The sequence below is a fragment of the Melozone crissalis genome, unplaced genomic scaffold (genome assembly GCF_028551555.1).
Source record: "Melozone crissalis strain CALT ecotype California unplaced genomic scaffold, PUWL_Pcris_2 ptg000019l_1, whole genome shotgun sequence".
Classification (NCBI taxonomy): domain Eukaryota; kingdom Metazoa; phylum Chordata; class Aves; order Passeriformes; family Passerellidae; genus Melozone; species Melozone crissalis.
The window spans coordinates 20,096,099-20,222,263 of NW_026535797.1; the positions used below are offsets into that span (position 1 = coordinate 20,096,099).

Below are 126,165 nucleotides of genomic sequence, written 5' to 3' on the forward strand. Positions count from 1 at the left end.
ACTTAGAAGTGTGAGAGAAATAACCACTGCAGGCCTCTCTGTGCTCTACACGGGTTCTGCTGCTCAGGCACCATCAGCCCTTTGTCCAGGGCACGAGGGGCACGTGCCCCTCTCCCCGCATCAGCCCCCAAAGGCGCCTCCAGGAGCTGTGCACAGCAGCAGCACGAGCAGCAGGGTGATGCCTTGGGCAGCCACATGTGGTTCCCCCCAGGGGGAGCCAGAACAGGAACTGTGGCCACCCAAACTGTCCCCTCTTCACTCTCTAGTTCCCTGGTTTCCAGCAAGCATCGTGAGATCGTTTTTCTCCTAGAGCTCAGTTAGTGACCGTGGGGAACAAAGGGCCATCTGTGGTGATGCAGTAGCAGGAAACACTGCCATGCCCAGTCCCATCATCATGAAGCAGTGCTGGACACAGAGGAGGCAGCTCTCAGCTGCCTTGCACTGGGCACAGGCCCCCAAGCTGCTCTGCAGCTTGGCTATGCCCTCCTGGCCCTTGCTGGGTGCCAGCAGGCAGCTGCTCACAGCTCAGCTGGCAGCAACACCAGCCTGACTGACTTTGTAAATCCCTCCCACTGTTCTCCAGGATAACAACAGCCATGCACTGGGCATCTCTTCTGCTGCACTGCATTCTGGGAGCCACAATCCAGCACAAGGAAAACAGCAGAAAGCAGACACTTCTATCTTGTGGATTCACCCCATTTATTGCAGGCAAACGGATGGCAAATAACTAGAACACAGAAAAGTTGTAATCTGACTTTGGCCTCTGATTTTCTTGTGTGATTGGCAGCACAATGAAAGAAAAAAAATTGTTTTTTTAAAAAAAAGTGAAAGGATGAAAAGAATGTTGAACAATTAGTGACATCTCATGTGAACAGATGGAGGATTAATAATGACAAGGAAATTCAAAGCCATGCCTAACATTCCTTATTGCAAACAAGATTCTGCAGGGGGTAGGGATAATGCTCTCCAAGGAAAATCAGCAGAGGATAAATCATCCCCACTGGCTTTGTGAGCAGCACGTTTACTTTGGGAAGACGGTGACCACCTCGTAGCCCTCCGGGGGAATGACCCGTTCCCGCGCGTGCTTCTCGCAGTAGATCTGCTCTCCCACAAAGAAGTGTCCTTTCTGCTTGAGGTTGGTGCCGCAGTCACTGCACACGTAGCACTCGGGGTGGCGCTGCTTGTCCCGGATTTTCACAAACATCCCTCTGGAGAGGAACCAGCACCGCTCAGTGCCCGCTGTCTCCCTCCTCCCCAGCCACCTCCCACCCAGCCCAGATTTCTTCTGCTCCTGACGAGCCAGAGTACAGGCCCTACCTCTGGTCAGGCAAATGTTAACAGCACTTTTAGAAGCCCAGCATGTGCTGGCATGGAAACTCTCCTCTAGGAAGTGTTTCCCAGCATTGACCTGTGTAAGTTACACAGGGACAGTCCTATAACCTGTGGTGGGAAGAATTACTGTGTTGGCAATAGCTGGGGGCTGCAGAAAGCACAACAGCATTCAAATGCCCAGGATCAAATGGCAGGCAATAGCTTGACCATCTGGGGAAGCAAAATCCAGGTACAAGCCAACTGGATGGCAGAACAAATGCAGAAATGCAGGGATGAATACTGCACAGCCAGCACTGCCCTTTTGCTGGTGCCTGATGTGTGGGAGAAGCACAGACATTAGATCCTTGTTTTAATCTCAGACATGGCTGCTTGGGAGCTGCAGTGAACAGATCCAGCCAAATGTGGGCCAGCTCTTACTGAAGACTTTACAGCTCAGCCCAACAGATGACCAGGAAAACTACAAAAACTACACAGCAGTTTGTTAACTACCATCAGCCCCAACACAACAATTTTTCAGTATTACTTTGTTCCAGCAGCCATCTCTATTTTCTGTAATTCATTAGTTTTGAGTGCTATTCAAGGCCTTTTGCTTTCTCTCCAGACCTACCCAGCTGGTTGAATAATTACAGGGTTTGTCTCTGATTCGTATTTTACAGGCTATGCATTTCCTCTCTAATGACTCTGCTGGTCCAGATGCTCCAGGCATGCCAGGACCATGCAGTCACAGTGTAGCAGGTCTCAGCAACAATCTTATAGCCTGTGGCAGGCAGCATCTGAAAAATCAGAATTCTTCCATGACAATGCAGGTTTGGCTACCAGTACTTGCCTGCTGTGTAGTCAGCTGTTAAGTTAAGGGTGTTGCAGAGGAAGAATTTGAAGAATTTGAGGTTGAAAAACAGCAACTCTAAGACATAGTTATTGAATGCTGGGTCCCCCATGTGGTTGCACTTGTGATACAGCAGCTCTGTAACAAACCCAAACCCCAGGTCTGCTGGAGTTGGATTTTACCCACATAAAGACACAAAACAATATGTCTGCATAGACACAGTGGAGATGTGTGGTCCTACAGAAGAGTGGGGAGCAGAAGGCAGCTCTGCAGTTCCCACTGCCTCTGACCACCAAGGCAAGTCTCCACACCACGCCTGGGAGCACTGAGACAGGAAACTCGTTAAATACACAGGCCCTGAATGAAAAGGTCATTTTGTTTCCAAATGCTGTAAACAGATTTCAGGTCAGCCAAACACTGCAGAAACAACTGCCTCAAGGTTTGAGTCACAGGGACTTGCTCTGGTTTCCACTGATACGGATCTGGAGCTGGAAACCCAACTCCTGCCTCACTGCAGTGACCTGCAAAGTTAGTGTTACAAAAGCTGGTGAGAATAAATGTGCCTCGAGTCTCCTGGCTGCACTGATGTGGGTAAGTGAGGCTGCTTGGGTGCACTACCTCAGCCCCTGGCACAGGCACGGGCTGCTCACTTCAACCCCAGGGACAGGCTTACTTACACAATGCCAGATCCACACTTGTCACACATGGGCAGCTTCTGGGCATTCCCAATCGATGAGGCCACCTTTGTGGTAGGGGCCTTGACGCTCCTAAATCCAGATGGTTTGGTAGGGTCTCCTGGGGGTGGAAGGAGAGTGCTTCAGAGCATGTGAGATGCGTGGCTTGAGGCTGTTCCTCCCAAGCAGGTGATCTGCTGGGGGCATGACATTCTTTAAGCCCAGCTCTGAGGCAGGGATTCATGCATGGAAAGTGGGCAGGGATTTAGGGATGTGTGGGGAGGAAGGAGAGGAGAGACAGAGCTGAACCTCGCCCTGGAAATGTGAGGGCTTGAGATGGTGGGCAGTCAGAAGAGATTATTTTCTCATCTTAAAAGCCCATCAGACTTCAGCTGATGTGTCTCACATGCACAGATGCACAAAGCAAAGCAAAGCCTGAGCCTTGGCAGCACTGGAGTCTGCCTGATGTGTCCTGATCACTGTGTCCAACTCAAGCTGATTCCCAGATTTGAGCTCAGAAAGAGGTGGGTGTTCTGTTGGGAGGACTGTCAAAGCCCTTTTCCAGTTTGCTGTCTATTTTACAGTGGAGTTGGTTCCCCCAAGACTCCTGGAAGATTTGGTTAACAAATTCCTTATTGAACAGCCCTGGGACATGGGATAACCTTGCACTCCCCTGCTGTTGCATAGCATGCTCCAGCTATCTTCCTCTTGCAACTTCTCTGGGGCACAGAGGCCCTTCTCTCCTGCAGGGCCTTTGCAGGAGACATTGTGCTGACCTGGATGCCTAAATCAGCAGTGGATCCTAGATGTGGGATACGAGGCAAGCCTTTAAATATCACAGGAAAAAAGAGCCTTTTATAAAATGACACCAATGATGGGAGTAATCTCATCTACATGACTTTTCTAAGGGGTTTGACATCAGTTAACAAGGGAAGAAGGCTGCTGAGACTCCCATGGTATGTCACCAGAAACACCTTGGACTGTGAGGGGCACTGATGAAACCCTTCAGACCAGTGTCAGACCAAGAGCACATTTCCAATGGGCATTCCCAGCACAAGGGGCGGAAAAACCCTGCAAAGACAGACCCTGGTGACCAGCCATGTCAGGGACTCACCACAGCCCAGGGCAGCAGCACTGACCCAAGAGGAAAAAGGGGGGAACTGCCTGCCTCAGCTGTGGGGCAGGTGATGCTGTGCTGGTTTGCCTTTAGGGCAGCCTTCAACTCAGAGGTTTGCACCCAGCTCTGTGCAGATGCTGGTCCAGAGGTGCAAGTTCCCTAACCCTCCAAACATGGCAAGAGCCACCTGCCCTCTAAGGGTTGCTGCAAGTGACTGTCACTGGGAAGCAAGCAGCAGCAATCACATTTTCAGACTCTTCCATATCACTTCTGTTCACTCCCTTTGCCTCAACGAGCACTTTGCTCTTATCAGCAACATCGACAAATCTTTTTGCTTTTAAATCTCTCCTAATCAAACGCCCACAGGAAGCGTGCCATGTTCAACCCTGGAACACTCTCAATTTTTGAGCACAGGGTCAGGCCTTAAAAGACCAGCCATGGTGCTTCCAAACAGCCACACTTGGCTGCTGTGCCTGGCCCAGGCTCTCAGCTGGTGTAAGTCAGTGCAGCCCACACAGTCAGCGATGCCCCCAGGGCCTTGTCCCAGCCGGGCATGGCTCACAGCTGTCATTCCCAGGCCACTGCCTGGAGCCCCGCTGGGAGAAGACACCACCCAATGTGCCATTTATCACACTGAATGCCATCCAAAGTGCCGTTTATCACAGCAAGGATCTGACTCGCGGCAGTGTGTGTTTGTTTGCTGCTGGCCGAGCAGCACGGGCAGGCTGGGCCATGGAGCATTGTCAGCTCTGTGGAATAATGCCAGAGCCTATCCCGGCCCCCTGATCGGGCAGGCAAACCTTGTGCCAGAGAATCCCAACAATGCTGCAAATCTTCAAAGAAAGATAAAACAGAGAGGCTTTTGCTTCTTATCTTCTTCAGCACTACTAAGCACAGGGAAGGACCTTGGCTTCGGGAGAAGTCCGGGCTACTCCTTCCATGCAGGAGCTGAACCCTGAGGGCAAGCTGCAAACACTCAATATTTAAAAGATTCTTTCAGGTAGGTATTTTAACAGCATATTAGAGACTCCATGATCCTCGTTTCTTTCTTCCTATTGTTTCCTTATTTCCTTCATGTTGCTGTTTCCCTACAGATCCCTCAGACCTACCAGCACTTGGCTGCTCTGTTTCTCTTTGTGGTGAATATCTCAGCACCAGGCTTTTTTTGGATTAAACTGAACATACCACTGCCAAACTAATAACACAAAAGACTGGCCTAAGGACAAAAAAAAGGTCATTCTTGGAATTCTTTTCCCATTCATTCATTCATTTTATTTTATTTTATTTAAGGGGAGAAGAGAGCATGATTTAGCCCCCAAATAAGTTAATTGGCTTTTTTATCTCAAACTCTATAGCTCCGAATTGTACAAGTCCAGACCTAAGATCAAGAATGCCAAGAAGAGCGAATTTTCAGAGGTTAAAAGCAATTAACTGCCCATTGTAACCCAGCTTCTATATTTTTACATTCAGCTGCAGAAGGGGATACTTTTTCTTGTGTAGGGGGATGGAGTTCAGAAGCAATAGGCCTCACTGAAGAGCACTATCTTGTGATACCATCCCAAGTCTTGGCTCTAAGATGGTCTTTAATCAGTGAATACTATCTAAAAGGGGGCAAAACTTTAGAAACTATAGGAAATTTTGCAACTTTAAAAATTCCTTCTTGATAACTAAATGTTGCAAGGGTTTATTTCTGGAGCACTCACTCAATGATTAAGCAATGATGTGGGCCCATAGACACTGAAGCTAATAAATGAGAGAATATGAAGTGATCAAATTAGTGACTAGGTCTGTAGGTTTCTGTAGAAACCACCTACACGTGCTACCTTAAACAATCAACAGCTAAATGGAAAATAAAATCTTAAACGCTACTCAACTCAAAGAACAGCAGAGGGGAAGAGCTCAGATCAGGTACTCACCTTTCTCCTCTGACTCCAAGATCTCTTGCAACACAAGAAATGAAGCAGACTGTCTGGGTGGCTCATTTGACTCTTGATTCTCCTGCAGCATCTTGTAAACCTCAGATTGTTTGTCTATGGCAATGCTGCCTGGGGTCTGGTTATGCTGATCTAAACTGAGGAAGGAACAGAGAATCCTCTTGTTAAATGGACGAAAACTAAAGGCAATGCCTCTAGCAGAACTTCCAGGATGCATCACGTGGCTGAAGAATGAACGTGCAAAGCACACGCACGACGGGAGGCCACAAACACAGAGGTGCCGGATGTGCTCCAGGGATGTGCTCCTGGTGGGACCAGCACGCTGGGCTGGGCTGTGCCCACGCTGCTGTCAGCAGCTGCTCACTGACTGCCCCCAGCCAGGGCTCTCCCTGCTTCACAGTAACCACACACTCCAGCAGCTAAAGCCCACCCAGGAAATCACAGCTCTGGTAACAGCAAAGTAAAGAATTCATGTGCTGCGATGGGAATCCCACCAAGTAGCTGTGCCATCCATGCATGTTCCCTGCATGCATAAACCACCTGACACTGCTACCTTACACCACTGTGAATCTCAAACTAAGAAAATTTTATTCCATTAAAAAGAATTCTTTGCAAGTACCCTATGAATTGCTTGTAAATGTCACCTTCACTAAGTAACAGCTGTAGGGTCTAACTAGAAGATTCTCTGATGGGAAGTAATTTAGTCTGGTTTTCAAGTGAGTGTTACTATTTCCATTTTCTAGGTAGAGCCCATTTTTACAGTATTTTACTAAGGTTATAATGAGCAGGTCAAGGGCAGAGATTTCTCTCAGCTAAGGCTAAGCCCTCAGTGCAGCTGCCCTGAGGTGCTGCTGCCACCCCTCATGTCATGAGGGACTTACATCCTCTACTTAGAGCCCAAGGTGCTTCAGGAGCAGCTTTTCACAGCACAGTGTCATGGTGGTCATTGGGGAATAAAAAGGAGTCTGGAAGCAGTGCCTAAGATAAACTCCACATACAGTGGGTAGAGGATAGGTTAAACTGCAGGAGGATATTTAGAATATCCCTTGGGAAAAGCTTTCCAATATGTCTATTAACACTGAAATACCAGAGGAGATTGTTGTGGACAGGCAAGGAACCGCCAAACTAAAGGATTTGAAAATAGTCTGGACAAATATACAGTGGGAATTATTTAAATCAGTGGTTTAAATTGCCAAGTGCTGGACTAACGGATGGACTAAAGGACACAGGAAGTTCCTGCCTGCCTTGTGTTCTGTAGCTGCAGTGAAACATATACGATAAAATGAAATAGCTGACAAAACTCCTCTGATACCTCAATTCTGTAATGTAGTCTTATAAATGTAAATGGTCTTCTCGGTTTCACCATTCTTGCACTCTGTGATTGCGTGAAAAATACATAAACATCCTGAAGTTCAGACTAAATTGCAGAGGGAAATCTTTTTCTCAAGGAGGCAACCGCATACTTTCAATGCCAATGACCGATTGAGTCATCTGGGTGTTACTCTACATAATAAACTCTTCAAGCATCAGAAGTAAAATCATCACATGAGTTACAAAATGCTATTTCCATAAAAAGGATTTCATAAAATGTTTCCATCTTTAGCAATTTTCAGTGGAGCAGGAAGCACATTAGACATGCAAACAGCTGAACCTTTGAAACCTGAATCTCAGTTACTGAAGCTTCTTACCCAAATAAAAGAATTATGTGCCTTCTATTAGACAGAAGATATCCCATGCTCCATATTACATTCATCTCATGTAAACTCATATACTCCCACTGCTCTATCCACCCATAAAAACATTATGCAAGAAGCCTTTCATTGCAGTTTGCATACCAAGAATGTTTCAATACCATGCATCCAAAAAGCAGAGGCTAAATAATCTTAGAAAGCATTAGAGTCAGACAAAGCCATCATATTTCAACCATGCATTGTGGCAGTGCGTGACATACATATCAGCTTTCCCAGGTATGCACCCTATATATCCACTTGCACATACAAGATGTCCAAAAGGCTATAAAAACCATCAAACCCAGATTTGTACCAGCAGAGTAAAATACCTCAAACTGTCAGGGCAGGAGGCTATGCTGCTTAAACTAAACAACATCTCTGAAAAGTATGTGTATCTTTTGAAAGGGCAAGGCCACAGACACAGAAATTGTACCTGCAAGATATTGGGTCTCTGTATTCCAGCTGATTTTTGGCACCTTCTCTTACACAGGTACTTTATCTGCAGCAATCACCAGCAACTGGCGTCCTTTTCTGTGTACACAAGTCCCCTCATGCAGAAACTTTGTAGGGAACAACCCCAACAACATTTATTGGGTCTTAGACTTACACAACCATTACTGGATCTCATTGCTGTTACCATGGGAAACTTACAACACTGACTAATACTTGATCACTGAGCCTTAAATATTGGCAAGAAGATAGTAATAAAAACCATAAAGACACAGCCTTGCACAGAATCTTCAAAAAGCACCGTTTATTTTTTGCTAAGGGTATTTTACTATTTTATGCCAGCCTATTTTGCAACGCTTACAAGAGTCTCAAGGCTACATGAAGGCTCAGTACTTGGAGCAGTCCCTTTGGCCATTGAACAGTTGCTGATGTCTGGGGCTCCTTTGTGACCACTATCAGCACAGAGAGCTGGCAGTGGGACCACTCCTGGTGTGCATGGTACTGACTGCAAGCCAGAGCACTTACAGCAAGTAACTGCACTGAGTAACAAGGCAGGAGTAAATCCTCAGTAAATCCTCCCACAATCTCTTGGCTCCTGGCACATGGCAAAGCTTGGCTGTGTGTGTCCAGGGGTGAGGACACCAGCTTTTCTGCTTTGAAGTACACGGTTCGCAGAAGGGAACTGTGAGCAGTCCAGGAGCCATGAGATCTGGCCGTGTCCTTTTCTGCCCCTTGGAAGCCCTGGGATTGACCACTGTCCTGGGCCACATGTCACACAGCTGCAAGCTGCTTGGTCAATAGCAGAAGGTTCACAATTCATCCTTGACTGGACTCCTGAAAGACAGATAAAGTGCTTTCTCTTTCACCTGTCCTGACACTAAAGTCCTTGCTGTAAAACCCAGAGGCTGTCACTTAGAGACACAGGCCATGGGGTTCCCAAGCACCACAAAGTTGACATCAAACAGCACCCAGGCCTTGTGCTGCTGAGGCTCACCACAGGTCCTGCAGACCTCAGAGCATGCTGAGCATCCTCCACTCCTTTGGGCAGAGGTGGAGGACTGTGCTGCAGCAACCTCTGCAGACAAACTGGCAGGGGTGGAAATACAGACTGTCCCTCCATTTGCCTGGTGCCTGCCAGGCTGCTCAAAACTCTTGACTTGCCAGCCAAAGATGGAGAGCATGAGTACCTGCTCCAGCCTGAAATGAAACATGCTCAGCACACATCCATGGCCAATGAAAGAAAAGAACAAAGACCGGCAGCGTCTGTCAGTCACAAACAACAAAAGTTATTTCAAGTGCAGGAAAAATACCAGCTTTCAGGATAAAGCACTCTCCTACCCTCAGCAAACACATCTGCTGCAGGTGGCTCCTCCAGAAAAGCCACCGGGTGCTGTCAAGTCCCGCTGTGTGGGTGTGCAGGGGACAGTGGACATACTGACAAGCTAAAAACATGTTTTGATGTTTCCCATGGTGTTGGGCACAGACACAAGGCAGAGAAAGCTCCTGTGAAGAGTCATGCACTGACATTGGAATGGTGAAATGCAAATGCTGTTTTCTTGTGACCGGACAATGCCATGAGCCACAGACGGGGACGAGGGACTCGTGGACACTGAAATGCAGATGAGCAGGTGTGCTGAGCTGGCTGCAGAGGCCATGGGGAGGTTACCTGGGGAAATCAGGGCTAACAGAAGAGATCTGCCCCTGCAGAGTGTCCATGATGTTGCTCTGCGAATAGAGCTGCAGGGGAGAATTGAACTGCACGTGCAGCACTTTGAGTCCCGGCACCTCCACTTCCACAGGGCTGTTGGGGCAGACCTGGGCGGCGTGCTTCAGCTGCTCAGGCCCCACTCGGACCTGGCTGGGGCTGGAGGAGGAGCTGTGCCTGCGCCGCAGCTCGGAGCTCTGCAGAGGGTTGTACACAGAGGCCACGGGAGCCTGCATGGCACCCACCGGCGATGGGCGGCCGCCAGCCCGCGCGTCCACACGGGCAGGGGGAGATGGGCTGGTCAAGGTTTGGTTGGGGTTTACATTGCCAAATTGAGGGCAAAATGCAGAGGAGGAAAAAAGGAAAGAAGAAAGAAATTAATGAAGGGCAAAGATAAATACTTCAAGCCATCAAGCAGCTGCAGAATATTGTCTTAAGGACACACCACTGAACACACAACTTTACAGGCTTCTGACTAATGCTGTGCCTCTGATCTCACACTCCAGGTGTGTCCACACAAAAACTAAAAAGTAAGCCCTCCACGGATAAGCAAATGCATGGGTTATAAAAGCAATGAAGAAGTGGCAGCAAGGGTTTCATTTTACAGTAACTCCCTGCACACACACTTGTGGTCCTACTGTCCAGACAAGGAATGCCACCTTCACTGCTGCTCTCCTCAAAGCTAGCCTTGGCATCCTACTGAGGAGTAATCTCACCTTCCATTCCAAACCAGAAATGCTTAGCAGTAGGGCTTCTCCGTCCCCACCTGCTTTGTGACATCAAATCCTATGGAGATATTTGCTTTTATTTCTATATGTACTACAGCCCTGCATTTATACCACACACCCTCTAAGGATGAGGCATGGACTAGGTCTCCAGTCACATCACCATGTGGAGTAGCAGGATCAAGTGCTGGGTTCAGATAGGCTGTGTATCTGCAGGATGCAGGGTGGGGATGCAGATAAATACCAGGTAAACCCAGAGCAAGGCCAGGTATATACCAAATAACTCAGTGAAACAGATGGGCAGGAATTTAAAGGCAGCTGGAAGACTGTGTGTGAAGGGAGAACCTAGACATCCTGTGCCTGTGCACTGGGGAGACTACACTGGGTTTTTAACATCAGGCTGAAGTCCCTGGCTCTCATTGAAAACCAGCAGTAATTCATTTGCTTTTGATGATTCTGTAAACAAAAGCACCTTAGCATCAAAGCCTCATTCACAGTTTTCCCAGCATTCCTTTGCAACTTGCTGTGTTTCAGCAAGGAAAGGATGAAAGAGATGCCCTGTATCCAACATGGAGCAGGGCTGGCAATGGATGCTCCTGCCAGGAGGAGCAGAGTGAGCCACAGCTCTAGAAGGAGCCCACCTCTTTGCTGACCCCTGCAAGAGAAAGGGATCAGCTACAATGTTCCAGCCAAATCTCCCTGGCTTCCAGGGAGCGCTCTCCCATGGAGGGGACACCAGAGCGGACTAGGGATGGTATCTCACTGCCAGATGGTCCCATCAGGTTAATGCAATGAAAGATTTCCCTTGTTCTTGCTCTGCTTTTGCCCAGCCCCTGAATGAGGCTGCTGAGTCTACCAGAAGCAAATGAACAATCTGTCACCTTGTCTGCCAGCTGCAGCACTGTAACTGCCTGGAAGGGACCATGCTGCAGACTGGGCTGTCAATGCAAGGAGCTGGTTTCACTGTCAGGCTTGTGCTAAACCACAATCAGGTCTTCGTACCCTGCAACAGCAGAGGCTGAAGTTACTTTTGCCTCCCCATTCTCAAATCAGAAATTTAATCAAGTATTACCAAAAGCACTGTTCTTCCGGGTTTTCTTATAAAAATAGCCAAAGCCTTCTAGGCAGTCTGATATTGCCATGCAGAGACTTAGGGCAGTTAAGCAACCTGACCATCACAGCCAGAAAACTTTCAGGTAGCTTTTGGTTTATTACCTCCAATGAAAAAAAGGGGAACTTTGAAAATCTAGGATAAAATAATGTCCTTGGTGAGGCTCAGTTGCAAACACAAAAATGAACAGGCCCTTTTAAGGTTGGGACCCTTTCCAATCTCATACATAAAATCCCTCACACTGAATGAATGCTTCAGCTACTTTTTAAAATTCCTGAGAAAAGCAAAGTTTGATAATAAGCCACAGAAATATCCAGACTAAGGCAGAGCCTGGCTACGAATCCCAGGCCAGCTGAGAACAGGGATGGGTGTGCTTCCTGCACTAGCTGGTGCTATTCCTGCCCAGCATGGCAGCGAAGCAGGCACGAAACACTAACTTTAGGAAGTGCTTGTAACAAGCTATCAGGCACCTGTTCAGACCAGCGGGCTGGTATGTCATGCTGAACGCACGCGGAAACTGCGTCGGTCTCTGCTGAACAAAGAAACACAACAGCATTAATTTCATGTCTGCACTCACGAAACATTCCCCACTCCTCCGAGCCCTGTCCCTGGGAACAACATCCAGACTTGTGCCTCTTCTACTCCCGTTGTCCTGAAAGAGAGCTTGCCTTGGTTTCACAGACTGGTACCTTTGCAGTGAACTCGTGTCTCCTGAAGCCTTTCCCTGGAGGCCCAGGGAGGGAGGGGGTGAGCGAGGTACTTACGGCTTGGTAGGCTCCAGGGCCCCCGGTGATGTTTTTGTCTCCACCGCACTGTTGAAGGTCTGGATGTTCTCTGAGGAGTAGAGGCCTGCTGGGCTGTTGTACTGAGCAGTGATCACCCTGGGGGCAGAAGCTGTGGCAGCAGTGAAGGGCACTGCACTCCGATTGTGTGCACTTCCTATGTGCTTTATTTCCTGCATGCAAAGGAGCAGAGGCAACAGTCAGAGGTGCTCAGGCATGCAGGTGGATGTGACAGGGCAGCCCCACAGCAGTGGTGGCCTTCATGTGTGCTCTCAGGTGAGGAGCAGGTGACCACAACCACCAAAGCAAGTGAGCATCCTCCAGATGGCATGAGGGCCCATCCTGGACGGCTTCAGGATGACCTTCAGGGCATTTCATTGTTGACATACTGGCAACAAAAGAGCTCAGAAACACTGCCAGAGCTATTAGATGAAGGTGCCACACACCTGGAAGCTCCTGCAAGCCTACAGTAACCTACAGGACCAACTTCCTCATGCAAGACTACAGATTTTAAGCATTCCTTGCAATTCCTGAGAGCAGGGTTGATTTCTATGGAAAAGCGAAGATGAGGGGCAGAAAGAAGAGAACATCTCAATGACATCTGAAAATTTGGCTTCCTTTGGATAAGGCAACCCAAAAAAGAAGGGATTTGTCATTACTAGAAGTGCTCTGGAGCATCTCTGCTCCTTCAGCTAAGAACAGGGTATTTACACAGCTGTCACTGATTAACAACTTTGGAATTTCTGGACAAGAAAATCCACAACAAAGGTATGAAGTGCCATTGTCAATACAAAAGATTGCCCACAGGCAGTGACAGCTAACTTTCAGCAACTTCTTAGTGTCAGAAGTACAAAATATCACTCAGATGTTCTGTGTTTGCTGCAAATTGGAGGCTTCCAGCAGTGGTAGTGTATACTTAGAAACATAGGCTACAATTTAATAAGAAAAAGGGCAAATCCAAGTTAAATAAGACTTGAGCTAGGACTCTTCTTAATCACAGGCAGTGCTAACAAAAATGAGGACATTTCTAAGCCCTATCACCAGTTTAGCAGGCTGGGAATTAGCAGCCTTCTGGCAGAGATAACAACATCCAGGGCTTATTTCTCCCCAGAGAAGATGCTTGACAAAAGCAAGAAGAAAGCATAATTTGGCCTCACTAGAGCAGGCATAAGAAAGGACTAACAGCCACAGAAGGGGGTGAGATATTGAGGGCTAAGAGAAGGCACCAAAACACGATTTTTTAAATGTTTCAGCCAGCCATAGAGATTGGGCATGGCTTCAATACAGGGCTAACAGCCAATGGCACAGGATGAAAGGAGGCACTTCTTAGCCTGCTGGGCCCATGGGTCCCAGCTCCAACCCAACGAGTTCCCACTCCCACTCTAAACGGGCCCTGACTTCTACAGCAATGACGTGAGATTTTACTGCACTGTGAACATCTCACAGCGCTTGTTTGATAGAGATACACTTACAAGATAAACACTCATTAGACAAAAAGCATGACTTAAATCCCCTTACAGATTTTTCTTTAAATCACTTTTTTGTCTCCAGACTTCCTTAGGCAGCTGGCTAGCCTTCCCAGACTGACAGATGGGAGTCTTCTCACTTCATGGCATTCAAATGCTATTTATGGCATCAAGCAGAGCACAGAATCTCTCAGAGAAGAGCGGCTTGGATCCAAAAGCCCTCATGAGCTACAAAGCCATTTGAAATCAGCAGGGTAGCTCAAGATGTTCAGGTGTGGAGTGACAAGGCTGCTCTCCCACAGCTTTCTGGCCAATATCTATGAAAGTTAGCCATTAAACTTTCCCACACACCAAAGGGAAAATGACCCTGGAGTAATCAGTTAATCTCCCTTTGTTGTAATCTCATTCAAATCACATAACAGGACTTGTGAAAATAGTCCTTCCCATGGCAAAAATGTGGATTTTAGCAAAAAAAAAATTACTTTAACCTGTATATCAAACCATGGGGAAGAGTTATATCAGCACCAAATACACATGGTAGCCCACCATTCAGAGGCCGTGAGTGGGAGAGGATTACAGATGTGCACATAAATACTCGGTTTCAAGGAAGACTGAGAGAGAAGGTTTAGGCTAAGGGGGGTTATATTCTTAGGTCAAATAGACTGCACATTGAAATCATATCACAAGATGTATTGAGGAAACATTTAAGCATTAATCAAGAATTAAGGAAAGGGAAGTAATTTACAGTTTAGTTGGGTTTTTCTTTTAACTCTGGTTTCCTAAGAAAGTAAGGTGTCTCAATTACATAACCAACATGCACATGGGCATGTTGAATCTTTGAAAGTGTCAACCAAGTCAAATTGGGTTTGCCAGTGATGGAGGCCTCAAGGATCCTTATCTTCCTGCAAGTGTTGAAGCAGGAAGAACAGGGCAGCTACATGGAGAAGAGAGACTGACATCACATTAGTGCCTTGACTCCAAGAACTGCAATACACACTCAGGCACAGAATCCACATAGGAGCTTTTGTCCTACTTTTGGACACCAGGTAGGTTTTCTGCTGTGTAGTAACACCAAGACCATAAGTTAAGCTTTCAAAAGTGTTGGGGTTTCTCCAGGAGCTCTCAGATGTATAGAGGTCACTGACTATAAGGGAGTTTAACAGTTAAACAGAGAAATTGGTGCAGAACCTGGTGTCTGAAGATTGGAAAAATCCCATGTGGAGAACATCACAGAAAGTAAATAACTCAAGAGTATACAGACAAGCATTACAAGAGCAGCAGCATCATGAAGTGCATTTGGATAATCCAAATTCTCCAGCACTTCCTGTTACACCATGCTGTTCTTTTTGCTCAAGCTGTAGAAGGAATTTGCAAAGAACAAGTGCCTTCATGATCCCAAGATCAAAAGATAATGTGTTCTCACTGTCAAATATATTTATGTAGGGATTTTCCAGAACTGCCAACCTAGGGCCTGTGCTGTGCAGCCGTTTTGTTAAAGCCCCAGTTCCTGGAATCATATTTATGTGACAGTCTCTCACTTACTACTGGAAAAAAAGTCAGATAAGTGACACTCCCAAAAACCTGTCCACCAACAGGCAAGTGGAAAACATTAGTGCAAAACCCCAGCTACACTGTGCATACGTGTGGGGACAGCACTCAGTTTGTGCATTTGAGATGCCTAGGGTTTGCAGCATCTCTAAGGCTGTGGCAATCCCAGGACCAACACAAGGAAAAGGGGCAAGTAGCATTAAACAGCATCCCTGGCTGGAGCACAGACTGCAAGAGCAGAAAGGAATGGTCTGCTGCAGAGGAAGAACTGGCAGTCACCTTAAAGGACATGATCTTATCCAGTCAGGACACGACCTGCTCTTTCTTTGAGAATAGTACAGAGGAATGTGATTAATGTTAGATCCCTTCAGAGACACCTTCTGTTGGCACCTGCAGGCAGAACTGGAAGCACTTGCCTCACTCTCCCTGCCAGCTGTGGCACTACCTCAGTGCCCTTACACCACCCTGTCAGCAGCAAGCAGGGATACCAGCAGTGGTTATTTTGGCCTGACCCTGGGGTATGGAAGCTCCCAAGCTACCAGGTATTCAAGAGCATTATTTTACCACTATAAACTGATACCATGGTAGTGAAATTGCTTTGTCTGCACAGACATCAGCCTTGCTCCCCTCCTTCCTTTGCAGGGGTTGTGTTTTCAGAGGGCCCAGCAGAGTGACTAGACCAAGCTAAACTAGATTAGCAACTGCATGGACTTCACTACCAGCTGCTTCTGAACTCTCACATCACTTTGAAATTGAAGAAATTCCTTCAACAGCCTCCTCCCCATCTAAAGCTACCCCCCATAAGAACAAGCTCAAAATGGCTTTGGAGCACAACCCCACATGCTCCCGCTGCAAATGTCCCCATCTCACAGGAAAAAGCTATTTTTCAATCCCAAGGACAAACAACATTTGTAGCTTCAGGTCAGACATGCACATCTTCTGGCAGATGAGCTTTCTGAGTGCAGGCTGTTAGTGGCAACAGCCCTCTCTGGGGCAGATGGGACACACTGTGCACTGCAGGCACTGCAACACAGCCATTCCAGCTGGGTGCTAAGGGGGTCCCACTGCCACCACCACAGCCCGCCAGCAGAGAGCTGCCAGCAAAGGTGCCAGGCTGTGAGGATGGGGAAAACATCCCTGTGCCAGGGCAGGAAGCAGATCAGCATTTCCTATGGCACCAGCTGCAGGCTGCGTCATGGGGAATTATCAGGGAAAACAATGGCCCCTTCCTCCCTCTCATATGAGGCCATCCTCAGCAACACTGACGTGCAGGCTGTGAAATCCCCACAGCTACATCAGCTGTCACTGCAGTGCCTGCAGCCAGCCAGCAGCTTGTGGCATGGGAGTCTGCTTCCTCCTCACCAACACTTCCACCACTGGACCCATTTCCACCATTGGGAATGGGGGCAGGCAGCTTCAGCGAAATTCCCAGCTGCCAGCGAAGCAGACAGACAGACGGCCCCGGATGAGCCACCTCTATCAGCTGAACTGGGACCCATCCTGTGGCATAAAGCCATCTGGACACCTTCATGGCCTCGTGCCCTCGAGCAGGTTGGGAGCAGACTGGGCTGAGGGTGGGCTCTTGGGTCCCTTCCACCCTGCAGTGACGTGGCCAAGGCCATCCTGTGCAGGGCCTGTATGGATGTCACCACCACCAGAAACAGGAAAAATCTGGACGCTTTTTGTGCTCACTGAATAAACTAAACCAAGATGTGCGGGGTCAAGCAGCCTCTCCCGTTAAGTAGGTTTTCCTCTCCCCACAACATGGCTGAAAGCACTCAGCTGGGCTAGGCCCTCACTGGTGCTGGGCTGGGCCCTCACAGGTGCTGCCATGCAGCTACAGCCCCCTGACTCCCCTGCCTGCCCCTGCCCCTGCCCAGGCCACCTCTCTGCAGTCTGGAGGAAAGAGAGGTCAAACATGGAGCAAGGGCTGCTTGAAGCCAAAAACTACTTTCAGGTGTGCAGTAGTGATTTACAGACTGCAGCTCTTGGATTTACAGCTCTTCGAGTCAGGGGATTCACTCTCACCTCACTTCACAAACTAAAGAAAAAAAAATAAAAAAAAAAATCAGCACCCAGACACTGCAGTTGCAGGGAAAAGCAAAAGCCCTCACAGGCACCTGGAGCAGCCAAGCGAACCAGCAAAACTTGCTGCCTCACAGGGCCTCAGAAACGTGGGATGTTTTTGCATCCCAAGTCAGAGCCCAGAAGCTCAGGGCAGGCAATGCTGGATTGCACACCTCGAGAGCCACGCCAAGAGGAAACAAGATGAAACATTTCTCAGTACAAATGTTTACTCAGCTCTAAGAAAACGGGCCCCTGACCAAACCTCAGAGTGTGAGAGCACTCTGGTCCTGTGGGCAGTGAAGGAGAGCAGAGCCCAGCAGGCAAACCCCAGCTTCATCCTCGCCCTTGCAAAGCCACCCAGGCAGCAAAGGCCAAACTCGTGACCAGCTGGTGTGTCTGGGTCTGGACTTGTGCCAAACACATAGCAACAGCTCAGGAGAGGACATCTTCGTGGCAAACTCCACCCCATGCTATGTTTCATCAGCTGTGATCACAAGTATTAAGAAGTGCCTTTACTTTCACCTCTCCCTCTATTATTGTTTGGGGTTTTTCAGCTATGGAAGGATTTTTTGCAATGCTTTGAAATCTGATTAAAAATTAGAAAGGGTCTGGGGTTTTGTTATTGTAGGGGGGTAAAACAATAAGACTAGCTTCCCACATCCTCTCCCTCCACGTCCCTGACACATTCCACACCCATGCAGTAATGCCTTTTAACCAAAACCAGCAGGTCGCAATATGCCAGCACAGTTCCCAGTCCCAGTATTGTTACTTTATATACCTCTTGCTTCATGCATTGCCCACACATGCACAGCCTTATCAAAGGCCAGGCCAGCCACACACCCAGTTTCTATAGCCCCCGCCTGCTTCGTATCCAAGGAAATAAAATACACAAGATGGAAACAATGACATCACTCTGTAAGAATAAGGATGAACACAGGACAGACACTTTTAAGAAGCTTTGGGAAGACAGAAGTGGCTATTTCCATCATCCTAAAAATACCCTGATTCACCCTCAGAGCTCCCCCAGCTGCTAACCTCTGTCTGAACGTTATTTCTATTTAAAAAAAGTCCTTATGTTTGAAAACCTTTACTTTTTGTGATCAAGAAGAGCTGAACTATCCATCTCAAACCAAGAGTTTTTGCTGGCATTCTCAAGGTCTGTGCCTTGAGAATGCCAGCAAAATACTTGAGCCTTATTGCAATGGGGATATATAGTCTGCAGGGAGCGGGACAAGTTTTTGAAGGCAGTCTGGGTATTGACTGCCCTTGAAGATGGACTCTCTCAGATCTTTCTCTATATTAGCTCACTCAGCAAAAACAGAGACCTGGACCCCAATGGCATCTCTGTCTTACAAAAAAAACCCCAAAACAAAATAAAAATACCCAAACAAACAAAAAACCAAAACAGACCCCAGGTCTGACAAGACTTAGCACATTTAGAGGATATAGAATTTTATTGTTTATTTTACCAAGAGGCAATTCAGCCCCTTGGGTACAGTTCGCCCCATAGTCTCTGTGTTGCCCATGATCACAGGGGGCATGGCTGACTTGAAGTTCTGCTGGTCCCTGGTCAGTATCATAAGCATTAAAATTACCTTAGCCATCACGTAACTTGTTCTCTCTTGCTGTGACCACTTTTCTCAAGAGACATTAAGCAGAAGGGAGAGACAGACATGTTATTTTAGTCTTTCCCACTGTTGTGAGGAAAAGACCTTGATGGGAAAATGCCACTGAGCTATCAGCCTTAGGATCTGGGTTAGAAGTGCAAGTGAACTAACTGAGTAAATATGCTAAGAAGACTGTCATTTCCTTCCTCCAGTGTTACCATGGGCACCAAAACAAAGCTAGGTCAGCTGCTGAGCCATCAACACCGACAAGCTGCTGCCCCTTTTGATGAAATGCAATTTTGTCATCACTCTTGCCTCAGTTTAAATTAATTTAGAAGGATAAGGATAATGGCAATGAAATAATAATAAGACTGTAGCTCTTTCATGGGCAAAGATCAGCTTAGACAATGAAGTCAGTCTTTGGACTCAGGACTTCAGGGAATGCATGGGAGGTTGCAGAATGGCTTTTTATTTTCCAAAGGCAAATAAAAGTATCTTGAATGTACATTCCAAGTAAGGGAAAACATTTCCACAGGCATGATGCAGCATGTCACCAAATATCAGCCTCCAAAAGGATTACAGCAGTAAACAAATAGTCCATTTCAAATGGGGTAAAAAATGTGTAAGCAGGGATCTTAAAATACGTAGCTAGTCATAGACAAGCTCTTAAGCTCTGGTTCCTGAGACAAACTGAAAATTAGGTTCTTTTGCAAGATTTTTTGCAAAGATTTAGCAGCTACATCAGTAAAATATGAAGACAAAAAGAAGGTGGACAAGCATGAAAAACTTCTAAGATACCAAAGGTAGGAGAGGAAACATCTAACAAACTAATTCTAAGACAGATGGTAATATATCTGAATAAATCAATTTCTACAGCAAGGGTTTAAAGACTTCTCTTTTTTTGAGCCTGAAGTAAGGTTACTCACATGTGGGATTTTTTGTCTGTGTTCAAAGGGCTATGTGCAAAGCCAATGAGAACCACTGTCAGAGAACTCTGGACCAGGATTTAAACAAACCACTTGGATTCAGCACGTCCTATTTTCTTTGGTAAGTGAATTAATAAGTGTTCTGCACTAGACTGTTGCCAAGAAAAGCAAAGATACTGTTTTCACTGGCCAGCAAGTTAAAAAAACCTGAACAGCTCAGTTTTGCCTTCCGAAGATTCAGCTCTACTCACAGCTTCAACTAATCGTGCTGGGAAAACAATATCAGCATTTTTGTGGTAAAATTCATAGCAGTTTGCCATGTTGGTATACACACACATAGCATTTTCTGCACTCTGCTACTGCTGATTTGCAGCAGGCCTGGCCCAAACCCCTGATGATGCTGCAAAGACACAGCCCCAGAGTGACTCGGCCAACACTTGCCACATGCTCTGGCAGGAATCAGCATGTTCTTCTGAATTCACACTCCAAGCAGAAACACCTCACTACAAAAATTACTTGCTGTAGTCAGCTACTGAAAAAGCAAATAGGAAAAAACTCCCAAACAACAAACCCCACAACCTTATAACTTGATGGTATTCCTGACACTTTGGCATAGCAGATTAGGATGTTCAGGCACTGTTATGCCTTAAAAGTAAATAGGAGTTTGTGGTTTGGAGACATGATGCATCTCCCCTCACACTGCTGAGTTCCTGTCTCAGTATGCAGCAAGTGAAGCCCCATAATGTTAAGCCCAGTGCTCTGAATAGCAGCAAGCCCGACTCACATACACAACTGCAAATTATTTAATCTGCTTTAATTTAAAGGAAGGGAATAAGAAAGGACAAGACTTCTGTGAGTTTAAATGTTCCTTTCACACCAGGAAATAACTCTTCTAGCATCAGCCATCAAAGGGGTCAAAGCTAATTTTCAGGCAATGGTTGAAGATTGCCTGATTGCCAAGATTAAGACAATGGTTACTGCTCAGAGATAAGCTCTGTAACATGAATTTCTCCACTCAGCTGTGCATCAAATTCTCCTGCTCAAGTCAGTTACAGGTTATTACCAATAAATTCAGTTGTACTATATTTATAAACTAGCAGTATCATGATATCTATACAGTGGCCAGAGCCTGAACCAGATCTAAGACTTAGGAGGGAATGTCTTCCACTACCAGCATTACTGCTAAATCCTGACCATCTATCCAGATTGGACTGTGGTGGGGCAGTGAGTGACAGGGGAGTTCAGCAGCAGGTTTCTTGCTGCAGTTAACTAAAATTAGTGAGCTACTTTAAAATCCCACCTAGGGCATGTGTTGTGCTGTATGTTTGATTTTATGGCATTTAGCTGAATTCTTGCTAATGGCTGCATTGGGAAATTGGTCTCTAGGATTGAATCTCCTGCTGAATTAAATGTCAGCTCTCTGCATCACAGCAGCAAAGCCTCAGTGCAGACTCTGCCCCACTCCTTTGGCAAGAGACAGCCCCCAAGTCCCAAGGTTGAAGCAGAGCCTTTCCAAAACCTGGGCAGCAGAAGACACAGACCAGACTTCAGCTCAACAGTGTCACAGACAGGTGTCACCACATGGCTCCAGCTCAAACTAAGTCAAAATGGCTCAGTTTCACACTGTGCCTTGGCAGTTATGAAATACCTGGAGAATGCCGCACCAATTCCTTGGGCCAAGCAACACAGAGAAGCCTGATGTGAAAGAGAACATGGACAGATCCCAGGCCAAGGTCTGGGCAGGGTGTTGCTGCACATGTAGTGCTTTAGTCTCAGGTCCTTTCCAACCAAAACAGCCATGTTAGTGCTTAAGTAATTGCAGAGTCAAACTAGTTTTATAATCTACTTATTTTGCTAGAAAGACTCACATGGGATGTGTGCTTGGGTCAGAATCCACTGGGGCCATGTCACTGCCCCAGTGAAAATTCAGAAGAATGCCACTGACTTTAGTGTAGTTATTTTGGATTTTTTGCAGTGTAATCCTCTAAATCTAGCCCAGGCGAGGCCCTTGCACAGGTTGCTGTTATTACTACATTTACTTGACAGAGGCAGCAGGCCAATGAAGCAAGGCTGTCAACAGGCTACAAAACCAACTTCCTAGACAGAGGCTGCATGATCTGCCACACAGATAAACATGTAAGATGTTCGTGTATTTCTCTCCCACCTTCTCCACAGCTAGACTGCTAAGAGCTTACTGAGTAAGAGAAAAAAATCCAAACCAAACAAAGAGAAAACCCTGAGTCAATGATATTCCTCACCCCTCAAGTCTTTTCTATCTATGGCAACTAACTGGTTTAGTACAGTAGCAATGATTTACTGAGCCACACCCCTACAGTGCCTTCTGTGCCCTGTGGTAGGTGTGAGCATGCAGCTGGCAGGAGACACCTCTGACCCAAGCAGGTTAGCTCAGGCATGGCACCCATTAGCTCTCCACAGCAGCAGGCTTCTCACCATGAGGGAGGGAGTCTGACTCTCAAGGCCTCCAAGGGCCACACGATCTCTGATAGTATGGGGCATGATGCTACCCCCAACGTGATTATCAGAGTGGCATATACTCAGCTCCTAGGAGGATCAGGCCCAGAACATCTCTCACAGGAGTGAGAGGGAACAAGAGCAGTTATTCCAGGACTTACCTGTGGCTCAGAGGCCAGATTCATCTTATAAGGATGTGTCTTTCCCTCCTCGCTTACAAGTGGTGACCAGACTTTTGCCTCCGATCTGCAACACACACATTTTGAATAATTAATCTATTTTCATCAGTGACACCATAATTGTTATTAAAAGGCTCAAAGTTCAACAATTTCTCCAACTTTTCCACAGTCTCTCATATATAGCACAACCCACATCAGGAGGAATCCAGACAGCCTCATTTTAGGTACACAATGTAGGTGGCTTAGATAAGTGAGGTCCTTGGAACAAGACAAGATCTCAGTAGTGACTGTCCTGGCTTACTCTCTGTGACTCCACAGGCAACACATCAGGCATAGGCTCCCACCCAGCTGTCAAGCTGGGGGCTACCCAAACGCAGAAGCTGGAGATATCCCACAGATGCCTTAATTAAGTGGGACAATTCAGATTGCTATGTGCCTCAGCTTCTATGGGTAGCCAGCAAGAGGAATGATTCTTGTCTGTATTTACTATATAAAGAACATTTTGTTCTTGGGGTTGGAATGCCTTGGAGATAAGCTAGAAACATTTTCTCATTTGGGTCTCCCAAATTTGCTTCTTATTTATAGTGGTATCCATGTTGAACAAACAGAAGGCCTTTTAGAATGATGAAAAAAACCCAAACCCTGCCTGCAATGGGACCAAGAACCGAGACGACCTCATGTGACAGAGAAAGTCTACATAACCTTTACTGGTCTGTGGTCTGACCCAATTACTCACAGTAGTCTGAAACACAAGTCAAGATCTACAACTAAAACCAACTGCTTTTACCATCATCATTGTGGAATTCTGCTATGTCCCAAAGAATGACAAACAAATGGTGAGGAAGAACTGGAGTGCTTGGATTTGCTCGAAATATGTTGTGGGAAGCATTTCTCAGAAGTAAAGACGGTATTACCATCTCAGATGGATTAAACAGTGCCACTTTTCCCAAACATTTGAATAGTAGGGAATGAGTGACTGCAGTATTGTTGAATGAAAACTGCTGTTCAATGCTAAACATTGCATCATGCAACAACCAGATGGCTGATAAACTCTCAGGATGAGGTCTGAAAACTATGTTTCTGTCCTGTTGACAGGAGCCCTTTCTGGAATCTGGAACTGGAAGTAGATGTACTTCCTAGGTATTTGTGGGTCAAGGACTAGCTATAATTTAAGTACTTAGTAGCAAAACAGGAATGCTTCCATTGCGAATTAACTGGATAAGTGGAAAGAGATTTTTCAGTTAAAGAAGGAGGAAGAGACTAGAAAAAGAAAAGGCTGACAAGGATGGAGAAACAGGGTATAAAGCTACCCATAACATATTCAGCCTGGTGTGCACCATTCCTCTAAAAGCCCTCCAAAGTCACAACGTTTTTCAAACAGCCCAAACTTAGCTGAGATGCACGTATACATCCCAGACCTTTGCTGCATAAATAGTATTTTAATATTTGCACCTAGAGGGCAGCTCAGTGGGAGGAGATGGGAGGCAGCATTCTCAGCCAGGAAAGAAGAACAGTTTTATTGACCTGCTATTCCCTTTATTGCACAGTGGACCTTACACAGGAATGAAGGCTGCTGTGCTTTCACAGGAAAAGTACAAACACACAGGTCACACCTGATATCCTTTATGAGTATTCAGGTACAGCAAACCTTTGACTCTTGGTTATTGCATCCTGCAAACCCAGCAGATACCTGACAGACCATGCCACTCAAATGCTGCCGTGGGGCAAGCTGGGGCACACACAGACAAGCATGACTAACAGCTGCATGGTATCAGATCCACACCAATCTGATCATCATCTGTCACAACAGCTGCTCTTACTGGAGGTCCAACATGTCTCAGGTGAATACAAAACAACCATTCTCTCCTTGCTTCTGGACGCCCATGTTTTAAGGTGCCTGAGGAACCAGCAATTTCACCCACATTATGGCTATCAAGCCTGACAAAGCCCCACCCATTTCCAGGATGGCCGTATTTTCCACACCTGAGGACTGTTTGCACATAGGGAAGCAGCCTGATGACCAATACAAAGCCTTATTCCTTGCAAGTGTTTGGAGATCATGTGTGACCGAGTTTCGTCTCCTCTGGAAAAACAGGGGACACAGCAAAATGTATGGAAATGAGACACCCAGCCAGCCAGGCTATAAGCAAATGGAGATGAAGGAGCAGCTCAGAGAGCATTAAACACTTCTGCTGATCTCTAGCATGAGGCATCCCTGTGCCAGTTCTCACAGCAGTGATCCAAGAACTGTTGAGGTAGCATTTTCTTTCATAGCAGTTTATTATAAGCTTTCAGAAGTATGAGACGGCTTTATTCACACTGAAAAATTTAAGCCTAGAGCAGGCCAGTGTATGAATATGGAACAGAAACTTCCCCTCAGGCACTTGATTTCATCCCACTGGCCCTCAATGCATTTGAGGTGCTGATCACACAGCACTTTGGTCTCCAGAAGAGAAGAGGCAATTATGGCAAACTACTGCAGCCCATGGGGGGGTTGACCAAATTTTTCTTCTTTATTTATAAGCAAGGCAAATAGCTCAAGTTTGTTCCCCAGACTGCTGCCATCCTGCTCTGTCACTGGATATAAATGGAAGCAGCAAGGTCACTCCAAGCTTTACTTTCAATCCAGTCTAGAAGTTATCCAAACAGAAATGTTCAATAGGCCATGCATCTGTCCCTCTGAGGCAGGGAAGATAAAGCTGCCCTTTCTATTCCCAACAGCTGCAGAAGAGCCCCTCAGCCACTCTCAGCAGCCCATTTATGGCCCCAGTGAAGCAGAAAAAGGACACAGCTTTGCTCTCCCTGGCTTTACTCAGCAGATCTTTCAAGGCATGTGCCCCATCCCACATGTGGAGCCCACAGTCTGTGGGTCTTAGGTCATAGAGCCATGATGGTCCCAGCTCTTGGGAAAGGTTTCCTGGCTCTGCTTCTTGTGTCAATGTCTGTAATTCTACTGAAGTGTGGCAGGAGGAAGAAAAACACCACCCGAAAGTTCACCTTATGTCCCATTACTGGCCCAGGGTTTACTTTCTGCAGTGTTGGGAAGTGTGGGCACCAGGCACAAAGAGCAGGGCAGATTAGACTCACTGTGTTTGTACCTTATCCATTTGGTTCCATATCTTAGGTATATGAAGGAAGGAGCAGGTGTCAGAGTAGGCAGCTAAACCCAGCCTTGGTAACAGTACCTTCAGTTCACACCAGGCTGCTGCTGGTAGGGACTTTCTGGAGATCTTTCTGTCCAACAACCTGCTGGGGAATCCCACCCTGTCTGATGAAAGCCAGGGGCTTTGGCATCCTTATCAGATCTCAGAAACTTCTGATTAACTGATGAATATTTATTTTATGATATGGTTTCTAATGCATATTCTTTCAAATGAGACTCCATCAGAGAGCAACACTGAAAACAATGAAGGAGACAAAAACATGACACAAACAAGCCTGAGAATGTGGGTCAGGAAAATTAACTGCAGGCACATCTATACACAAACTCTGACATTTTTGCAGTTCGCATTTCCATGTTGTTTCCTTACTACAGGAAAGAGAGTAACTTAGGGCCAGGGAATGAGCCATGCATCTCCTGTTTCATCCAGGCAGAAACCAAACCAAGATTAGAAAGACATTTCTCTGATGCTAGTTTGGATGCAGAGGTACTGGTAGGAAAAAGAAGGAAGGAAACCACATGCAAGTCAAGGCAGGAATATGGAGAGGTATTTATGAAAGAACAATTTTCAAGCAGCTTCTCTTGAACATGATGTAATATAAACATTACAAGAGCGTGGATTTTGCTATCAGTGCTTTGCATGCAAAGCTGGGCCATAGCTTCAAGGGAAAAGAGCTGGAAAATGAGGGTCTAATTCCTTGTGCCAGGAACTGTGTAATTTCCATAAAGAAGAAAGGCACATCTACATTCATTCACATCTCATTTCAAACACTGGGATGGACACAACTAAGATACCAAGTAGCAAATAAATCCCAAAAGACTGAAAAGTTTCTTGTCTAGCACAAAGTTCTTTAGCTGAAAAATGAAGACCTAAAGAATTTATCTTTCACAATCCTCTCACCAGAGTTTTCAACAGGCATTTTAATAAAGATTAGAAACTAACTACAAGAACTGTCAGGCTACCAGGAAGGGACCTTTTAATCAGCCTTTTAGCTGCAACAGCTGTCAAATACAGGCCCTTAGCTTTAAACATGAGTAGTCACTTTTAACAAACATCCATTAATGGACATATTCAGTTTGGCAAGCAAAACTGTACTCAGGCTGCATACAGTCTCCTGCCAATTCAAACAGCAATGACAGTCACAACTTCCTGGAGACAGGAGGCCCCAAATGCATGTCTCCATGCCCTCTTGCATTTCAGGTATCTCTTTATACAACCACTAAAAATAAAAGGCAACTCCAGTTAAACTTCTGTGGCTTCTTCTGTGTATCTGGAGCAGGTTCATGACAGCTACAAAGGCTAAGACACTGACTGCTCAGACTCACACTCTTCTAACTAGCCAGCTGCAGAGTTAACTCTTACTGCCTCACCAAAGAGGCTGTAAAATCACAACAAATACCAATCTTGATATGCCAAAATTACTTGGAACGTATCTGTTGTTAGTAAAAGCTGCTGGCATGCACCCACAAGGGCTGGAAGCACCACACTGGCCATGGAGAGGTTGGGAGTGGCCACAGAGGGCCAGGCAACCTGCATGGCCTTATATAGCTGCACACTGAGCAGCTGGCTTTTCCCAGGGCCAAAGGAATTATTAGTAAGATGACAGAACTGGAAAACTCTTCTTGGCAAGGAAGCAAAAAGGCAAACCTAAATGAGTCAACGGATTCCACCAACTTCCTAGAACAGAAATCCAAGCCTATTGTGGCTTTGTGCAACTATTCCCCACAGCTCAAACCTGGGAACACATGGAGTGAGCAAGAGTGCAACCAAATCCACCACACAAAATGAAAGGACACGACACGTGTGCTCTCTTCTTCTTCACGAACATCTACACATGATCCTTTCTGACAATCCATTTAACAGATCCCGGGAGCAGACCTGACTTCCCTGATCCTAGCACTTTTCAAAGAACAAATACATAGCTTCACTCCTCGGCAGCACTTTCAACAACTTAAAAGACTATTGTGCAAACAAAAAAGGTGCATTAATGTATTATAAGCTGGCAGCAGAGTAGCAGAAAAGCAGCTTGAAATTTGAGGGAAATGACAGTAGAAGCAGAATAGGACATTACATATTTGCAACCCTTTTAAAAAAATATTCTCCTTTACCACCCTCAAACTGCCTCCAGACATAAAGGGAAGGACAGACTCATTACAGGAACACCTTTTTTTGTTAAAAAAACCCCTTACATAAATATACACTTTACCTTTGGGTTACTCAGGGCTGTACAGTTCCACCACCCATCTAGTGACTATAGCCGGAGGGAAAGAGCCATTTGTTATAGAAATAATTTTCACCTGTGCTGCAATGAACATTTGTCTACTTTTGTACATCTGCAGCCACAACAGAGCTGTGTGTCAAATTCATCATGAGCGCTTCCACTGACAGGGGTGACGCCTGGATCATTTGACTATCCTGTGAATTTTGTGGTAGGAGTATCTGTTTCTCCTGCACCTTCTTTGCTTTAAATGCTCTTATTCAGGGAAAGCATCTCACTCAAAATACACATTTCCAAAGAAAGTTGATAGCTGTCTCCAATTTGTTGGACACATCTTGCTGCTTACCCCCATTAATGGAGAGCTATGCTGGGAGAGGCTTAGTTCAACCCTAACACATCAGTGCAGTGGTGTTCACACCCTAATTTGAAAAAATGAAATCACCAGGAAAAAGAAGCATAGCTCTTCTAAAATACTCAAATTTCATTTTTCCTATGGAGAGACTCAAAAACCTCCTTGTGAATTCCTCAGTTCAGCAACCAGGTAGGCTTGAATTGATTGAAGCACTGTCTTGAGCTTGATTTCACACTGCTGAAGACAATAATGGAACCTTTACTTTGGTTTCTTGGTAACTACATTTCTTTTCAAACAAAAAGCAAAATGAATGAACAAACAGGCTCAGAAGAGAGCAGGAGCTGCTGGACACAGTGAGTTCAGTGGGAATTTGTTATCTTTGGCAACATTGCTGAATATCCACTTTCGAGGCAGAAGACAGACCTTTCCAACTCTGTTCACAAGTCAAACAGCAAAGCACCTGGCAGTGCCACTTAGGAAAGAGTACTCAAAGAAAGCAATTTGTGGCTGGGTTTTAAATCCTAGGAAATTATGAGATTTGCCTCTTTGGGTGAAAAAGCAGACCAGACATGTTTTCTTCAGCTAGCTAGAAAGTTGATATGTTTTTAATGGTGACTTGTGTTAGACAAGATTTCCTGCCCACAATCTGATCTGAAATATTTTTGGACTGTTACCATTGCTAAGAAAAATAGCGAAACAGGAAACATTGGAATGCTGTTGATATACACAATCAAGCATACAGTGCAAACAGCATTTCCTTTACCAGAAGCATTTAAGTCCTTTCAATTCTCTATATTTACACTTCTCTTAAATAATCATTAGTAAGCCAAACATGAAGACATCTTAACTGCTTGGCTATCGTTAAAAGAGAACAGAGTTGCCAATTTGAAGAACACACACGTATAAAGATTGTTTTGGTTCACAGAAGAGCAGATGAAAAAGACAAGCATGAAACACTCTCCTAGCTTCCAGCTACTTGCAGCTTAAAGGCTTTCTGCAGCAGAAATACTTCCATTGTATATATCATCCTTTAAAGATTTGTCTTGCACTAATTCACCCACTAGGGTCTTCAAACCACATGCACTCATCACGTGTACAGCACAGTCACAAATGAAGTCTCCACTGTCACAACAGTGCTGATCCTTTGGTGAAACTGAAACACCTGGTGTGAGCTCAGACCTGTGTCTGAAACCCACCTGGCACAACCTTGTTGCCACACTGAATGCAGGTCAGAGAATATTTAGCATGGGTAATCATTTAAATAAGTAATCATTCAAAATTCATTAGCTAGCAATTTAAAAATCACTAAGGACTTATGCTTTCACAAGACATCTCTCCAACGGTGAGTAGAAAAGGAGGACAGGGAAGACTTCTCACTCCAGAAAACTTAGCCCAGCTGGGCACATCCTCCCACCAGCAGGGTAATGCTCCAACCCACAGAGGTGCTGCCCTGTCAGAGCAAGGATCTGTGCCAGCACAGCTCCTTGGTACAACTGATTCAGCTAATGAGCTACAACTGCACAGAGTGGAGACCAGACCCAAGGGTTGCTGGTGTTGCAGTGCAAATGATATACATTCTTTTTCATACTCAGCCAACTATTTACAGAGCTACTTTGACAAAGAAAAAACTTTCAGCTCTGACCTGACTGTATTGTGAGCCTTCCTCACCAACTGTACGGCAAGTCTTAGTGACAGAGCTGTGCCCACCAAAGATCAGGAAGCCCAGGCCACAGCACTTGGCCAGGTGGCACTCATTTTCCCCAAGAGCCTTCCAACCCCTCCATCCCCATGGCAATGCCCTTCCCCTCTTCACAGAGGAGGGATCACCACCCCACCACAGTCTGCTTTCCTCACCCACTTCCCCTACCTTAAGGTGAGCAGGAAGATGAAGTATGGCTCCAGGTCTTTTAAAATGCTTTCTCTGTCACCTCTCTAGGCATCCTCTCAAGGCCTTTCATTTTAAGGCCTTAGACTGTAAAGTAAAAAGAAATGCTCCTGCCTCAGCAATAAAGACTACATAGCACTTCTGACCACTGAGTGCAGCTGCATTTAGACCAACACAATTATGGGGGCCTAGAAGGAGACACTGGGCATTAGGGATAAAATCTTCTCAACAGAGTACAACCAGGAAAGACAACATGATGTACACAGATTTTCCATAGAGCAATGGGTAGTAATATCAAACTCTAAAGTGTAAGAAGTCAGATCACTGCTTTCACATTCTTGCAGTTTTGACACTCTTCCTGGCCTTCTGTCAGCAGAACTCAGTAATCAGTACAGCAGCAGAAGCATCCAACACACACAAATGCTACCTCACTGAAAGAGGGTCTTGAAAGAGTGGAGTTGTGTAAACTGAAAGCCCCTGCACAATTTTACACAGCTGCAGATCCAGCTAGAAATCTCTCCCATGGCAGCTTCCAAGCCCAAGGCCAATGAAATGTGCATAGGGCAGCTATAAACTTAACGACATTGTAATTAACATTAGCAAACACATTTTACAGACTCAATGATCTGTAAGAGTGAACTTGCCTGCAGGCTGAAAGAGCCCTTGCCTCCCTTCCTCTTTCCCAGCCAGAACCACATGGCACTGGTTTGCCAAGTCAAGCAGCTGGATTTTGGAGAGGAAAAGGAACACTCCTTTGCAGGAAGATTACACGCTGCTAAGTTCAAGGCCAGTATAAAAACTCTGGGGTTAACAGGCTGCTGCAGTGTTCACTACCCATTCACACTGCCTGCACTGTGCTCCATTCTTCCCTCTGTGAATTCCCTTAATGAACCACCAGGCATTTTTTTTGGCCAACACCCATCCCTTCCTCCTGAACTGGGAAATGCCTGCTGAACTCCTGGCATTGTCCAAGCCACGGTAAAGACTTGTGCTTATCACAGAAAAGCCCTGAACAACTGGACCACTGTGTCATTGAAGGCATGCTTTTGCACTCCTTTTGAAAGCACTTCCCCTGCATCTGCCCTGAAACTGATGGATGACCCCTCTTAGGGAAGGCAGGCACAGGCAAAACTTGCTGCAGAGCAAGTAGAAATGCCATACTGCATCTACCACCTGGCTTTGGAAAGCACTAGTACCTGCAGCTGCAATTCACACCAAAAGGAAGGGTAAATCCCCAGCACCCTCAAAAAAAGCAGGCTCCAGTTCTTTTAAGTAGCAACAGTTCAATGCAAAGAAGAGCCCTGCCTTCCCATCTCCATCTCCTCTCCGAACAAAGATAGCCCAAGAACAAAGCCTGGCTGGGAAAGGAATGAAGCTGTCCATTACTCTGCAGTTCAAGATGGTGGGAAGGCTGAAGCCAGTCTGAGCTCTACACTAGTGGCAGAAATTGTGGCTCAGCTGTCACCTGCCTTTAGTTTTTCAGGACTTGGAGAGTCTGATGCTTAAGAGGAACCTTGTTGCACCCTGGGTCATCACTGTTTAAGGCTGACAGTGCTGTTTGATCAAGAGGCTTCAAAATGTACAACATTTCTGCATCTCTGCTTGGCAGAAACCAGGCAATTAATTGCCTGGAATAACACATAAGCATATATTTTAACTGCTAAAGGAGTGCAACAGGAAGGAAGGCCATCTCTGGTTGCACCTCCTCTGCTATGAGTGAAGTTTTCATGAGACTATCTTTGGTTTCTTGCTGCCAGGAGCCACAGAGTAAATTGACAGACCCTGCCATAAATTATCTGCCAATTCCTCACTTGGAAAGTTGTTTTCATAAGGTCAAAGTGCAGCAAATGCAAGCAGCATTAGGATTAAAGGACGAAATGCAGTTCCCTTTTGCTAGCCAGCACCTGCCAGACAAAGCACCAAGAGGTCAAGTTAAACAAGCAAGAGGCCTACTGCCACACCAAAACACAGCTACTGCCCACCCTGCAATCCTCCCTCTCTCCAGCCCCAGTCCTGCCCAGCTCCGTACCTGCTGACTGTCAGGGTCAGCTCATCTGTGCAGCCCTTGATTTTGTTTTGTGCCTCAAGGTGTGTCATGTTGTCTGTGTTCACTCCATCGATGGCTATGATCTGGTCTCCTATACACAGGTTGGCTATTGCAGCTTTGCTGCCTGGAGTCACCTAAGAGAAAGCAAAAAGAGTGAATGGACTTTCCAGGGAGGAGATTTCTATAGCAACATTTGAAAAGGAGTTGGAGAAGCTGTGGCTTTTCTCACTGGTACCTGGAAGTAAAGAAGGTAAAATTAATGAAAGTAAATTCTAAGAAGAAATTTATCTAGGTCTTTTAGATAAAGGATTTTGTTTCGGCACCCACAGATAGAAATCTGGAGAGAGAACAACAGGTAAATAATAGAAATCATATTTTCACTCAAGACAATTCTCATGCTAGAGAGCAAGATCATAAAGAAAGCAACTATGTTCTTTCCTGGACAGAGAAGTGCTCTCTGAAACAGAAGGTGCTGAGGACAGACAGAAGTCCAAGTCCCTAAGAACAGAGGTGACAGAAAAGAGTATCAGAGTCATTGCAATACCAATGCCAATCATAAACAGCTTTGCCTGCATTACAATTTCATTTGTTTTCTTCCTTGAAGGAAAGGTTTGGACTCAAGATTTTGGATTCCTTCTTTAGTTGTAATAATAAAGTTTTTCCCAGAAACAGGTGCAACACACATTTACTGACTTCAGCAAGATCAATCCCAAAGCAGTGTGTGATCTATGCAGACTGGAAGGGGGAAAGGCATCATAAACGTCATCCTTAAATCAGAAGCTGCCAGTACTGTCTGAAGAAGTAGAAGCACCAACTCCCCTGCCTGATCACAGCTCACCTTGACACCTGTTGCCATATTGATCTCCCCCTCCTCTCCATGTGGTCCCAGACAGAAGACACTATGCAGCAATGCCATCAGTATGACATTCCTCATGAAAAAGTCCCAGCTAAAACTTGGCATTTTCAAACAAATCAACTAAATGGCTTCTTCATTTTACACTTCTTTTAAAGAGGTGTCCTCTTAACAACTGAGACCTCTGGGCCAAAATTATTGCTTGGGCAGAAGGTGAATAACATCATATTTGTGACTTTGCAAACACTACGTAAGATTTTGTGCAGTTTTAATGAGTTTGTGAAAGGTGTGTAATGATTTCTACGGGTTTTCATCCATTATTTAACAGGCAGAGGAAATGAGAAGGGTGGACTGCTCCCAGACATGAGCACAGATTAAAACATGCCTTGCAGCTGAGACATACCTCATTTATGAGTCCATTACAACTGGTATTCATTCTACACATTCATGCTAGGTTCCAGCATGCTGGAAAGCAGCTGAGCAAACCCAGCAGAGCTTTCAGACATAAATACCATTCACAAGATTTAGAAATCCCTCCTAACTAGGGTTTGGTTGGCAAATCATTGCCCTCAGGGAAACATTCCCCTTCCAGAGGTGTCACACATTAGCAGCAATCACCGTTTTCCCTGGGTCAAATCTGAAGCTGTTCAGGATATCTCCTCACAACTGTAGTGGGCTGTTTTCCCCAACCAGAAGAAAAATCACAAGTTGCTTTTCTTTCTTCAGCTCTCTACTAGGAAAGTGTTTAATGGAAAAAGAAAGGACACAAAAGTGGATCATAGATGTCTAAGCTGACCAAGGTGCTCAGCATTAATCCAAAGAGCTTCAGATGGGTCAACCAACAGTGAATGTCTACCTGCACACCACTTTGAATGCTGCAAGCAGTCTCTGAACTGACAGAGGAAGTGCTGATGAACATACCAGAAAAAGCACCAAATGGATACAGAAAATCTGATTTACATGTGAAGATCACCACCTGCCAAGCTGTAGCCCTCAGCTGACCAGTGACCTATTGAGGCTATTGAGTGCAATCTGGATTCATTGCCTCGAGAGTACCTCCTGTAAACCTTGTGACAGGGTGCTGTGGTTCAACCCCAGCCAGCAGCCAAGCCCCACTCAGCTGCTCACTCCCTCCCCCACCTGCAGGACCAGGGAGAGAACTGAGACAGTAGAAGTGAAAACTTCTGGGCTAAGATAAAGACAATTTAATAGGGAAAGCAAAAGCCTTCCCGTGGGCAGGCAGGTGCTCAGCCATCCACAGGAGAACAGGGCTCCATCATGCATAATGGTTACTTGGGAAGACAAACAACATCACCCCAAACATCTCCCCTTCCTCCCCCTCTTAATACGCTGGGCATGATGCCATGTGGTCTGGAATATCCCTTTGGTCAGTCGGAGTCATCTGTCTCCTGCATCCCCAGACTCCTCACCAGCATGGCAGTGCAAAAAGCAGAAAAGGCTTTGGCTCTGAGTAAGCCCTGCTCAGCAATAACAAAAACATCTCTGTATTATCAACCCTGTGCCCAGCACAAATCCAAAACACAGCCCCTTACCAGCCACTGTGAACAATTCTACCCCAGCCAAAACCTGCACACAGGGACAGTTTGAAGTTCTGAAGAAATCCTGAGCACTGATAGCTGCCTACAGTCCCATCAGATCTGGGAGCTGTCACTATAAAATCCATAAGACATGTCCCTAAGGATATCATTAAAGCAAAAGGAGCCTGCAGGAAATGCAGTATGGGTCCTGTCCTGATCTCTGGACCTTAACTGAGTCACTTGGTTTCTTGGGGCCTTTGTTTCCTCTGCTACCAAAAGAGGTAGAGAAGCACATTACTCACCCCTGTAAGGAACACCAAGCTCAGTACACTGTTACCATGATTCACTGTCAATCAGATAAGTTGCCAAGGGTCAAGAACAACAGTGGATTAATGCCAGCACTGGAACACTGCTGGAGACTGAGCCATATGGCTTGCTGTATTTCTGATAATTATACAATATGTGATAGGCTGGTAGAAGCAATCACGTATCACCAGGAGCAGCTAAGCCACAGCAACCAGGGACACTGAAACACTGAAGCCTCCTGAAGGACCCCCAAGAGCCACCAGGAAGAGCAGCTGACATTCACAGTGAATCTCAGTGCATTGCCAGTGCTTGTGGTGTCAGTTCCCTGCTGCGTCCACTTCAGAGGAATTGGAAATGCAAGTGCTCTTCTCCATCAGGTAAGTGCCACTGGTAGCACAGGGGCTATGCCAGGCACTCAGGTACTCACATAATCCTCTCCCCCAAGCACAAGCTACAAGGTTGCACAAAAATATAAAAGAGATGTGTATTTGCCAAAAGTAAACATGTTTTAAAATCCAGCTTCTTCAGGTCTGGAAATAACTTGCCCTGAAATGCAACCTTCCTCAAACTACTGCCTACAACATCCAGCTCATACTGTCTGCCAGGACTGCTCACAGCAAACATGTCTGCACAAGGGCAGGGTATGGAGGGAACCCAGCCCCCATCCTTTTAGGATGATTTATAGCTACTAATAATGTTCCCTTCCCCCCTCACAGTAAGGTCTGGGCTTATCTCAGTGCTGCCAAGCAAAAGGCGTTTCTGTTATTAAGAGAGGAGAGCAGAGCTGCCACTGTGATGTTTTCCTGCTTTTATTTTTGTCACATCCCTGCCTTGTCCATGGGAAGCAGCAGGGGCAGGCATGTGGCTGGGGGGAAAGCAGGCAGAGGTGCTCAGAGCACTGGCAGCTATCAGCCAGCTTACACAAAAGGACTCCAAAAATGAACAAAAGCTTCAGGCAAACAGGGATCCAGTAAATTTTGTATCTGAAACTGCTCTGTTCCTGCTCTCAGATGATCTAAAGCTTTGTCCCAGCCTCTCTTACCCTTCCCTCTTGAATGAGCATAGAGCAGAGACCAGCAGGCAATGCCTTGCACATCTTGTACAGGTGGGTGAGGCAGTACTGTGCAGATAGAGCTGCACTTCTGCATGGGTAGGCAAGAAGGGCTGAAAGATACTGCAGGGAACAAACCTTGTACAAGCCACAGCTTGTGCAAAGGCACAGTTTCTTGTGTCCTTCAAAAGAGCTCCCTGACTCGGTCTGGGCCTCCTCCACTGGGCTTGAGCAGATGGAACATGGGCAGACTCACCAGGCACCCCCAGCTCCAGAGACACCATGGTTGGGTGAATAAAGCTCTGCACACCTCATAACATCATGCCCAAAGGCTTCCTCTGGAAAGGTGCCATGCCCTGCCTTGAGGTGATTGTTCCCAAGCAACTGGGTAACACTGCCATGAGGTCATTTTGCTGTTGAACAGACAATGCTGAGACAGGCAGAGCAGCACTGACTCATGCTGTGTCCAAAACAGGCCCCAGAGTGATGCTCTGTTTGGTGGTGCTCTGTGTAAGAAATCTGGGCTACCATAGAAATATTCTAGAGACATACAACCAGATACATCAAACCACATCCTTGATACCAGTTCAGACACATGTGCCAGCATACGGAAGAAATAAACAATCCCCATAATCTACAGGTTTGTCACTCTTTATTCATGCAAAACTCAATGTAGTAGATAACAGTTTAGACCAGTTATAGGCTTGGACCCCTTTTTTTAAAACAGGCCCCAGAGATTCAGGATTGGCCAAGCAGCAAAAGAAAGTACTATGAAATATCAGCTCTTCAGAAAGTCTTTGGGCAAGTGCATTTACAATAGAAAACACTGATTTAGCAGCAGGAGAAACATCTGGCTGCTTATTCAGCTCCCAGGACCTCTTTATAAGACTTCTGTCTGTCCCAGAGCTTGCCAAACACAACTACATTTTATATTTGATGTAATTCCCTCCATACATGCTATCTAACAAGCTGTGCAGTCCCTGGACAGGGGTACATGGTCCTTTTTTCCTCCTGCAGGCAAGGATCCAAGAGGCAGCAGTGGGTATACTGAGGGAAGCTGCTGCCCTCAGCAAATGAGAGGGAGGAAGGGTGGGAAGCATTTTTATGAAAAGCAGCATAACTCAGCTCCCTGTGAGTCAAGATAGATGGGTGGGTCTAAATTCATTCACTGTTTTCTGGCCTTCTCCCCTCATCCATTCTGGCACCCTACATGCTCACTGTGTCAGCTCCTCACGGTTTCTCACAGACCCTGCAGCCCCGAGCATCACTCCTCACTCCACACCTAAACACATTGCAAGAAGTGATGAAGAGATAAGAAAAGAGAAAATTAACATCAGCCAAGAAAAAAGATCTGGAGAAACTGCACCTCTGTGTGTTTGAGAGGAAAACCCAGCTGGGTCATTGCTGGAAAGGACAGACATGAAGCAACATACTTCCAAGGCCACCAGTGACAGCCAGACATCTCTGACATTCACTTTAATCCTCCCCACCCACACACACTGCTCTTTTACCATGAGTAATGTCCTCAGCACTGGAGTATTATGCTAAGCAGTCAAAGTTTCTCCCAGCAAAAGCATGCAACTGGGTCAGCAGGGATCAGAGGCTATGAGAAAACTCAGACAAGCACATTCCCCACCCCTTCTCTTTAGGGGAGCAAGAATGATATGCCTTACAACTGGCTCCAGGAGAGCTCCTTTCAATGCTGCTCCTGTTCCCTGCACCATCACAGTCTGGCCAGGCTGCAGTACAAGCCTCACTGGCTGCTCTGCGCTGGCCCAGACCGCATCATCACCAGGAGACAAGGAGGAGAAGGGCTTACCATACCTCTGGCTGGTGAAACCCCTGAGCACCAGCCCACCCAGTGGGGTCTGGGCTTCCAGCACAAGCTCCTCTGGCAGCCCAGCCCTCTCCTGCCTGCCTTCATGCCCTACCCTGACAGCCAGAGGAGCTTTGTCAACACGAAAGGGGAAGGCATCAGACACTGCACAGAGGGGGCTGACCTTGGTATAAAAAGACATGGGTGAGAGGATTTGCTCAGACAGATGCTCAAATGGTGGTCAAGGAGTTACTCAGCCTCACAGCTTCTTTTGCAACATGTCTCACATTAAAACAAATAAACAAGAGATTTTTTACAAGGCCTCAAAAACAGCTGAGTCTTTCCTGATGGTTTATTTCATCCTCTAAATAAATTAACACATCCCGTAATCAGCAACCATTTAAGATACTGTAGACCAGAACAACATCAATTATTTATGCACTTTAGGGCTCCTATAATTTCCCTGTTTATACTAAAAAAAAGAAAATAATTCTCCTGTTATTTTGATGCTGCACCCTTCAAATCCAATTCATTTTACATAACATATGCATTTCTTGATGGACAAAGTGATTTTTAAGGGTGAAAGGTACCAAGAAGCCTGCAGGCATAGGTAACTTGACATCTGAGAATAAAAAGAGCTTTCTTCCTCCCAAGAAGTCCAACATTTGCTTTTGTCACCTAAAGTTCTAGGGCTTAAAGCTCTCACATAATGTAGAGGCTGGTACATTCACTCCAAATGTAGAGTTCTCTCTTTAGGCCCTTTGGGGAACTTGTCCAGAACAAGGTGGTTCAGACATCATCAGAAAAGATTATACTGGTTGCAAAGAAGAGGTACAGAGAAAAGGGAACTCCAAAGTTTGGGTGACATCAAGCTGCTGCATAACCAACAACAAATTAATCTGAATGCGTGAACTGAGGAAAAGAGAACCCTGGCTCCTAGGAAAGACAAGAGTACTGCCCCTGCATGTAGCTCTGGTGGAAGACATTTGATTAGTATCCCAAAAATTGTAAAAGTTTTTTTCAAGGTAAAAATGCTCCCCCAGATCAGGAAACTGGACTGGAAAAGATCAAACCTGTCCTTGCCCTAAAGCACTTTGCATTTACCCCAAGAATATTTGCTGCTTTGCCCTTGCTACAATTAAGGAAGATTTCTTTTCATCCAAACCCTGGTAGTCAGGGAAATCAGAAAAGTCTTTTCATCTTCTCAGCAGCCATTTGTACCTTTAAGCACAGAATTTTTCCAGGAAACTGCCAGGATTGATGTTGATTTCAAAGCCTGTAGGGGCACAACCTCTGCCCTTCACAACCTCTGCGCTCTGACAGAGCAGACAGGGCTCCCACCAAGCAATGCACAGGGCATCCTGCTGTCCTCTGAACACCAGCCCAGCCACTTCTGCAGGGCCAGAAGCTCTTGGCAGGTGACACCAAGGAGCAGAGTTCCACAGGCCCTTATCAGCTGTTGTGGAGCAGCCGTGCCTGGTGTGGCACAGCAGGGCTGGTGCTGCACAGCCCCTGCCCCACCCGCAGCCAGGCAAACATCCCAGCAGCAAACACAAAGCCACCTTGCCCTTCCTATAGAGCCCAGCAGCTTTCCCCAGCTGCCTCCCTCTGCCCAGACAGCCCCAGAACAAACCCCCAGCACAGTGCTGAGATTTGCAGTCACGAGCACAAGAGCTGGACCCCGTGGCAGAGGAACTGCAGTCATAGGTGTGCACAGTGCGGACCAGCCAAGGCTTTCTGGGTGAGGAGGAAAGCCAGCCCAACCCTAAATCCTATCACATCCACCACACCCCGTGTTTCCTTTGGCAGAGGAAAGGCCAAAAGGTTCCGCTCTGGGAGCGGAGGGCTGCCCGGAAAGCCCCAGCTCTCCTCTTGTCTCAGAAAAATAACCTGCAGCCAGAGTCTCTTCCCACCTGGGGCAGAGGCTGGAGCCCAGCCCCCAGGGCAGTCACTGGTGCCACTCAGCTAAGCCCTGGCAGCACCAGAGGGAGGACAGTCTCCACCCATGCCATCAAGGGATGCCATTAGCAGGGTGTCCCCCACCAGCAGGGCTCTCCCTCACCACTGGCTCCGGGATGCCTTTACTCAGCTGCTTCCTACATGGGTTACTGACTGACAGAGTAAGGATATCAGCTGGTACCAAAGCTAAATCTGGTATCTTTTCACACCACAGGATTCAGTCCCATGATTTCAGATGGGAAATGAATTAATTTATTGATTTCAGACCATCAAGTCCAGTTTTACCACTAAATCAAGCTTTAAGTTTATAAAACTGGTTCAGAGGGCCATGCTTGAAAAGAAAACCAGCACACTCAAACACCCAATTATGATCCAATTCTGTATTTTATATAAATTCTGATTTTTTAAAATTCCACAAATAGATAAAATATCAGACTAAGCAGGAATTAATTCATCTTACAATGGTCAAAATCAGCAACAAGCATCATGTTTGGATTTCATCTTTTTAACGTATTTACATAACTGGACTCTCTTGAAACCAATTTTTCATTGGAAAACTGGTTTTATAAGAAAATGTCCAGTTTTACAGACTCCAAGAGACATCCTTAATGGAGCTGGGAGGTTTTTGACATGACAAAACGGCAAACATCTGTTTTGCCCATATTTTGGGTCAGATGCTCAAGATCGCTACCACAAACCACAAAAATCATCTCAATAACAAAGTTTATCAGACAGCTCCATGTATTCAGCTGGAAACAAAAAGCCTCAATGTTTATCAAAATCAAATGCAACCAAACAGGCAACAGCTCATGTTACCTGAGGAATGAAGGGGGATGGGGTCTGTCAACTGCACTGCTTTTCAGACCGCTCCATTCCATCAGTGGCTGCTCCTACAAGGTGCTGCTTGCTCCCTCCATCAGCTCCCAGCCCCAGTGGCATTTAACTGAGAACTACCCTGTGCACAGGTCAGCTCCACAGAAACGAATACCTGTATGTATTGTGTCCATTCCTGTCTCAGAAAGAACTTCTCTCAAATTCTACCCCACTGACTCACTGCAGAGTACATACTTACAAATAGCAGTAAACACAAGGGCCTTTCCTACTCCTCTAAGGAAATCCAGCAGGCTTTGACCCAGAGTTCATTACACTGATCAACACAAGTTTGGGGTTTTTTCTGAACAAAAACTGCAATAAACTGTGTACCAGAACACTACAGTTTTAGAAAGAAATGCAAGCCAGAAACATCTGTGAAACATCCGTCCTAAAGAGACGGGAAACTCCACAAGAAAGTCTCATGAGCAGCATTTGTGAAATCTACATACTCGGTTCTCTTCATGAAGACCAGTCCAACATAACCAAGAAACCAGAAGTGTTCTCACAAAAAGATGCTTGTGATGTATTTGAGCCTGAAGCAGTTTTGAACACATATTTCAAGTGGGAAGTGAGGTAGGGCAGTGACAAAAGACAAGGTAAGAGCAGTTGTGGAAATGCCACAATCTTTCATCTGCTGCTCCTCTAAGGCACAACCAGACATTGGTACCATGGAGCGAGTGTCAGCCAGAAGCCCTTGGCCAGGCTCTGGTGGCTCCCATGCTCATGGCACCAGTGGTCCTCATCCTTCTTGGACCAGGATTGCAACACCAAGTTTCAATGACTTCCTCTGGAGAACAGCCCAAACGGTGCTGCCTCCCACCAACACGACTACATTCCAGTGCAGCTGCTCCCCAGCTCACTGGGAGCTTGGGAAGCCAAAAGCCACTAGCAAGAAGCTGAGGCACAATGGTGATGAGGGGCCATAAATACCAAGATAAACTCTAAAGCTTAACAGCACAAGTATGATGGTGCCAGAAGCCAAACATGAGCTCCTGGCAGACAATGCAGGCTGAATTTAGGCACCTGGTTCAAAGAGAGCTGCAAGACACCCAGCTGAGGTCTATGCCTGGATGGACGTCTCTCCTGGCATCCCACCAAGCCAGCACATGGAACAGCATGGTGATCCCATCCGTGCATCACTGGGACAGGCTCCACTGGCTACATGGGACAGCACTGACCCCACGGACAGCACTGACCCAAACAGCAGCACTCTCAGGGTCAGGATGCCACTGCTCCCCATGCCCAGGGCAGCAGCCCAGCCCTGTGCACCCCTGCTAACAGTGCTGCTCACGAGCACATCTGTGCACCCACTCACCTCCCACTTGCAGCACAAAGCAACATAAGTGCTGAGGAGGGAGAGCTGCAACCAAGGTAATGCTCTTATCACAGGTCACAGCCTCCCCACCCTCTCAGGTAACCCCTCTATCTCATAACACAATAGGACCAAGGCTCTCACAACCCCTGGCAGATGTCAGTCCTACGGCCACAGCTCACCCCATCCTGTGAGGGAAAAAGGGCTCTGTGCCAGAAATGTCCCTGGTGAAAACACAGGTGCCAAATAAAATCAGCAAGAATATGTAAAATCATCACACAAGGAGGAACAGACTTTTTAAAACAGGTCAAAACTGGATCAGATATTTTTTTACATGGTAAGGGGAAGACTTGCCAAGAATTTCACTCCTGAGCCCAGGAGAGAAATCCAGGAGCCTTACGAGCAAACCACAGGAAAGATTAATGACTTGAAATCTGGGAGGGGAAATTAAAAGTGTCAGAGGAGTCACAAGAGAAAGCCCTGATAAGAGCTGCTAATTGTCAGCATTTACGTCACCACGATCGGAGAGGTTATTTTATTACATTTTAGTCTCTAGGGTCAGAATTTCTCATGAGGTGGTCATTTTTGCTGCTTTGCTGATCTGTGTCCCTTGGTATGTGCCTATAAGCATTGATAAAGGCGACCAAGGAGAGCTAAGAGCAGGTAGGGCTTTAGACACCCTTCTGCCTGAGATTCTTGCTGGAAGGAAATGGCAATAACTACCATAACAATGAAGTAAATATCACTTCCCTTACAGTAAAGGTGCTTACATATCCCAGAAATGCTTTAGAAAAATGAAGCATTATTACCGTAATTGAAAGAGATTACACAGAAAACTAGTAATTCACCCCCCACCCCCCGTGGGTTTAAGAGCACTTGTGAGCTCTGCCCTTCCTGCAGCTGGCAGCTTCCCCGAGGCGCCCGGGCTCCTTCAGGCAGTGGGACCCCACGGCAGGAGATCCCGTGGCAGGAGGCATTTATAAAAATTCACAAGTCTGACCATCCTGGTCTTCTTTGAGGGCAGTAAACTCACGTAAATTCAAGTTCTGGTACGTTCCACTTCCCACAGCCCTTCCTCACCTGGGGCATGCGGGCACTCCAAAATTGTGCAATGGTGGCAGATGCCAGAGCCCCAGGCTAAAAGCAGCCCGCTGGATGCCTCTGCTTTGCCGAGGGATTGCTGGAACGAGGAGCAATCCCTTCGTTCCTATTCTCATGGGGGAAACCTGCAGCCAGCCCCGACAAGAGTCTCTGTGCAGTGCACCCCGCGCAAAGCCGAGCAGAGTTTGGGGCTCGGGGCCGCACACGGGCCCGCGGCTCTGAGCGCCTGCAGGGGACGGGGGGAAGGACCCAGCTCCCGGCAGGGTCGGGCACTGTGGGGACAGGCGGGGACAGGACGGAGAGCACCGAGCACCTGTGGGGACAGACAGGACAGAGGCAGCGAGCACCGGCGTCTCACAGCCAAACGCTAGGAAGAGGAGGGAAAAGCCATGTACAACGCTAAAATTGTTCCGATGCCAAATTTTTGCCATTTCCTAACTAATTTTCTTCAAGGGGGGAGCAAGAAGGACTTCGAACAGAGACGGGTAGAGGCACTAAATACACCTTAACATGGCTACTGTAAACAAAGGCTCTTAACTATACATGGCAAGCAAAGCCTGCGAGCGCACAGCCAGCCTCGGTGAGACGGGTTCCCACAGGCTGGGCTGCCAAACCCGAACCGGGGCTCAGGGGATTCCTACTGCCTGCAGGGTCCCTATGGACAGGCTGAGGAGGGAGGTTCGGTGGGAAGCAAAGACCCCGGTCTGCTACAGCTGAAGGGGCTGAGTGTACCACCACCGATTTCACCGTAAACATGAAAACTCAAACAAACTAAAAAACAGGGAGGAGAAAAGGACAAGCCCACCTCCCGCCCCAGCTTTGCCGGTGCGCCACCTGCCAGCCCGAGCCGACCCCGCCGCCCCCAGCGCCGCCCGCCGCAGCCCGCCCTACCCGGGAGATGGCGAGGGGCTGCTCGAAGTCGCGGCCGCCCACCAGGCGGAAGCCCCAGGGCCCGGGGCCCGAGAGCACGATGCGGTGCGTCCCCATGTGCGCGCTGCACCTCGCGGCTGGCTCCGACAGCCCCGCCGCCCGCACCGGCCCGGCCCGGCCCGGCCCGCCCCCGGCCCGCCCCGCCCGCCGGGCGCGCCCCGCCCCGGGCAGCAGCGCCCGCTCCCCGCCGCCTCCCCGGCTGGAGCCGCTCCCCGGCTCGGGGCAGGCCCGCCCGGGGCAGGGCGGCTGCCGGGGTCGGGAATCCCAGCGCCCCTCAGCCGCTCCCTGCTGGCAGGCAGGACGAGCCCCCGGCAGGCAGCCGCACGCAGGAGTGAGTGCCCCGGTGCGGCATCTCCCAGGCAAATACTCTCCAGCCTGGAGCAATGTTAACTCTGAAACCTAATGGGGGCGATGGAATTAAGCGGCCCTACCTGCAGTTTCCCCGCCAGGATGGGATGAGTGAAGTGGAGCCTGGGAAGGATGTTACCTCTCTGATAATTTATCCCAGGTTCACTGATTTAAACAGCGTTTTCTTTATCTCTAGCCCCTTAAGCACTGTGCCACAAATAAAAGGAATTCTTCTATGCAGGTTTTCAGCCAACCTTCTTATCTGTGATTTAGGAAAAATAGTTGTTTCAGTTGCATATTAAACCCTCAGTAATCTAATGGTGGACAAGTGGGAAAGGTTGGTCACAGAACCGGCATTGGCATTTGCAACTGGAGTGCAAGCATTGCTGCTCGCTTAGTTAACGAAGACAGCTCATCCATAAGCACAACATCAGCGAGCTGTATCTGAAGCTGGGATTCAGCCACAGCTGGGGAGCATGGAGCAGGCAGCAAGTAGGAATGATGCAGGTCACCCAGGTACTGGTCCTACAAGACGTGGCCACAAATGATCCCATCACAAGGCACACCCTGACTTCTGCAATCCCCTTTTGTGGTTGTGCCCTTTTTCCTGCATTAGCTTGTCTTTTCACAAGTTATTTCTTTCCAGAGTCCATGTGTCCAGACTATTAATTTCATCCCTGGCAGAGAGAAGTAGTTCTTCCACTACATCATTGGTGTGGCACTCGTGACAGCGAAGAAAGTGACTGCTTTGCCACAGCAGTGTGCAGGAGCTCCAGAGAGCTGTTGCACACTGCTGGGTCACCTTCCCCTCTCTGCTTGCCCAGCTTCTGAAGTCACTAGCACCTCTAGCTTCCTTACCTTAGATTAGGTTAGAGGGAGTAAATACCAACGTTCAGCAGTCACAGATGAGTTTCTCCCCTCCCTGTCCAGGCTGCTGTAAAGCAAAGGTGAGGAGTGCTTGTCAGCAAAGCCATGGTCAGGCTGCCCTTTGGTTTTATATAAAGAGATCTGTGAAACAAAAAAGGGCTTGTGTCTGTGTGCTTTCTAAACACATGTAGCCTGAGGCTTTTTCTGTCGTAGTAGTTTGGTTTTAGGATCAACTTGTTTACAGTTTGACTTCCTAAAAGCATTGTGAGTGCAGCCATGATGTTTATCTGTCTGCCTGGCCATCCAGTCGCATCATCACAGAGTCTGAATCTGTTGCGCAATTTTGGCTTAGTCTGAGATGGACGTCTCCAAGAAGTTAAAACTCCTTGTGAAATACCAGTCTTTAGGGTGAGCACAGTCCTGCACATGCCTTCCCTCACTCTACTCCTTCAGGAACTGTTCCCTTACACAAGGCACGCCCAGAGAGTCCCAGCTAGGTGTATTGCTGCAGGGAGACAGGGGACAATCACCACAGACCTACAAACCCCGTGAGTTAATGCTGTAGCCATACCTGCCCTGTCAGGGTGCAGCTACCAGACAGCAGAGTCTTAAAGCTTTTGACCCAAGCCAGGGTTAAAAATGCACATGTAAGCCCAACACCAACTGACATCCCTTCCCCCACAGGCTGGCATTTTGAGTTTCTTGCCTGACTTAACCTGGGTGGTCTTTTCATCTGAGGTCACAAAGACCCTTTGTAAACCAGTGGAGAGAGGTGTACTCCTGACCTCCCAGGTCTGTGTGCACGCCACAGCAACTGTACCCTCACACCATGTATGGTGAGATCAGTGTGTAAACCAGCTTCTCCTCTGCCTTTATGCCTTGGTTTCTTTAAGCAAAAGTCAGAGCCAGCCTACAGCTCAGGAAGGACTGATGAGCTCAAGCCAAATCACAAGCAGGATCCTCAGGTGCAGGACAGTGGTGAAGCCCATGGCAGACAGCCACACGTCAGTATGGATACAGTGGGGCACTAAAACAAAAGTGCATTGCTACAGGAACAACCAGAGTAATTTTATTTAATAACTTGTACAAGGAACACAATAGTAATTCAATAATTCCATTTATTAATTGCCAAATAGTAATCCACTGCAATAAGAAACAAAAAATCAACACAAAAAGAAGTTGCAGTTTGTGTGGATGTGTGTGGTGTGTGTGTGTGTGTTCGTGTTTAACTTAAACTGGCAAGAGCAGGAACAGAAAATTAACTTTTAAATGAGTATGTTATATACAATCAATATCAACATGTTACTTTGCTGGATACATTTATTTGGTGTTATCCAATCTTACCAACAGGCCTAAACATTGTTGCAAATAACTGGAGGGCAAACCCAAAGCAGAACAACTAACCCATAAATAAGATGCAGGATTCAAGATATCTCCTGCAGAAAATAAACAGTGGTGCTTTGTATCATATCTGAAACCTTTCATAATGAATATTTTGTGCTAAAACTCTTTATGTGAACATACACAGAATTCCATCACTTAAATTAAAGTGGAAAAAAATCCCAACCTTTCACAACTGCCTTTTTCCCCTCCCTTCACTCAATGTGTTTAAATTATTTCTCTATACAAGGTAAGTACATTGTCTGTACAAAGTTAAATATACATATTTACAGTCAAACTTCTGAGACACAGAGTCTTCTCTTCCGCTGACTGAGACGGAAGACAAGCCTGTTTGATTTCAAACCCAGGAGCATGGCTAGTTTATCAAAACATTGCAAGTCGTGCTAACAGTTAGTTGTAGTTTACTCTTAATAAATCTGTATAAAAGCATCAGCATAAAAATAGGCATTTTATATTATTAAATACGGCTTATGACAAAATAGCAATCTACCTTTTGCTATTTGTACGGCAATTGTAGGAAGCAGAGTCTGATAGAATTGGTTTTGTTTATGCTTTTTCTTAATAACAAAAAGTCTATCAAAAGAGTATTCATAGTGGATTTACAGGCAAACATACAGCCAAGCCATGGGGTTTTTTTTTCCCCTCAAGGAAATACAAATCTATGTAACTGGTAATAACTGCTGGGAACAGCTTTCCAAATTGATTAAACTCTTTTGTATGACTAAGAGGCAGCCAAAATGCATGTATTTATTTGACCTACCATCAACACTGTAACCAAAATGAAAAAAAAGGCACCCTCAGTGATACATTGTTCAGATTAATCAGAGCCTCTAAGATTTAATGCCGGGAAAGAAGTCCCACCATTTCATCCCAAAGCATACGCTGGAAAAGGTGTATGATCCTTTAGGGCCAGCGACAGGGCAAGAGGAGCAGAGAAAGTGAACAGCTGTAGGACTCATAAACAGAATTTGCCCTCGCGGATGTTCTGTTTATTGGTTCTACTCTTTGTGCAGATAAATGTCAAAGCTAGGCTGATTTCTCTTTAATAAACAGGACTCAGTTAATTTTGCACACAATACATTCACACACACACCCCCTGCACAAAAGAAAAACCCTACAGAGATCAGTGATATGTTATTGAAGGGTTTGGGATTTTTTGCACTTTTGCATTATGCTTTGGCTGACCTCTCTGGATTAAACCACCAATCCCAAACTCCTTTTCCACATAGAGCTCTGCAATTCAATTGTATCAGCTGTCCTCCACCTCTGCTGGGTCTTAAGATGCATGACATGAAGGAAAGGTTTTCTATGGAAATGGAAGGCAGAGAAAAGTGAGTCTTCAGCAAGGCAGAAACTGGGCAGCAAGCCTGTTTCCTGAACTCCTGTTCCTGAACTCCTGTGCCAACCAACGTGAGCAGCTGCGGGGCTGAGTACTGCCCCAAAGCACTACCCTATCTCAACACACAAACAAAACCTATACCATGTGCTTCCCTGAAGCCTTCTCAGAGGTAAGTACTCCGTACAAATTAAGATTATCATCAAAACTTTTACTGGGGAAGGGAGAGGAATACACAAAGGCAGCACTGTAAACTAGAAACTGTCTCTTCTTCAGCAAACAAATCACACCCTGACTCCATGGAAGCAGGGCTACACATTCAACTCAATAGTGTACCACATAACCACATCCTCATAACACTTCTCATCTCTTGTCTATTACATTCATAAATTGTCTGTTTCTTCACTGTTTAAAAACACCATCTGGAAAGGAATCCCACCATCCTTGTCATGGTGGGATCACTGTTACTTTACAGGTACAGAAGCTTCACATAGTTGCCTGGGAAGGTGCCAAATTGCCTTGTTCTCCTGGATGTACCTGTTGCAAAATAAAACACAAGGAAGACTTAGTAAGATGGAGACATACCTACACTTAAAAAGGTACAGGTGGCAACCTCTTCTGCCTGCAGGCATTAACTCCTAATACTAAAGAGGAGCCCTAGTTAAAGAGTCTTTTGGTACAAACCAGATCACAACTAGCTCTGCTACTAATCATCTTTGGTCATCCCCTTTAACAGGTGCTGGTGAAAGCTCCTGGGCCTATAGGTTGGAAGTCAAACTCCTCTCAGTGTAAAAGAGCTAATCCCCTTAAGAAGAGATGGCAAGCCTAGATTTGAAATGTTGAGATAGAGAACGCTGTCCAGACTTGCACTCCTTTAAGGTAAAGCATTTTGCTAAACATGCACTTGAGACTGGATTTTCAGGGACTGCAATTCCTATCCATGTGTTCTCTTCACCCCCTACTTGCCACTTTCTGTACCTAGTCATGGCTCCCCTCAGCTTTGGAAATGCTACAGAAATCCAGTTTTTCTTGGTTCCCTCTGTTGTTCTGTCACCTGTGTAAACAAGAAGGATCTGGACGAAGAGAGGAATGGAGATACTAAGAAGATAAAAAAGGAAGTACTAGAGATCTAGCAAGGAAAACAAAGCTCCACCAGCTTGCAGCCTAATTTTAATATTCTTGGTGGGAAAAGATGGAAAATTGTGGAAAAACTGAAGTCAGTTTTTTTCATCATTTTGACCTCACAAATGAAAGCAACTTCTGCAAAACTGCTCATCCCAATAAGCTCTGTTCACAGGCAAGTGTCACACTCACCCACAAACCAGCCATCATCACATTTCTCCATGACATCAACAATGTCACCGTCCCTCAGTTCCAGCTCATCATCATTCTGAGGAGTGTAGCTGTAGAGGGCTTGGTAGCTAACTCTGAAAACCAGAAAGACAGTAGATGTTAGGCATTGAATTTGACATCCCTTCAGGAGGAGATGTTCCTCTTCCCCTAATTCGTATTACATATTGCTGAATGCAGTCTGGACCTGTATTTGCCTTTTGAGAGGTGGAGGCCACCTGCATTGAATTTGCTGTTGTCAAAAGGTCATGGTAGTAAAAAGTGTCATACCTACACTGTGTGGGATATGTGGAGAGCTTCTGCTCCCTTTCTGCCATGTAGTTGTCTGCACAGACAAACAACCAGAGCCTTCCTAACTTGTAGCACCTAGACAGTGTTCGGTTGCAGACATCCCATTAAGTGCAAGCCAAAACCTGGATACACTCATTCTTGGGCTAAAGGAGACAGGTGTTTCCTCACTCAGGCACATAGGCAGAGAGAGCCATAATTGACCACATGGCAGAGCAAAGGACTTTAGAAAAAGATATTGCCTACTCTACTGCACTCTATATACATGGATAAATCATGGCTGAGGAGGTATGGTGGAATAAAAAACCCAGGCTGAATCCTGCCCTGAGATGTCATTTGTACCACAGGCACTGTGCATTCACTAGAAAGGATCCTTATGGAGTGGAAACAATCTTTGGGCAAATTTGGGGAGGCTTGGATCCCCTGCCCATGGAGCATGAAAACAGAGCTGATGTGAGATGCTCCCGCTCTGCAAAAATCAAAGGCTCCTTTCACAAACCAACTGCTGTGACCATCAGTCCCCAGCACACAGCTGCTATTCTCAAAACCATCAGTGTAAGGCCCCACCAAGCTTAGTGGCAGCTCCACTGAACAGCTTTGAAAATCTCACCCCTGGTCTCTCAGCTACAAATGCACCTGTGGAACTGGTCAGCAATGCCCCGAGTGGCATCAGCGTTGGGACTCTCACTGCACTGTGAGAAGCCAAGAACAGTGTGGAACACATTGATCAGGTATAGCCAGTGGATATGAACTTGTCGCCAGCTTCAAGATACAAAGACACCGAGACAGCCTCTGTAATGGAGACCCCATCCAGGATCACTGTTGAGGTGCTATATAGGTCATTGAGGTCATTGTTTCAGGTGCTATACAGACAGAAAGGGCACAGTCTGAAACCCATTATGATATGTGGCTACTTTTGTTCTTTAAAGAAAAGCTAACATTTTCACATGATTCTAATTTACCACTGAGATCTCTCATACCTCCCTATCCTCACCACCAGTCAGAAATATGGGCCCTGGAAAGATGGGAACCAAAAGAACTTACATGTCTCGTGGTGTTTGACTTCGCTCAGGGCTGGTTCCTTGCTGCTGTGCTTGAGGTTGCTGAGAAATGATGAGAGATGATTTATGGTCATTAGAGGTCACCTTGTGGCGAGAGTCAAGAGGCTGAGAAATAGTACTGCAGTAATGAACAGACTTTTCTGCAATGTTTATGATTTCATTGCAAACAGCTTCCTGTGTGGTAGGCAGCATTGACATCCAAGAACACCCAAAGGACAGTCAACAGGGGAAAGGGAGGGGAAAATACAGATAAGAAGAGATGGGACATTCCAGTTGCAGTATATAAGTCCAGTAAAAAAACCAGAAACAAAAGAAGAGTTGTAGATCCAGGTAAATATCCAGGTAGTGGAGTGCAGAAGGGATCCAGATGTAAGCATGGAAAACAGGCAAGATATAGAAGAATTTGGCATTTAGTTTGAAGATTTGTAACAAATACATTTACACATATTTTTAAAAGAAGCAGCATAAGAGGTTGCAATTAGTTATGCAGTGGCACCATTCCAAATGCTATGAAGTCAGTTCAAGAATGCAAGGTGAGGTTGGGCTGCTCCATTCATGCATTTGGCTTCATTTAACTTATACCCAGGGTGTGGCAGCACAATTAGCCCAACTTCTCATTGGCTGTGACAGTTTTTTCTAATTGTTAAATTCCCTTCCTTCTGTTGCAAACAAGCAATATATGCAAAGAGATAAATATGTATCTACTTTGCAACTAAAAATAGTGCTGGCATTTTATATCTTACTGAGGTGTTGCTGTCTGGGTGAAGAGTGTCTAGGACTACACATCTGAGTTAAACAGGGGCCTTACCACATAGCTCTTTTCAGACTCTGTGAGATCTGGTCCAGCTCTCAATGAATGGTGGGAAGGCTGTGTGATCACCAAGCAAATGATAAGGAAGACATTTTAGCAGATGTTATATTGGTCAGAATTAAAAAAAATGTAAATGGAGCGCAGACAACAAAAGGAAATGAACAACTCCTCCCCTCCCCACCCCAACACCATATTTTTTGGACAGCAAGATCCTTAGTTTACACAAGAGACACTGAGGCTACAGTAACACAACAGCAGCACACAATGCTGCAAGGGAAGGCAAAACAGAAGGTAGGGCAGGGAATCAGAGTAGAAGGTGATGGACACTGCTATAGCCAGAAATGGTACAACCATACTGCATTCCTGTAGGGCAAAAAGAACACAGACAGGAACACATACTTGGGAGCATCAAAATTGAAAGGCCAAAAGCATGCTGGAAGGCATCTGTTGCTGTTTTCAGAAAAGTCCTCAATGACAGAGAAGAGAACAGCAACTTGCTTTCTTTTTTTAGAAAGCCAACAGCTCAGGTCCTCAGAAGGCACAATGCCATGTAGCCCCAACAAAATCACTCTATGCTGTTCCAAGCAAGGCTCTGAAATGTTTTATTAATTCCCACAACAAGGCAGAGTGTCAGGTCAGGCCTTGACTGAAAAACCCAGCTCTAAACAACACCACCAGTGAAGCTGCTGGACTCTGCCCTGCCTCACCCCACAGTCACAACTCTACACAGGGACTGTGTGTCCCAGGACACATAAAGGGAAATCAGGGTTTGAGGCTGGAGGTTTTATGGGGAAGATCACTGAAAAAGCCATACAGATATCCACAGCCTGGTTTCGCACATTTTTGCATATTCAAACACCTACCAAAAGCAAGGTGCATGCTGTGAGCAAATGTCATGTCTGAGCTGGTGTACTGCCTGCAGGGCTGCTTGGCAAAGTGGGTTGAGATACAGAGCATGGCCATGCTCTGTGATCACTCATCACAATTTTCAAACTTAATTTCACTGGCCTCAATTTTAAGCTTTCTGTCCTCCTCTTTATCCACCTTAGTAGTGCCCTCCAGTAAAAAGCTTGCTTTTTCATGGCATTCTGAGAGAGGGCAGAAGCAGACAGCAGAGAGGTCTGTGACACCTTCAGCCCAAGCATGCTCGAAAACTTTGGAGAAGTGCAGGGTGATGAGCTCATTCCTCTCAAAGCTCCACTGAACCACATCTTGGACCTCTGGAGCTGTGCCCATCACTGTATTAAAGCAAACCATCTCTTTTCTCAAGGACTGTGACCCACTGTAGGCCAACTCAGCCCCACAACAATTCCTTTGTAGTCAGCTCTACTCTCTGGTGCTGGAATCTGGGATCACTGCCCTATGAAACAATGCTCTGTTACTAAGTATATTTCTAGAGAAAGAAATTTAAATGCAAGTTCAATCTACTAATTGCAGTGGAATTTGCATTCAAAGCATTTACTGTGGAGCCTGAAATCCTCACAGGATTTCTGCAAGTCCCTCCTGCCTATCATGAGCCCTGAAAGGCAAATGAAAAAATAACAAATTCAAAGTTAATATTGTGCAGACCAACTGGATATAGTGCATCAAATCTGATGAGGCCAGAGCTAACTCAGGTGGTTAAGTAGCTGGAAAAAACAATTTTCAGGCTGAGGCAGCTGTAAGAATGTTTTTAGGTGGGTTTTTTTTTTTTAATTCAAGAAAGTGCTTCTCTGTTCCATACCAATAAATTGACTGCTGAAATTGCTCCATGAGCTAAGACCACATGGTCCATTTCCCACTGATTACTTGTGACCTTCCTGCACAGCTTTTCCTCCTAAAAGCATTAGTATTTAAGAATTAAATTAGTTTTTCAAAGCTAAAAAATTGACACTGCCTCTGAATGTTCCACAGTGCAGGTTTGCATTACCAGGAGGAGCAGCATCAGAACCCAGGTCACATTTCCTTTCCTGGCAGGATCCTCATGGGGACTTCCACAAGGCAGCTGGGCAGGGGCAAAAGCCAAGCAGGAACTTCCAGTTCCTGACAAGACACATGATTAAGTGATCTCCTCTGGCCTCTGCTCTGAGATCCATGCAGCTCCCACCAAAGCATTAACTCTCAGGGATGCAGCAGAGTCCTGCAGGGAGTTGGTGAAACACCTCAGAGTCAGCAACTATGCAGTATTAGCTAAACATAAAGAAGAATGGGCCAGATCAGATCCCATAATTTTGGGTTGTGAATGTACCACCACACTAATGTAAACAAGTGACCCTGATAGCATGATCTGTGTGGCTTTTTAATTTTTTTTTTTAATCCACCAACCAAACCCTACAGTGTTCTTTCAGGGAAGGAAGAGATTAAAGGGAAAAAGAGTGTTATAGGTCCAAATGCTCTTCAAACAGGGGTTTAGATAGTCCATGTACTACTACAAAACACTGAGCCAGCCTTGTAACTGCTGAGGGTAAGCTGAAGGCCCTAAAAGTGACCAAGTATTCACAACCTGTGAGGACATCTCAACTTCTACCTGCTCAGCCACACTATCTGCTTTGTTAAGACTAAGTGAATAAACTTAAGCGCATGCTGAGGTCTCTGTCTCCATTTCTACAGACTGTGCACACAAATATGTAGTACAGTTAGTCCTAAAGCACAGCTGGCCAGTGTTTCCCCCTCATATGGAGTTTGGGGATGGATGTAAAGAGTGCCACAAGTTTGTGAAATTACCAGAAAAAGGTTCTACATTAAGAGCCTAGAAAAGCCCTAAGGCAGCTTTTAAATGTTAGGCACAAAGATGCTGGGACTGCCCAGCAGTGCTCTCCCTGCTCCTAGTGAAATTCAGCATCATCAGTGCAACGACCCATTGCAGCTCTTGTCTGTGTGCCTTCCATCCATTCCAGGTGGGAGTTAAAGAACTACATAAGGAAAGACAAAGCTAAACAGAACAGACTAATAGACACACAAGACAGACAGACAAACTGGTATTCCCTCAGAGGAGGGGACACATCAGCACTGATGCTCCCACATGAATGAAGAACCAAGACCAGGGAGGCCTCCCTAGCCCAGGTGAAACAAAAGGAAAAGCCCTGCACACACCAAGCCCGGCTCTGTGAAAGTGAATGGAAAGCTGGCTGAAGAGCTCTCACAAAGGACACTGAAAAGGCTGCAGAGTGGAGCAGAAGGCTGCCATAATCAGTGGAAAGACTCCCTGGACCCTGGATCAGAAGTTGAAGGCTGTGTCTACAGTAGAAAAAGGCATTTCCCTTGGAAAACAGGTAACAAATGCCTGCTGCAGGCTGGGCAGCTCTGCCTTGGACAGCAAGCACTCAGCAGAAATATTGCTGTGCTGAATCTGTGGAGCAACAGAAAGCCACTGCAGGAGATATAAGTTTACCTTGAACACGGTGCAAAGCAAGGAACATGCTAGGAGTAGTTGGTCTGTGCTGGAGAACATGGGGTCTGAACATCCACCTCATATAACATGGGGCTGAACATCCACCTTTGGCTCCCCTCTCTACCAGCCAAAAGCAGGTGAATTGCCACCCTGCTGGAGTGGCTCTGTACAAGTGCCAAGGAGCAGATGGGTCCCACCAACATCCCTCATGTGGCTAATATAGGGACCCTTGTCCAGCCAGTCCTGCCTTCCCCACCCCACAGCCACAGTCCAGCCCCAGGGCCAAAATCACCACACTGCTGACACACTTGCTGCCACCACTGCTGACTCTGACACTGTGTTAACAGCATCTCTGAGTAGAACAGGAATTAGAATGGAAAATTCCTGCAGGTTTCCTGAAATAAATTAATTTGATAGATTATGTTACTCCTTAATAACATACTTTACTAGAATATTGAGACAAGCTATCTGTAAGTTATACTTGAAATACCTTCACATGCTGTGAGGTAATTATTTTTTCTTTTTAGTTTGGACTGGGAAAACAAACAAAAAGGAACTTCAGAACAGTGTAAAGAGCCAATGCAATTTATATTTTTACTTAATGTAACAGGTAAGAACAGAGTCCTTACGCCAGACCTATACCAAAGGGTCTTAAACCTGCAAAAAACCCTGGGTCAGAATTTTGTAATGGGAGAGGTTATCCATAATGAGAAAGAAAACTAAAATTCAAAATCATAAAGTATGTGAAACACCAGGGACAGACACTAATGGAAGGAAAACCCAAATGTAATGTCTCATTTCCATGTCTGCTAAGTGATTTTCTCATTTGATTAAAATCAGTTGAGAGGTACAGATTTTTGAAAAGCCTCCAGGGTATTACCTGAAGTTCTGCTGAAACCATCAGCCTCTGTATGGATCACACAGATAATGAGAAGCCATTTGCACATAGAAATATCACTCCTGCTCCCTAAAGAACTGTGGACCCAGAGCTGAAAATGAGGTCAAGACTACTGCTGATGTCACAAATAGTTTTAACTTGATACTGACAATGCTCTGACTGTCAAGGCATATAAAATATAAATATTGACTTGACTTTGATTACAAAGAAAGGCCATGGGATTTTATTACAGCCAGGTGGAACACCCAAAATAGAACTGTGCTAATCATCACTGGAGAGAAACATCTTTGTCTAAATGTGGCTCTTTGCTCCTGTTCTTTTGGATCACGTATATCCAGTGCAAGCACCAGCATGACCCAGCAGATCAGAGCTCAGGAAAAAGGCCAACACAGGAAACTTCTATGGATTTTTAACATGAAGCAGAGTAAGTATTCTATTGAACTCAGATGTTGAAAGTGAAAGGGAAGCAGGAGGTGGTTGTTCAGTAAAAAGTTGTGCAAGCTTCAAGTGGAAGAAAATGAGCAAAGGTAATAGGAAAATTTCAGGGTTTAAGCTGTCTCTCTCTTAATATAATCAAGAAAGTAACATTGGCAGCTATTTCCCACATTCATCCTGTATGATCAACTTGCCTGGTTCACTGATCAAGCTAAAGACTGCTTCCCCAATACCCACCACTTACAACTCAGTCCAGTGTTCCAGTTTTTGTTAATGGTGAACTTTCTGTTTCAAATATTGCCATCTTGTGGAAGCTGCCTTGAAGGACTGATGAGGCACCAGCAGATGTAAGCATTGCTCATTCCCATACTCTGGGCACCTCAGACACAGTGCTGGGGCTGAGCCGTGCTGCACAGACCCTACTGCATCCCTCTTCAAAAACATTTGTAGCTCTCAGCAATAGAGCTGAGAACATCTGAATCCTACCTGAGAAGACCAGAGCAGGCCCCTGGCATTGTGGATACCAAGATGTGTATGCCTTATCCCCAGCTCTGAGATGCTCAAACCTCGAATCCTGATCTCAGGTGGTTAAACAATACCTGAACCAAATTTTCTTGCGCTACACCATTCCTACTAAGAAGGCCACCAACACTGCCATATAATGCAATCAAGCTGTAGGAACTCAAGGTCAGAACTAAGTAAGCCCTGAGTTAATCTTTTGGAGGAACCAATAAACAGATCCTCAGCTGGTACAAACAAGCAAAAACCTAGGTTTGACCTATGTATTGACCTATGACCTATTGCAGCAGCTGAAGATTTTGCCCAAACCTCCCCTTCTGCACAGCCTGGAAGTAATTTTTCTTTTTTTTTTTAATAAAAAGTCTAACTCTGAGGAATATTATCTCACCTGTGTAATCAATGAGTTGCTAAAATAACCATATGACAAAACAATGGCATGGCATGGAAACGACTGTAAGTAATGGAAGAGTAATCAGCAAAGATGATTACCTGTGGCTTATTGACTCTGCGTGTAAGTCTGGGAGGTGGCTGGGTTGTGACAGTAGAGGAAGAGAGGGTAGAGGAAGAGAGAGGAGCAGATGAAGAGAATACTTTTGAGTCTGCAGTCTTTTGAAGAAAAGAAAAATCGGTCAGCTTGGCACATACTCTCTTATCACAACCACTGCTAGTGATAAGAGCATCTACTATCCAGTAAATTTGAAGCACACACAGCAACAGTAACTCCATGCAAGGACAAGTGCAGTTTCCAGTTGGTTTGTCTCAGCTGACCACCTTACTCTGTTTTAAACATGCAGGTTAAGTCTAAAAAATGCTGCTAAAATATATCTGGATGGTAAACAGTACAGTATTAACACAGGTCTCAGTAGACTTCTGGTTATGATTCAAGCAGAAATCAAATTATTCATCATAAGTTTGCCCAGTGTGAAACATGTCATCTTGGAAACCCTGGTTTCTCATTATTTAATGTTGGCTAGATGGGGTATGTCATGGAGGCTATTACAGTGCATCCACGACAGTATTTAGAATTCTATGATTTCAAACTCTCCAAACTTACACTCCTTGGGGTACTGTAATGTAATTGGGCTGGCTATACCCCACAATGTGCCCCAAGGCAACAGAGAGCTACAAAGTAAAGTATATATCCTATACAAAGACTGAGGGCTGAAGATATGTTGTGGAAGCTACTGGAGAGTTCCCTCTGTGTTTCCTCTAATTGTAACATATGGCTGCATATAACTAAAAACTCTTGGGGGAAACCATCAGTAGGTCTAATTCTCTTTTGTGGCTAAAGCCTTTCATATCATTTTTAAAATGCAAAGGTAATAACTTCTCCTCAATACATACATGACAATCAAAACTCCCTTAGTCATGCATATCCCAGATTAAGGTTCACTTAGGCTCCAGGATCAACAGGGGACACCTTTTGTGATTCTAGGAGCCAGGTTTATGTTTAAAATGCTTTTTGGTCCTTAGGAAAAACCAACAAATTCTATAATCAAAAATGATTCAGTACACACTGTAAAATCTCTGATTAGCAAGAAAATGTCTGTATTCTGCACAGTGGGCCTGTGTGTTGCTTTCATCTGATGCGTCTGGTAATAGCCACTGTCCGGGACAATCCCCTCATTAGATGTGACCGATTGTGTCAGTGTCGTGTTATCTATTCTAGAATAATTTTTTCTACATTGCTCTTGATCTCTCTTCCAAAATGTTTTGATCTGCTATAAGTGAATGCCACTGGTGACCCCTGAAAAAATGTCTTAAGATCATCAAAATGACATATGGCAGCCACTGGCTCTGCTTTGCCAGCAGAGCAGCACAAACGTCAACCCACCAGTTAAACAAAAATCAGCGATTCAGAGCAGCACACACACATGCAGAAGTACCTTCTTTTCCCCGCTTGGAAACTTTCCTGTATCACCTTTCCTCACGTCTCTTTTCTCTGTTTTACCTCCCTGAACAATAGCCATTAGCTCCTGACACAACTGGTTGTCCTCAGAGGAACCCACAGGTCTCCTTTCTGGGCTCGCACGCATGTCTAGCTGGGACGGTTTCAGGCAGCGCTCAACAGAGATCTTGGGGACAGCATGAGCACTCTGCTCAGCGTGGCTGCTGCCCTCTCCTGCCTTTGGGAGCCAGGCTGGGCTGGCAGTGGTGTCACGCTGCTCTGCGAGGATGCTCTCGGGGCTCTCCACTGCCCAGCGAGAGGAGTTAGAGTAAGTCACGCTGGGAGAAGGGGAGTCAACAAACTTCTCTTCGTTTTGTGGAGTGGCCTGGTAGAAACTGCAGGCAGAGGACTGAGGTCTAGATGAGGAAGAGAGCAATGGGGACCTAACGGACCTGGGAGTCGAGGAGCCAGAGAGATGAGAATGGTGGAGGCTGACTGTGGGGGAAGGGCTGGCTGCAGCAGAAGGCGAGAGATAGTCAGGGTGAGAGAGGGAGGCTTCGGGCAGAGGAGGCAATGGAGGAGTTATGGCAGGAGTGGTGCTGGGAGACACTCCCACGGTCAGAGCAATCCACTCGGATGTGACCGCCTGCACCTCTGGAGACAAAGCGCGGCGCGCAAAAGGCAAAGGCGGAGGAGTTGGAGTATGGAGCAGCTCAGAGCTGGGAGACTTGAAGGAGACAAAAGCAGGAGAGAAAAAGAAAGAAATGAACAAAAAATAATAAAGAAAATACAAAACCAAGCAAAAGTAAGGGGAGAGAGAGCAAGTGTGGAGAGAAGCCGATCTGTGACCACAGGCATAAGTTTTCTTCTGCTGTGTTGGAGACAATGCTGTCCACAGCTACTCCAACCACAGAGTCCAGCCTGTATCTGTGCTGCGAATACCCTTCTCCAGCCTTTGCCAGTATCCCAGACACAAAAAACCTTGTGACCTCTGACTTCATACCATAAGCTCTAAGTCCTTCAGGGAGCAGGTGAAGCCACCATCATGATGGCAGAATGCAGCACTGGACTGGCCGGCAGCAATAGCTGGGGTCCCAGCAACTCACACTGTGGATCCAGTCAGAGTTCCCTGCTGCAATGAATTTTGACTTTATCCAACTTCAGCATGAGCAATGCCTGCTCCTCAGGAAGCATGCATTGCAGAAGCTGCATAGGAGAAAGGGATCAAAAAAGCCAGCTGGGGCTATTAGCTCTTCAGGTGATTAAAACAGCTCCTGGGTTTAAAGGACAGAACACACTACAAGTCCTGTCTGTAGCTTTTACCATCAGTAGCATCGGTGAGAACAGCTACATTAGCACTTGTCAGACTGTTTCTCAGTCCTCAGCCAAGTCAGACAAAAAACTAGGGAGAGCACTGACTTTATAGGAGAGGAATCAAAAGAACAGGAAAGAAAACTAAAAAAAGGTGGATATGATCCCTTCCATCCAAGGAAGAAGCCTGCAGGGAGCTTGTGGAAGATAGGGAATAGCTATGGAGAGGCTGCCAAGCTCACAGAAAAGCTCAGCTGACGTCTTGACTGAGAATCCCAAACAAGCAACAAGTTTTTCCTCTTTACACAGTGGCTAAGACTGAAAACACTCCTTTTAGGAAAGATCCAGACAGACAACAGGCATGAGCCATGGTATCTTTTTTCCTATCCTTTCTGTACCATATATCCCTTCCTCACAATCCCAGCTCTCCCCTTATGTTTTTTGCAGTCTTGACCTTGTTTTGGTCCCATTAGTGAGAGGGAAATGCACCAGAACATCATGGCCATGACCCAGACATGTATGCTGACCTTCCACTGGCATGAGTATTTGCACGATGGGAGCAAAACAAAGGGATTTAGAGACTCACTATTGCCCTGATAAGTTTACCATGGCAAACATTCTGAGGTGCCCATATAACCACCTGCTGCCATTTTGATTTTTTCTTTGAACTGCAGTATGGCTTGTAGTGAATCTAATATTCATGGAAGATCCCAGACTGACCTGCTCTCAAAACCTGAGTTCATGTAGCAGCACTTTCAAATAATGCAAGCTGTTCTCCTGACCCTGTCCCCAAAAACCTTGGTCATGAGTTAGATCATACAGGAGCAGGTATACAGCTTAATTCAAGCTGATTGGGATCAATATAATGACTATTACAGACTACAGCACTTCTTAAAACCTTACAGACTATGACACTTTTAATAGTCATAATATAAAATTCCCCTCATCACAGTAAAGGTGTGTGAAGTGTAAACACATACTCAGGAGAAGCTGGATCACTCTGGATCACTAATTCATTCCATCTCCGACAGTGAAATTTAATCACGTGGCTGTGAACTGCAGTCCTTTCAACCTGGCCTGGATTCAAGCTCCATATCAGAGATACAAAGCTGAGTCTCCAAATCCCCAAATGATCCGTTCATTAACCTTTCTGGTAAATGAAACATCACCTCTTCCTGCAGTTGAAGCCTACTGCAGGGAGCACGTAGCTTTATGGCACAAAATTCTAGTCTTAAATGCAGCTTTCTTTCAGCTACTGCTTCTTGCACAAGAATGGCACTATCCCACAGTTCTGCGAGGTGTTGCACCTGGCTGCATCTAGTGCTAGTACCTGTGGTGAGGCTGTGATGCTGCGGCTGGGGGAGAGGGACACGGGTGGGTCAGGATAGTCAATGGCGTTCTTGACCACTGGCCGCTTGAGCACCTCCACGTACGTGACGGGGAAGATGCCCTGGCGACTGGTGCCAGGGATTCTTCCTTCATACCAGTTCTCATCCACTTGTCGAATCAACGTGATCCTTTCACCCTGTGGGAAGGAACAGCAATGTAGTTCTGATTTTAACATGTTTAATCATTCCAAAGCAGATTACATTTTAAATCTTGGTGCAGCTGACCTAAAATAATTGGTGGTTCTCAGCCTATTTCCAATTATCCTAATCCTAAACTCTGGGTGGGAATGATATTTTTCAGTTCAGAGAAAGAAAAAATTGCAGATCTTCTTGTACTGACTTGGTCTGTTTGCAGACTCAGTTATGGTCACATTTTCAAGACCCTACCTGCTAAAGTCAGCTAAAAATGGAAACCAACAGTTTCAGGCTGACCATGAGACTCTCAGGCATATGAGGTGTACAGAAAGTATGCACAGGTCTGCAGTTTAAACTATGTCTCTCTATGATCTCTCCAAGTTTTGCTGACAAAGTAACTTCCAGATCGTTAATATACACTGCAAGCCTCACCTTCATATATAATTAAAAGAGAAGACAGAGAAGATCTAATCTGAGCATCAAAACAGAAAGCTGGTCAAGATGAAGAATTTCTGCTACTTAATCTAAATACGGATGACTTTCTTCTGAACAGGCATTACACAGCTCCTTTCCCACACCTTCACTCTGCAGTTAGTCTAGCCAGTCACCTCAATCCCACAGAACCTGGCCTGCTTAATGATTTGGCCTGTAGCATGGGGACGGTGAACCCAGCTTCCTTCTTTTGTAAATCACTGTAACTGGGTGACTGTAGTCACTGTGTAACTGTGTGGGCCTCCACTGAATCCAACCAACCTGGAAAGACCTGTCACCAAGTATCTAATTTGCCTTGCAGAGCCAGCTTTCCAGCACTCTTGCTGAAAGTATCTTCTCAGCTGGACCTAAGGAAACAATTGGCACTTCTTGATTTAGCCTACCTGCAACAAAAACCGCAATGTGCTACATGAGGACTGTGGATTAAAAACATGGGTGATGAGGAGGAATCCTTCCTGAATACAGAGTCCATTTTATTGGAAATTGCAAATTTCATTTGGAAATTGCAAGTTACTAGTGCTAAAAAACACCATCATGTCTGGATTCAATTAATCAACACAACAGAAGCCCTACCTTTCTGAAGGACATTTCCACTTGGGTATCCCCATTGAAGTTGAACTTAGCAATAGCATCTCCATATTCCAATACTTGCAATGGTAATGGCTTTTTGGGTTGAGCCTTCTCAGCTGGTGGAAGGAACTAGAATGAACAAACAGAATCAGCTAAGTCTCATACACAAAGCCCATAAACTGGTCTCAGGCAGAAAGGGAGCGGACAAAGAACACCTGCAAGGAAAGCAGCTACCTCTATGTATGATCGTGGGAAGATGCCAACTCTGCCATGGTGTTCACCTTCGAGCCAGTTCTGGTCAATCTGCTTGTAAATGTAAACAATATCTCCTTTTTGCAGAGGAAGTTCCCTGTTAACAACACAAGCACTCCATCAGAACTTCACTGGAGGAGAACAGATGTGTTCTTTTTCTGTGCAGCAAACCCTAGGTACCAAGGTGTCCACCAGCATGTTGATACACATCATGCTCCACCCAAAGGACAAGCTAACTGTTGAGGATTACTTTGTTCATATTGTGATGTGCAAGACCTCTCTTGTTCTTTGGGCATTCTATTAAAAAAGTTGGCCTGTGAGGGCCCTAATAACCACATGCTCTCCAGAAGCAATGGGGTAAAGCTCAAGTCAAATATGACACTGGCTACTTTCCATGTTGGATATGATGAGCAGCCCTCATTTCAAGTTTTGAAACAGTCATGTCACAAACACCTTCCAAAGAAATATATGATTTTAATCTGAGCCAGTTTGCTGATTAGATTAACATGCTCACATGGTGAAGTTCATCCTGCAATGATTACACTGATGGTCAGCCTATGGTTGAGCAGTCAGTGACCTCAACTGGGCTAAAAATTGGAATTTCAATCCACAGGCTTCAGTGCTAAAATTATGAATGTCTGCAGCTTGAGGAACTGTGGCCAGCTTGTATTAGGCTCATAAACTTACTACTTGGGTCCCCAGAGGAAAATAAGCAACACAGCCTTTTCCAAGACGATTTTTACAAGCTCTGCTTTACTTTTTTCTGGCACTCTGGTATGTTCTACTCAAGGGACACAATGGCTACTCCTAGTCTTCCTCAGTTTTATTACAGGTGCTGGAGAGATGCTATTTAAATTATTACAAATGATCATCTATAGAACACATAAAAAGTATTCTCAGAACATTAGCTCATTCATGCAGGTCCTTCACTGAATTCTGCTCTTCTTTCTTCCCCCTCTAGCAATATTAAAATGAGAGCTTCCCCAGGCTCATGCTGACACAGAGGCTTTTCCAGGCCTTCTCTTCACAGCAGTCTTCTCTAAAAAGAACAAGTAGTGCCATAGGATTCACCTAAAGGACTACAACAGGGCTTGGAGGTACAACAATGACATCTGAAACATCTGCTGATGTATTCATAGATGCCAGCAGAGCAGTAACCACTCTGCACACTTCTTTGTCCTGGATCAGGAAAATGCTGAGCCAGGGGCCCACATGCTTAGACCTGGGCGTCTGTTTAACTTCTGCCCATGGGCTATCATGTGCACAGTGAAAAGGATGTTCTTCTCCTGTGGCTCCACCTATCCACAGGGCAGAGCACTCACTTGTTGCAGTAAAGAATGCAGGTTTGTCCTAAAAATCATGGGGGATAGAGATGCACTGAGAAAGAAGACATTTTTCTCAAGGTCCTTTAGATGCTATGGTCTGCAAGGTTCATATTACTTTTCCCTGCCTTACTATGGACAACTTTGCTTTGGGAACTGGAAAGACACCCTAAAACATGAATCCAATTACATGGCACTTCAAAAATGCTGCATGCTGCATCCTAGGGAAAAAGCAGAGGAAGAACACTCCAGGTAGGAGCAACAAGCTATACTCACTTTAGTGTCTGTGCTTTAAAGTCAAACTTGGCTCTAGCAGGTCTCATCTGGAGATCAAAAAAAAAATCAATATATTAAAATAGTAATTAGGCTTTCAACCCTCTTCTGAGGAAAATCACCCAAACTCTTCTACAGCTAAGATTAGCATGGAAATTGAATGCAGGTATTCTGCTACAAGCTTGCGTGCAACTGGTATTACAGTCCAAATATGCTGGATGGCATCTCCCATCAGGACACAAAGTGCCAACTTCTGGCATAGCAATAATTAGGAGCTCTACAGTAAATAGAAGTAAGAGCAGTCAACTTTTAATGTGACTAGCCCTGATGAATGAAAGCTGATCCAGTAACTACAGTTACTGGGGCTCCAGGACCAAATTTCTCTTGACTTTTTAATGGAAAAGCAAAATTAACTAGCAGGGAATAACAGTAAGATATTATTTGATGTGGCTCTTATTAATTATTATCTGGCCCTGCTGAATACTGCAATGTGACCCATGTACTCTGTATCAATAGGTAGGAAAGAGACAAAGGTGAAAGGGAAATATGAATAAATTAGGCACACATTTAAAAAAAGTCTTCAGTGGCTAAAGAACCAAAATGAATGTTGACATCAGGCCTGGGGTCTAAAAGGTTTACTTGGCTAATTTTGTAAAGGCCACAGAATATTCAGTCAATTTTACAGTAATTTTGGTAACAGAGCATAAAATACAAAGCAGTCAAATTGATGAGGCTCCAGAGCATTTGAAACTAAAGGCAGACAGGTGTACTCCATCCATATGGTAAGCACCTCACCCACCACAGTGCAGCACCTCTGGGGAAACAGAGCTGCTGTCAAGAGCCCAGCAGCAATCCATGTGAAGCAGGAAAGGCATTTGGCCATAACATCTGGACAAAACGTCCAGCCCTCCAGGAAAGTGCCTTGGGGTCTTGGAAAAAATATGTACCTCCTCCTTTGTCTCTTTCAGCAAGTCCAACCAAGTTGAACACAGTGAAACATGCTGAGACTTTTTTTTTTAATGTTTCTAAATGACATTAAGCATATTTCAAGAGGAGAAACAATGTCTTTCTAAAAAAACCCCACAACTATGTGACAGCCACATGGCCAGATCAACAAGACATGAAGTTTCTAAGCATAAGGCACAGACAAGAAGACAATGTAGCAACATGACGAAAAAGATGTAGAATGCCTTTGATTGACTGAGTAGCTGATATTTAAAGGCATGCATTACAGGTGTGTACCAGCAATTCTCAGCAGGCATGCTTTAACATATGCAGCTTGGTATAAGATATCAATTAATTTACCAGGCATAAAAGTCAAAGCAGATCTAAATGAAGCCAGAATGGGAAAGGGAAAGGTGGAAAAAAAAACAACAAACGACATTCTCTGAAGAGCTAATGTCGGCCTAAAGCACAACATTGTGAGAGGCAATTATTGCTTTGGGTCAAGCAGCAGACTGAGGTAACTAAAACAGACCTCTGACCCAGATTTCCTCTTTGCAGTATCGTCTACATTTAGGAGGTCCCCAAATCGTTCATTAGTGATAAACTGATGGTGCGTTGGAATAACCCCTGTGTGCCTTCTAGCGGCAATATCAGCTTCTTCTTGCTCACGTTTAAGCCGTCTCTGGTCCTCTAAAAGTTTCTGCCATAAAATTGCATAAAATGGGCAGTAAATAATCTAGTTAAAGATTCCTGAGTTCCCTGCAAATAGCTGGGGCTTTGCAGTTCAGTATCAAATATTGTTTCTACTAACTAAACAATACCCTTTCATTTTACAAACACAGAAGGTACATCATCATTATGGCATAACTGAAATCTAGCTCATACAGAGGATCTGATCCAAAGCTGATGGAAGTTAATGAAGAGTTTTTCCAAGTTTTGAGCAGGTCTTAGGAGCTTCTAAGAAGACTGCTGATAATGCAGAGACCTGATCCAAACCCCCTTCCACCAAAAAGAAGCATCTCTCATTGACTTCCAAGAGACCTGAATCAGCCCCATTGAGTTCTGAGGCACCAAATTCTTCTAAGCCTTGCAAAGAGCTTGGGAGAGTGTCTAACCACATTCAGGCTCTCCCATAGTTCTTTTGGGCTCATGTAACACACTTTGTAAAATAAAGTAAATAAACGCCTAAAAATTATTTTGGATTTCTAAAGTCTCTGGCACATTAAATAGAAACATGCATTCTTGTGCATCTGCACAGAAGGATTCTTCCACCTTCTGGGGCTGACTGTAGGCTGAAGAGTTCAGCTGTGTGCTAACTCATTTGAAACCAGAAGGTCTTAGTGAATTCTGTAAGGTTTTTTACCTTACACGAGTTTGCATACTGCATTTTGAAAGTGGGGGAATTACCAACTTTCACAAGAGAAGACAGAAAAAAACCATTTTTCACACAGGAATTAAGAACAGATTTTACCATATTTCAAAGCACATATAAACATTATCTGAACTCAGAAAGCAAACACTAAAAGCAAAAGTTACTCCCCAGCCCCCACCAGCAAGGGAAATTAGTTCCATCTTCCAGGAAAGCAAGCACTTTATAACTTCTTTAGCTCAGCTTGAATACACCCAGTGCTGGAAAGTCTACGTGGCTTTCCTATTATTTCAGCTTGTCCACTGTTACCCAGCCATTTCAAAAAAGACTGCTACATTCTGTTGACAACAACTTCAGACACCATAAAGAATTCTAGTTTGCACTGGGGGAAAACTTACGAATTTCTGATAGCTTAAACCATCTTACCCTCAAAACTTGAGGACCACCACAGGAATAATAGTGTTTTCACCAATTTGATTAATACTGACTCAAGCGGCTTGCATGAAGAACACTTACAGACTACCAATCTTTTTCTGCAAGTACTAGGGTACTTCTCACATACATTTCCAAGCTTTTTATATTACTTAAAGCCTCTGTATGTAACTTTGTGCAATTGATAATAACTATCAGGTTTATTTGAAACAAGCTGAACTGGACTGGACACATTACCCAGCAAATCAGTGGCAGAGAGTATTGAAAGTAAAACACACTAGCTACTGCTTGTTACTCTAACTTCCAGGACACAGAGCCATGGATACACAAGCTATCTTTATGTAAGGCTGAATGCTGTATTTCTTGCATGTGGAGCTGCCACTACTGTTATAAAGCCATAAAGGAGGGCATTACCTCTTTATCATCATACCGCCTGCGGAGGATTTCTTCTGGAGTTTCCATGTATTCAACTGGTGCAAAATGCCTTGGTGATTCTGAATCTACTTCAAAACAACATAAGGAAGTTAAAATACACATGGATTTATCTAGCATAACCAGAAAGGAAAAAAAGAAATATTTTTAAACAATTTGTTTCCATTATGACAGTAAGGATTCTCAATTGCCATTGACCAAATTGCCAATCAGATGTTGATTATTTATCCATTTTCATTTTTTTCCCTTTTGGGCTGTACATGTGAACAAAGACCCAAGAACAGGGAGAAAATAATGATACAGGAAAGAGTAAAGACATAGAAGGACTTTGTGAAGAAAATATTCACTGTCATCAAAGTATGATTTGGCACTTAACTGTTGATAAAAGTTTAATACACACACACACGCACACACACAACTAGACCTTGAGAAACTACTCCTTAAAGCAAATCATCTGGGTTTGGTTTATAATTCCCATGTGTGTAAATGATACAGGACTAGAAATTATCTCATGTTGAGATTCTTGCATCCCCAGAGCTGTTTGAGAGATAAACTGAACCTGATGCGATTAGAAATGCAGCGGAAATTGTTTCTCAGAAGTGCAGCTGTTAACAAGCCCTGAACAAAACTGCTCAGCAAGACACGCAAAAGGACATTAGACACACCAGGGGAGAAAATCAGAGAGTCACGGAATGTAAAGGTGGGACATAAAAATGCAAGGGTTGTGGAAGAAAAGAGGAGAATGGAAGAAAGAAGACAGATAAAGGAACACCGGTAAAGAACACAAAAACCACCTCCTAGGTACGTCCCAAGTTCACTTTGCGGGTTGTTGTTTGTGTCCAGGCTGTGGTAGAGGGCATATGAAACAGGGTTCCCATTGTTTAAGGAGTCAGGAATGTCAGCCTGGCCCATGAAGCTATCCCGGCTAGATCCCATGGTGGGGAAGTAGCCAAGCCTCTCCACAATGTCAAAGGAGGACAGGCGCTGGGGAGCAAGAGGCCCGCTTCTGGAGCAAGGTTGGTGCTGGGAGTGGTGACTCTTGTTTCCTACACTCCCCTGCAGCTGTATGGGGTCGTCTGGGTTCTCAGGGCTGGGCACTGCCAGGCTTGCCAGGCAGTCTGGGGGCGGAGTTCTGCAGGATTTGTGTTGGAGGGGCTTTTTCAATCGGAATGGGAGCGGGCTCATTAGGTAGACATTTCTGGGGAGCATGTGCCTGTCCCCATAGACATCCCCTTTGGAATCAGGGTGCCTGGAGGCCTGCTTCTGTTCATGCCTTCGGATGGTAGTGAATCTGGTGTAGGAAGCCGGGCATGAGCCTTTGCATCTGTTGATTTTATGCTTCTGAGGCCCATTCAGGTTGCTGGAGCTGCTGCCACTGTCATTGGAGGCATTTGAGAGAAGATCTATCTCATCAGTGCAAGCTGAAAGTGTGTCCATGGGGATGACATCACTGACATCCGAAGCCGTGTCTTCCACATTGCTGCAGGAGTGCGAGGATTTATCTGCAAAGCTGGGAACATCCTTTTCTACTTGGTGTGCTTTTGACAAATCCAGAAGAATCTCTGCAGAGTATGCAGCACTCAGACAAGTTTTAGACTGAAGAGAAGTGGTGGGTTTGTTTTGCCCAATGGAAAAGTCAAGTGAGGGCATCGATCGGGATCTCTGGATCAGCTGCTCAAAGGCACTGATACGGGACGAAACGGTGTCTTTGGGGATCTGCTCTGAATCCTCTCGACTAAGGCTGTGCTCCATCCTGTCCTTCACTTCATTCTCAAACTGAGACGCAATATCCTTCACGCTGCAGGAGGAAACTGTGTCCAAATGGATCCTGGACCGGTTGATCTGGTGCATGTCTTTATAGAGTGTTGTAAACTCCACCCCACTCTTTCTGGAGGCAGCGAACAGGTAGCCTTTCCTAGAGTTGGTGCCATACTCCTGCAGGCTCATGGTACTGCCAGATTTAATGGCATACTCTTGCTTCGACTTCATCAAGATGTTTTCTATGCTTTCCCCCATGTCTACCATGAAAGCCTTTTTATTATCAAACAAGGCAGTGGAGCTACGAAGGTTTTCGCAGCTTTGAGCTTTCTCATGAGACAGCAAGATACCCGTCTTGTCCTGCACAAGAACAGCTGGAGCTGCTAGTTTGGGTTTGAATTTAGAAGGGAGGATTTCAGTAATGCAGGCTTTGGCAGCTGATAAAGGCTTCTTATGTTTACATGCGTGACCTAACATACCGGTATGACTAGCATTAAAGGTTCGGCTATTAACTGAAGAGGGTGCAGTCATATGAGCATTCCCACCTTTACGATCCACTGGTAAGCATGCAGAATAAAATAAATACAACCTGTTAGCTTAAGTGCTAGAAAGCTATTGAGAAAGGAGAAAGAACATGCTTGGATTTCATAAAATGCACCTTAAAGAAACAAAATTCCAAAACATAAAGAAAAGCAGGAAGAAACTGCAAAACAAGCCACGCTTAGAGGAGTAGGTGAAGTGCTGTTAAGGTTTCTAAAATGAGAGGCTTTGCCAGAAGCAAATCTGGAGCACTTTTAAGGTACCCGCCTAAAAAGTGCAAAGCATCATAAGCTTCCAGGGAAGCTGGGGCACCATGGAAAAGGGCAGCTGAACTCTGGGCAGGATCAGGGTGTCAGCAAGAATGCAGAGACACTAACACTGCAAAAATGGCTTAATACCAAGCCTGTAATCACACCTACTATGGTCTTACCACAGTGCTTGCCAAACAGTTTATTCCTGGGAGGAAGAAAACAACCAGAGGCTGACTGTGCTAGCACAAGCACACCACATCAGCTGACCTCACCCAAGAGATGCCTACTTAGACATTCCCCATACTAGGAATAAGCTGAGTGTCCTTCAGACAATGTGGTTGGCCATGGTTGCTTTAAAATTGAAGGGGTCAGATCAGGACATTGGGTTTTTTTTTTTGGTTTTGGGGGTATTTTTTAATAGGATTCAGTCTGGTTTCAGCTTAGACTGCAGTTTTTAGGTCTGTTTCCGATTTGAGTTCAAATTCAAATGTCAAAATAACCATTCAGGTTCAATTGCAGTTTGGGAAACTGTTTGAACAGATTTTTTTGTTCAGATCCAGTTTGACTCCCTGCCCTACAGGCCTGACAAAATGCTGAAAAACAGCTGGGAGATGGAGACAGAGAGACCTTTTTGGTATGATGTACTATTTTTAGGGAGAGCAGTTCAGAAACCGAGCACATTCCTTCTCCAGTCCTCTCCCCATCTCAAGCCATTTTTAGGTTGAAGTTGGCTCAGAGATACATTCCCCAGTACAATTCCCTGATGGGAGTCATGCTCTTCCTAGTCTCTTTTAGAGAGTCTGCAACAGTGGGAGAGAAGAGGAGGAGATTGGTCTCTTCTGGCTCACATTCCTGGAGCCTGCAGGGCTGGTTCAGGCAGCAATTGCTGGTTCAGTGTCAGTGCATTCTCTGCACAGCCCTGGAGGCAGGAGGCTGTGCAGCACAGGGCACCAGCTACACCAGGGTAGCCAGGCCAGCAGACTGGGGTGGCCTGCTGAGATACTGCTGTGGGAAGAACAGAAAAGCCAGGGAAGGGCTCTAGAATGGCAAGGCAGTGGGAGCAGATGGATAGCAAGGCCAGCCTAAGCAGCCTTGAGGAAAAACATGAGGGTGTGGGCTGTGGCTGAGGTGCTGAATGGAGGGAGCTGATCTCTCTTGAGAAGAGGAACCTGGATCAGTTAAAGGCATCATTAAAAATATTGGCCATTGTGGTCTGAGAGAAAAAAGGAGGGAACACTGGGGATGGCAAAGTGGAAGGATAGCATAAATCTCAACTGGTTTGAATAGTACTGTAAACCTTGCAACAGCTTGCCCATATCACCTGGCTTTTGACACTCTGCAGAATGGAGAAGATGTTAGTGTTCCAACCACCCACCTTTTGTGGAAGCAGAACTCGAAGGGCGCTTGAGACCACTCAGCCCCTGGAATGGGATATCTCCACCTTCCAGCACACTCTTGTAAATCTGCCTTTCATTCTCCAAGGCAGCAGGGTCCCCCACAGCTAGCTCTGACTCCCTCTTCACTGCATGGTAGTTGGGTGAATAAGTGGAGCTGGAAGACACAACGAAAAGTAAAGGGACACCAGGAGGTCACACCTGTTTGCTGAGAGCTTCATGTAAATTAAGAGATAACCTCACTTGTGAACACAGAATAGACTGTGCATGAAGAATTGGTGCTGAGGAAGAGGTTATGAATACATTGCAATAGTGTTCTGCCTTTGGCACTACCAAAGCATCCTCCACTTGAGGGAACTCTCCAGTCTTAGTCCCCCAGAAAACAGGGAGCAGGAAAGCACCCCTCTGTTTTACAGATGAGACAACAGTCACAGAACTGATGCATGATTTCTTTGTAGACACAATGAAATTCACTGGCTAGCTGGAAGTACACAAAACCTTCCAGCTTCCAGTTCTCTCTCCTTAAACACTAGCCATGCCTGTCCCATGCTTACAAAGCTGCTCAGGTGGTCATCTCACCCAGTTCAGCCTCCCAGTCAACACTACAGCTCAAGATTCCCTGACCAGTTTCTGAAGCCTGTCAGTGAGGGACTATGCAGAGAAGCAATAGTAAAGGGATATAGATTTAATACTGTTTTAATTGCCAGAGGAATTTCCACATGCACACAATCCTGTTCAGCTTTGCCAGAGGCTTCCTCTACAGGGAATAAAAAATCCTGGACTTTAGGTCTACCATGCATATATATAAACAGAATGATGTTAAAATCAGTACAATTTAAATTTCTTAGGTTTTTAAAGACTGGAAATTTATTGCACATCCCTTTTTCTAGTCATGAACCTAAGCACAAGTATGCTCACACATCTGATTTCTAGATTTCCCTGGTTTCTCTCCAAAAGGATAACTGACAATGCCATGGTATAAATTGCCTTTCCAGGTGCAAAAAACTTACTAAGCCATCAGGCAGACTGTTTTCCTAAAAGCTAAGCTAAACTGATACCAGTTCTTGTGCTCAATCAGGCTCTTCAGAATAAGATGGAGTCTCACACGAAGCTATTCTGAGGCCAAAGCATGACTGCTGGAAAATTTGAAAAAATAAAAATATACAGATTTTCCAATGAATAGAAATATTTGACATCCTGATGTCCAAGAGTGATTCAAATTTATGAGAACTTGGAAATGTTTGTGGTTATATCTGTTTGTTGTGGATAAATTTGTACATGTATCTGTTTAGTTTGGATAGATGCTGTACTTCTGGGGTAAAGAGAAAGCTTTAAACACATCAGAGGACTGGCTATGGAGGTGGAATTACACAATGTCTGGATCACAAAGATGACTTTAGTTTCCGGACAAGGAAAACCAGGTCATATGCAGTCTCATTAACTATTTTCTGGAGGAAAAGCTCATGAAAAGCACCATGAAAAAGAAAGGGAATACTGTCAGTTTTTCAACCTAGATAATGCCCAAACAGACCCATAGCTACAAAGCTATTGTTTGTCAGGGATATCTCTTTGATCAAGAGTGCATCTCTTTGGCAGGTAGCTGAGGAAACCCAGCCAGTTGCTGCAGGGACTGATTACCCGGAGGTTAGTTGTTAGCTTAGTGGCTAAAAAACAAAGGGTTAAAACAATTGTTCTTTAGGACTAAACCTGGGGGAGATAGAGGAAGCATTTGGTGAATCTCTTTACTAGCTGCTCCCTTATTCAAGCCAGCAAGCAGTACTGTATTGGAGGCCAAGCAGCCTGCAAGGGCAGGGAAAAACGTGCAACTCCACTGGGCCTCACTCCTGTGCCCCATTACCTGTGCAGCATACTCAGCTTGCTTCCTCTCCACTGGCATTCCTGAATGCTTTGTGTGGCACAGATACTGCTGCCATGAACAGAAACCCTACCAGTTGCTTGCAAACATATATTTTTGCTAATATCTGAGATTTGCATTTATTTTATTGCTCTCTTCCTACCAAAATGAAGCAGTTGAAGTGGTTGCGTGGATTTCCCAGCAGAATGAACAGAGACAGAAGGAAACTGTGTTGAAAGAAGTACAGGAGACCTCTAAGGCCCCCAGAGGGACAGTGAACACACATGGTACTAATGGACATCTGGAGGAGAAACTGCCTTTTTTAACAAACCATCCTCATAGAGGGGATCACTGTGCCTATGGACATGGAGCACTCAGTACAATTACAAGGAGCAGTAGGTTCACAGTAGGGGCTGGCTCTGTGGCTCAAATAACTCAGGATAACTCAAGTAACTGAACACACCTCAGCATTTTGCTCTGGATTTTGCATGTGTGTGCTCCTCTTCTAAAACCAATTCCATGTGCAACTCATTTACACAGAATATACTGTTCATTACATATTCTGCTGAAAAAGTAGTGCCCAATAGATCTTTGAGAAATATTGTTACTCCTACCACTGTTCCCTTCCTGTAGGCTGGAAAATTACTGCCTTTCATCAATTTCATCCATCTGATCTGGTGCATGTAACATGGAATATCTAGCAGCAGGCAAACTATCACATATGTGTAACAAACAATTTTTGTGTATTCAATACTGTTACTTGCATGAATATACAGTCAATTTGCAAAATTCATCAGATGAAGTTAAAGGTCTGTTGATTTTTTTAGAGCCACTGCCTAGCACAATTAGCAAATCTTACTTAGACAATGCAATCAGTCATATAATCACTTCAAAATACATTCTGGATCAAAAAGCAGACAGGGTACCAGGACTCACCTAAAGCACACATATAATTCTTAAGGTACATGCATTATACATGACTATATCCATCCCCCAAAAAACCAAAGCATTTCCAACATCCAACACGCTGTCCTACATGACCTCAGTTTTTAAAAGAGACATCGACAAGCAATTGAAAAACTTACTAGGAAGAATGGTCTGTGGAAGTTTCCAGAGGAGTAACACCTGCTGTATTCTGCAAGAGTCCAAACAAAGGAGTCATTGATATGCACTTACACGTGAGGAGAAAGAAAAAGGCTTGCTTAAGTAATTTTTTATCTATTACTTCAATATTAGCCTATAGGAGACATTGAGGTTTAAATCTAAATGCAATTTAAGCCTTCAATGTCTTTGCAGAAAAGCAACAATTTTCGTGAGTTCCTTCAGGGCAGTGACAGGTTTTTAGCACAGCCGATGCCTTTTCACAGTGCCTATTCTTTTGTCTGGAAATGAGTCATTGTGAATAAAGCCAAAAGCAAGAAGAGATAACCAGCTGGGCCATGACCAGGAGACACATGCTCATAATTATTTCCCCAAGCTTTCCCCCAACCGGTCACTGCCCGCCTTTGCTTTAAAGGTGTATTACATTTCTGCAGCACAATACATTCCTCAGCGTTCAAAAAATATCAAAGCTCTAAAAAGATAAGCGATGTTTCAGTTCAGTTTCCTTACTTAAGAGAAGCAATGCCAGCTGCACAGGTTCAATAGCAAAAGCCAGTTCTTAGCCGCTTGCTTTAAATCCATCTAACGCTTCTTAGACACATTATTTAAAAATTGAAGGCAATTTTAGAAGCAATTCTCTATTTGGTGTCCCCTCATCTATGTGAGGGTTTCTATCTAAGAAGAAAAAGCAAATCTTGGGTTTGAAAAAGCAGCTTTTCCAAGTCCTGGTGAAATGCCGCAGCTTCAAAAAAATCAGCAACATTAAAAAAAAAAGAAAAAAATGGCGTGTTACCAATTAATCTATCATTTCATGGTTCGAGTGCTGCAGACCCTCGAAGCAGCAGCAGCAGCTGACCTGCCCTAGAAGGCCATGGCAAGGTGCAGCATAAGGAAAATTGTGTAAAATCTCTCAGGAATATCCAAAATCTTGGGTAGGCGTGAGCTCCAAGCAGAGAGCGGGGCTTGTAAGAAGGGAGAGTAGATGGCAACACGCTTGAAAGGCACGAGATGATGACGTGACACGCCAACCAAGAATTTTAAGCTGATTGCTGCTGCTGCCTATTCATGTGAAAAATAGAGAGGGTTTTTTTTGCAGACACTGAACTCTAAACCTGAAATGGGGACCGGGATGGGGGTGGGGGCAGCTGAATGCAGACGTGGTGGTGGGGAGAGAGACGAAATCACTGTATCTGAAATGGATTTCAAGCTGGATTCTCAGCATCACATTCTATTATTTCTGACAGCAACACAGCAAGCCATGCAGTCAGAACGCTCAGAACCATTATTTATCCCAACCTCATTTAATAATCATCCAGCAGTGAATAGATTAGAGCAGAGAGTTTGGAAATGGGGATTGGCAGCATGAAAAGAATAGGAAATACCTTCTGTGGCTTTTTATGTGGTGCTTTATAAAGCTTCTCCATTTTTTCTAAATCTGCCTCTAACTCAGTCTGGTAGAGGTAGAGGTCTTTTTCTAGATCACTCTGGTTAAAGAAGGAGAAGAAGAATGGGAAAACAATGCTTAGGGTTAGGGGAAACCAAAGGAATGTTAATTTTGAAAAAAAAAAAAAAAAGAGAGCCTTTTTAATCGAAAAAGAAGAAGGTGGTATGGACAATACACAGAAAATCACTAGCAACTAATCATGTTTCAATCATTATAGAGGAGATAGTTTTAGGCAATTAACATTAAAATCAAGAGATGCACAGGCCTGCTAGAATCTATTTCTACAAACCATAAAGTTATAAAACCCACCTGTAAAGAAAAAAAAAGATACTGTAATAATACGCAATATGCTGTTAGTACAATTATCATTGCAAGTCAAGATAGCAAAACAACCACTCTAAATTATGGCTGATTATGATTTCAGAATTGCTTATTAAATCAATTTTCTAGCTACTTAATTGTTAGGCTAATGAGCTCAAGTCCAATTAAAAAAGAAAATCACTCACAAGCACACAAAACCCAAGCAATGCTACAAGAAAAAAAAAAAAGAAAAGAAAACCACATACACACATATATACGCGCTAGATGCTGTAGTGCAACGTACGTGAGACACAATTACCTTTCTATCCTCTCTAGTAAGGATAGAGCAATCTCCAGGAGTATAATCCCAAATCTTTTTTGGAGGCTGATGGAAAGCAGAGGAAGGAAATGAGGAAATGAAGATAAGGAAAGACATCACAGAGAATATGGAAATTGGATTAGAACAGAGGGGAAATACAATAGGGAATTTGCATCAACACTGAAAAGAAATTATAAAATAACAACAAACCACAACAGAGAAAGAGAAGAGAAAGAGGGATAAATCTGCTATAGTATAAATACCAGGAAATCATGGGGGGCAAAAGGGAACATACATGCAGTGTGGAAGGGGCTGTTTTCAGTAATGTTTTCAGAAATTTTTTTTGCAAGGTGCTCTAAGGGATTTTGGACTCTCTAGAGGGTGCCACAGCTGTTGGTTAAAGCATTCTTAACAAAAAAAAAACCAAAACAAAATGGGGGTGAGAACCACAGAGTCATAAAAAGCATTTGTTTTGCTCATTCTTCTTTTCAAAAGGAAAGGGTAAACCAAAGGCCTTTGATAAAGAAAAGGGAAAATCTTTCTCACTTCCATCAGCATATGAATACATACCATGTGAACAAACGGCTGATTTTCCCGTGGTGGCATTGTGGGGCAATGAGAATGCAGAATTGTTATTTTTTATTTCACTGGTTTGGGAGTTGTTTGCGGGGATTTTTGGTGGACAGAGTGGGATACAAGAAAGTTTGGGAACTAGCTATTTCCAATTCATCCTACAGCTGAAAGGGCTGATTTCAAAATGGATTTTTTCCTGTTTGGGTGAACATATTAGTATCAGGCAGGATTATTCAGAGTAAAAGACTGGACTGGACTCCCATTACTGGAGTGAGCAAAGCTACAAAATGCATGTTCTTTAGGCTGTGGCAACGAAGCTCAGAAAAGGCTTGCCAGCTACAAAAGTCTGAGATGGCATCCTGAACTCGAGTGCCTGACACTGATGCACTAGTTCTGGAGTTCCACATTCAGGAACTGGCACAGCTCCTGGGGACCATGGCTGCATGGCTTCGGAACCGAAGCAAGGTCAAGGCAGGCCTTATAAGAGAGCAGCACTTGACAAGAGTGCCCTGAGCAAGGTGGGGAAATTGTCACCAGAACAGATGGTCTGCTGAACATGAGACAGATTGCCCTGAGATAGCCTCTTCTGGAATAAGGCCAAGGCTGCATGACTAAAAGCACAAATCCACACTTCTAAGGAACGGGTATACCCCCACACGTAGCAAGGACCAAGGGCATAAATGCTTTTCTTTCTTTGGCACATTTTCCATTAACTCACACTAACTCAAAGGACCACAGAGATGACAAACTTTCACTCACTGCAAAAGCAGATGGCTATTAATTACATGGCAACAAAGATAAACAGGTTCCTTCTCACTGTGGAAACCTTAAACCATGACAAGTTGTGAGGAGTTAAATGCTTACATTGACAACACTTAGAAGTCTCATCGAGGTGAGATTTATCTGACTTTTACTGCCTAAACATTAGGAGGTCTCATCTCAAACACTGCTGAAACTTCTTTAGCTTAGGATGGAAGGCCCATAGCTATAAAACATAGTTTTCTATGAAAGGCTGGACAACTTAACCACTGCACATCCTTGCTTTCCAGCAAAAATTATACTAATTTTATGATGTGATCAGACTGAGCACACAACTCCAGGTAGCTACATTCTGTGCAGAGGAACTTTGTCACTTCTGCCAGAACAAAACCTCGATTTAAAGGAAACCTGCTCTCTGGTGTCCATGTGCAGTTGCCTTTGAAGTCAGTACTGAACCTTAAAAAATACTTCTGTTTTGTTGTACACACATGGAAACTCATCAGCACTCAAAATTTGTGTGCATGGGCATTTGACTACTGACCTCAAGGGGAAAGGAGAAATGAGAAACCATCAGTATGTCTAAATATGTGTGAGAGGCTGGTAGTAACCCTCTGGTGCAGTAAGAGTAGCTTATTAAATAGTATTTAATAACTAAATTAATAGTGTTTAATCAGTAAGAACCAGGCCATAAAATGCTTTAAAGTCACATTTTTTCCCAGTAGCCATGACCACTGATGTGTGTTCCCTCCATCAAAATGTTCTTTGTTTGATTGAATAATTAAGCTTTGGTTCATCTTTTCCAGAGGGGAAATTTAAGCTTTTTTTTTTTTTTTTTTTTTTTTTTTTTTGTCTCCACACATAGCAACACAGCTCTATTTGAGAAGAAAGAACACTGTTCTCAGACTCCTTTGTTTTCAGGGAAAGGCAAGGGTTGTTCAACACAGGCTAGTGCCCTAGTGCCTCCCATTTTATGCAATGGGCAGCTACATGCATAAGGAAATAAGCAGGAAACAAGGTCATGATCTGTTTATGGAGAGCTGGAAATTACTGACCTACAGTTTACAAGCCAGGGACAGGAATAAATAACTCTCCTTGACTTTAACTTATCTATCAGCTGTCCTAGATCTTGTTAGGCAGAAGGAGAATAAGGGCTTTGAATATGGCCTTTTAAGAATGAGAGGATGGTATTATTTCTAACATTAACAACAAAAATGCAGTTTGAACTATGGTGTGTGAAAAAATATTACCTTGTTGATACATAGTGCTGGAAGGTGGGGAATGTTTGTAAATGGCTTCAAAACACTAAAAGTGGCCACAGAACAGCTGCTTTATGTTAGTACCAGAATGACATTATGTACAATCACATCTTTAAATGAGTAAGGCAGCTGTTTCAGATTTAGGGCCTAGGAAAGAGATGTGACAATCATAAAAAAAAAAAAATTAAAAAAAAGGCAGGTTGATTTCATTGGTCATTGCAACTATCAAACTTACCGGTTTCCCAAACTCCAATTCCGAAAAGAATTTATACCAAGGTTCATTCTTTAAATCTATCTCTTCTGGGCTTATATCCCGAGTCTAAAGGAATTGGTGATAGGGGAATGGAAGAAAGAGAAGGATAACATTATGCAAAGAATACACGGAAAGGGACTGTTAGAGATGCAGATCCCATGGCTTCCATTTTAAAATGTAGATATTCAGCCTTATAATTTGGTATTTCTATTGCATGTTTCTCATAAAGGCCATGAACTGCTTTGAAAACATCAGTTAAGCCCAATAGCATCATTGGGACCAACATGAATATGAATGAATTGCATTTTACAGGTCAGGAGACCCACAAAGAGAGAGAGATTATGCAGCTTGCCCAGAGTCACAGCGAGACTCAATGGAAGAGCAGAGAGTCCGGCAGTCTGTCAGTCCTACTGTCAGACACTTTTATCAAGTCAAAAGCTACATATACTTTATTATTATTATTATTTTAAAGCTTCATTTGGTTAAAAAAATAGAGACTCAGTAAGACCTGAATCAAATACTGCATCTTTAACAGCACATGAACATGTGAGAAACCCTGTTCTATACACTGCAAACAGAGTGGAAGGTGGTTTTCTAAATCATACAAGACACATGTCAGAGAGAGTGCACCCTAAGACCTCTGAAAGGATGGACAGAGCAACAATATTACATGTTTCTTCACAAATAAATGTTAGAATATCAGACAAAACTACAATGAAGGAAAATCAGACAGGACAGAAAACAGTACAGCTGAAAAGGAAGTTCCCTTTCATTCATACCATCTGTCTTAATGAAACAAAAAAAAAAAACCTGAAATAGTTGTAGCTGTTTGAAAACACTGTTGGTGAGGTAAGAGAATAAAAGTCCATTGCTAAAGCTTCTGAGGTACCACTCTCCAAAAGTGTGGGATAAAAGATATCTAGCTAATTCTTGCATTTCAGTATACCTAGTCAAAGACAGAGTGGATCTCGGTGCATTAAAAATATACACACATTATGTCTGCTGTGCAGGTAAGATCCCAAGTGCTCCATCACAAGGAAGAAGGAGCCCCACAGATGCACGTCCTCATGGAAATAATTTTGTGATGGGGTTACTGAGGCAATTGACAAAAGTGCTGGACTTGTATGTCCCAGATTCTGCCATAGCCATCAGCACCACAAAAAAAAGGCTCTAGGAAAAGAGCTCAGGATTGATGCTGAATGAGAGGAAATGCAAGATAAATAGTTACATCATGTTTAATACCTGTTGGCCTGGAGAATGATTTGGCTATTTCTTAAAGGCATAAAGGAATCAATACCTCTCTTTTTTATTTACTGCACTCCAGCTAAAAGCACTCATCTTATATAACTGTGTCTACATTAAAACAAAGCCCAGTGGTATCAACAGCAGGCTATTCATTACTCTGAAATGGTTTTGGACTGGGATTCTGATAGTCACAGCTGTGGGTGTGATTACCAGGTGATATTCACAAAGCTCCTGCACCTGTCTGAAAGATGCAGTCACTAACCACTATGGTACTGCTATATTTAATGAGACTGATGGAGACTGTGAAGCTACTATTTCCAAGGCCTTCTTTCTTCTCTGGTCTATGGCTTCAAATTAAAGCTCATAAAATAACATTGGAAGTAACACAGCTATAACCTTCATCTTGGTTTTGATGAGCTCTGTACATAAAATGTTTTTCAGTTATGCTGATGACGGTTCTGCTTGTAGAACCATCAGTATCTTTTAGACTCTGATTCCACAGCTCAGTTCAGCACCTGATGAAGTCTGAACACGTAAACAGCGCCACTGGTGATGACAGACCTTTTGCAAATGCTTAAGTACACAGATGAAGCTGGCCTTTTGCCACAAGTTTTAATCTTGTCTGTTTACCGTGAGACAAAATTGATGTTTAAGTCAGCGGAAATCTGGCTCCAGGATGGACTGCAGGAATGGAGGTGTCATACCATGTTCAAACCACTCCTCACTGGCACTTCTCTAATGGGCTGAGCCAACACCCAGTGGTATCAAGAGGGAGCCATCCACCGCCCATTGCAATAGGCACTGGGATCACGCTCCCATCAGGAGCAACTTTGTTGAAGTCAATGAAGGGACACGGGTGTGAAAAGAGGTTGGTTGCAGCATCTTCAAAAAGTGATGGACCTTGATTACACTTGGAAGGAAAAAAGAAAACCCACCAAAATACTAAGGAGAAGCATCAGGTCCCACATCAGACTTGATTGTTACATTTCTATTGATTTAAATTGCTATTCACTCTTGTGTAAAATCCTGGGCAGGTTTTTCAGGAGTATTCCTTTATCTATTCCATGCACGGATCAATGTCTGAGCTGTTAAGGTACAACTTACATGTTGTAAACTCACATGCAATTAGCAGTTCTAATTGAATCCTTCAAATTAATGCCTTTATAGAACAATTATATCTTTATGCACTATCTTTGTACACTACTAACAACATTCAGTATTTTCGAGCAGTTACAGTGTCACACTTGCACCATGGAAGGACACCTTTAGTGATCTGTGCTGATTTATACTGGACTGGCTGACGAGGTTAGCATCATCTCTCTGCCTGTTCCTTGTCAAGTATTCTCAACCAAGGCTGAAGAAAGAGACTTTTTTATGTCCCCAGCTGTCACAATTCACAGCACTGCTTGCTAATTCAGACTGAAATTGGAAACAGCTCACTTAATATGCCAGGTTACATTTCACCATCGCTGGAGAGCTCACATTGAGTCCTGCCACCTCTGTCAGAGAAGTGGTGAGATCCAGTCAAGGAAAAAAGCAACCCAGGGAAAATGGCCATATCCTAATGTACCTCAGAGGCATCCGCTGAGGCACACTAAAGGAGCTCTGAAAACTAGTTCAGTGTTTAAAGCATCAGAGGAAAACAGAAACTGAACCTGCCTTCTCTGTTGCATAATGCCTTCAACCCTCCTGCATCAGCTAATGCTGTGCCCTAGAAAAAGTACAGCTGGCAAAACAGCTGCTGAACAGGTCACAGTGTCAAACATGGATTAAAAACTAGGGTTAGTGATCCATACTTAACATGGAAAACAACACGTCCAGAAGGAAAGAAGCCTCTCAATCCCCCCTGGATCTTGCTTTAGAGAGAACAAAAATGTTAGGAAGTTATGCAGAACAGTTTTCAAAAAACATCATACGGGCACTGCAATGTCAGCATAAGGAATCCCATCCAAATAGAACCACACAAGCATTTAGAGAGTATTTCATAATCACAAGATAAAGCCACAAACTAGGATAAATCAAACATTACCATCTTTTCGTTGTTCAGAACAGAGGACTTCCCTGGCTGATAGTCATAAATGCTCCTGGGTTCTGCACGGTATTTTCTGGTGTCCACCTTCTTGTCTGGAGGCTCCCAGTCAGTCCTGAGGAAAGAAAGATCAATTACCCAAAATACTGTGGTTTCTGTGGAGATAAACTGGTGCTTTACCCTAATAATTATGGTTTTATCAGGGTACTTTTAACCTAAGAAAAGAGACTGTTACAAGAGGAACACTTCAGATAGGGCTCCAGACAGGTATTTGTTTATCTATCACAGGCAGTTGGAAATAGCTCAGCTGCTGAAACAACTGGTGTGGAGGGGAGTTATTCTAAGAACTTTCAGTAAACTTCAGACTTCTAAATCTTTCCCCATTGGAAACACCTTAATGAGAGGCTTCAACTAAGACCACAAATATAAACATGTCCAAACTTTAGGCAGAACTCAGATTAAATTACTTTTCCTAAACTTCTGCCTTTTAGCCACATCACTGATTACCTGATTACCACTGCTCTGGATTCTGAGGGCACTCTGGATTCCAAGAGGAGGTTTTTTTCTAGACACATGAATGAATTATCTCAGGCTCTATTTTAATATGGCTAAGAACAGTCCATTGACTACCCAAACCACTATAATTTTGTGCAGTGCCTATACCAACACAGCTGAAACAACAACAGTCACAAAGCATTCAGGGTCCTTATGCTACAAGTTCCTGCTGGTCTCAAAATGGATATAATCAGACACCTAATGCAGAATATGATGACACCTAATGCAGAAAATGTTCTCCAAAAGGCTGAGCAATCAGCTCTTTTAGGATGATAAACTAATTCTGATTTTGCTCTTGGCATGCTGTCTTTGATTGGCAATGTGTATGTGGATTCATCTCACCCAGAATTCACCAAACAAAACTGAGGCATCTGTGCAAAACTGCTGCTCAAGGTTTCCTCTCCCTTACCCTTCTGATCTATTAGGATGGAAACAAACCACTGAGCTGCCTAAACTCTCTCCACTGGCTGAGAAGAGACAAAGACAACCCATTTAATTTTTTTCCTTTCTCAAGTAAGGCAAGATGACAGCCAAAATGATTGGCATACAAACAGTGCACAAATTTCAACAAGGATGATCTTTCCTGTCCAAACTAACTTGATTAATTAAAGACTCCAACCACAAAGAAAATTCTGGTGAGGCACTGGTTTGCTACTAGATAATAGGAAGCATTAATTATGGTAATCCTTTCACTTGCAAGAGTTTTCTCAGAGGGAAAATACACTATATCTTCAATTCCTGCATAAGGAAGACACTTTCTATCAGTAAATTTTGTCTCCTAATCCAGTGACCTGAGATACTCACTAAAGCAGATATGTCAAAATACAGCTTTGCTCATATGAGGCAGCAAACGAAAAACACTAAGAGCATGTAGAAGCTGGTAAAGGAGGGAAGAACAGTTCAAGAGCTGGGAAAGTTCAGCAGGACATAAAATATTCTTAGCTCATTCTGCTTTCCCTTCATTTGTACATGCATTCCTTACTGTTACAAAAAGGTTTGAAACACACGGTAATAACCAAAGCAAAAAGCCAGGAGGGAAGTAATCCTGAAGACCAGAAATGACACTGCTGACTAGAACCTACTTCAGGTAAGTTCATATGGCTAAGATTCTTCAGAGATGGAAAATGAAACTAAGTTTTTACCAAGACTCAACATAAACCCAAATTTTGCTTCTCCACAATTATCACTACTTGCTTGTATTCTGAGGTACCTTTACAGAGTCACACTGAGCCAAGAGTTTCCACTGTGCCTATGTGGTAGGCACTGTATAAGCATGACACCCAACTCTTGACCCAGACAGGATGATTGGCATACAAACAGGCTGTGTGATGCCTGATGGAAAAGACAGACAGAATGGGGGACTGGGTTGTGACAATGAAGGAGTCCACTGCCACCTAGTAAAAGACTCAGAGTAAAAACTAAGTATCAACCTTCCAAAAAAGTTTAACTGGAGCTGTGGAACTAAGGCTTCCACTTTTAACCCCTTCCCATTGACAACTTTCAGATATTCTTCCAGAGCTGATCTATAAAAGGCTTAGTTCCGATCACCTTTCTGGGCTTGATTTCAGTGATGAAGCACGGTTTGGCAGTGGCAAAGTGGCAGACCTCTTCACAACCTTCTCTGAATCTATATTGTCCATCTCACTCTTGGAGCGGGGAACTTGGGTTCTGCCTGTAGGAGAAATCACATAGAGGAATGTTGGTGAACTGGATAGGAGGCCAATAAATATATGCTTTACATGCCCTTTCTTTTTGACAGATCAAACAAGAAATGTGAATTACTTACTGTCCTCAGAATAGGAATAACGTGGAGAGAATGAATCAGAATCTTCATCTGAAAGACAAAAGCATTTTGCAAATGAGTCAAAAAAGCCCCAGAGAAAAAGCACCAGAGACCCTTTAATTTCTTCTACTAATGCATTCACCATAATTTGAGTGATATGCCCAATACTTACCACAGGAAGAGGATCCTAAAGAATAAAATTCCAATGAGGTTAAAATTGCATTTGAAAATAATTCCTAGATTAGATATAAATATTAATATACTATTTACACTAATACCTTTCTCCAGGCTCTCAAAGTACTTCAGAAAATAATCCCTTTTTATCATAAAACTCCTCTACAGCAAGGGTTATAGATCCACTTTATCAAAAGCTGAGAGATAAATAGAGGATCCAAAGGCCATAGTATATGATCAAAACAACTCATTAGGTACTAAACACAATAATACAGCTGATGGGCCCTGCTGACAATCACATATGACTCTTGTATTTAGAGTATTCTGTATATTCAGAATATTCTGTGATTCTGTGACTGCACCATTTGCATTGCCTTCCTTTGGATGCTATTAGAGAGCATCCAAAGGAAGGCAATGAAGATGGTGAAGAGTCTAGAGGTGAAGCCACATGAGGAGCAGCTGAGGTCACTTGGTCTGTTCAGCCTGGACAAGAGGAGACTGAGGACAGACCCCACTGCAGTTACAGCTTCCTCTGAGGGGAAGAGGAGGGGCAGACACTGATCTCTGCTCTGGGGTGACAGTGACAGGACCCCAGAGAATGGCCTGAAGGTGTATGGGGAGGTTTAGGTTGGACCCTAGGAAAAGGTTCTTCACCCAGAGGGTGATCAGGTACTGGAACAGGGTCCCCAGGGAAGTGGCGACAGCACCAGCCTGACAGAGTTCAGAAAGTATTTGGACAATGCTTTCAGGCACATGGTGAGACTCTAAGGGGTGTCCTGTGCAGGGTCAGGAGTTGAGCTTTGATGATCCTTGCAGGTGCCTTCCAACTCAGAATATTCTGTGATTTTGTGACTGCAAAGAGAATTGTGAGCCAAAGTATTACTAATATCTCTGCAAAGAAACCACTCAATGTGACAGAGGAAAACACATAAAAACAAAGAAGATGAAGCTAGAATCAACTAGATTTTAAAAAACCCACAAACTTTAAAAAAAAGCGTTATGTAAAATTAGTTATGACAATCAACAGCTTGAAACAACTTCTAAATTTTCTCTCATGGAGGACATCGATCAGATACTACAGCCAATCTCATCGGCTGCAAAAAACCAATTTGGCTAACACAGCTGACCTGAAGTTGCACTCAAGCCTTCATTAAGCCTTTCAGGAACGCTCAGGGTAGTCTAAATCTCTAACCTATCTGCTTTAGTTCTCTTGGTGAATGAATTAGAAGGTTAAAGTTCCAAAAAGATGGTTATTGAAGTCTTTGTATGCCCATCATAACTGTCAGGTTAAGAAGGCCAATTCCCATTTTTAAACCTTACTGACAAAAACCAAATATCCATATTACACTGAACTGTTGACAAAAATGACTTGTATTCTTAAATACAAGTTTGATTTACTCTGACAAAAAAATATTTGGTAAATCACAAAACTCAGTAGCCCCTACAAGTACAGATAAACAAATGTCTAAAACAACTTTCACAGCTATTCACCTCTAATAATCTTCTTTAGTGCTGTTAATAAATAAAAGATAATTATACTTACTTACTTGAAGAGAAATATCAACATTCATTATAGCTTGTCATTCAAACAAGAAAAACCATACAATAAAAATTCACTTCAGATAATGGCTATTTTCCTATTTCTTATATTCTAATATCTACAATAATGAGGAGAATAGCTATGTTTTGTCTCTGAGTAGCTTCTGAAGAAGAGTGTCTACATTTATTTCCTTTTTATATAAGCAATACAGAAAGAGAAATCTGGAGTGGTTTGATAACACTAAAGAGCAAATCAGAATTGAGCATTAAAATAACATCATCTGTTTCTCAAAGCTTTATTCTATCCATTCTCAAAGCAGGTTACCACAAGTTTGTAACTTCAAAATCTGATTCCTTTAAAGAAGAGAGGCTGTTTCCCTCTAGGTGGTAGAGAATCTGCAGGCTTGGACTTCATTTCATGGATTGGACATATTCTGTATGGTTTCAGAAATGTTGAATATAATTTTGAAGGGAGCCCAGATCTTGATGCTTCTAGGAGGTCTTATGCATCAATCCATTCTGACATTAATTGTATGAAAGTGAGGCTCCAATTCACCTCTGTATAAACACTGCCACTGATTATGGATCTTTGAAGTGTTTTCTAAACACGAAACATGTCCTGCAACCCCTCCAACTCTTCTACATCATCAATTATTTTGTATTTCTTATCAAGAAAAGAATCCAAGCAAATATTAGAGAAATGTTTCCCAGTATATTGAGAATAGAAATTAGTGTTTAGTCCAATAAAATTTCAACTATACAAACCAGCAAATTACTTTCAGGTGCACATTTTTAAGTGCATAGGAAACATTTATGGGAGAACAGACTCTTTAATATATTGTCTAAATGGAGTTTGAAAACTTTGTTAGCCTAGAGGAGTAAAAAGGATTTTCAAACCTCATTATGAACAAGGAAATATTCTCTGTAAAATGCTTTTATCCATTAATTACTGAAACAGTGTTTCTCACACCCATACCCACATACCATTCTGCCAAGAGAAAACCACTTACCCTGCATTACAATTTGCAAGACAAGGCTCTTCACCTAATATATTTCACTAAGAAATCATTAAGTATCTTAGATACCTGTATGACACTTCATCCACATTCATTTTAACAGTGAAATACATCTTACATTTCCTTGCCTTCTTTGAGTATCTCAGCTCATACTGCATGCTTTCTTCTTACACAATACCCACCAGATGTTTAATACAAATATTGAATAAAATGGTTAATTAATAGTCTCACCAGGGTTGGCTTGAGGCACAGGCTAAGTAGGCAAGTTCCTAGATTGCAGGATCTAAACTGTCACCAAAGCACCAAGCCAACAAGGCTGTCACCAACAACTTCCCAATCAGGAAATGTCTGAACATCCAATGTCTGCAGCAGATTCCAGTGTTTCTCATATATAAATATTTTGCACAGTCACACAATTACCACTGCAACAGGTGCTGTTTCACCATCCCTGAAACATGCCTGCAAAGTATTCTGATTTGAATATGAACTTTAAAGGAATCTGCTGAGCACATGAAAAGATAAGGTAAAGACAGTGTTATTTCAAGTTGCAAGATGTGTTGATGAATCCAAACTCTGTCCTTGCCTAGATATGCCAAGTGCACCTAAGACCAGCCCTGAACCTATGCTATCAAGTTATTTTTATTTTAAAAGACTACACTAAGGGACTGATCCAAAACCCACTGAAGCAAGTAGCCTTTTTACTAATATGCTTCAGTGACATTCTGGGTCTGGCCCTAATACTATGTTAATGTTAAAAACCAAAAGCAAATAATTAATGAAATTTATTGATTTGGAAGGAGTGGGGGGAGAAATCTCAGTTAAACCCATCTTTACACATAAAGTCAGCAACCTAGACATGTTAAATAATCACTGCACACGCAACTGATAAGTGCAGAAAACCAAGCAAACCCCGAGTTTGCAGCATTAGTCAAATACTAGTTACAAAGCCAGAGGAGCACTGCAAAGCCAAAAAGGCATCATACAGTCAAGGCAATGCTTAGAGTGCAGCAAATCATTATGAGGAAGCATAAAGCTCAGCAACTAGAAAAAACTCCAGGAAGAAAATAAATTGATAAGGCAGCATTTGTGCAGAAAAAATAGATATGGACCTTAATTTTTACCTTCAGAGATAGGACTAGGAGTAGATGCAGGAAACTGGTATGTAGGAGAATAAGGATTGTCTTCTGCAGCAGAGAAAAGCAGTGGATTTTGAGAGTATCCACAGTGAAGTGGAAGTTCTGCTTCATTCCCCAACTTCTATCACCATATGATTTTATTCCCTACTTTAATAACACTAGGGTAAATGGTATCATATTTTAAAAGAGATTAATGGATTAGCAAAGATTTAGTTATTTTATGCATCACACAAGAAGGTATACTGGGAATAACTGAATTTCCAGGAAGTGCAACAGAAAACTAGAACCTGAATCTAGTTATTATTAGGGCACTATAGTACAGTTAACTCAAAGCACAAGACAACAGATACACTGACTAAACTTCTGGTACCTTCAGTTTTTTGCTGGATTTCAGGAAGTTCAGGAAATGTGTAGGTAGGGCAATAAGGGTTTTCTTCAGCATTGTCTAAGGAGAGGAACATGATTTGCAAAAAAGAACAGAGAGGACAGGTTTGAAGGGGAAGAAGGGCGAGCCAAGAATCCATTCAAGCTGACTACTACAGTCCCTCTCATGCTGATGTTCTAGCAAGACACAACCTAGAATGCCTCTTTGTTCACTGCTGCCTTGCATGTCTGGGCTTTGGGAGAGATCCTGGAAGCCAAGGGCACTGAACTCATTCTCCTCCATCTGAGCATGGGCTTTAGCTGAGCTAAAGAACCTCTGTTAGGAGCAGCAGGATTAGGAAATAGTTCAACTCCTCCTCATCCCATCCACTGCAGCACAGCATTTATCTATGCATAAAGCTCATCAGGACAGCACCTGCAACAGCAAATACAGCTCCAGTTTTGCATGCTCTGCATTTGGTTCCAGAAGCACAGATCTGAGCTGTGCTTGCCTGTGTGTCAGGCTGTTCAGAGGAGTCAGCTTGCAAGTGCTACTGCAGCCATTTCTCACACAGAAAAATGTGAATATATCAGCAGTCAGGCATAGAAGTGCCCCAAGGTGGGAATCCCCTGAGAGTTCACCACTGTGAAGTTTGTAAGGGCTCACCACAATTCTAGGTTTTCAAACGAGAAAGATTAGGGTTTTGAAAAAGCAGAATTCAGATTCTAAACTCACCAATAATTAATGGAAACTTTTCCACTGGTTTCAGTGAACTTCAAATCCTGCTTTGTTGTGCAGGTACTAAAGCTTAGCAGTGTAAACAGTTTCCTCTTATGCACAAAGAAGTTTCAGAGATAACCTACTGTATTTTAAAAGTGAGTAGATTGGGTTAGCTGGTAAAACTGGAGTTCAGGGATCTATTTTCCCTAAGTATGGAATTATTATCAGCTTTTCTGGTCTCAAATAGTATAGTTGTTTTCATGAGGGCACTGCAGTTCACCTTTCAGAACAACTCAGACCTTTCTTTGGACTTCAATGTTCTCCTACCTTTGACTTCAAAGATTTCGAATACATTGGTTGAGTTCCGTGGTACAGAGCACACACTAACTAACACTAAATGCTTTTATTTAACATCCAGTAAAATTCTTCATATGAATGAAACAAAATGTCTTCAAGGTGGTCTTTTAAAGTAAATAAAAACCATCTGTGCTACAGTACCTCTATTTAGCTTGTGGATCTGTTTGAACATCGTCTTGTACCAGTCCTTCGATCTGTCTGTATTCTGTTGGAAAAATAAATATACATAGAAATAATCAACAGTGACTGTACCAGCCTTTCAAAGTTATCACAAATCTTACAGCAATGAAAAAAAATTACACTCTATGTGAAAGCTGCATCATATGAATATCCTGAAATATTAATTATTTCACTCCGATATATCATCTCATGTGACATTTCATTCAAGTAAGTAATAATGTAAAAGCTTTGCGGAGGCAAGTTGTAACCTCTCTAGAACTGCAGATTGTATGAAATATTTTGTATATTAATCTGGTTTGACATCCAAACAAACAACTTTCCTGTTTTAGTCATATATACCAATTTCCTAATTATTCAGTGGAGAGTTAGAAACATTGAGCCTTTAAGTCATTCCAGAAACTACTTGTAAGAGTAGGTTAATCACTCTTTTCATAATTTCCCCTGAACATTGAATGAATGTAATCACATTTAAAAGAAGTATCTGCCTCTAAGATGGCTAAATGAGACAAAACTCTCCTTCAGCTGCTAGGAAGGAAACAGAGGAGCAGAAAACATTATTTTCAGATATTATAGGAAACACTAATTTTTAATTTTCTTCTCCCTGAAGCAGCTGAAACAGGTCATAGATAGCAAATGGAATAATTCATCATAAATTATATTGGAATTAGAATTCTATCTTCCCTTAAATCTCTGCAGAATTAGTGAGTTCCCTAAGTCCTAAGGTAAGCAGAATGTAGCCCAGGCTTTGTGCACCAACCACATGCTCAGTGCTTTACCCTCAGTGGAATTCCAATGTCATCAACAGAGGTATCAGCCATGTAGGGAGGGCTCCTGACAGTGCTTCTCTTCTCCTCCACTGCCCTCTTCTCACTTGGCACAGCCTCCTGAGCCGGCTTCTCCCGCAGAAGTGCTGAATCAACTCTGTCAGAAACTAATCTGTCTGGCACTGAATCTGGAAATGACAATGGGGGATTTTCATCTCATCCCAGCATTTCACAACATCACCATATTGGGTTCTTTTAAGGCAAAAATTCTAGCAAGTAGTTGATGAGACAGACTGTCACTGCTGGTTGTGATTACTAGCTAATCTGAAGGAAATCTCCCAAGAAAATGCCCAATGCCAGCAAAAGCAGGCGAGCATCTCTCAGGCAGTTACCATCACACATCTCATGACAGCCTCAGCTGTCATATAAGACAATAATTTTGGTTTCAACAATTGCTTCTTTTGACTAATTAATAACTCTACAATGTCCATCTTCATCAAAAAGCACCTGTAATACAGTCTCCTGTACATCTTTTTTTCTGCCAATTTCAACCTAAATGTGGTAGTGGTGCATCACTTTTTAACAGATTGCATTCACCTGTCTGACAGCCCCATTTGTTGCAGACAGTATACGATGTTTCCAATTCACTTCCATGCCCTAATCAGAGTGTGTAAACAACAAATGTTGTTTAAGCATACATATGACATGATTGCACAGGAGTCTGCATAAAGATGGAGGGAAATAATGAATTTCTTCAGATTGCCTTGCTTCCAAATTGGAATTTCTTGACACTGCCCAGCTGACACCCAGAGGTAGCAGCAGGCATCACCAAGGGACTTCAGATTGTTCTGAAGCTCTGCAGAGCTGCAGCACAGCAATCCTTACACTCAGTGAAGGATTTTTTTTCTATGTGGATTTCCTGCAGACGAAACACCTGCAATTTCAGTCTGCCTCATCAAGACTTTTGCAAATCCTATAATTTTTACATCACTGCATGCACTGAAGAGAGAAAGATATGTTTATTCACATGCACATCACCATCCTGCCCAAAGCCATTAAATGTGTAGAAATCTGATAGGGGCAGACAGTGGAGGAAAGGCTCGTGCACAGCAATGCATTGATCTGTTGGTACCATGAGCAAACACAATTCTGCCCTGCAAAACTCAGAACTAAAGGATTAGTGTTTAAAAGCTAAATCACGTAAATTTTATGATTTAGGACAAACAGATGAGTAATTTAGGTGTTTGGTATATTTCTTTGCAGTTCCTGGGCAGTGTGTTTGCTAAAGGCACCCCAAAAGCTATCAAAGCAGCAGCTTTGCTCCAGCAGAGGCAGCAGCTGGGGGGGTAGCAGACCTTTCACATCATACCTGCCAGGCTACTAAGCCTTTTTTGCTGTTCTGTGATAAAGGAAGAAACAAAACAAAAAGAAATACAGGACAAATGTGTGAGACATAAACACCAAGTGCTCTGGTGCTGCATTTCTGACAGGCAAGAAATACACTGTAGAATGATAGCAGGTGCTGCAGAGAATCTGTTTTCAAATACCCTGCCAAAGTGACAGCCCATGGTCCCTTCTCCACACAGCAGCCTCGTGGGATAACAAATCTCATGATGCAGTGAGATTTTTGTATCTTTGCAAAATACATTTGCAAAGAGCACTTATATTTAAATTTTCATTTTTTTTCATAACATAAGAATAAACATCAGAATATTTAAAGAATAAAACATTGGACAGGGGATGATTTGAAAACCAGTAAAAATTCACAGAGTCAAGCTACTTGATAACTAACTCTGTTACCATTATCATAAAGTACATTTTGAAATAATACTGCTGTAGCATTTCAAAGGGATATAGGAATGGATAAAAGTCATTGTTGGTGCTTGCTGGGTCTCATCACATATTACTGAGCCACAGATATAATGACTTGTGCACAGACACAGCTTGAAGGCTTTAGTTCTTGAAATAGTCCCCTTGGTTAGAGGCTTTTCATTAACCAGTTCCTAGACTGGAGTATCTGTGGTATCTCTCAGCAGGTTTCATCACCCTAAAGTTAGTGCTTCCTAAAAGGATTTCCAAATGACTTACCCAAATCACAGGGGAATAAACAGGAATGCTTAGCACTCTGTTCTCTGCTCTTTTTTTTTTTTATTCCCTAGCAATTAACTCTTTTCTTTAAAGCATGAAAGCCATTTGAAGAGAATAAAATATTTTACTGATATAAAAAGCACAAACAGTGTTGAAAGCTCATATTGTTAGAGCACAGATTAAAAAACTTTAATACATTCAACACACCTGTTATATATTTATGATAAACCATGCCATGCAATGCCTGAACAGGAAATAACTGTGCTTTGGGGTGGCATAGAACACTTGCCAAGCAAGTTTGCCATAGTAACAAACCTCTAGGTGTGTGCTGTTTTCTAGAGGAACCCACCTTCACCACGTATTTGTACTAAGTGGATCATCTCAGCAAGGAAGACTGGTATTTCTCCTCAGTGTAGCTCTCCCACCAATACCTCTGAACATGGATCTTTGGCCTCAGCCCTCTGCTCTGCTGACCACTGATGGCAAGCTGCTCCTACACATCATGTTCACCCAATAGCTGCCCACATAGGAAAAAAACCCCTACATGCACTGGGTAAAAGCAAGGGTCAGCACTCTGAGCCTTTGAAAAGCTAAGCCACAGCAAACTTGGAGTTTCCCAAGTCCACTAGAAATCAAAGCAAACTGGACTGCATCTCTGTGCTCTGTTACAAGCTACAGTCTTTAGTGCTGCACAATGAAATGAGGAGCTGTGGTAATGCCAGCCATCAGGAGAACTAAAAAGGAGGAGCAAAGTTTCCCTCCAAATCCAGAGGTAAAGAGATAGAACTATCTATTCAGCTTGTGTGAGAACGATGTTGATTCCTGGGAGTTCTCAAATGAGGCTGTTTTGCTCATTTGCAAATCCAGAGCTCAAGATTACTGCAATATGAGTTTGAGTTGATCCAGTTACAGGCAGAGGAAAAAATTGCCAAGATCAAATTTGTGGGCAAGTAGATTATTTACTATTGAGTAAATTCTGCTACAAATTCAGAGGTTAAATCTCTCCCACAGTAATAGAAAATACAGCTGCCTTTACACTGCATTAGCTGAGAAGTAGCACATCACCTTTTCAAGCTACCACAAGCTACCTTGTTTCTACAGACAGATATACAGGAGCATACAACCCTTTCCACCATGACAAGACACCTGACAGCTGTTACCTTGCAATAGCTTATTCATATGTCCACAGTCCAGTTAGAAACCTCTCCTCAGCCTCAAAGAGCTTCTGATCCACAGGCTTTAACCAAAAAAAACATATCACTCTCACTTTCCTGTTGTATGTTCCAGTCACTAAAACTATTCTGAGGCAACTTTGTTGGTTTTTAGTAATCTGGACCTAATTATCAACAGCACATACATTCTCCAGTTCCTTGTAGCATAACAGTTTGCTCATTTTGAGCCAAAATTATCTCTATGCAAGTCTCCTTACCTCGATTGTGCTGCAACAGGACAATAGTGGGATTGACGATTGTGGTAGAAGGATAGGCAGAGGCAGACTTGCTGATGGAAGTGATGGAGCTTGGATAGTCAGTGCCAGGCTGGGGCACTTCATTTAGCACAGGACCTGGGTCCTGGAAAGAAGAGCAACACATGATTAGCAGCATGCCAGTGGTGCTACACTGGGAAAATCCGTGAAAAACCCCAACATTTTAGGCTGAATGAGAAGCATAATCACAGCAAATTTTAGTATAAAAGGCATAAGCACAAGTATTACCCTGCTCCTTGTACATACCCTGCTCATTGTTAATGAAATTAGTTTGCTAAGGCAGTACTATAGTTATTTGGTGTTGGGTTTCACAACTCCAACCCCAAAAGAGGGAACTAAGTTCATCTAGCAGACACTTTGGAGCAAACACAAGGTGTCAGAAATGAGCAAATCTCGTTTGGGGAGGGGGGAAGATGCAGACATCTTTCCCCTGATACATCCACACACAAACATTTGTTCCAAGAATATTCCTTTCATAGCAAGTCAGACATGCAAAACTCATGCAATTCTGGAATGAAACAGTATTACTGCAGCTGGTTTGGTAAGAAAAGTCTGAGGAATTAAGTTAGCACTGTCACTCAGGAGACAATGTGATACCTACCTGATTAAAGTAATGACATAAAAAGGCCCCAAAACTGACAGAGGGTACACAAGTAGGACTCTAGTAAGGAAGATGGATTTGCTGCTGGAGCACAGATAGCCAGCTGCTCTTGCTCTCCTAAAGCACCCAGCTCCATTATCTGCTTATTTCAAACCCACCTATGATAGATATCACCACTGCTCTGGCTGCTCTGTAGAAATACAGGCTGTGTCTGCTGGGAGACTTTGAAACCCAGCTCACTTTTGAAAAGCCTCAGTCTATGGATATTGGACTTCTGGTGGTGGTAAGGTGGCTAAGATAAAGAAGGGATGATGACTAAAGATTGTGTGTGCATCAGCTTACACTGAGATTTTTCAAAGCCTCTTAAGGAATTTGGACACACAATTACCCTTAATGGGGACTGAGCATCCAAACAAAGAGAATATGGGACAGCAAACCAAATTCCTGCATTCCTGCTGCTCCACGGCTGGACTCCAATGCTGCAAGCCACTGATCTGTAAAATCAGCTGAGCATTCAAGGGTATTTTCATCATTATTTAAAAAAGTCCTGAATATGCCCAGAATATTGCTCCAGAAAAATCCCTACATCCAGCTTTTCTGGCTAAGTGCAACTGCAAGTCAGTGCCCTTCATTCACACCAGCATCAGATGAAAGGACTTACAGCATCAGGCAGGGGACTGAACAGGGGCCAAAGTCAGGCCTGGCACCAGAGCTCAAAGATAAATCATAGTGACAACTGGCCAGAATCAGAGCAAGCACCTACAGCCTTTCCAGCCTGGAGGGAAAATGAGGAAGAACAATCTTATTCTGTTGGATAAAGGTGATCTTGCTTCGAGCAGCAGCTGGTCAGGCCATAGACGCTTCACAGGGACAGAAAAGAACCAATGGTCTTCAGGAACAGATGTCCCCTAGAGAGAGGGCAGCTCCACTTTGCTGACTGCAATAATATTCCAAACAATGCAATTAGCAAAAAGGAGGAAGAGTCGGGAGAAAGTGTGAGAATTGGCTTTGAGCTTCACTTTGATAACTAAATTACAAATAAAAATCCCCCAAAGAAGAGGGATGCTGGATCAGGATAGGCTCAGCAGCCCCAGTGAAGTCACCAAAGAGGGTGAACAAAGACCAAAGACCATTTAAATCATTGTGGAAAACAGCTTGGTGACTACATATCTGAAGAGAGCATGTCCAAAAATGTTTCAACTCTCATCTCAAGAAAGTCAGGTACAGCAAAATTTCCACTGCTCCTCTGTGATTTGGATGCCTCCTGATTGCTTTTTTTCTGGAATCTGCAGATAGACTCCATTAAAAAAAAAACAACCACAAAACACTCAAAAAACTCCTACAAAACACAAACAAACAAAGAACACCAAACAAACAAAAACCAAAACACCAAATCCAAACTTTCATTCATTGCTCTCTGCAATAAAAACCCTACCAATTTTAATAAAAATAGAAAGGCCAAAGATGAGAACTTTTGAAAATATCATCCTTGGTTGTTTTTTACTTTCCCCCAGCCCACGTGCCTGTTTGCTAGATCTCTATAGAGTCGAAGGGCAGAGCAAGTATCATCATGAGAGAATGAAGCTTCTGCTGAACTTCTACTTTGTCCCCACAAGCAAGCATAAATAAAAGGTGGCCATAAGACTTTCAGCACAAGAAGGTACTTTTTGCCTCCTCTGCAATTTTAACTGAGAGACACTTTTCCTCCTTGTCCTCAATACAAAATCTAACTCAAGAAGAACACAGTAAAGTCCAAGTTCCAACTCTTGTGAATGGAATTATTAACAATTTTCAAAGACAAGCAATTGCCAAATGAAGAAATACTCTCTGCCTAATCTATTGCATAGCACCTCCATGCTTGGAGGACTCTTAGTACACTAACTGATCTTATAACTTGTAGGTCATTGGATACTGGCAGCAATCTTACACTGATTTTATCAGGGATTTGTGTGGAGACATGGTCTTGTGGCTCCAAGTGGAACAGAAACCTAGCCCTAACCTTTAACTGGCCTGCTGTTGCTGCTTTAAATGTTATTCAAACACAATTAAGGATGCTATAAAAAGAGCCTGAAAAGATCAGTTAGTTGCAGCTATTCAGTTTATACAGAATTCATTACTCTGAGCAGATCCTGTGAAGATTTTTAAGGTGTATATCACCCAGCAGAATGGGCACAAAGGGAGACAGTCAAATGTTGCAAGAAGTCAAAAGAAAGTTCAAAGCTGCACAAGGCAGGCAAACTGCATGCACTAGCACAGGACGCAAACACGGTTTCAGTTGTCATGCTGCTGGCAGGGAGTGAGTCATCACTCCTCCCTCAAGTTTAGTATTGCAAGGAGAAAGTAATTTTAATCCAGGAATACAAATTTAGGAAAAGGGCGAGGAGGGTACTTGGCAAGCTTACTGTATGTGAGATGACTCCAGTGATTTCAGGCTTCAAGCCCCTGTGCAAAGCCCCCGTGACTGGAGGGACAAGTGAAGGTGGTGATGAGAAGAATGGCAGTTTCGGGTAAACAGAGGGTAATGTGCCAGATGTGGAGGGTGCTTGGTTATGGTGGGAGCCCCTCTGGAGATGTGGGGGAATGAAATCGTCAAGAGTTGGAAAAGTCAAGGGTGAGCCAGGAGGAACAATCGCAGGGATTACGGAGCCTTGCCCGAAAGGAACCAGAGGCGGTGGTGGAGTGCTGGAGCTGCCTTCTTGTTGTCTGTCTGGATTAACCTGAAGGAGGGGGACTACTATAACTCCAGGCTGAGCTGAGGTGGTGGCAGTGGCATCCTGTTGGAAACAAGGCGTTGTTATGCACTGGGGGAGATTGTTACTTTAGTCTAATGCAGCCATATCCATGCAAGGAATGCACCCAAAATGATACAAAGATCATCTTTCCTTAAGGAGACATACTTCTTCAGGCTTGCAACCCTGCCTCTATGAACACAATGTTTTTTCACAAAAATATTTATTCCCCCTCGCCACCCCTCTTCTCCAGTTCTTTGTATTGAGGCTAAATCAAACAAAGAACAGCTCAGCATTCACCATCACTTGAGAAGCTCTAACCATTATACATTATAGAGCTTGTTTCTTTTACATGTCCCTAAAATAGAAAGATCCTTGCCAGTCCAACCAAACTCCCTACAAACGCCACACACACACACACACAGACAGACAGATCAACATTGAGGGGGACACATATGTGTTAAATATTATCAAGTAAAAGACCACAAGACTCAGGGCAGCACAATAAGTGCTGAGAAATTAAGGTAGGAGGGGAATAAAGCATTAAGGGAACATTGTAACGAATTAAAGAACTGTTCGCTCAGCTGAAAGAAAACAAGGTTATGGAGAAAACATGTACCATGCTGCGTCCCATTGCCTTGTATGGTGGCTGTCGCTGCTGAGTAAGGTAAGGCTCTTTTCTCATCCTGTCCTCTGTGGCAGCTGTGCTCTGGGGCTCTAGCACTCTGTCCCTCACAGCTTGCGGAGGTGACGGCTGAGTCCGGGAGGGCTGGCCTGCACCATAACTAACTGCGTCTTTGCTGAGGACAATGTAAAAGTACGGCCTGGGAGGAATAGGAGGAGGAGGAGCAGCAGGAAGAGACTTTTCAGTGTCTGTTACAGAGGGAACAATGTTGGTGGCTGGTGCCTGAGTGAGCTCAGCGCCCAAACTGGTGCTGGCTGCTGGGTCATGTGTGGTGCCAGTGGAATTTTGAGATGCGCCTGAGCAAGTGCTGTTAGATAAACAAGCTACATATAGTTTGCTGACCTTTTTATCCGCCTTCGTCTCATGACTGGAATTCATTCCAGCCTTACTACTGGGATCTGCCCTGACAGGGTTGAGTTGTATGGATGATGCACCTGATGAGGAGTGACTTTCCAAGAGTGGCTGCCCAGCATGCACCTCATCTTTAGGGCCTGAAGAGGGAGAACACCCTGCTGGCAAGCCTTGCTTCCCACTGGGGACAGCCCCGTAGGGGGTAGGTGATGACAAATAACAGCGTGCACTGGTGTTTGGTGATGCACGCTGTGAGTAAGGCTTGGGTGCATTCAGGTACACACAGTCCATGATGGGCACTGGCAACAGGTTGGTCGCTTTGGTGTCAGTGCGAGGGCGCCATGCAAAGCTTTCCTCTTTGGGAAGAGGAGGACGGGGAGGAGCCTGATCAGGCAGAGTCAAGAAGGTAGGAAGAAGAGAGGAAGCAGCATCAAATGAAAGGAAAAAGGAAGGAAAAAAATTAAATTCTCAGAACGAATTGGATCATTAGACTTGGGTTAAGCAGGTTTTAATACAGCAAGAATAAAAAGCAAATACAGTATCTGGAAGGCCACTCACTCACATCCATGGTCCCACACATTCTTTCTCAGCACAGCTCACTGCAGCACACAAACTTAACCCAGCCCTCAAGTCCCTGCCTACGTCTTTCTCTCTCTGCTCTCAATAATTCTCACTACTGTGTTGTTCCAAGAGGCCTGCACAGCTACACTCACCATGCCCTGGGAAAGCCTCAGTCAAGATTTAACATCATGGCTAACTAAATTCAGTCTCATGCTTGCATAACTAAACACTTCCCAGCACTGGGGACATTTGAACTGCAAAACCAAATTCAGGGGTTCTAGGCCATCTCTGCATGTTAAGTGCACTGCTGAAAAATGAATATTGCCAATGCGAATGAAAGCAGACATCAAGTGAGTGCTGTAGCCTACTACAGCTGGCTAAATAAAAAGTGAGTATTTCTTCATTCTAAAGGCCAGCTCTTCAATTCTCTTTAGGATTTCTCCATCCTGAAAAAGCTTTCAGGAAGAACAGAAAAATTACAGTTTTTTAAGGAACTGAGATCATCAGAATTTGCCTTCAGAATCAAGATCACCAAGAGAGAAATCCTGCCTCTAGTAAATAATAAGAAAAGCTTTACTGGTTTTGGTACTCAGTAACATATAGCTTGCTAACTCCAAATCATCTGCCTACTGCATCTCCAATTACAGTAATTTTTTTCTGAAAGCCAAACTGTTTTGAGATAAAATAACAATACAGAGGTTTCATTTTATTTATTACTTTTTTGATATTAGCTGAAAACAAAGATCTGTTGGAAAGAAGAGAATACCCACCTGGTGAACAACAGCTCCCTGGATCTTTGCAAATTAACCCTTTGGAGACTGTGAAAGTAGGTTTTACAAACACCCCATTGTCATACCTTTATGGGCAAAGGCTGCCTAAACCACTGCTAAAAAGTCAAAACCAGAGAATGAAGATGCCTTAACAGCTTGCAACAGATAAATCTGGAAAGAGACGTCCTTTAAAAGTCATCCATATATGACAAGTTGCAGCAAGTACCTATTCATGTTATATGGATATAGATGTAGAAAAGTTTCATAAAATTACAGGTGCTGTTCCAAAATCTGCTGTCCTCATGTTGCCTCTCTGCCCCTCCCACCCTTTTCCTGAAGCATAACGGAGTGAAGAAGTGGGTTGGTTAGGGCTATTCTAAAAGGCTTCTGCCTCTGAATAGGTTCATTCCTTTTAGAACTTCTTCTATTTCAGCTCAGTTTGAACAGTAGCTCTTGAGACTGCTGTGACAAGTATTATGTACACCAGTCCTCACTCTGTTCATCAACAAGACCAGGAAAGGGCTGCAGGACAGCTCTAAGTATTGAGCAGAAATGGGTCTCTCTTTAGGGTGCTGCTCCTTCCCACACCCTCATTGGAGCTGTTCCTTCTCCCACTTTCACTTAAAATACCTGGTCTGTAGCATTGCTAAAGGGACCTTGATGATGGGGAGCAGTCACACTGATAGGGCACTGGGCTTTAAAGGGACTCTGTTTCACACAAGAATCCAGTTCCTAATGAAGGGTTTCCTTACCAGCTTCCAGACTGCTTCTGAGCACCCCTCAAAAAAAAAAAAAAATAATAAAAAGGATGGCATTGCACTTCTCTTAGCAGACTGACTTCAACAATTTACCTTCACATACAAATAACCTTTCCCTTGTTGGCTTCTGTCAGTTATAGTGTAAAAACTGAAAGGCATTTTCTCAATATTTTATTTTTAATGTAGGGTGCAACTCTGATTTCAGCCTGCAGCAATTTCTAGGAAATAAACCAGCATAAAATACAAAATAATTACAGACAGTTACTTCACCTTTTTTCTTGCAAATAGCGTTGTCCTCCTCCTTCATCCACTGAGGAAACACTGTGGTGTGCCTGAATACATGAGCTCCACAACACTTTGCTGACATCGGCGCTGCCCCCATTTTAAAGGCAGAAAAAGCTGAGGCACAGCAACTTACCCATCTGCAGTCAAGTTTGGAGTTCAGCCCAGGACTCCTGATCATGAATTCAGTGCTTGAACCCAGATGATCACCTCAGGGTCACAGAAGAAAGGCTTACCTGTGGCTTGCTCTCTGCAGAGAGGTTTGGACGCACACTCCTATAACCCTTGGCAGCCAGAGAAGATGGCTGGGCATCCCCATTGGCATCAGTGTTCGACGACGACCTCCAATCATCTGCGAGGGGAAAGAAAACTCAGATCACAGATTCCCTCCAGTTGCAGGATAAGTGAAAGGAGGGGACGCTTTTCTTCCTTCCCCTCCCCCCCTTTCTTTTTTTCCCCCAGGCAACAAGAAATAATTCCAATAAGCAACGGAAGTAACAACAGAAGCAGCCAATGTTTATACCTGTTTCTGAGTTTTCTGGCTCCAGACCTAAGTGTTTCACAGAAAGGAGGGACAGAGGAGGTGGGGGTGGAGGATAGGCATAGAGGAAAAGAAAGGGGGAAAAAATAAACCATTACATTTCCAGAAAACATGTACCAATTGAAGTCAAGAGTCAAGCTACTTCATTTCACACATAAAATGCTTTCTGACAGGGCTGTGTAATTACCATAGAGACCAGCCCTAAACATGATGTCCTCCTTGTTTCTGACCTTTGTAAACACAAGGCAATTCATTCAGAGCAATGAAGAAACAATTGTTCATTGACATTCTTACTTCAGAGGCAAAAAGGCTGCCCAGCTAGCTACTTTCTAAAGCTGCAGCTTGACATCCAGACACCACAACTTACTGGAAATGTAGGGACCCTGTATTCAGATTATGAAGACATAGCTATCCTTAACAATATCACTATATGTGATTGAGATAATGGAGGACCAACAAACAGACCAAGTTTTGCAGACTAAGTGCATGTAGGGTGTAATAGGATACAACATCACTTTACAAGCCAGTCCCTGCAGCTACATGCAGTGATCTCATCACATATTTACCTGCTTCTCACTGGGGTCCTCCCCACCCTGTACCCATTTTGCTGTTTAAGTGATATGCACAAAGCTCTTCCAGCTCCAAAGTACATTTCATAAAGCAATTGAGAGAGTCAGCAAAAGAAGTATTAATGAACTGATTTCCATAGTAATGGACCCATTGCCATTCAAGCTGTTGGAAATTTATGAAGCCATCAACAGAAAGGAGAGAGGCAACAGTAGGGGGTAGGAGTGAAGAAAGAGAGAAAGGCAAGCATAAAAAGAGGGTAGGTCATGGGTGGAGCAGAACAGGAGAAGACAGAGCAGAAAGTGGCACATTAGGGCTGGAATTAATGGAATTGCCCTTTCTCCAACAATAGAGTCAGAAACAATGTATGCTTTGCTTTCAGGAGCACGTTTTACCCCCTCCCCTTTAACGGCATCTTGCCTCTGGGAGTTCACCCTCTTTGCCAGCCCCACGACACTGGCCAGGTTTGCTATGCTGTGCCTGTCTCCCACAATTAAGTAATTACACATCTGCTATTGAAAGGCAGCAGAGCTCTGTGGCAACACTGTCCAGATGGGGACGCTTTGCCCGCTTCCCTGACAACCCAGCTGAATGCTGCAAGGGCAGCAGCACTTCTCAGCTTCCTTCTGTTCCACCTCATGCCTGGGGTAAAAAGAGATGACACAGACTGCCCTGGGAGCAGTGGGGGTGGGAGGGGAACAAAGAAAAGAACTGAGAGTTTTTGGTGCTCCTGACAAACTTTAGTCAATGACTGAGCAGTCATGAAACCAGCACTAGGAGTCAGTCTCTCTACTGGTCTGGTCCTTGCAAGAGGTTTCCAACTATGCTATGGAATTCTGGGCTTTAAAGCATAATTATAAAGTAAGCCCAAGATCCTGGACTGACCTGTCTTGAGGTTACTGTGAGTAACAGATGTCAGTTAACCTTCTACCACTTACTTTCAGGTTGCTCAGCATCCTGAGGACCTGGTGAAGTGACATTCCGATTCCCTTCATAGGATGGAGTTGCCCGGAGAGTTACAGCTCCTTTTCCACTGCAGACTTTTGTGGGATCCATTTCTACAGGAAATGCACATGCACAGAACAAACACATAGAAAGGGATGATGCAAAGCTATCAGGAGCCATCAGAGTGCCACAGTAATTTTAGGATGGCTGCCTCCAGGTGAATCAATCTAGTAATGTTTGTGCAGATGAAGATTAGCTCTGTATTTAAAGCATTGAGAAATCAAAGCAGTTTTATATTCATGTAATTGATGAATGCAGCAGTTAAGTTCTGAGTTGGTGCAACAGAGCTAAGAGGGAGGGGGGAAAAGGAATGTTTGAACCAAAGGTCACAGGGCCATTTGCTCTATTTGTTCTACTTTTTACAGAGATACTGTGCTAGAAGGACAGTCTTCCATTACGCCTATAGCACTTCTATAGGGACGTCCCAGTGACATAATGCACAGACTTTGTGTGCCAAAGCTTAAAAATGCCTTTTGTGGAGGACTGAAATAGGGAAAAAAAAAAAAACCCAAACTTTTGACCACTGGAAGATAAAATCTTCTAAGGATGCTGAATATGATCTAAAGGCAAGGCACTGCAAGTCACCTTCCTCCCATCTCCCCACTTCATTGCAGTGTTTCACCCTCTGACACAGGAACCCAAATCCCAGAAAGTAGGAGATTTAACACACGCCTATTCAGATCAACCTGTGATCATGATCAGATACCAGATCATGCCAGCATCATTGCTGAGGCACAGTTCAGCACAGCTTCTGTGCAGGCTTACCTTTGTGTATTTCAGTCCATGATCTGGGTTTTCTCCTCCTGTCCTCCTATTAAGTAATAACAAACCAGTCCTTCAAAGCTACTTCTCTTTCTCCTCCTACTTAACATCTTTCTGGAGAGTTGCTTCCTTTAAGATACCTCTTAAAGATCATAAGCCTGAAAAGTGTCTTTTTTCTCTAGGCTATTTCCATAGACAAACACATCACCTCCTCTTCTCATGAACTATTAGTGACCCTGCAGCTGCCATCAGACTTCACTTACCTCCACAGAGGCACCAGCCCTACCATGACTGCACAGAGAGTGTGAAGAGGTACTGAGTGCATGCTGCATTACACAAGTGACAACACAATAATTTCTACTTCTATGTGTTGAGGATCCTTCTGTCTCTGCATGGGGAAGGATGCAGCTCTTCTCCAGGAACTGCTATTATAACAAAAATGATGCCTTCAGACTGGAGAGAGGGGGCAAAGGCTATTGTTTATTGTCCAGACAACAGTCCACACTTGAGCAGATCAGTATTCCCTGGCTGATTTCAGCAAGGCAATGCCTCACCAAACCCACACCAGTACAATGCCTAGAGACGGTGGTAACACCTTGGCTAAGGTTGCAAACCATGCAAACCACAGCCAGTAAGGCCACAATATGGGGAAACATCAGTATGCCAGATGAACAACGGCAGTAAGAGGAGAAACTCAATGAATGCCAGACTCCGGGCTCCCACTGAGAGCCCTCTGTTCTGGAAGCTCCACTATTGAAGCCCTTACATAGGCTTCCAATGCTTTAGGGATTTCACAAAAAGCACAGTTTTAGATCCATACTTAAGACTATAAAAAGGATGGAGTAAGTAAGAAATCAGAGGATGCTTTCCTATAGTTCAGCCTTTAGCTAACTGAGGCAGAATTGAAGCAGCCTCTGTGAGGGGAAAGACTATCCACCCAGACACATCAAAAGGAGTTTAATCCTTAAATATACCACAGCTGATCACAGCTTAAGGTCACTCACATTCCTGGTGAAATAGAAGTTGACTTCTCTGACTGATTTTTGCATGATTCAGGTGGGGTCAGGATTCCTTTTGCCCAAGAGTGCAGTTCTGGCTATCACAACACAGAGCCCAAGGACTCTATGGAGTCCTTTCAAGTGACTCTATGGACTCACTTTCAAACCAAGGACAAAGGTTTAAGCTCCAAGACTCCAATTTTAAGAGTGCTGTAACTGCAAAGCATGGACACGATGTTGGAAGTCACTGGGCCTGATATAAACATCCACAGAGTGCAGGGTTGCTGTCCTCCTACAACCCTATGCCTACATTTGCTTCACAGGCACTGGAGAGAAACGGAAGCAGAGCTCAACACGTATGACATGCCAAAACAATATCTTCATCACATTGGAGGAGAATCAAATTTGGGAACCAATGCCTTTTTTTTTTTTTTTTTTCCATACAACAGATTAAACCTGTATATTGAACTAAAAGAATAAGAGTCAGAAAAAAAATTGCTCTGAATTAAAAAAAAAAATTAAATACTTTGAAAATATTTTAAAATAAAATCTTGCCAGACTATCTCACCTTGGGAGATGAAAACAAATGTCTGGAATTATGTACTCCCTCAAAAATGACAGAAAACAAGAATCTGAATTGCTCAGTATAGAAATCCAGCAGCTAGTAATAAACAGGATATTAGCACTGTACTAGTCCAACAAAGCACATGTGTGACAGATTAGGAGAGACAAGCAGTATCAGCTACACTAGTCTGACTGTCCAGCAAAGTACAAGCATAGTCTTGTACTTCTAGTAGGGAAGCATGCTCTTGGGGAGAGGGTGACAGCCTAACATCCTTACTCATTCACATGTGGATTAAATTCAGTGCATGTACAGAAAAACAAAACCATACCACCCATGTTGAACTATGCCTGAACCATTTGTTTTCATAAAAACCAAAGATATGCAGGAAACATTCTTTGGTTCTTCAGGAGTTTGGTTCAAAATGAGTCTATAATAATAGTAACAAATTTTTTATAATCGAGCATTAGTAGAAGAGCTTACAATGATCCCAGATTCAAGCAGACACAATTAGGTCTGCAGAAGAGCAGCATAATTGAGAACAGTGTATTGTGCCACAAGAGCTAACTGTATTACCTACCAATGAAATCTGCAGCTCTGGGAGGAGTGAGAGGAGCATGAAGCTGAGAATTAGCCAAAGCATGTGGGTGAAGCAGAGAGACAATGATAAAGGGAGAGAGACAATGATGGCTAACTAAGGCATGGCAGGGGAGGAAAGAAGATACCTGTAGGCAGCACTAGGTGAGGAGAACTTTTCACTTTCTTCACAGGGATTATTTTAACGGCAGAAATAGAACGTGTACATAAAGGGACGTCAACAGCTGCAAACACAAAAGTGTAAATGGCACATCCAAAAAGGAAAGAACAGAGCTTGGGAAGCATGCCACAAAATTTTCTAATGTACTCGGAGACACAATAGCAGGAAATTTCAAATACAAAAGCAGTCTAGAGAGCAATGATGCAACTGTTAAAAATATCCCTTCATTCTCCCTAATTCAGGATGTGTCTGTTTTATGCAGCATACAGAACTGCTTACTGAAAGGACTAACTAACTAATGCTGACTGCCACTATGCTGCAGGCAAAAAGAATCTGGAAGTATTAGTTTTTAGAAGCCACCAAAAAATTTTAGTGTAATCATTTAACTGAGGTACACTACATGCAAAAATAAAAATGTTACATAAAACATTAATATGGTTCAACAAAAACAAAATAAAGTGAAAAAAACAAAGTACTGATAGGCTGAGAGAAGAACATTAAACTAGCCGCATTACATTAATTCTGAATTTCATGGCTCATTTTTTACAAGTTCAACAACGGAAGGAAGTAAAATAATCTTGAAAAAGGTCCCATAGCTATTTAAAAAAAAATCCATCCATATAAACAGTAAATTGAAGAGATTTCTACTTGACTTCATTAGCTAGCACACTAATTATACTATATGTGGTAACATTGGGGAAAACCACACAGACCACTATGCAAAATTCTAGCAATTGTTACAAAACTGTTCAAACCAATGGGTACAAAGAGGGGTCGTTGTGAAAAAGGCAGTACTATTCACAGGTGAAGCTCAACAGGAGCTGCCAAGATAAACATCTTGTATATCATGACTCTACCAGCATAATTTAAGTAGTGTTCTTGATTCTGCAGAGCCAGGATTTTCTTCTATAGAACCTGTCTCCTGCATATATTTTCTGGAAAATGCTAAATGTCTCGTCATATTCCATGCCATCTCATGCCAGTAAAATCAGGAGCAAGAGGAGCCACATCTCTAATACTTTACAGACTAACACTGAGCACTGGGCCAGCTTTGAGGCAGACATTGACATCAGGGTGGTGTGTACGCCCCCTCTTGTGGCAGATCTTTCTGATACCCAGCAAAACTGGAGAGCACAGATTTCACAACCTAGAAAAGGGGTCTCAAGCATCAAAAGCCTGGGCAAAGAGCCTAACAGAATTTTTTCAAAACTCATAAAATTATAAAAAAAAATTAAACAAACCTATCAAATTAAATACTAATAAAAGAGGAAGCCAAATCAATCCCTTTTTCCACATTTCTTCCCGAGCAGAGACCCTGTGAATACAAGAGAACCCAAATCAAACAGCCTGTGGCTTAGGAAACAATCTTGATTCTGTTCTGCTTTGAAACTGACTGAATTCATCCATCCGCAATGCAGTCAAAATACTAACCACTATAAAAAGGCATCAAAGGAAAAGAAAGGAAATTAAACCAACAGAAAATCAGTCCATACCCACATACTTTCACCCTGCCAACACAGACACAGTCACTCCACAAAACTGAATGCTATAAAGCACACTGCAAACCCGCCGATGTTAACATGAAGACTGGTTTGTTTAGATTTTTTTCATCACTTAAATGGTTAGTTCCTGCTGTTTAATCCCAAACTTAAACCTTCACTTCTCCCTGAAGTTAACACAGCTCACACACAGGCACCACACACCCATGCTGTCTCAACTCACTAAGATACTGATTCGCAGGTGCTCACAAGTAGTGTACAGCTTTCCTCAACACAGCGCTAAAAATATACAAAGAGGCAAGGCCAGCCTGCCACTTTAAAGAGACAAAGAACACTTGTTGAGCTAAGAAATGCTGCTGTTACTAGCATGGTGCAGTACAAGACTTTTCTTGTGTCAGTCGCCAAGTGAACTGAACTTGGAAGCCCCCGCTGCAGTGAATTTCCGGGAAAATCAAGCACATCAGCAGCTGACATGCGGGAGGAGCTCTGAAGGTGTCTCTGGAGATCTTCACCCACCTTTTTCTTGTCCATTGCTGCTCAGCCCATTCATAACAGTTTTTGCAACATCAATTTCTTCATGTTCTGTAAGACAAATGCGGTGGTTTTAGTAAAGATGTTTGCAAATCTCCAAGGTCTTCGGCTGACAAGAATAAAACTGGCTTATGTAAATTCAGGGAAACACAGGAGACCGTGCTAGAAAGAGGCTCCAAAGCTCACCTAAAGCCCTGTTTCTGAATATGAATGAAACAAATCTACCTCTGTCACTCCTGACAAATGTTTGCCTGATGAGTTCTTACAAACTTCCAGCACCACCCTAATGCAACCTGTTCCAGGGCTTACCAGCCTGTACACTTTTCAGTGCTTACACTGAATTCCCAGGTCATGTTTTTCTGAACTCCTTTCAAATAGTTCACATTTTTTTCAAAATGTTGTGCCAAAACCAGGACATGATACCCCAGTTGAGACTTGCTAAGATGCTAAAATTAAGTGGGAATATCATTCTACAGATCTTAGAGATCTCTCTTCAAGTCTGGCATCTGCTTTATTTTTCACCCTGTTTTAGTCTGTTACCCAGACAAGCCCAGAAGTTTTCCTCTTTCCAAGCAGCTCACATTTCCCAGTGCCTTGTTTTTCTTTGAACAGCTGATTTTTTTTCTATCCATATGTCAAACTGTTTTCATCTCTACTAAAATATATCAAATTCGGATGATTTTTTCAGGTTATCAATAATTTTGAATTCTTATATTCCACACTGAAATAAGCTACAGGACCTACTCTAGTTCAAGATGCTTCTAGCTGCTTCTAGCTACTTTTTGGGCCAAAATTCAAGTAACAAATGTGAATAATTGCATAAGAAACAAACAGGAATATTACTAGTAACAGAAAGGAACACCAAAGAGTGCAAGTAGAAAACAACACAGACTTACCAGAGCTCATTGTGGCAGAGGGACTTGCCTTTTCTACTTCTGGATTTTGTTTATGTCTGTTTAGAGTGAAAGGCAGAATGATTACATTATGTTTCATGTCTGTCAAGACAGCCCTGGACACAATGTTGAACATTCACCACAAGAATCAAGGTAACAGTCATAATATCTTTTAAAAAATTACTTTCAAATGCCAAGTGGATTCATGTCAAGCACCATATATATTTTTTTTTTTGCTGATAATTATCATAAATTAAAGATTATGTCTATCCAATACAAGCACTGCTCCCAGACTTTAAGACTAATCTTCATGTGAAATTGAAAGATAGTAATTTAAGTCTAAGAGTCTATAAAGGGCAAAGTTCAAGTCTGACTGGTTCTAATATATAAACTGTGCATTACCTTTGGAGAGAATTTTACAAAATCAAAGTGACACTAAAAGCTTTAAACTAAAACCCTCAAATTAGAGCTTTTCCATATTTCAAGGCAATCTGTTGCTCATATCAAAGCCAGTCTCTCCTTTGAAAGATATAACAATACAGAAGAGATACACTTGTTAAAATGCATATTATAGCTTCTGCACCAGTCATTTCCAGCTGTGCAGTATTGCTGATATTTCCAGCATCAGACTCCAGTAAGTGAAAGGTGAAAGCTGGAAGCTTTAATTCTCCTGTTACCAAAGGCAGTGAAATTGTCAGCCCAAGAGAAAAAGTACCAGATGGGGATCAGAAGAAAAAGTCACTTTTCATGGTGATGCCAATCTGTCGAGGACAATTGTGAGACCTATCTGTCCTCACTCCTCTGGGGACCTGATACCTGCAGCAAACAGGTTTCAATGTCACTGACTGGTGGTTAGAATAGCCACAGAGCATTTCTAAAAAAAAAAAAAAAAAAAGTGTGTTTGACAAGATTGCTCAACTCTCTAAAGGTCCTAGGTTGAATTAAAAGTCCTTTAATTTTGTGTTCCAATCTCCACCTCTCCCCCACCAAAAAGTTAGCCCCAAATAAAGTGAGATCAAGTGCAGCTCCAGACAATTAATGGCTTTCATGACACCAATAGAAATATGCATCTGAAATCACAAAATCATGCAAATACAAGAAGCCCAAACTGAGGAGTACAGGGAAAATTGCTTGGCGAAACAAGAAACCAAACAACAGAGTTGGAAATACTTTTCCTTTTACACGAATTGGAGGCAGCAGTGGAACATTGTAAGAGGTGAAAATTCCCTTCAGGGAATTGAATTTTTTCTCCTGCCTCAAGCATCTCCTTTCTTAACCAGCATTTGTTTCATGCCAGCCAGAATATAATGAGCATGTTCAACAGACACTCAAAAGGAAAGAAAACCCAACAAGCAAGAAAAGTAACAGATGAGACTATAAAATGCGACAATATCTGGGCTCCCCAGCAAGCCATCCTAGGAATAGCTGCCAACACTTAATTGTTTAAGTATTTCCTTCACTAAAATACCCAATTAAGATATACATTGTGGGTTCATGAATCCTCAGCAGGATTCAGCCTAGCTCCAAGTTGGTCCCAGAAAAATACAATGTAACGTGGGGGGTACAGTATAAAATCAGCCAACAACAAAAACTGGGTCCAGCTAGAAAGGCTGCCTGATTTTGCCTGCCCATACAGTATCTGCTTTTTATTTCTACCATTTCATATTAGAAGTGAGTCCCTGAAATAGTAATGGTTGACACAGCCTGAAAATGTGGACAAACATACTTAGTAATAATGGTCCTTCTGATCTCTGTATGTTTGCATTCCAGAAAGATGCCTTAGTTCATGCAAATCAAAAAGAAGCAGTCTAAAATTACGTTATCCAACTTAAGGAGATTTGTAGCAACACTGTGCTTTTCTACCCATAGAAAAATGATACATATTAAACTCACTGAGATAAATACCAGTCATTCCATGGGCCAGGAGAGAAGCACAAGAAGGGGCAACACTGCAGTGAATCTCATCTCATCTTTAGGAACAATCTCTCTCTGAAGCTGAGAGGTTGCTGATACCCAGGTGTTTTAACTCAGCACTGGCCCTCCCCATGGGCTTCATGCAAGTCAACACAGAATTTCTTCCACTCCAAGCATCCCCAAGAGGTTGCAATGCTTTCCTCTGGTATGCAAGATTAAAAAGGAGTGGGGAAAAATAATTCAATATGTTACCTTTTCAGGGGAGGAAAGAGGATTTGCTGGCTATAATGTCTGGGCAAAGGCAGGGTCCATTGCTGCTGCAATGCCTCAGCAACACTTCCCCTCCCACAACAGGGAGCAATTAAACTCATGTCCACATGCTTCACCCTTTTAAAATGTCTCATTTGTTTGGAAACAGTGACATCACAACTGCCATGAAACTGATTTCAATAATGTCTTTTTGATTCAAGTCTTGACATTGCTTACAGTGCAAAGCACTGACCTTCACTGCATTAAGAAAAGTATTCAGGAAAAAATTCACACCAAAAAGAAGCATAACTATTTAGCATTAATAGATTAAATTACCTTTTACAAACAAGTGATTTGAGGAAAAAACCAAAGCAATAATTAAAGAAGATTGCTAAAATTAAATGGAAGATGGGTACAAACTCATTAGATCTAGATTGGATCTGAAAAAATTACTTTTCCACATATCCCCACATTTACTAGCAATTATGGAATTCAATTAAAATAATAAGCATCCAGTGTTCACTTACTGTGAAACTAATCAGCTTCCTTCAAGCACTCAAACATGTGCTTAGTGTGAGTTCCCATACACAGAATGGATTCAGCATGCTCAGGCTGAGAGTAACCAATCCTGAGTCCCTGCACTGGTCTAACTCCAGAAACTACGTTTAAAAGCTGATTTTGATCAGCTGAGAATCTGCACACAGATCTGCTGCATGCAAGTAGAAATAACTCCTGTTTAATTGACAAAATGACAGTGCATGTTTGGAGTTGAGAACACGCTGCGGCACCTTATTGCATCAGGGCTACAGAGTTATTCTATCTGTCTGCCACATACTTGATCCAAAGCACAAACTGAAGTGCTATTAGGCCTATCCCAGTCCTAGGGCTGCTCCTGGGATCAGATGGACAGTCCAGGCAGGTAACACGTCTGGCTCCATGGCACCAGTGCAGCCAAGTACTGGCCTGTACCAGCTGGGAAGGCACATGCTGTAAGCCAGGGTGCTATGGATGTTTGGATGGGACATCCTTAGGTAGACTAGTCCCTGCCAGGCTGGGAAGTCAGGCTGTCCCTGGAAACAGGTGGGTCTGGAATCATTTGCTGCTCCCTTCAAGAACTTTCATGGCCAAGCTGTATCTTCAGACACACACAGTATGCACCACAATACTTCAGAAGGCAGCGTTTCGAAGGGAACCAAGAATGAGGTCCTTCATGTCAGTGTTAAAAACTGAGAACTCCCTATTGCCAGAAGAGGCAAAGAAAAAAAGAAAAGTACTAGAAGTAGAACTCCAAAGCAAAACCCCTACAAGTCTCCTTTCAGCTCCCTGCTCCAACCAGCTAACCAGTGTGTCCTTGCCAGCCTGGAATTAGTGCCTTTCCTGAAACAACAGACATAGCAACAAAGGCTTCAAAGCTGCACACATGCAAAACACAATGAAAGGTAATGAATTCCTCAGGGCATAAACCAGCAGCTGTAACCCCGAACATGCCAATGTCCATACATAACATCCACCAACTCCTTGTCAGGTCAGTCCTACCTCTTGACAGATGTTTAACTTTTCCTTCCTCCCTTTCACCCCCAACACATTTCTCCAAGGCTGCAGTTCCTTCCCTACTTGGTGTGGAAAAGAGAGCAGCATGTTCAGAAGCCTATTTAGGAGGAATGCAGATAAGTGGCAACCACTTCTGTACAGCCTGCCTGGATTATCTCACATGCTCTAAAGGTTTGAATACTCCCCCTACAAAGGCAGGGGTAACAAACAGCTCATTAATAGTTCTGAGCAAGGACACATGCTCTTAGGTCACTGGTATCTCAGCTAAGAGTCGTGGGCAGTCGTTATTTTTGGTGTTCTAATGTGAGTGTGGGGAAAAGTAACTTCCTTTCTTCCCTTGTTATTACTGACAGCTCTGGTGACTCACATAGCATTTTAAACCTATTGCTATGCATGAGATGAACATTCAAAACTTATTGTGCTTATCCCTTATATTCCTGAGATGTAGACCCCTTTATTTTTCTCAGTTTCAAGTTTTTCACATTTTCAAAGTTTTCTCTCTAAATACAAGAAGAGCTTTAAGTGCTTTGTGGATGCATTTAAATGAAAAATCTAATTCTTATGCATATTAGTATAAAGTACGAGTTGAGGCTATCAGAAAAATTGCAAGCTTTCAGACTAAAAGGATGATTAGCAATCACAAAACTTACTTTTCACCTGGTCAGGTCTTACACATCACTGGCAGCACTCACTTGTTTCATCCTGGCTCAGCCCCTTTCTCACAATGCCATCAGTGTCCCTGACCCAAATGCTCCTCTTCAATGAGCCATGTCAGCAATACAGAGTCCCAAATCTGGAAAGTGGGCAAAGAGCTGCACTGCAGTCAGTGCCTCCCACCAGCATGTTCCTCTGCTTAAAGGAACTTTCTAGAAAAACACATCTCCTGTGTACTTCTCACCTCACATCATATAAAACGTGACAAGAGAAAAAAATAACTTAGAATAGAGCAGGCAGCTCAGGTTAACCCAGGGAATCGGCTCTCTCTTCAACTATCATTATTCTCTTATTCTGGAATACTGAAATATGTTGTCTGTCATTTTTATTTTAAGGGTTAAAGAACGTCCTGTCATTCCTTCAGAAGACATCATGCTCCTAAGAATAAAAGTCATGAAAAACCTGAGTAAGCAAGCAGTGCACATAGAATAATCACACCAATTCTGTACAAGACAACAGCTTCCACACACTCTTCAGCAAGTGTTAAGACAGCAGAGAGAGAGCACGGAAAGCTTACTAAACGAAACAAATGGCATCATTACACACCAGCTTGGATAAGGCGTTCTTATAAATAATTGAACTTACAGCTGTTATGATAAACAAACACAGCACATTTCAAATGCAGTACTGCTTCCTTCTTTTCCTTTAAATATAGTGCGTGTCTGCTGCCTTCCAAATGAGCAAATTAAATTATCAGGGGCATAGGTGCCAGTTTTTGTGCAATTTATAAGGAATGTACCTCTCTAAATAACAAAAATTAAATAGAAAATGTAAACTAGGAGCTACAGCTTTAAGAATTCCGAGATGCTTTTGAACTAAGTCATCTTACATCTGAAGTTGTCAGCTTCAGAGTAAACAAAGTTTACTGCAACCTGAGTTGACTCAGTTCAAGGTCACCACTTGTGGAGCAGGGGGCAGAAAAGAATCTCCTGGGTCATCCAGCCTACTCCCATGCTATTGCAGGCAACTGTGTCATACAACCCTGTGCAAGAACACTTCACATTCCAGTTTAAAACTGCTAAAATTTCCCGCCTCCACTGCTCTTCCTGAAAGCCTGCTCCAGAACTCACTCCCCTTATGGCATGAATGCTGTTTCTCATTTGCAACCTAAATCATATTCACGAACAGCTACAGATAAATTGTTTTGCACCAGCACAATTTTTCTGTTTGAGCAGGTCCTCCTCCTTGCACTCACCCCTATCCATGCATTTTTAGAAAGCAATTGCATCTCTGAGTCTTCCTCAGAAGTGCAATTGCATTCCCAAAGAAATTGGCCAGTGTGCTGCTACCCATCTCATTAAAATCTGGCAAATAGTGAAGACTTCAAAAGGTCGGCAGGCCAAAGTTTAAACTCCACTGAATGTCACAAAGGCAGTGAGCAAAGCCTACAGCTGACATGCCAACAGCTGAACAGCAAGGCTGAAAAGGTAAATTATCTCTTTTTGTCCATTCTGCCTCTGACCTCTACACTAAAATGAATTTCATGATTAGTGCTAGTTCAGATAGTGACTTGATGTCTACAGGAACCTCCCTGCAAAGAAACAGACTGGAATAATTTCATACTAGCCACTAAACCTTGATTAAAAACCACTGACTTATACCTGGAAGATTGTGTGGATGAAAGGTGGCTCTCTCTTGTGCCATCAACCTCCTGCTCTGCTGCAGACTCAGGGTTGAAAAACAGCCATCCAGAAGGTTGTTTGGATCACAGCCGACTTGACATGCACTTTAGCACCATTCCCTCTGGATAAGAAACTGCTTACATTCCTGCCTTACAGTCAAAACATTTCTTCTCCTGACAATAGACTCTCCTGACAATAGACTCCAAATACACTTGTAACTGGGCTTTGACTTCCTCCTGAGTCTGTCATGACTGCCCTCTGTCTTTAGTATTTGGTGGCTGAGACATGGTGACAGGAGCCCTGGCCCATGTATCGTGGGTATCAGCTGAAGAAACAAATGCCTTTCTGCCACACCCATACGCCCAAGCAACTCACATGAACATTTTGAAACTTCAGAAAGAAAACCAACATTTTCCAGGATATTTTGAATAAAGTCTCATCTCTATCTTAGCAAAAGACACAAAGCACAGCACTTGACAGCAGCAGTAGTTGAGATTTCTGTTCAGATTTATCTGCAATACATATGATCACATCTCATAGATGGAAACACTTTACAAACAAGCTGATGTACATCCTATAAAAGGGAGCTCACTGGGCACAGATCTCAGGCTGCCAGCTCCAGGGAAGGCTGTAAACATTTAATGGCATACCACAACCTGGGACTGTTCACTTAACTGAGATTCACACGGGAACTGGGACAAGGAGCACACAACTACTGAAATTGGAATTTATTTACAGGTAGGGGGTAACTCGTTCCATGACACCCAATTTACCTTTGTTGCAAAAGGAAAATCTTTCAATCTGCAATGACCGCACCTAGCCAAGAGGATGCTGCCTTTGTACTTCAGCTGGAAGAAATGGAGGATTCATTGAGTTCAAGCTGTTATGAGACTACTTGTAAAAGCTGTGCAGCTGGGATGCTCTGGGTACTGCACCTAACTCTCTGCAGACCTCTGACATGGGGCCACTTGTGCCTCGGCAGAACAATTGCTGTAAATAAACAGACCCAAATTCCAGAAGCCCTAATTATGTATAACAATGAACCCATTCAGCTGACTGCAGGATTGAGGGACACAAACACTGCACTGCATTTACTACAGTGAATGGCATTCTATAAATACAAATCAATTAGATCATCTAAACAATATCCAGCAGCTTCTCTTGTATGACTTTGTATAACAAAGACTACAAAGGCTGTCTTCACCTTTATCACACACTCTCAAACAGTAAAGTAGTAAATAAGAGGAAGTTGCATTAAGTAGAAATACTAATTAGAGAATGACTAGTGTCTCAAAGTTCAAATCCAGTTTACAAACATTTCATAAAAATTAAAGAGAAGACTCTGATGTGCCCTTGAGATATGAAACAGATGCTCTAGATACTTTAATGCTACAGACCATCTTATACCATTCCAGACACATCCTGAGATTTCCAGTTGTGTAAGGCAGAGGAATTGTGCAGGCCTGAATGAATGCTCACTGTGGCGGCCACACCAAATGTTAATTATGACCTCTTCCAGCATTAGCTGTTCTAAAGCTCTGTACAAACACTCACTAAGCTACAGCTAATACTTTTCAATACATAGAGGTGATAGTTTTATTTTATACCAAGATGGAAGATTTGGGCCTCTATCCTATGCAACATCCAAAACTAGCTGATGTGGCATAGTGTAACAGGGCCTTATAAGTATCAGTCTTACAGGTTGCTTTTTATAGTTTCAAAATAAGAACAACCTGTTTGAGAGTTGGTCTCCTTCACAAACAACTGCAACAATCTCGAGAGAACCACACAGAGCTAAGTCTAACCAAAGCACACAGGGAGCCAGGCATACAATACTCCCAACACATCTCTGACAAGCCTAGTTGGAAGCCAGCTGAAATCAGACAAGGTCATTTTCTTTAACCTCTTCCAACCTGGAAGCACTGCTATGCTAGCAAAATTGCTAGGGGACTATATTCATCTGCCTGGATATCAGACACAAAATGGTCTCAGCAAAACTCAGAAGCCACTGAGCTGGCCACTGGCCTGCTAGTCCTGATGGACTGTGCTGCCTCCAGAGTCACCTACATGCCAGACAGCAGGACTCAGTGACTGCTTCTCTACTCACTACTGAGAGCACTTGCAGAAAACCAAACTAATGAGTGAAGCAACAGTCTGACATTCCAAGTGTCTCCAGAAATAGCAGAAAGTTACATTCCAGAAACCAGTCCTCATCTTTACTTCTCTCTGACTCCTCCTGCCTCAGGTGACAAATTCATATATTGCTGAGAATTCCACATCCATTCTCTTCACTTTCCTCTTAAGTAGCTGCCTCAGAATCTGCATTCAAGAGCTCCTTTCTCCTAATTATTTTTATGGGAAAGAGAAATTGAAAGATCCAGTCACTAGGGTAAGGAGGCAAGGACATGCCCATTTCCCTTAATGAGACCCACGTAATGACTACCTTGATTTGCCTCTTTTGCCTGATCAGCAAGCAGAAATATCTATCCAATTGAAAGCAGCATTCTGAAAATCAGTGTGCACTGCCCACCAGACCTACCCACTCAATGTATACTAGCATATACCAGAGTCATATAAAGTCCTGGGAGTTCAGCTCACAGCAGGTCTAGCAGAGGTAGATGTGACTAACTGTGACTAAAAACCATACTGGTGTCCTTACCTCAATTCAGGCTTTTCAGTCAATGGAGCCATTTTCTTAATCTCTTGATTTCACTCCAGGAGAGGCACGAAAGAGTTAAGAAAACCTTTCACTGTGTTGCCCAGTCACTTGGCTGCTGAAGTGTAAGAAATTGGTGGAGACATCTCTCTTTCTCTCTGGCACCCTTAAATACTTTGCTCCTCCTACTGCTGTGCTTTAATTAGCCAGCTGGTTCTTAGTCACCCCATCCTGTCACTAGGCTTGCTCACCAACAGCCACCCCCACCCAGCCTGCCTGTCACTCCCCTGCCACTGTCATCACCAAGGACACTGTCTCTTCCTGCAGCTCTGGAGCTGGGGAAGGGAAGGAGAAAAAGGGTGGAGGTGACACTCCAGGGTAGCATTGGGATGCACTCGAGAAGAGAAGTGACAGAAAGACCTTGAAGGGATGTTAAATTACAGGGGAAGTACTTGAAAAAGCACTTTTCTGTTTTTTTTAAATCAGGCAGCATCCACTTGTCTAGGAAGGAAAATTTTCATTAGCACTGGACATGGCAGATCCTATTTCAATGGCTAGGAGCTGAAGGGGCAGCTAAAGTTTCTGCTCTTGGCAGGTGAGATTTGTAGCATAAATACCCAACATGACACAAGGGGAAACTAACTGCTTGTATGGGTAAAACGTATTACATGCCCACTCCTTGAGCATTGTAACAGGCATCAAAGAAGTTTCTGAGCCATCAGCAGTACTAGGGTGTCCCTAGAGTGGAGTGTCCCCTCCACAGTGTCGCTTGGCAACCTAAAACTTGCCATGGAGTGGAGGTGATGGCAGCTTTTAAGAGAGCAAGAGTATCTCACATCCCCAGGCCTGGGCAGCCCTTCAGTGGGAAGGTGAACTGCAGCATAGAATCACCCTTCCTTCCACAGCCAATGTCTACAACACAAACAAATGGGACAAAGACTTCATCAGCTCAGACCCCGGAGGCTGCCTCATGCAAGACTAAGTGGTAATTTAATAGTGGAAATAATTTGGAGGCCCCTAAGCCTCTTGGTACTATCCTTTGTCACCAGCACTGGCTTTCATGACTGACACTCCAATGTGTCTCTATTTGCAGCCTGTCCCTGGATTTTGATTCCTCAAATACACACGTACAGACATTGATCTGCTGCCAAACTTACAGACTGATAAAATGTACTGAAAATGATTGCAAGACGAGCATCTCAGCATTCAAATGAGACCTAGAAAGCAACACAGATGGCAGGAGTTGCTGATTGCAGAAGGGCATAGAGCAAAACTGATTCTGTAGGTCAAAGCTTACACTACTGATACTTTCAGTAAAATGTTAGCAAAGGACACAGAACAAAGGTCTCCAAATACCTACACATATAAATCCACACTCATCCTCTGTCAAATGCTGACTCAGCAACACAAGCTCTCCTTTTTCCTCCCCAGTAAATCCTTTAGCATCCCAATACTTATCTCCCACCAAATGAAGCATTTCATTGTAAACCAAAATTGGCATAACTCCAACTTGGTATATTGGCCAAGGGGCCAGAAAGGGCTGCTCTATTTTACTTCATTGAAGACCAATCCCAAACCTCAGTGTGATACATGGCAGCGATAGTTCTAATCAGAGTAAACAAAGGGCTCTGGAGCCCACATTTACTACCACATCCCAAAGACTAATGTTGGGGAGCTTGTACCTGGGTTTTTGATTTCATCTACCACAGCAGATACCAGACACCATTAGCAAAACTCAGGCCTGGACCTAGGTTTAGGTTCTAGTCCCTTTACATTTGAGGTGTGTTTGGTTTGGGTGGAGGAAGAGGGTCATTTCAGACGTATCAACAGTCAGAATAAAGGGTGATGGAAAACAATTTGTATGTTTTGAGTAGTCAGATCCTACTCTCTTATTTACAAAAAAAATGCAAACTAATCAACCAAACAAAAAACCCTAACCCCATGTGGCTCTCAAAACAAACCAGAAAAGCCAACAAAAGCCCTCACATTCTCCAAAGTAAGCTGTGCAGTCATCGCCAACTCCAATTATTTGAAACATACTTATTTACACAATATGAAACAGTTTACACAGTATGCAACAGGAGATACCCATCAGAACCCAAAGACAACATCCTTGATCTCCTTCATGTCTCTTGTGAAGCCTGGACCACATGACAGCAGGTCAGTTGGAAGCTGTATTTGCTGTGTAGCAGGGGATTATAAACAAGCCCCTGACAGTTTGTCTTCAGGTAAAAAAAATGACAGTGATTTTAAAAAAATTGTAAAAGTAACAGGTAGTGAATGAAAGCATGGCACCTAGGGAGAGGCAAAGTAAGGGAGGATCCAGAAGTTGGCTCAGGTCCAAAGTTAGGATGGTCAGATGAAGATGGGGTTTGAAACATTGCTGGTCTTTGCAGAAACCAGCTTAGAGGACCTTCAAACAGCTTGGGAGGAGTTTCTATTACAGACCACCTCTTGAATGGAAAACAGAATTTTCACAGAATTCCACCTGGGTGAAGAGCACCAAACTTTGTCTGGCTGCAGGGCCACAATGCTTGGCTGTTTCTAAAGTCAACCTTGAATGCAGGATAAAAAATTTTATGAAGTGTTGATGTTTTACCATCAACCCACTGTACTAATGTACTGTGCTCTGCAATTTTCCTGGCATCTGCTGTTGCACAATCCTTGCTGTGTTTTTCCCCATAATACCATGTCTTTGTGAAAGATAACTTCACCATAGTGGTAGAAGGAAATAGCAAAAAGGAGCAGATTCATTTTTTCAACAAAGGAAGTCTTTGGCATAACAGAAGTAGATGTTGGTTCTAGGATATTCTGGACACCTGCTCTAGTAGCCACTGGACAAACCTGTTTTCACTGGAGGGAGTAATTTTACCAGTTATAAGCTACCCTGAAAAGCTCTGTTGCACAATCCAAGCAGGTTTTTTTATTTTGGTAAATATCACACAGCTATCCTAGTTCTTTTATGCCACCCCAATATGCTGTGGGACTAGGCTTTCCAGCTACCAGAAGAAGGCAGAGGTGCTGTGACAGGGAGTTTAGAAAAGGAAGTACTTTTGATAGATCTGGGAAATGCTGAACAAAAGTGATTGAAGTTACTTCATTCTGCAGATGGAGGAGGAAGGCAAGCAAGCTTGCATCATGCTAGTGCTTTTAGTTCAGTTCCAGGGTTTGAATTGCAAAACAAAACTCAGCCAAAATAACACGTTGCTGCCAGAGTTCCACCCAGTACTGTCAATGAGCACAAACTCATTCACCCAACATCCTTGCCCTGCTTTGTTACAACACAGCCACCCAGGTTGTGGTTAGGATAGTATGACAGCACCCTCTCTGCTACAAAAGATGAGCCCCACCTTGCCCCAAAGCTCCCAACACATGGACCCCCTTGACCTGAGCCTGAATTCTGCAGCTCAGTCCTGCCCAGCTGAAATGCAAGGGAAGCAGCAGCACTGCAGAATGAAATACTGTCACCAGCAGCCCCTACAATCTGCCAGGCTGCTCCTTCCAACTGCACAAGGACTCAGGAAGCACTTCCAGCTGAGTCTGCGTGCCATGACGGGTTCAGACTGTTATCAGAGACTGAGAAAAATTCCTTGGAAAGATGTGTACAGGTCTTTTAAGAACCCTAGACAGGAACCTCATCTGTCAGTAGGAGCAAGTCTTCAGGACAGAAGTTAAGGAACAGCAAGAGGTCCTTGTAACAACAAAGTATGTACTAATCCAGTGAAAGCACATAACCTAATAAGCATAGAGAGAGACTAGCAGATAATACAAAAACAAAGTGCCAAAAATTTTTCTCAAATGGCTGAGAAAAACAAATGTAAAATTTGTCTTCCTTGCTGAAGATTGAAGAACTGTCCTAGTGTCCCTTTTGGCTGTTGAAAATTAGGGCTGTACTGGAGATCAGTGATGCCCTATTTAAAACAGAATGAAATACCACCTGGTAGGATCCCAGTTTACCTGCACTCAGGATCTGAAGCATCTCAAGGGAAACCTCAGTGAGAGGCATGGCACCTGCTGCTGTTGTCTTCTGACTGCCAAACTCCACAGGAGGTGGACTGACTCTCTTACATCAGCACAAGCTGGGAGTGATCAGCAGTTTAGCAGGCACCTGAGTAGAACATTTTTTCCAGCTCCTACTGATCTGCTAACCTATTTTAATTCTCATGCATAAAAGAAAGTATAACCTTGCTCCTCTTCCTAGAATATCTGCTGACCCTGGTCCAAGCAATTTTGTGGAATTCAGGACGTGCTAACTGCAACACTATAAGGGAAAAACTTGGGGCCCAGCTATGTTCACTCTAAGGAAGTCCTAGGAAATGAATGGCAGTTACAGAATGAGACTGACAAAGCCTGCATCCTCACCTACACATAAGCATCTCCAGCCCCTTGTACCCTCTGCTGCCACGTACACACAGCCAAGATGGAAGCAAAATTTGCATGCTGGGATTTGTGGCATCTGTGCAAAACTGGGGTGTGGGACACAAGGGACTCAATGATCACTGGACTGCTTGTGGCAGGAGAACCCAGGCTTGTGTTTCTCCACTACAAAATGACAAAGGCACTTCCTAAGTTTACTTTAGGCGGAGCTGTGCTTACTGATCCAACCAGCACCTCAGTCAATGAAAGGCACTGCTGACTGTGAAGGCAACAGAATACACCCCAATCAATATTAAAAGCTTCTGTAAAGGCACCAGCTGTTCACCACTGCTCTTAACCTTCGTGCTGCAGAGTTTAAATGAACCTCAAGGTAGTGTCAGGACAAAAATCACCTCCTATATGACACAGAAAGAAGCTGAACTTCAATTCTCTTATTTTTCTTTAGACCCCAAATACTCAGATACTAGCCTAATCTCTGTGCCAGCACCTGAGTTTACTGGCTCTTCCAACAACAGTGATTTGTTAAGTTGATGAGAGTAAAAAAGGAGACACAGCAGTGTGGTAAAGAAGGGAACTTGTAGAAGGAGAAAAGAAAATTTAAACTGTGCTCTCTCTCTCCATCTCAGTATTTTCTTGCAATACTTTTTCCTGCACCCTAAGTACTAAAGACAAATGAATATCTAATCAGGCTACCCACAGCTGATTTTCTGTTCTCCAGGAACAGAACTACAGAGCCAAAAGAAGCAACATGTCTTCCAGCAGACAAGCCTGGGCATTCATGGAAATGAAGTCCCAGCAGTTCTGTGAAATGTATTTGCTCTGTGTGTCATTAATAAGCAAAAACCCAGCCCAAAAAGCCAGGCTAAGGAGAAATTTCGATTCTAACTTGGCCAGCTGGCCAGTTACATTTGTAATTATGAAAGTTAATGAGAGAGTAATCATATTTCACAGTTCACAGACAAAGTCATTTCCTTTAGGAATTAATGATGGTTTAAATCATTGATTCCTCTCCTATAAACTGTAGCTGTCACAGAGTTTTGAAGGCTATACTTTAAATCTGTCTTCAAAGAGCAACACTTTGGTAAACGTGCATTGAGAGGAAAAGTGCTTAAACCTCTCCAAGGGGAAGAAGAGAAAAGCTGATCTTCCCTCATCCCCCTGCTCCCAACAACACAAACATTTCTTGTCACAGCAAAGAAACAGCAACTGGATGACTAAATAATGATAATGACTGCTGCTCAGTGCACTGCTGGGCTTTGATTAGATTCTTCTTGGCCTCTAACCAGATTTAACAAAAAAAACCTAAACACAAAACCCCAAAGAAAACACATTGGCCATTTAGAAGAGGCAGGACTGATGCTAATAGGATCAGTACAGTGCTCAGTTAAGATGCTCCAGGGTCATTGTCTCTGTCCAGAAAGACCAGATCCTTCACTTCAGTGACTTGGAATGAAGTAAACAAAGACATTGCCCATCAGGCCATGAGCTGCTCCCACGGCCCTTTGCATCAAAAGTTCCATAGCCCAAAAACCACAGCTAAACAGGCCTTGGGGAACATCCACCTCTGGAAGCCCAGGAGTGTTGAAATTTTCACATCCTAAACTAACTGCCCTGTGCCAAAGAGGCAGGAGCTATGAATGTATGAGCAGATTGGGAAGACATTAAGGAAAACGTTTGAAACACACTGTCCCTTCCAGAATCTCTGCCTCATCAACGCTCCATCTGTTCCCAAAAATTCAATGGAAAAAATGAAATCTCCATTTTCCTGATTTCTTTAAATTCACTCTCACTGTTGCTGCTCTGGTTTCTGGCACAATGCTGCATCATTTAAACCTCTATTACAGTCTCTGATGGGCAGAGCCAGTGCGGAGGTGGTGTGATCAACCAGCTGAAACCAAAAGTACATTCTGGGCACACCTTCCTCTAGAAGACATTCTGCTCTGACCCAAGGGAAAGTTGTGAAAGAAGACTTGTTACACCTTACAGCAGCTTGTCTGAATAACCTTAAGCATTCACCCAAAGCAACAAACTCCAGAGCTGAATAAGGCAGCAGTTTTTGACCAGCAGGCTCTGGGAAATCTGGCCATCAGTAAGAATATCTTTAACTCTTTAGCAGCTCTCCAACAGTTCTGTGTGTACACTAAGGGCACTTTTCCTCAGTTATTGAGCCTTGGACCTACTGTAGCATTTTCCACCCTTTGACAACAGAAGATTCAGTCAATATATATCCACTGTGCTTCCACAGATTAACTTTGTTTCCTGGTGCACTGGCTAGATCTTTTCCTTCCCTTTCCATGCCTTTGGTCCATCTTGATAGGCCGGGAACTGTTTCGCATGCAGATCAATGCATACTGCATTGATGTAGTATGCATCTTTCTCTCATATAAAAAAGGTAATGTAAAAAGGGCCATTTAGGGCTCCACCTAAGCTGGAATAGGGGCTGAAGAGTAGGTTGTTCTCCTTCAAACTCCCATAAGGGCTAGTCAGGCCCTGGTACTCAATGCTATGAACTCCCCGAAGAACAGATGTGCTGTGCCTTGATGCCACACGACAGCCAGTAGGACTAAGCAGGCACCACACATAAGGGAAGAAAGAGATGCAGATGTCATTACTTGGCTGATGACACAGGTCAGCCATAGCACAAGCATGAGGCACAGTGACTCCCAGGCATGTCTCTGAGAATCAAGGCTTCTTGGAGATGCTCTTTTTCCAGATCAATGCCTGACTGCATATTTCTGCCTGGAAGAGAACCAAACATCACATTCTTTTTCCTCTAAAGCTGTAAACTGAGGAGAGGGAGCTTCCATCCCTTTTACAGCCAAAGTACAGGCTCACATTCAGGCTGGGTGTGAAACAGCCCACTGTGCCAGTTCAACAGTGGGGTCAATGTGACTTTGCTCATAAGACAGTAGTAGGAGAATGACATAAAATCTGGCTTCATATATCCCAAAAGTTTCTCCAGCTTCCTCTCCAACCGCTTGAACTTTAATTCCTTAGAGAAAAGTAATTCATAAAAGACAGCACCATCAGCTAACAACAGCCTCTGCATGTTCAGCATGTAAGAGGCTGATGCAGCCTCACTGGAAGGGTGGAAAGGAAATAGACACAAGCAACCCTTGAGAATCATAGTGTCAGTATGGCCATGACCCTGGCATAGAGACAAACACCAGGTAAAGAAAGAAGTAGCCAAAATGAATTGTATGTGTCATTTCTGTAAAGCCAGAAATTCAGCCTTTGGTAACTGCTGTTTTGACTTTTGCCCTCCTGATCACAAACAGGCTCCCTAGAAGAGTCATCCTAAAGGGAAATTCCAAAATCTCACCACCTCCATCTGTTTCTGACCTGGAATAAGGCACAGAATATTTACTAGCACTAGCATCAAAATCAACAGAAGAGGATGTCACAAATGCAGATAATAAACTAGGGAGATGTAACAAATGCAGAT

General features: G+C 43.7%; 2 protein-coding genes across 27 annotated transcripts; both read right to left on the bottom strand.

Annotated features, from left to right (window-relative positions):
• Nucleotides 1-574: 574 nt before the first annotated feature.
• PDLIM1 (PDZ and LIM domain 1) lies at nt 575-44,142 on the bottom strand. Of its 3 annotated transcripts, XM_054277276.1 has the most exons (8): nt 44,015-44,142; nt 32,297-32,448; nt 22,634-22,718; nt 12,369-12,559; nt 9,730-10,065; nt 5,866-6,020; nt 2,836-2,953; nt 575-1,208 (listed from the first exon to the last, which is right to left on the bottom strand). In XM_054277276.1, exons 1-8 carry the CDS (start codon nt 44,108-44,110, stop codon nt 1,022-1,024), a joined length of 1,320 nt encoding a protein of 439 aa, XP_054133251.1. In that variant the 5' UTR covers nt 44,111-44,142; the 3' UTR covers nt 575-1,021. The 3 variants fall into 3 exon arrangements, with proteins under 3 accessions (XP_054133251.1, XP_054133252.1, XP_054133253.1); XM_054277277.1 differs by lacking the exon at nt 9,730-10,065; XM_054277278.1 differs by lacking the exons at nt 12,369-12,559; nt 22,634-22,718; nt 32,297-32,448; nt 44,015-44,142 and adding an exon at nt 12,075-12,366.
• A 2,226-nt stretch (nt 44,143-46,368) lies between these two features.
• SORBS1 (sorbin and SH3 domain containing 1) lies at nt 46,369-118,419 on the bottom strand. Of its 24 annotated transcripts, XM_054277077.1 has the most exons (34): nt 118,347-118,419; nt 109,641-109,696; nt 108,730-108,795; nt 106,683-106,778; nt 103,569-103,688; nt 102,046-102,072; nt 101,759-101,874; nt 94,729-94,870; nt 92,581-92,610; nt 91,224-91,399; nt 90,409-90,472; nt 89,197-89,271; nt 88,812-88,874; nt 84,965-85,012; nt 84,727-84,850; nt 82,624-82,738; nt 79,332-79,415; nt 76,509-76,574; nt 75,828-75,929; nt 74,430-74,479; nt 71,471-71,646; nt 68,341-69,861; nt 67,529-67,614; nt 65,846-66,013; nt 64,372-64,418; nt 62,756-62,870; nt 62,525-62,650; nt 61,267-61,461; nt 58,624-59,352; nt 57,227-57,343; nt 51,513-51,572; nt 50,688-50,746; nt 49,320-49,432; nt 46,369-48,542 (listed from the first exon to the last, which is right to left on the bottom strand). In XM_054277077.1, exons 1-34 carry the CDS (start codon nt 118,376-118,378, stop codon nt 48,475-48,477), a joined length of 5,232 nt encoding a protein of 1,743 aa, XP_054133052.1. In that variant the 5' UTR covers nt 118,379-118,419; the 3' UTR covers nt 46,369-48,474. The 24 variants fall into 24 exon arrangements, with proteins under 24 accessions (XP_054133052.1, XP_054133061.1, XP_054133054.1 ...); XM_054277086.1 differs by lacking the exon at nt 51,513-51,572 and having other exon boundaries at nt 57,227-57,265; XM_054277079.1 differs by lacking the exon at nt 51,513-51,572 and having other exon boundaries at nt 50,688-50,878; nt 57,227-57,265.
• Between the last annotated feature and the right edge of the window lie 7,746 nt (nt 118,420-126,165).

Excerpts from the sequence above, each read along its gene's own strand:
- PDLIM1 (XM_054277276.1), bottom strand. The coding sequence starts at position 44,110 with ATGGGGACGCACCGCATCGTGCTCTCGGGCCCCGGGCCCTGGGGCTTC. Across the intron at positions 6,021-9,729 it reads GTTAGCCCTGATTTCCCCAG|TTTAGATCAGCATAACCAGA; the intron begins GTAACCTCCCCA and ends TTCCTTCCTCAG. Across the intron at positions 1,209-2,835 it reads AAGTGTGGATCTGGCATTGT|AGGGATGTTTGTGAAAATCC; the intron begins GTAAGTAAGCCT and ends GTTCCTCTCCAG.
- SORBS1 (XM_054277075.1), bottom strand. The coding sequence starts at position 118,378 with ATGGCTCCATTGACTGAAAAGCCTGAATTGAG. Across the intron at positions 88,875-89,196 it reads AATCCAGCAAAAAACTGAAG|AAGACAATCCTTATTCTCCT; the intron begins GTACCAGAAGTT and ends TCTCTGCTGCAG. Across the intron at positions 50,879-57,226 it reads GCAGAGTCAATAAGCCACAG|GAAGCTGTTTGCAATGAAAT; the intron begins GTAATCATCTTT and ends CCTACCACACAG.